Raw genomic sequence first — 144179 nt, 5'->3', positions numbered from 1 at the left:
TTCTGAGCGGTATGACGGCTGCATGGTCCTAAGGTGTTTATACTTGCGTACTATTGTTTGAAGGTGGTACCTTCAGACATTTGGAAATTGCTCCCAAGGATGAACCAGACTTGTGGAGGTCTACAATTTCTTTCTGAGGTCTTGGCTGATTTCTTTTGATTTTCTCATGATGTCAAGCAAAGAGGCACTGAGTTTGAAGGCAGGCCTTGAAATACATCCACAGGTACACCTCCAATTGACTCAAATTATGTCTACTTGCCTATCAGAAGCTTCTAAAGACATTACATAATTTTCTGGAATTTTCCAAGCTGTTTAAAGGTACAGTCAACTTAGTGTATGTAAACTTCTGACCCACCGGAATTGTGATACATTGAATTATAAGTTAAATTATCTGTAGTCTGTAAACATAGTCTGTAAAAATTACTTGAGTCATGCACAAAGTAGATGTCCTAACCGACTTGCCAAACCTATAGTTTGTTAACAAGAAATTTGTAGTGGTTGAAAAACGAGTTTTAATTACTCCAACCTAAGTGTATGTAAACTTCCGACTGTATATTGTTTACTTATAGAATCCTGATGGAATCACCTTAAAGCAGAACAATTACAAACCACAAAATGGAATAATATCTGGAGACTTCCCTATCCCAGAGATCACCAGGTTTGTTTTTGTTATTCAATCATCCTAACACACTTATCAGGAAAACTTTTGCCTGTGAACTCTTCTGCTCTCATTCTCTCTTAATATAGAAATGGAAACTGGAAAGTGGTGTCCAACTTCAAGAATAACCCACATAAGAACTTCACTGCAGAGTTTGAGGTGAAAGAATATGGTAAGAAGGGTTTCATTTGGGTAGCCGTTTATTAAAGGACAATTCCGCTACTTGCAACCTCATATTCATTATCTCCGGAACCATACTGTACCAGTCTACATATGTGAAAATGGCACATTTCTATAATCTGTGGTTAACAAAACAAGATGTTTGAATCTCTAATGATGCCATTATGTAGAACATTTTAGTTTCTATATTTTTTCAATAAAATCTAGAAATGTACCATTTTCAATGAAAAAAAAAGTGGTGGTGGAATTGTGTGGACAAGTGTCTTTTATACAGGTAACGAGTTGAAACAGGTGCAGTTAATACAGGTAATGAGTGGAGAACAGGAGGGCTTCTTAAAGAAAACCTAACAGGTCTGTTGAGAGCCGGAATTCTTACTGGTTGGTAGGTGATCAAATACTTATGTCATGCAATAAAATGCAAATTAATTACTTTAAAATTATACAATGTGATTTTCTGGATTTTTGTTTTAGATTCCGTCTCACAAAGTTGAAGTGTACCTATGATAAAAATTACAGAACTCTACATGCTTTGTAAGTAGGAAAACCTGCAAAATCGGCTGTGTATCAAGTACTTGTTCTCCCCACTGTACCTGCTGGAGCGCGTGCTAAGGGTGGGTGTTGTTATTGTGACCAGTGAGCTTAGATAAGGTGGAGCTTTACCAGCAAAGACTTATAGATGACCTGGAGCCAGTAGGTCTGGTGACGAATACGTAGCGAGGGCCACCCGACGAGAGCATACAGGTCGCAGTGGTGGGTGGTATATGGGGCTTTGGTGACAAAACAGATGGCACTGTGATAGACTGCATCCAGTTTGCTGATTAGAGTGTTGGAGGCTATTCTTTAAAAGACATCGCCGAAGTTGAGGATCGGTTTGGAGGTTTGTTATTAACACAGTGTCCAAAGAAGGGCCAGATACAGAATGGTGTCGTCTGCGTAGAGGATGATCAAGGAATCAGCAACAGCGACGTCGTTGATTTATAGAGAGAAAAGAGTCGGCCCGAGAATTGAACCCTGTGGTTTAGTACCTTGAGTGTGGCTGAGGTGCATCCGTGAACAACTTGGAAACCGGATTGCACAGCGGATAAAGTACGGTGGGATTCGAAATTATCAGTAATTTGTTGGTTAACTTGGCTTTCGAAGACTTTAGAAAGACAGTGCAGGATGGATATAGGTCTGTAACAGTTTTGGTCTAGAGTGTCACCCCCTTTGAAGAGGGGGATGACTGAGGCAGCTTTCCAATCTTTAGGAATCTCGGACGATATGAAAGAGAGGTTGAACAGACTAAAAATAAATTAATCAGTCGCTAATCTATGGATTTCACATGACTGGGAATGCAGATATGAATCTGTTGGTCACAGATACCTTAAAAAGGTAGGGGTGTGGATTAGAAAATCGGTCAGTGTCTGGTGTGACCAACATTTTCCTCATGCAAATAGAGTTGATCAGGCTGTTGATTGTGACCTGTGGATTGTTGTCCCACTCCTCTTCAATGGCTATGCGAAATACCTGGATATTGGCGGGATCTAGAACACGATGTCATACACGTCGATCCAAAGCATTCCAAACGTGCTCAATGGGTGACATGTCTGGGGATTATGCAGGCCATGGAAGAACTGGCACATTTTCATCTTCCAGGAATTGTGTAAAGACACTTGTGACATGGCCGTGCATTATCATGCTGAAACATGAGCTGATGGCGGCGGATGAATGGCACAACAATGGGCCCCAGGATCTCGTCACGGTATCTCTGTGCGTTTAAATTGCCATTGCTAAGATGCAATTGCGTTCGTGGTCCGTAGCTTATGTCTGCCCATACCATAACCCCACCGCCATCATGGGGCAATTTGTTCACAACGTTGACATCAGCATTCCGCTCGCCCACGTGACGCCATACACGCTGTCTGCCATTTACCCAGTACAGTTGAATCGAGCATTTGCCCACTGAAGTCGGTTATGAAACCGAACTGCAATCAGGTTAGTACCCTGGTGAGGATTAGAACGCAGATGATTTTCCCTGAGACGGTTTCTGACAGTTTGTGCAGAAATTCCTCAGCAAACCCCCAGTTTCATCTCTCATTCTTACAGTACAACGCTCCCTCAAAACTTAAGACATCTGTGACATCTGTGCACATTTTAGAGTTACCTTTTATTGTCCCCAATACAAGCTTCTTGATGTGCCACACCTGTCAGTTGGATGCATTGTCTTGGCAAAGGAGAAAAATACTCACTAACAGGGATGTAAACACATTTTTGCACCAGAAGTACCCTTTGTGTGTTTACAAAATGTTGATGATCTTTTAGTTCAGCTCATGAAACATGAGACCAACACTTTACATGTTGCATTTATATTTTTGTTTACTATATGAATTCTTCCTATCTAGTTCTACCCAGCTTTGAAGTCATATTGACAGTGAGCAAGTCCTTCTTCTACGTTGATGATGATGAGCTATCGGTCAACATTGATGCCAGGTTGGAGCTATTGTAGAATGTCACAATATATCTATTGTTGTTATTTTCATGGTAACTAGTAGCTAGAATTTCTACTTAACATATCATCTAATTTACCCCCCCTTAATTCTCTGTGGTGTTATTTCTGTATGGTTTGGGTCTGAAGGTACCTGTTTGGGGAGCCTGTGACAGGATTTGGTTTTGTGGTATTCGGGGTGATCCAAGGAGATGGCAGGACGAGTTTTCCCAGCTCTCTCCAGAGAGTGGAGGTTTGTGCATGTAATATGGGAGGGAGTTTATTTGGATAATTCGGTACACATACAGGTATTCACAAACATTCACCATTTATGAGCTCTATAGCTATAATATCACAAGAAGTCTGACAGACAGACATCGTTTCTTTGTTTCTTACAAATGCAGCTTATTAAAGGAGTGGGCAAAGCGGTTCTGAAGAGACAGCACATGAATACAACTTTTCCAGACATCAATAACCTTTTGCAGAAATCCCTCTACATATCAGTCAATGTGTTAACAGACACAGGTAAGTAGAGTGTGTGTGGTACGTGCATACCTTTGCATCTCATGAAGTGTGCATTTGTGTTCAATCTCAAAGCAGGGAAGGTGTTGGTTTTATCCCTCAGGGAGTGAGATGGTGAAAGCAGAGAAAAAGGGAATCTTCATAGTCAAGTCACCGTATAGCATTCACTTCAAGAAGACCCCACTGTACTTCAAACCAGGAATGCCTTATGACATCTCGGTACATTTAAGAGCATTCAATCACTGTGTTCTACATGAACTCAATTACTATGCTATTCCAAAGTGTTGCCTAGTTATTTTAACCATGGAAACCTACCAAGTTACTGTGGTCAAAGGGGTAGGATGGTATATTGGGCTTGCACTGTCTTTCCCACCTATTGGTCTAATTGTACCACTTTCAATTTGTACCATTAGGTGTATGTGACCAATCCAGATGATTCTCCAGCCAACGATATTGATGTGAAGGCTTTATACAAACACCAACAAGTGCACGGGAAGACACATGAAAATGGTATTGCCAAAATGACAATTAACACGGATGTGGGCACTGCTGAGCTGCCTATCACGGCAAGTTCAAACCCCAAACTTATTTTTTAATTGTGTCAAGAACAATGTTGACACCTTGTAGTCATTCTTTTTGTTGCTCTATTTCAACACAGGTGAAGACCAACGTCAATGGACTTGGAGATGACAGGCAGGGCACACAGATGATGACTGCCAAGCCCTATAAATCAAAAGACAACTCACAGAACTACATTCACATAAACATCCATTCTGCAGAGGTCAAAATCGGAGAGGTACTCAAAGTAGACCTAACCCTCGGCAGCAGTCCTGCGGCCCAGCATTACAAACATGAGATAACCTTTCTGGTGTGTACCAGTCAACTTTAATCACTTAGACTTGTGCATTTGACCAAGCTGTGGTGCTATGGTTGGCAACATTACAGGGTAAAAATGCTGCATGGTGTGTATCGTGTGGTATGTATATAAAAAAAAGATATATACACTACCGTTCAAATGTTTGGGGTCACTTAGAAATGTCCTAGTTTTTGAAAGAAAAGCACATTTTTTGTCCATTAAAATAACATCAAATTGAACATAAATACAGTGTAGACATTGTTAATGTTTTTAAACATACTTTATTTTTATTAGTTGATGGAAATGCCTGATTGTTAATGGAATATCTACATAGGCATACAGTGGTCCATTATCTACAACCATCACTCCTGTCTTCCATTGGCACATTGTGTTAACTAATCCAAGTTAATAATTTCAAAAGGCCAATTGATCATTAGAAAACCCTTTTGCAATAATGTTATCACAGCTGAAAACTGTTGTTCTGATTAAAGAAGCAATAAAACTGGCCTTCAGACTAGTTGAGCATCTGGAGCATCAGCATTTGTGGGTTTGATTACAGGCTCAAACTGGCCAGAAACAAATATCTTTCTTCTGAAACTCATCAGTCTATTCTTGTTCTGAGAAATGAAGGCTATTCCATGCGAGAAATTGCCAAGAAACTGAAGATCTTGTGCAATTCTGTGTACAACTCCCTTCACAGAACAGCACAAACTGGCCCTAACCAGAATAGAAAGAGGAGTGGGAGGCCCCGGTGCACAACTGAGCAAGAGGATAAGCATATTAGAGTGTCTCGTCCTCAACTCTCAGCTTCAATAAATACTATCCGCAAAATACCAGTCTCAACGTCAACAGTGAAGAGGCGACTCCGGGATGCTGGCCTTCTAGGCAGAGTTCCTCTATCCAGTGTCTGTGTTATTTTGCCCATCTTAATCTTTTATTTTTATTGGCCAAGAAGGCCAGCACCCTGGAGTTGCCTCTTCATTGTTGACGTTGAGACTGGTGTTTTGCGGGTACTATTTATTGAAGCTGCCAGTTGAGGACGAGACACTCTAATGTGCTTGTCCTCTTGCTCAGTTGTGCACCAAGGCCTCCCACTCTGTTCCTTACTTAAACCCGGGAACTCTCTGACTCCACCCATCACGGGTTGACACTCTTTTCCAGTTAATGCCAGTTTGTCCCCCCCTTAGAGATGAATACTGAAAAGTCTCTGTGTTCACAGATCTTGAGCAAAGGACAGCTCATTTTCTCCCAAAGGTTAGAGTGGAGGAAGGGACAAGGACTGTTCACACATTCTCTGACGGTGAACAAGGATATGATCCCCTCCTTCCGGATTGTGGCATATTACCACGTGGGCCAGAAAGAGGTTGTGTCTGACTCTCTGTGGGTCGACGTCAAGGATACGTGCATGGGATCGGTAAGAATGTTGCCTCGCAGTACAAAACCCATCGTCTAGTGGTTACACTCGGCTCTAGTCACATCTACCACTCTCCACCGGAGATCGCGGTTCAATCCCTGTGTCCAACCTTTCTACTGTTATACACATTTGCCCATCTCCCCCTCTTAAAACGGTTGCCTTGCTGTGTTAGTATTTCTATGTGAGGTATTGCATTCAAGACTTCTCAAACATTACCTCCGTCTGTGTCCCACAGCTAAAAGTGTATGCTGTCAGTCCCCGTGCTAGTTATGCACCTGGGGCAGAAGTCACCCTGTCTGTCATTGGTGATTCAGAGGCCAGGGTGGGACTTGTGGCTGTGGATAATGGGGTCTACGTCTTGAATGACAAAAACCGACTTACTCAGACGAAGGTGAAGAACTGCAGACTGAACATACCCGATTTCTGACACCTAATTAATAAGACTCTGAGTCTTCTCATCTAAATAGTCCATAATTGTTTATTTATTGATGTTAGCCCATACCTACAGTGGGGTCCGGAAATGATTGACATGCTTGAAAAAGATGCGCAATAATGACTGTATAAAAGAAATACTGCATATTGCATGTCCCCCAAAAAGTGGGAAATTATATTATTTTATACTAATACAATTGCTCAGAGAAAGCGGTTTTGTTTAACAACTAATAAAAATAAAGTAGGGTTAAAAAATATTGACACCCCTAAAGATTCTTATAAATAAAGTAGTCAAAAGTTGAGTATTTGGTCCCATATTCCTAGCACGCAATGACTACATAAAGCTTGTGACTCTACACACTTGTTGGATGCATTTGTGTTTCAGATTATTTTGTGCCCAATAGAAATTAATGGTAAATAGTGTATTTTGTCCTTTTAGAATAAAATGTGTTTTTAAACACTTCTACATTAATGTGGATGCCACCATGATTACGGACAGTCCTGAATGAATCGTGAATAATGATGATGAGAGGGTCAAAGATGACATCCCCCAAGACATGCTCACCTCCCCTGTTATTGGAACTGCAAATGCAAGCTTGATGTAGTCATTGTGTACTAGAAATATGCGACCAAATGCAAAAAATGTTGACAACTTTATTTATAAGTCTCTTTAGGGGTGTCTGTAATTTTGACACCTACCCATTTTTAGAATAAATAGAATAGATCTCTTTCTTAGAGAAATGTATTAGCATAAAATAATATAATTTCCCAATTTTGGAGTGTACAATAGATGAGCTATTATTTTATACAGTCATTGTTGCTAATCTTTATCAATGGTGTCAAAAATTTCAGACCCCACGGAATGTAATTTCATGTCGGTATAAAAAAAGTGACGTGTTAAAAAAAAAGCAATGTGGGTACAGTGCATTCGGAAGATATTCAGACCCCTTGACTTTTTCCACATTTTGCTACGTTACAGCCTTATTCTAAAATGGATTAAATTGTTTTCCCCCTCCTCAATCTACACACAATACACTATTATGACAAAGCAAAAACACATTTTTAGAATTTTTGGCATATTTATATATATAAAAAATTAAATATCACATGTAAATAAGTATTCTGACCCTTTACTCAGTGCTTTGTTGAAGCACCTTTGGCAGCTATTACAGGCTTGAGTCTTGATGGGTATGGCACTATAAGCTTGGCACACCTGTATTTGGGGAGTTTCTCCCATTCTCCTCTGCAGATCCTTTCAAGCTCTGTAAGGTTGGATAGGGACAGTCGCTGCACAGCTATTTTCAGGTCTCTCCAGAGATTTTAGATCGGGTTCAAGTCCGGGCTCTGGCTGGGCCGCTCAAGGACATTCACAGACTTGTCCTGAAGCCACTACTGCGTTGTCTTGGCTGTGTGCTTAGGGTCGTTGTCCTGTTGGAAGGTGAACCTTCACCCCAGTCTGAGGTCCTGAGCGCACTGGAGCAGGTTTTCATCGAGGGTCTCTTTGTAGTTTGCTCCGTTAATCTTTCCCTTGATCCTGACTTGTCTCCCAGTCCCTGCCGCTGAAAAACATCCCCACAGCATGATGCGGCCACCACCATGCTTCACCATAGGGATGGTGCCAGCTTTCCTCCAGACGTGATGCTTGGCATTCAGGTCAAAGGGTTCAATATTGGTTTCATCAGACCAGAGACTCTTGTTTCTCATGGTATGAGAGTCTTTTAGGTGACTTTTAGTAAACTCCAAGCGGGCTGTCATGTGCCTTTTACTGAGGAGTGGCTTCCGTCTGTTTACTCTACCATAAAGGTCTGCTTGGTGGAGTGCTGCAGAGATGGTTGTCCTTCTGGAAGGTTCTCCCATCTCCACAGAGAAATTCTGGAGCTCTGTAAATGACCATTGAGTTCTTGTTCTTCTCCCGGACCAAGGCCCTTCTCCCCCAATTGCTCAGTTAGGCTGGGCGGCCAGCTCCATGATGGTGGTTCTAAACTTCTTCCATTTAAGAATGATGGAAGCCACTGTGTTCTTGGGGACCTTCAATGATGCAGACATTTTTTGGTACCCTACCATTTTTTGACAATTCCTTCGAACTCACAGCTTGGTATTTGCTCTGACATGCACTGTCAACTATGGAATATTATGTAGACAGTTGTGTCCCTTTCCAAATCATGTTCAACGTCTCATGTTCTCAACAATGAGCAATGGAAACAGGATGCACCTCAATTTCGAGTCTCATAGCAAAGGGTCTGAATAGTTACAGAAGTTTACAATAAATGTAATTTTACCAGGCAAGGCAGTTAAGAACAAATCGGTTGGAGTCATTGAACCTCGTTTTTCAACCACTCCACAAATTTCTTGTTAACAAACTATAGTTTTGGCAAGTCGGTTAGGACATCTACTTTGTGCATGACACAAGTAATTTTTCCAACAATTGTTTACAGACAGATTATTTCACTTATAATTCAATGTATCACATTTCCAATGGGTCAGAAGTTTACATACACTAAGTTGACTGTGCCTTTAAACAGCTTGGAAATTTCCAGAAAATGATGTCATGGCTTTAGAAGCTTCTGATAGGCTAATTGACATAATTTTAGTCAATTGGAGGTGTACCTGTGGATGTATTTCAAGGCCTGACTTCAAACTCGGTGCCTCTTTGCTTGACATCATGGAAAAAATGCAAAGAAATCAGCCAAGACCTCAGAAAAAAATTGTAGACCTCCACAAGTCTGGTTCATCCTTGGGAGCAATTTCCAAACGCCTGCAGGTACCACGTTTATTTGTACAAATAATAGTACGCAAGTATAAACACCATGGGACCACGCAGCCGTCTGACCGCTCAGGAAGTAGACGTGTTCTGTCTCCTAGAGAAGAACATACTTTGGTGAGAAAAGTTCAAATCAATCCAAGAACAACAGCAAAGAACCGTGTGAAGATGCTGGAGGAAACAGGTACAAAAGTATCTATATCCATAGTAAAACGAGTCCTATATCGACTTAACCTGAAAGAACGCTCAGCAAGGAAGAAGCCACTGCTCGAAAACCGCCATAAAAAAGCCAGACTACGGTTTGCAACTGCACATGGGGACAAAGATCGTACTCTTTGGAGAAATTACCTCTGGTCTGATGAAACAAAAATAGAACTGTTTGGCCATAATGACCATCGTTATGTTTGGAGGAAAAAGGGTGAGGCTTGCAAGCCGAAGAACCCCATCCCAACGATGAAGCACGGAGATGGCAGCATCATGTTGTGGGGGCACTTTGCTGCAGGAGGGACTGGTGCACTTCACAAAATGGATGGCATTATGAGGGAGGAAAATTGTGGCTATATTGAAGCAACAACTCAAGACATCAGTCAGGAAGTTAAAGCTTGGTCGCAAATGGGTCTTCCAAATGGACAATGGCCCCAAGCATACTTCCAAAGTTGTGGCAAAATGTCTTAAGGACAACAAAGTCAAGGTATTGGAGTGGCCATAACAAAGCCTTGACCTCAATCCCATGGAAATTTGTGGGCAGTACTGAAAAAGTGTGTGTGAGCAAGGAGGCCTACAAACCTGACTCAGTTACACCAGCTCTGTCAGGAGGGATGGACCCAAATTCCCCCAACCTATTGTGGGAAGCTTGTGGAAGGCAACCCAGAACATTTGACCCAAGATAAACAATTTAAAGGCAATTTTACCAAATACTAATTGAGAGTACGTAAACTTCTGACTCACTGGGAATGTGATGAAAGAAATAAATCTGAAATAAATCAATCACTCTCTCTACTATTATTCTGACATTTCACATTCTTAAAATAAAGTGGTGATCCTAACTGACCTAAAACAGAGAATTTTTACTAGGATTAAATGTCAAGAATTGTGAAAAACTGAGTTGAAATGTATTTGGCTAAGGTGTATGTAAACTTCCGACGTCAAGATTAAAACGTAACAAAATTTAATGTAATAAAATGTGGGAAAAGGAAATGGGCCAGAATACTTTCCGAATGCACTGTATTTAACAAAATTCTGCTCAAATGAATTTACGAGGGAATTCAACTAGGATAATCTTCAAATAAAAACATATTGCTAAATGGGTTTTTGATAGATGCAACATTTCCATTTGTTCTATGTCCTCTTTGACTGAAATAATTTGTCCCAAACAGAAGATTGTACCCTACTTGCCCACCAAAACTTGGGAATGTATTCGGACTTAGGTGATTTGTGTGTATGTGTGTTTTGGTTTTACTACCCTTGTGCTGACCAGAAGCAGACCAGAAGTCCTCACAAGGATAGTAAAATAGGAATGTTTGGACAAGTGTGGACATTTCGCCGGTCGCCACAAGGAAAATGGCTATTTTAGGCTTAGGGGTTAGGGTTAGAATTAGGGTTAGTGGTTTAGGTTTAGGGTTAAGTGCACGGTTGGGTTCGGGAAAATAGGATTATGAAATCAAATCAATTGTTTTGCCCCCACAAGAATAGGTAAATGTGTGTGTGTGTGTGTGTGTGTGTGTGTGTGTGTACATGGCATTGGTATGTGCATGAATCCATCCTTAGATCTGGGACATAATAGAGAAACATGACACAGGCTGCACTGCAGGGAGTGGAATGGACAGTATGGGGGTTTTCTACGATGCTGGGCTGGTGTTTGCATCCAGCGGTGCAGGGCACACCCTTGAGAGGACAGGTATGTGAAACCCAACTATAAGGCCTCTATATAAAAGCTGAAATACACATTCAGGCCTGCCTAGTCTTGCGTGGCCAGCCTTCCAAATTCCTATCTCGTTCACTTGACTATTGGAAGTCAGGCGAACTTCACAGTTGCATTTTAAGTTTGAATGGGAACGGTCGGAGTCAATTGCATTCAGCACTCGGATTTGATTGCCTTAGTAGAGGCAATTCTATTTTATTTTTTTTATTTTTTTGTCCGTGTCTCTGTTTTAGTAGCCTATGAGGCATTTGTTTTGTATCTTATGCACGCTAGCTCACTACCCACTGGGCACAAACTGGTTGAATCAACGTTGTTCAACGTTGTTTCAACATCATTTGTCAACATATTGTGACATTGAATCTATGTCGGAAATAAATTGGATTTGAAAAAAGTCAAACTTTTGGAAAAAGGGAAGGGAACTGTTGTTTTGAGGGTGTAATTTCAACCACAAGATTATGTCATCATGGTAACCAAATTGCATCATAGACAAACCTTTGTACCTTTAAAACAATGTCAGATCTTCAACGTTATATCCAGTATCAGAAAAAAAACTATAGGTTGGGCAGGACCTCCAACTGGAGACTTGATCTATCAACAGCTGCCTTTTGGTCTCCCATCTAGACTTTTAACCAAGCACTGCTTAGCTAGAAAAATCTCCACTTAAAACTAAATGGATTCACTGTTGCTATTGATATCAGGTATGAAGGTAAGACCCAGATGCAGACCACATCAAATAAACAATAGTTAAATATTCCAACAGGGGCAGGCAATAGACAGGTCAAGGCAGGCAGGGGTTCGTCAACCAGAGGTGGGGCAAAGGTACTGGGCGGCAGGCAGGCTCAGGGTAAGGCAGAGGTCGGCAATCCAGAGGGAGGCAAATGTAAAGGTCGGTAGGTAGGCTCAGGGTCAGGCAGAGTGGTCAGGGCTCAGACTCAGGACAGGCAAGGGTCAAAACTAGGAGTGCGAGAAAAGCGAGAATGGAAAAAGCAGGAGCTGAGACACAAAACGCTGGTTGATTTGAACAAACAAGACGAACTGGCAACAGACAGAGAACACATGTATAAATACACCAGGGATATTGGGGAAGATGAGCGACACCTGGAGGGGGGATGAAGACAATAAACCTCCTAGTCAACCAGGCACTGGAATACTGTGGGCTGTGAGACATGGGTTTGTCTCTGGACACGTGAAAGGTGGAATGTATATATGAAGGTTACGGGGCAACAGAAGATGAACAGCAGAGGGGCTCATGATCTTGGAGATGGGGAACGGGCCGATATTCCAGGGGGGAGAGTTTACACACATCTACACACACTACCCCATAATGACAAAGCGAAAACAGGTGTTTAGAAATGTTTGCAAATTAATAAAAAAAATACAATTTAAAATACCTTATTACATAACTATTAAGAACCTTTGCTATGAGACCTGAAATGTATCTCAGGTGCATCCTGTTTCCATTTCCTTGAGATGTTTATTCAACTTGATTGGAATCTACCTGTTGTAAGTGTAATTGATTGAACATGATTTGGAATGGCACACACCTGTCCACAGTTGAAGTCGGAAGTTTACATACACCTTAGCCAAATACATTTTAACTCAGTTTTTCACAATTCCTGACATTTAATCCAAGTAAAAATGTCCTATTTTAGGTCAGTTAGGATCACCACTTTATTTTAAGAAAGTGAAATGTCAGAATAAGAGTAGAGAGAAGGATTTATTTCAGCTTTTATTCTTTCATCACATTCCCAGTGGGTCAGAAGTTTACATTGACACAATTAGTATTTGGTAGAATTGCCTTTTAAATTGTTTAACTTGGATCAAATGTTTCCCACAATAAGTTGGGTGAATTTTGGCCCATTCCTCCTGACAGAGCTGGTGTAACTTAGTCAGGTTTGTAGGCCTCCTTGCCCGCTCACGCCTTTTCAGTTCTGCCCACAAAATTTGTTTAATTTAATGTTCTATAGGATTGAGGTCAGGGCTTTGTGATGGCCACTCCAATACCTTGACTTTGTTGTCCTTAAGCCATTTTACCACAACTTTGGAAGTATGCTTGGGGTCATTGTCCATTTGGTAGACCCATTTGCGACCAAGCTTTAACTTCCTGACTGATGTCTTGAGATGTTGCTTCAATATTTCCACATAATTATTTTTCTCATGATGCCATCTACTTTGTGAAGTGCACCAGTTCCTCCTGCAGCAAAGCAACCCCACAACATGATGCTGCCACCCCCGTGTTTCACGGTTGGGATGGTGTTCTTCGAACAGATCTATTTCTGTTTCATCAGACCAGAGGACATTTCTACAAAAAGTACGATATTTGTCCCCATGTGCAGTTGCAAACCGTAGTCTGGAATTTTTATGGCGGTTTTGGAGCATTGGCTTCTTCCTTCGGCTGATTTCTTTTGATTTTCCCATTTTCCCAAGCAAAGAGGCACTGAGTTTGAAGGTGGGCCTTGAAAGACATCCACAGGTACACTTCCAATTGACACAAATTATGTCAATTAGCCTATTAGAAGCTTCTAAAGTCATGACATCATTTTCTGGAATTTTCCAATCGGTTTGAAGGCACAGTCAACTTAGTGTATGTAATCTTTCGACCCACTGGAATTGTGATACAGTGAATTATAAGTGAAATAATCTGTTTGTAAACAATTGTTGAAAATTGTTGAAAATTACTGTGTCATGCACAAAGTAGATATCCTAACCGACCTGCCAAAACTATAGTTTGTTAACAAGACATTTGTGGAGTGGTTGAAAAACTAGTTTTAAGTGTATGTAAACATCTGACTTCAACTGTATATACTGTCCCACATTTGACAGTGCATGTCAGAGCAAAAACCAAGCCATGAGATCGAAGGAGCTCTGTGACAGGATTGTGTCGAGGCACAGATCTGGGGAAGGGTGCCAAAACATTTCTGCAGCTTGAAGTTGGAGTTTGGAGTTTGGCTTGGAGTTTGCTAAAAGGCACCTAAAGGACTCAGACTATGAGAAACAAGATTCTCTGGTCTGATGAAACCAAGATTGAACTCTTTGGTCTGAATTCCAAGCGTCACGTCGGGAGGATACCTGGCACTACGGAGAAGCATGGTGGCGGCAGCATCATGCTGTGGGGATGTTTGTCAGCAGGAGGGGCTGGGAGGCTAGTCAGGCTCAAGGGAAAGATGAACTGAGTAAAGTACAGAGAGATCCTTGATTAAAACCTGCTCCAGGGTGCCCAGGACCTCAGACTGTGGTGAAGATTCACCTTCCAACAGGACAACGACCCTAAGTTGACATCCAAGACAACACAGGAGTGGCTTCTGGAAAAGTCTTTGAATGTCCTTGAGTGGCCCAGCCAGAGCCCGGACTTGAACCGGATCGAACATCTCTGGAAAGACCTGAAAATAGCTGTGCATCGATGTTCCCCACCCAACCTGACAGAGCTTGGGAGGATCTGTAGAGAAGAATGAGAGAACCTCCCCAAATACACGATAGCATGTATAGGTTGGCACGTAGCCTAGTGGTTAGAGCGTTGGGCCAGTAACCGAAAGGTTGCTAGATTAAATCCCCGAGCTAACAAGGTAAAAATTGGTCGTTCTGCCCCTGAACAAGGCAGTTATCCCACTGTTCCTAGGCCATTGTAAATAATAATTTGTTCTTAACTGACTTTCCTAGTTAAATAAAGGTTAAATAGGTCTTTGGAGGTCTTCACATTGCTGTAATAATCTGCGCAGAATCTCAAACGGCCTTAATCACTTGGACCATGTACTTTTAATGTAATCTCAACTGCAATACAGGTGATTTGGTTCTGCTATTAGATGAAGCACAGTGATGACGCATTCATCCTTTGTATAAATAAACAAAATATATGACATTGCATTTCCATGTAAATGGTTGAAAGCGTAGTGATAGACATTTGGGTGACAACTAAACCAAAAATCTGACGTTGTTTTTCCATTGGAATTTGGTTATGCTTTTAGATGGTTGAAAGCATAGTGATAACACATTAGAAATTCAATAACTGTCGGTTGTTTTTTTGAGTGGGTGAATATAGGTTCCAATTTCATTGATCAATGCTAGCAATTTACTTCGAACTGCACAGAGACATAAAAATGGTATCCTTGAGTTAATCTGAAAATGGACAATCTTGCAATCTCTTTAATAACCTGATCTGAATGTGTGCAAAATATGTGTTGGCTGAAAATTGGATGTTGTGTGTCTCTCAAAACCATTGGCAGTCAGCTTACTTCTACTTCTGACCTCATAAGGGTTGATACCTCGGTTGGCCACGCAGAGTTATCGTTTCTAGACACTTTGTAAAAGTCTTACAACGTAGCAAAAAAGATGCCAATGACTATTAAGCGTTTGTTTTCGGACACACAGAACACCTGCTCACTCATTCGTACATTGATATATCACACTCTTTCTCTTCATTGTGGCCTCCTTTCACTCTTTTTCATGTTTTTGTTTAGCCTGGCTTTGTTTTGACTACTGTTTTTTTTCTTCATTTCTACAATTGTTAAGTGACTTTGGTTATTTGCAAAGTGCTATATAATCCCAAGTATTATTATTATTGTTATTATTACTTAATTTATTATAATAATACTTACGTTGTAAAATACACAATTGGCAATATCACATTTTAGCCAGTTATCAGCTGGTGTATCATATTTTACTTCACCATAGTATCTTCGTTCTCACTGTGGAATTTGGTTGATGTAGGCCTAAAACATTTGTCCTTAATATTGCCTTGTCAAGTCTCCGAAGGCAGGTTTTGTGCATTGAAATCCATCTTCTTCTTTGTGTGCTTTAGTCTCCAGCTGCCCTGTCAACTCAAGGAGACGACGAGCAGTGACTATAAATGATGTCGTAACCACACTGGGTAGGACAGGAGTTTCTCTTCTTGTGATGCCTGATCTTAAAACTGGATGTTTTTGTTTTAACCATGTACATATATATGTATTTATTTATTAGTAGAACTTAGTACTTCTTTCTTACCAAACAGACATCTGTTGCAAGGATGTCAAATAGTGTTTTATTGTTTATGTTTTCAACCTCTGGGAATGAGAACCAATTACGAAATAGGAAGACACCTGTCCAGATTGGCCACTAAACAAACTTCAAATGATGTTCAGTTTTTTTTTCTTTCATTGAATTATATTCCTTTAAAATTCCTTTAACTCTCAGCACTGGGTTTCCCTAAAGGTTTTGCAGATCACTCTGCGATAATGCAGAATCTCACTGATAATGCACTTCTCTGTCCTAGCGAGCCAGTACACAGGCCTGGAGAGACAATGCTGCATGGACGGTATGAGGAAGAACATTCTAGATTACACATGCGAGCGGCGTGCCCAATACATCAGCGATGGAACAGACTGTGTGGAAGCCTTCCTGAAATGTTGTAGAGAAATGGCCACCAAACGCGAAGAGGCCAAGACTGACCAGCTCATATTAGCCCGCAGTAAGTGAAACAACTGTAGTGGACTGGAATGGTCAATTCTAAAATTGCACACTATGTAAATCCAGTGTGATGAAAAAAAACAGAGTGTGAATGTATAAAATATTCTGGTATTCCCTTCTGTGTGAAAGGGAAATACATTAACAGTGATGGGAACTGTCTGACTTTCTGTCACTCTTGGTAAGGTGAAGAAGAGGATGAAGATTTTGAAAGTTTTAACGACATCATTTCCCGTTCCTTCTTCCCTGAGAGTTGGCTGTGGAAGGAGGAGAGTCTGCCGCGGTGTCCTGACAATAAGAAGTGGTAAGAGCAGTATTTATTGAGATCGTTCAATGCACTACAGTAAAATGCCTTCTAATCCATATTCCTTTTCCCATGTAATGAAAATCCTACATATTTTCCTTCTCTTTTTTACCATTTTAGTCCTATGCATAACATAAAAATGACCTTACCGGGTTCCATCACCAGCTGGCAGATCACTGCCATTGGCCTGTCCAAAACACATGGTACTCTCACTTATTTGTGCCCATCTTTCTATATTGGTGGCTACTCTTTCTACATCTTCCATCTTATGGCAACTCTCTTGCTCAATAGGAATCTGTGTGTCTGAACCCCTCAAAGTAATTGTTTGGAAGAACTTCTTCCTTGATCTGAAGCTGCCCTACTCTGCCGTACGCAATGAGCAGCTGGAAATCAAAGCCATTCTTCACAACTACATGGAGGACTCTATAACCGTAAGCTTATTGTAATTTAAAGGCAGGCATGCAACCGTGTTGAGTTGAACCTGCAGATGCAGGTAGTATACAGAGTAAACTGCTAGATTGCCCAAATATTTCATTCTAAATATGAGTATGACCTCTTCTTTGCCTTATTATAATTATTATTATAATTATTATAATTATTATTATACCATTCAGTGTGGTATTTATCTGATTAGATGCACGGCGATGTGACTACCCCTCTCCACCTTACCTTAATGGCAGGTCCGTGTAGAACTGAGGGAGACATCAGACGTGTGCAGCTCTGCCAGCAAGAAGGGGAGGTACATTGTTACTGTTATGGTGGACCCCAGGTCCACACGAAGTGTCCCCTTTGTCATCATCCCCATGAAGCTGGGCCTCCATACCATCGAGGTGAAGGCCTCCGTCCGAGATTGGGGTGGTCGCGACGGTGTTAAGAAGGAGCTACGTGTGGTGGTAAGGCAAACCATTGCTTCTTAACAGATGTAACTACCCTGTGGGTGATATGTAATTTATATATGGACATGTGTCGATCAGTGTGAATCTGATTGATTGAGTCTGAAATCACAGTCCTCGAAAAATGAGGGCATCCACCTTTATGCACAATTATGCTAAGAGGTCAAACCTGGAAAGGAGCAGAAGGCGCTCAACCAATTTCAGATGAGGTGCCGCATAAAAAAAGAAACGGTCCAATTGTAACCAATAAGGGAGGGTTCTTTGGGCCAACATAGGGAAGGGGCCCTTGCCCTTCACAGAAACATACTGTCGTCAATGTAGCCATTTCCAAATGTCTAAGTAATTGAAACAAGATTTTGACTTCTCATTTAGAGTGTGACCTTTCCCAACCTATCCCGAGGTGCAGGTTGGCTTTATTTGGTGCCACCTGTGTAACCAACTACAATGTAAGAAGAACACTAAATAATTAGTGTTGCTAGAAAAAAGGAAGTTCACTTGTCACTGAAATCACTTGTCTTTATGATAAGATGGCAGAGTAGAAAGCTCACAGTATCTGACACAAGGGGTCTGCCTGTCCAGGCCCTTGTGGAACTTTAGTTACTTGTAGAAGAGGGGGATGTTGGACATACAGGAATGCTCTCTCATCAGTGATTTACTGCTTCCACCAATGTCTCCTTTACCCCTTTCTCGTGATATCCAATTGGTAGTTCCGATCTTGTCTCATCGCTGAAACTCCCCTGAGCTGGGGAGAGGCGAAGGTCGAGTCATGCATCCTCCGAAACGTGAACCGCCAAGCCGTGCTGCTTCTTAACACACTGCTCACTTAACCCGGAAGCCAGCCGCACCATTCAACTCATAATTGAGGTCAGCTTGCAGGCGCCTGACCCGCCACAAGGAGATGCTTGAGTGCGATGAGCCAAGGAAAGCCCTCCGGCCAAACCCTCCCCTAACCTGGACGGCACTGGGCCAATTGTGTGCTGCCTTATGGAGTTCCCAGCTGGCTGTAACACAGCCTGGGATCGAACACAGACTGTAGACGCTCCTCGGCACTGCGCTGCAGTGGCTTTGACCGCTCCGCCACTCGAGAGGCACACCGATGTCTCCTTGTTCAGTTTGTTGCAGGTTGGGATGGGGTCGGAGGACAATGGCCTGTATAAATTTAAGTTTGACAATTGTCTTTTGTATTCAACAATATAATTGCCAGTATCCATAATCACTGTCGCCCGCCCTGGTCCACTTGATGAAAATATTGAGTGTAGAATCTGCGTGTAGTTTGTTCAAGGACAGATTTTTGTTTTTTGTTTTGTTTATTCTGCTCCCACCAGACTTTACCTTGTCTTCCACAAGGTATTCATGGGTTTGAATTGAATCTCTTCAAGACAGGTGGAGTGGGTATCACTTGTGGGGAAAAAAACACAATCTGGTAGTGCTGAACATTTTCTGGTCAATAGAAATGTTAAAGTCAATAATAGGTGTTTTGGAACAAAATATGAATCTTGATTAAGAAGATTTCAGCTGGTGTGAGGTGCTTTTGGAAGAGGTTAACTTTTGGCCTGTCTGGTATTGTACTGTTGCCTCAACCTGTTAGCAAATACAGTGAGCTCACCTTTAAAAATACACCTAATGGGACCTCTTGTATTAAGATCCGATGGTCCATGAGACCATTGTCCTCATTTTTGATACGAAAGTAATGTGGCAGTTCTTGAACTTTGTGGTGGATGTTGAATCTTGAATCTTTGGTAACTGGAAAGCCCAGCTATTTTACTGTGATTCCAGACCATTCCAATAAGAAGTAGGCCTATTTGCTGTTAAAGTAAATACTTTATCGCCCCTATTTGGAAAACCGAGGCCACCAGGTGAATTGTTGTAATTCAAGCAAAAAACATATATGCTGAGTTGATTAATATGTAAATGAGCAAATTAACGTGTTTTCATTCTAACAATGACAGCCCGAAGGGGTGGTAACAAGGCTTCAAGTGAAGAAAGTGGAACTGGATCCTGCCAAACACGGTGAGTGTATGGTAGCATATACAGATGTAGATCATCTATAGTTCCAGTGACAGTATTAACATTCGTGGCACTGATGAGTATCATGATGGTTGATAATATACATTTTCCTCTCTTAATATGCAAGTCAAATTGTATGGCTCTACCTGTAGGTGAGATGAATGGAAAAACTCGTAACAACTGTTTACATTATTTGCTCTCTCTGTCTTTGTCGCTGTCTCTCTCTCTCTGTCTCTGTCTTTCTCCGGTTAAAAGGGGGGACGGATACTGTGCATGTTAGGAGTGGTGCACTGGCTAACCAGGTTCCAAATACACCTGCAAGAACACACATAAGTGTGACAGGTGAGACGGAATGATCTGACACACATGGACCATTTGGAAATGTACTACGAATACGTGTTAACAACATTAGTTGAATAAGCTAGTTGCCCTAGGCTCACTTATGTCGTATTGGTTCACAAAGCTAGAGGACCACTGAGTAGCAAGTCTATTAGACCCATGGTATTCTTTATAGGTTAAGTTAAATAAAGGTAAAAATAAATAAATAAAAATAAACTGTCTTTGTCATCTTGTCACTGACCATTGACTAAGTCATATTCCAGTTATTATTATGTTTAATTGTGTGCATTTATAATGTTTTAACATCTGCATTTATGTATGTTTTACTATCTGCATCTTTTCAGGTGAGCAGTTGGCCAGCACGATAGAGGCAGCCATCAGTGGTTCACCCCTGGGCGACCTCCTTAGACAACCAGGTGGCTGTGGGGAGCAGAACATGATAGGCATGACTTTACCTCTCATCGCCACACATTACCTGGACACGACCAAACAGTGGGATAAGGTGGGATTAGAACGCAGAAATCAAGCAGTCAACTACATTCAAAGAGGTGAGAAAGTTAAGAATTCCACATTTTAGTTTTGCATTTACAGTTGCACACCTCCCAGAGAGGATGGCATTGATTGGAAGTAAACACATTATAGTTATGCTATAGGCCTAATGTTACAGTGCAGTTTTAACAATTAATGTTTTTGTTTCTCACATTTGATTTGGTTAACAACCACACAAAAAGCAATAGTTCGATTTTTTGAAATTTTTATTTTTCTGCTTGAACAGATCGGGCGTAGGTTTCCTAGCCTTTGTAGCGAATTTGGTACTTTATCTTTCGACAATCAGTGATGTAGGGATACATTAAAATAGGTGGGTAAATGCTGATCGTCGTTCGTGATGAGTAACGCTCCCTATATTTTCAAAATAAGTGTGTTTACTTCCACTACACAACTTTTGACAACCCAGACTGAACACTACTCGTACAAAAGAAAATAACTTGTTTGTTGACATTTGTTTGTAAACGCACAGAAGCATAAACATAGATTTTTATCATTGTTACTCTCTCGCTGCTTTGTGACTGAGTTGTGGAGTGAAATAACATAACATGTTAGCCACAAAGGCTTTGGGAAACTCACCACACTACCTGTGATGTTATCATTACAAGTTATTTCTTATCAGCACAAAACCAAATCAGCTTTGATTATCTTCATGGTTCATGGTTTTCTTTTGTTATTATCAAGGTTATGAGCAAGAACTGGCCTACCGGAAAAAAGATGGATCATATGCTGCCTTTGATCATGAGCGTAGTGGTACCTGGTGAGCTACACCCACTTCCTCTCAATACCAGGGACACAACTTTAGTTGTACAACATATAGGCCGAGGTCTACTGTATGTTAAAGCAACAATCTGCGATTGGTGCGTCCATTTTTTAAACTAAACGAATGACATTGCCATTGATTCTTCAAGAATTTAACAGCTGTTTTACTCCATTAGAACCCAAAATATAAGCAAATCTTTACTAAAATGTTTGTAAAAATGTTTACAGTTTTTGATCTCATGAATGGTCGGTCCTTGCATCCACTGTATGTAAACCCATTTGGGTCTTTGCGTGTCAAAAAGATACACATCAAATAACAAATAATTTGCTTCTTTAACTGAATAGTACAGTACCCCCCTGAATTATTGGCACCCTACGTAAATATGAACAAAAAAGGATGTGAATAAATGTCATGTTTGTTCATCAGATTGATTTTGTACTCTAAATATCATGTCTATAACCTCAAATTTTTAAACCTCTAAAATTGTTCAAAGGAAAAAAAATGTCATCAAGAAATTATTATTTTATTCAAAAACATGTGTGTCACCATTATTGGCAGCCCTAGAAATTCTTATGAACATGAAGTTAGTCTGAGTCTTTGGGAACTCCTAAAACTTCTCTGTTATATGTGGGACGCTCGCCAACAGCCAGTGAAATTGCCGGGCGCCAAATTAAAAACAACATAAATCTCATCATTAAAATTCCTCAAACATACAAGTATTTCGCACCATTTTAAAGATAAACTTCTTGTAAATCCAGCCACAGTGACCGACTTCAAATAGGCTTTACGGCTAAAGCACTCCAAACGATTATGTTAGGTCAGCACCTAGTCACGGAAAACCAAAGCCATTTTCCAGACAAGGAGAGGGCTCACAAAAATCAGAAATAGCGATAAAATGAATCACTAACCTTTGATGATCTTCATCAGATGGCACTCACAGGACTTCATGTTACACAATAAATGTGTGTTTTGTTCAATAAAGTTAATCTTTATTTCAAAAAACCTCATTTGAAATCGGTGTGTTATGATCAGAAATGCATTGTCTCAAACAAACATTCGGTGAAAGGGCAGAGAGCCACGTCAAATTACAGAAATACTCATAATAAGCATTGATAATAGATACAAGTATTATGCATGGAAATATAGATCAACTTCTCCTTAATGCAACCGCTGTGTCAGATTTCAAAAAGGCTTTACGGCGAAAGCACACCTTGCGATTATGTTAGGTCAGCGCGAGTCACAGAAAAACATCCAGCCATTTTCCAAAGAAGGAGAGGTGTCAGAAAAGTCAGAAATAGCGTTACAAATATTCACTTACCTTTGATGATCTTGATCGGAATGCACTCCCAGGAATCCCAGTTCTACAATAAATGTTTGTTTTATTCGATAAAGTCCATCATTTATGTCCAAATACCTCCTTTTTGTTTGCGCGTTTAGCCCAGTAATCCAAATGCATAATGTGCGATCACTTGTTCAGCCAAAATGTCAAAAAAGTTCTATTACCGTTCGTAGAAACATGTCAAATGATGAATAGAATCAATCTTTATGATGTTTTTAACATAAATCTTCAATAATGTTCCAACCGGAGAATTCCTTTGTCTTTAGAAATGCAATGGAATGCAGCTACCTTTCTCTCCCCCTTCACAGTAGAAGCCTCAAACAAGGTTCTAAAGACTGTTGACATCTTGCGGAAGCCTTAGGAAGTGCAATATGACCCCATAGACACTGTATAGTTGATAGGCAACTACAAACCTCAGATTTCCCACTTCCTGGTTGGATTTCTTCTCAGGTTTTTGCCTGCCAAATGAGTTCTGTTATACTCACAGACATCATTCAAACAGTTTTAGAAACTTCAGAGTGTGTTTGTTATCCACATCTACTAATAATATGAATATTCTAGCTTTTGGGCCTGACTATCAGGTAGTTTACTGTGGGCACCTTTTTATCCAAGCTACTCAATACTGCCCCCCAGTCCCAAAGAAAGTTTACGTGGTACATGAATTCCTGTTTCACTGTGGTATGAATATGAGGTGACACACAGGCTAAACTTCCTTAGTTATCCATCAACATGGGAAAGGCCAGAGTACACATAAATGAAATGAGACAAAAGGTTGTTGACCTTAAAACTTCTTATGGCTGCAATCCCGTTAACGGGATCGATATGACAACAGCCAGTGAAAGTGCAGGGTGCCAAATTCAAAACAACAGAAATCTCATAATTAAAATTCCTCAAACATACATGTATCTTATACCGTTTTAAAGTTAATCTTGTTGTTAACTTTTTATGGCTGCAGGGGCAGTATTGAGTAGCTTGGATGAAAAGGTGCCCATTGTAAATGGCCAGCTCCTCAGTCTTAGTTGCTAATATATGCATATGATTATTAGTATTGGATAGAAAACACTCTGAAGTTTCTAAAACTGCTTGAATTATGTCTGTGAGTATAACAGAACTCATATTGTAGGCAAAAACCTGAGAAATTCCACTTCCTGTTTGTATTTTTTCTGGGGGTGGCAGATTTTCAAACAAGTTCTCATTGAAATTACAGCAAGATATGGATGAGTTTTCACTTCCTACGCCTTCCACTAGATGTCAACAGTCAATAGAACTTTGTCTGATGATTCTAATGTGAAGGGGGGTCAAATGAGACAGGAAATAGTCACCACTGCCACGAGTTGACCATGCATTCACTATGCACGTTCACAGGGGAAGCACCTGCGTTCCTCCGGTTATCTGAAGTCATTCTAATTCTCCGGTTGGAATGTTATTCAAGATTTATGTAAAAAACATTCTAAAGATTGATTCAGTACATCGTTTGACATGTTTCTACTGACTGTTACGGAACTTTTGGACATTTCGTCACGTTATAGTGGACGCGCTTTGTGACTTTGGAATTGTTTACCAAACGCGCTAACCAAAGTAGCTAATTGGACATAAATAACGGACATTTTTGAACAAATCAAGCATTTATTGTGGACCTGGGATTCCAAGGACTGCATTCTGATGAAGTTCATCAAAGGTAAGGAAACATTTATCATGTATTTCTGGTTTCTGTTGACTCAACATGGCGGCTAATTTGGCTACTGTTCTGAGCTCCGTCTCAGATTATTGCATGGGTTGCTTTTTCCGTAAACTTTTTTTGAAATCTGACACAGTGGTTGCATTAAGGAGAGGTATATATATATAATTCCATGTGTATAACCTGTATCATCATCTACATTTATGATGAGTATTTATGTTGAAACGATGTGGCTATGCAAAATCACTTGATGTTTTTGGAACTAGTGAATCTAATACGCCAATGTAAACTCAGATTTTTTTTATATAGATATGAACTTTATCAAACAAAACAGGCATGTATTGTGTAACATGAAGTCCTATGAGTGTCATCTGATGAAGAAAATTCAAGGTTAGTGATAAATTTTATCTCTATTTCTGCTTTTTGTGAATGCTATATTTCGCTGGAAAATGGCTGTGCTTATTGTGGTTTGGTGGAGACCTAGCATAATCGTTTGTAGTGCTTTTGCTGAAAAGCAGAAATATTTATGTTTTGTTTGATAAAGTTCATATTTATATAAAAAAATCTGATTCTACATTGGCGCGTTACATTCACTAGTTCCAAAAACATCAACATCAATTCAACAGAAATACTCATCATAAATGTAGATGCAAATACAAGTTATACATATGGAATTATAGATATACCTTTCCTTAATGCAACCGATGTGTCAGATTTCAAAAAAACTTTATGGAAAAAGCAATCCATGCAATAATCTGAGACGGTGCTCAGAAAATAAATACAATTATCCGCCATGTTGGAGTCAACAGGAACCAGAAATAACATTATAAATATTCCCTTACCTTTGATGATCTTCATCAGAATGCACTCCCAGGAATCCTAGTTCCACAATAAATGCTTGATTTGTTCGATAATGTCCATTATTTATTTCCAAGTAGCTACTTTTGTTAGGGCTTAGGTATACAAATCCAAACGCTCGTGCAGGTCCAGCATAACTTCGGACAAAAACTTCAAAAGGTTATATTACAGGTCTTAGAAACATGTCAAACTAAGTATAGAATCAATCTTAAGGATGTTTTTATCATATATCTTCAATAATGTTCCAACCGGAGAATTCCTTTGTGTGTAGAGAAGCCATGGAACGCAGGTCACTATCATGTGAAATGAGCATGACCAGGAAATGGCTCTCTGCCAGTAACCTGGCTCATTCAGCTCCCATTCGGCCCCACAACACAGTAGAAGCCTCATTCAAGTTTCTAAAGACGGTTGACATCTACTGGAATCCCTAGGAAGTGCAACTTCATCCATATCCCACTGTGAATTCAATAGGGGCTGGGTTGAAAATCGACCAACCTCACATTTCTCACTTCCTGTTTGGATTTCTTCTCAGGTTTTTGCCTGCCATATGAGTTCTGTTATACTCACAGACCTCATTCAAACAGTTTTAGAAACATCAGAGTGTTTTCTATCCAATACTAATAATAATATGCATATATTAGCAACTGGGACTGAGGAGCAGGCCGTTTACTCTGGGCACCTTTCATCCAAGCTACTCAATACTGCCCCTGCAGCCATAAGAAGTTTTAACAAATCAGGCAATGGCTATAAAATAGATAGCTAAATGCCTGAAAATACCCATCTCCACTATTAGAGCAATAATTAAGAAATGTAAAACAACTGAATCTGTGATGAACCTGCCTGGAAGAGGATGCAAGTGTATTTTGCCCCCACGCACAGTGAGAAAGATAGTTCAAGTGGCACAACAATCTCCAAAGATCACAGTTGGAGAATTGTAGAAGTTGGTTTCATCTTGGGGTCACCAAGTCTCCAAAACTACAATTAGACGCCACCTTCATGCCAAGAAATTATTTGTAAGGGTTGCCAGAAGAACGCCCCTGCTGTCACCAAACCACAAATTTAAGCACCTGGAGTTTGCTAAATGTCATTGGAACCAGGTTTGATTGGAACCAGGTTCTATGGTCAAATGAGAGTAAAATAGAGCTTTTTGGCAACAAACACCAGAGGTGGGTTTGGTGTAAAAAAGAGTCACAGTCATGCAGAAAAGACCCTAATCCGCATTGTGAAGTATAGTGGTGGATCTGTGATGTTGTGAGACTGTTTGACTTCCAGAGGCCCCGGGAACCTTGTTAGGAGACATGGCATCATGGACTCCATCAAGTACCAGGAGATTTTAATCCCAAAACTGTCTGCCCCTGCCAGGAGTCTAAAACTTGGTCGTCGTTGGATCTACCAGCAGGACAACGATCCAAAGCATACCTCCAAATCCACACAAAAAATGGTTCACTGACCATAGAATTTAGCTTTTGCAATGGCCATCCCAGTCCCCTGACCTAAACCCCATTGAAAACCTGTGGGGTGAGCTGAAGAGGAGAGTCCACAAGTGAGGACCAGGGACTCTGAAGGATCTGGAGAGTTTTTCTATGGAGGAATGGTCTCAAATACCGTCCTATGTGTTCTCCCACCTCATCAAACATTATAGAAGACAACTCAGAGCTGTTTTTTGGCAAAGGGTGCACAAAGGACTAAATGCAGAGGTGCCAATAATTGCATGTTTTTGAATAAAATTATTATTTCTTGATGATGATTTCTTGATTTTTGATATTTTTTAAACTCAAAGGTTAGATTCATATGATATTTTGGTGTAAGATTAAGCTGATAAACAACAAAGACATTGTTCACAGGCTTTTTGGTTCATATTTACCGAGGGTGCCAATAATTCAGGAGGACACTGTATATGTTGACTTAAGACAATAGGACCTCGTAATGGTGAGAAAAGACCAGAAGCAGCTTACACGTTGAGGAATCCACTTTAAGGAATCACAAATTAAGGCAATTTACGGTGCCTTCAGAAAGCATTCATACCCCTTGACGTATTCCCCATTTTTTTTTCAGCCTGGATTTAAAATGGATTCATTTTTTTTCTCACTCATATACACATAATACCCCATAGTGAATTGTTTTATTTTTCTTATTTTAACACATTTATTGAAAATGAAATACTGACATATCAAATTTAAAATCAAGTATTCACACCCCTGAGTCAAATCTTGCCATAGATTTTCAAGCAGATTTAAGTAAAAACTTTAACTCGGCCACTCGGGAACATTCACTATCTTTTTGGTAAGTAACTCCAGTGTAGATTTGGCCTTATGTTTTAGGCTATTGTCCTGCTGAAAAGTGATTTCCCAGTGTCTGATGGAAAGCAGACTGAACCATATGAAATAAACTCCCCAGTCTTTAAGGACTACCAGCATACCTTGGACAAGATGCAGCCACCACTATGCTTGAAAATGTGAAGAGTGGTATTCAGTATGTGTTGCATTGGATTTGTCCCAAAAACAACACTTTGTCTAAGGCACTGCATCTCAGTGCAAGAGGCGTCACTACAGTCCCTGGTTTGATTCCAGGCTGTATCGAATCCGGCAGTGATCGGCAGTCCCATAGGGCGGCGCACAATTGGTCCAGTGTCGTCCGGGTTTGGTCGGGGTATGCCGTCATTGTAAATAAGAATCCATGTAATGCTTTGAAGGTCAGCAGATAAACATTGACCTCACTGACTAAAGATGTTTCAACTTTCAGTTTTTTATTCATTTGTAAAAAATAAAAACAAATTTAAAAAACACAATTTCACTTTTACATTATGGGGTATTGTGTGTAGACAAGTGACCCCCCATAGGAAAAGTCAAGGGGTGTGAATACTTTCTGAAGGCACTGTACAAGTTGACATTTCATTCATGGCAGGGTAAATTATACCTAACTGTACCTATATTTCATCCTTCTAGGTTGACAGCTTATGTTGCTAAGGTATTTGCCATGGCAAACCCTTTAATCGTTATTTCGAAAGATGTCCTGTGCAGTGCAGTCAAGTGGCTTGTCATGGAAAGACAGCGACCCAATGGCATTTTCAAGGAAACTGGCAAACTCCTACATCCCACCATGATGGTACTGTTTGTGTTGCTGGCAGAAATTGTATTAAATACATTTATTAAACTATTTCATTAATATATTTAATTGTATTAATCATATTATTTTGCAAAACTGATTTATCTAAGACTAATACATCGCACTCCTACCCGTGACAATATTTTCATTACCATTGCCTTACAGGAATTATCTCTTATGTTCAGAGTATCCATGTAAATGTAACAAGAATTATAAAAGAAATACTGAACGAAATATAAACACAAATGCAAGAATTTAAAAGATTTTACTGAGTTAGGTTTCATATAAGGAATCAGTCAATTGAAATAAATAAATCAGGCCCTAATCTATGGATTTGACATGACTAGGAATGCAGATATGCATCTGCATCTGGTCACAGATACCTTAAAATAAAGGTTTAGGGTGTGGATCAGAAAACCAGTCAGTATCTGGTGTGACCACTCTTTTCCTCACCGTGACACATCTCCTTCACATAGAGTTGATCAGGCTGTTGATTGTGGCCTGTGGAATATTGTCCCACTCCTCGTCATTGGCTGTGTGAAGTTGCTGGATATTGGCGGGAACTGGAACACACTGCCATACACGTCGACCCAGAGCATCCCAAACATGCTCAATGAGTGACATTTCTGGTATACAGGCCATGGAAGAACTGGGACATTTTCAGCTTTCAGGAATTGTGTACAGAATCTTGCACCATGGGGCCGTGCTTTATCATGCTGAAACATAAGGTGATGGCGGCGGATGAAGGACACGACAATGGGCCTCAGGATTTCGTGACGGTACCTCTGTGCATTTAAATTTCCATTGATAAAATGCAATTCTGTTCGTTGTCCATAGCTTATGGCTGCCCGTACCATAACCACCATGGGGCACAATGTTGACATTAGCAAACCGCTCGCCCATATGATGCAATATACGTGGTCTGCGGTTGCGAGGCCTGTTGGATGTGCTGATAAATTCTCTAAAGCAAAGTTGGAGGCAGCTTATGGTAGAGAAATTAACATTCAATTCTCCGATGGACATTCCTGCAGTCAGCATGCCAATTGCATGCTCACTCAAAAAAACATCTGTGGCATTGTGTTGTGTGACAAAACGGAACATTTTAGTGGCCTTATATTGTCCCCATCACAAGGTGCACCTGTGTAAGGATCATGCTGTTTAATCAGCTTCTTGATATGCCACACCTGTCAAGTGGATTATCTTGGCAAAGGAGAAATGCTCACTAACAAGAATGTAAAATGTGCGCACAAAATTTGAGAAAAATAAGCTTTTTGTGTGTATGCAACATTTCAGGGATCTTTTATTTCAGCTCATGAAACATGGGACCAACGCTTTACATGTTGCCTTTATATTTTTGTTCAGTGTATTTCTAAGTTGTATCTTGAGTTTTTGAGTCTGTAAAATATTGAGAACGTAAAATATTAAACAAAAAACTCAGATACCAACTCAGATATGGTTATTTCTGTCTGTGCCAATCTACAGGGAGATGTACTGGGGAAAGACGTGGATGACACCTTGACAGCATTTGTGCTCATAACCATGCAGGAAACACACACAATTTGCATAAAGTACGATGGTATCAGGGTAAGTGGAATTTGCACATGTCCTCCTATTACTTCTCTCATACCCATGTTTTCTATGGCCATGCATATTCAAATAACAAAGGCATTGAGTAGTTTTTGAATGCCTTTTAGGATACTTAAAGAAGTTAGCAATTGCCTCTCTTCCTCTCCCTCCAGAACCTACCAGAGAGCATTGAAAAGGCGAAGCAATACCTAGAATTTCGGAATCAACACCTGACCAACCCTTATTCAGTGGCTATAACCTCATACGCCCTGGCTAACGAGGGCAAGCTCAACCAGTCTATCCTATTCAAACACTCATCTACAGGTGACAGGATAAGTCCTTCTTTATAGTAGGAAATATTGAGTAATTGAACCCTATGGACAGTATTATGTAGCCTAACCCATTTTTTACTTTTATAACCCGATACTCTCTGCATCAAAAAGCTACATTTTGCCAGTGTAGCATATGTTTTTGTACAGTTTGGTTTTGTTAATAATAAATAATGTTTGTGTTTCCCCCACAGACAGAACCCACTGGCCTGTTTCAGAGAACCACCTTCTCACTCTGGAGGCCACAGCTTACGCCCTGTTGGCCCTGGTGAAGGCCGGCGCCTTCGAGGAAGCTGGTCCCATCGTTAGGTGGCTCAAAAGCCAGGGTTTTCAAAGAGGAGGTGACTCATCCACTCAGGTACAGCCAGACCCATGTAACAAGTGACATCAAGCATCCAACAAGGGCAAACAGGCTGGCTAACTAACCTTGGCTAAGACGGGCTAATGTCCATACATCATTTGAAACAGGCTGCTTCGGGATCATGCAACATTATAATTCAATATAAGGAAATATGCCTTGTGGGGATGCATCATGTTATAGAAATCTGCATTTAGGATACAACAAACAACACTCAAGAGCCACATACAGTGAGGTCTAAAATGATTGACACCCTTGGTAAAGCTGAGCAATAATGACTAAAATAAATCATTCAAATACTGAGTTATATTGTATTCTCAAAATGTTTTGGAAATGACGTTATTTTATACTAATACAATTGCTCAGAGAAAGAGATTTTGTTTAAGTATACATTTTTTTTCTCAAAAAGGTAAGGGTCCAAATGGGAGGTTAGCATGTCTTGAGGGTATGATCTTCGACCCTTTGTAACTTTCTCACTCATCGTCATTCATGATTCATCCAGGATTATCCGTAATCATGGTAGCATACCCATTAATGTAGAAGTGTTTAGAAACATATTCTATTATTATTTACAATAAAAGTGACTCCAAAATAATACAATACATTATTTACCATTCATTTCAATTAGGCACAAAAGAATCTGAAACACAACCAAAACTAACTGAACATGGTTCCAACAAGTTTGTAGTGTACTAGGAATATGGGACCAAATACTGAACTTTATTTATATGAATCTTTAGGGGTGTCAATAATTTTGACCCCTACCTTTTCAGAAAATAAAGTACTACTTGTAAAAAAATATATATCTTTCTCTGAGCAATTCTATTAGACTCCCCGAAAAATATAAATGCAACATGCAACAATTTAAAGGATTTTACTGAGTTACAGTTCACAGAAGGAAATCAGTCAATTGAAATAAATTCATTTAGGCCTTAATCTATCGATTTTACATGACTGGGATTTTTTTGCAGGATACAATATAGCTCATTATTTGAATTATTTATTTTATACATCATTATTGCTAGTCTTTATCAAGGGTGTCATTAATTCCGGACCCAACCGTATACAGGCTTGGTACACATTCAACCCCCTCCTTCTGTTTCTTCCAAAACAGTCCACTATCATGGTGTTCCAGGCTGTGGCAGAGTACATGGCGAAAGCAGGAAAAGTAAAAGACATTGATCTGAATGTGGACATTGATGTCTCAGGGAGAACTGGAGTCATCAAGTGGTCATTTAGCAAGAGTACCGCCTTACTCACACGCACCGACAAGGTAAGGACGTATGCACACATAAGCCTCTTTGTAACACGTGAGAAGTGCAAACCTATTGTCCATGAGCCTAGAACACAGTCGGGACAAACTTTTGAGTCACTCGAATCACATTTCTCAGTCAGAATGTTGTGGTGTGAACATGGTTCCCTGAGGAAAGGAACAAGGCAACCTGGGGGGGAAGGAGAAATGTATGTTAGAGAAAGTGAATTAAGAGAATAGTTGATATTAGTGAGAGACGGAGGAAGTCTATTTTGTCTGTTAGGCAGGTCTTAAATGAAAGTTTGTATTCTGTATAGGTCCAGCTGCATGATAACTTCACAGTAACTGCCAAAGGAACTGGTCTTGGGGAATTATTGGTAAGAAGGAAGGGGGGGTTAAATTGCACTGGATTTAAATTAGCCTAATTAGTGTGTGAAGACATTTGATTGATAACATAAAGGTAAAATTAGTACCCGGGGATAACCAAGTAACACCAACCCTCTACTTGCCTATCCATGTCAAGGTTACAACCATATACTATGCCTTGCCCATAGAGAAGAACCAAGACTGCAAAAACTTTGTGCTTGATGTGGAACTAATAAAGCAGGCTAAAGGTAGGCTACTTGTCGTGGCTATTGTATTTTAACTTGTTCCCACTCAACAGTGATAACTGACGATTTGTTTGTTTTGTTTTATTCATTGAAATGTGGAAAAGAGCTACTAGAGCTACTAGTTTGGTGGTTGTTGATATCTGCATGACTGAAGTGGCCCCACTGTGTACGATGATGTCGTATTGCTAAATCTACCTTCAAAATGACATTTCTTGTCTTTAAAGTTGCACTCAACGGAGCCCAAGAGACATATATGCTCCACATTGACGTGTTGTAAGTTAAAGAAAAACCTGATTACTCGGGAAATACTATAATCACCATCATACTTTGTCTTAGGCCAATATTATTGTTAGATTGTATTCTTATCCAGTGAGGAAAAGGAAACACAGTACATGCAAAAATGAAATCAGATAAAATCAAGTCTTTCTTAAGGACACTCCTATTCTCTCCCAAGGTTTAAATCTGACAGAAATGCCACCATGACCATTTTAGACATCAGCTTGCTGACTGGCTTTGAAGTTGACGTTGAGGATCTGAAACAGGTGAGTTAACAAATGTTGATGTAGCAGATGGCTTATGGTGCATCGCTACTGCCTTTCTGAGACCTAGAAGTACTGTTGCCCGGGCATGGATCCAGAAAACGTATTGTCAGGTACTGGGTCATTAGTATCGACTGTGCTTCTTGCAGATAGATTCGACTCCAGGTATTCTGGATTCATTGGATGTCAAAGAGGGATCACAGTGCTCCTTTTGGCTGGACAATTTCTGTTTTACATACATAGGAAAACAGCTTGCAGATATGTCATCTTAATTTGATCACTCCATTGTTGCAGAGAAATGCAAATTGTACTGTTTTTGAGGTTTAAAAAGGCTTCTAAAGTTTCCACATGTCAGACTTGATTTGCCCTAAAGAAAAATGTATCAAACCCCACAACAAAATGTTCAGTAGTTATAATCCACATGATAATTAAAATTTCTTGTTGCTGCAGTACTATCTTCCTGCTGTGAGAAACATGGTCAAATTAAGATAGCAGATCTGTATGTACTCTTATCCTTAATAGTCTTTCATTGGCCTAATTGTGATATTTCCCTGGTCTATACTTGCAAAAGTTTTTTTTAAAAGTTTTAGTTTAAAATTAAGCATCAGCCAATTAAATCGTTAATTATTAGGGATAGCCCCCTTTTTTCAATTTTTGCCTAAAATGACATCCACAAATCTAACTGCCTGTCGCTCAGGCCCTGAAGCAAGGATATGCATATTCTTCATACCATTTGAAAGGAAACACTGAAGTTTGTGGAAATGTGAATTGAACGTAGGAGAAAATAACACAATAGATCTGGTAGATCTGATAGATTCTACCACGATCTTTGAAATGCATCAGAGGTCCCAAATCTAGACATAACTCTGGTTGTAATTCCGATGGGGTCCACAAGAGGGCAGCAGTGTATGTGCAAAGTTTCAGACTGATACTTGAAGTATGAGCAAGCTCCATGACATTTAGTGTGAAGTCACCCAGGTACATTTGGGCAAATCGTGAAGGACATATTTTAAAAAATTAACAAGAATATTGTCAAATCTGTATACTTGGACTTTGATTTAGCTTTTCCAGTATTAGTAGCCATATTGTAAGTTCAACATTTGCAAAACACCCAGTTTTCATAACTTCATATCTCTCAATATTTTTGCAATTTTTGTCCAAAAGGAAAAGGTTTGCTGTTGCACAAGGTTAGCAGCAGAATTGTGCAAAAGATACGGGGGTTCCCAGCTCATTGGCTATCTAGATAGCTTTGCTTGACCCCGATTGGTGCTTTTGACAAAGTTACAGTCAATCAAGTGAAGACCGCCCGTGTCATCGGCACGCCATTAAGGTGTCGCTCTCTGACCAAATTTGGTGTCCTAGAGGATATACTACACTCCTAATGATATAGTGAAGTCTGGTTACGTTCTAGGATCTCTTAAGGAATAAATACGAACGTAATTTGACTGGCTGAAACAACGTTTAGGGTTAGATTTTCACAGATTCCCTTTACATTTACATTTACATTTAAGTCATTTAGCAGACGCTCTTATCCAGAGCGACTTACAAATTGGTGAATTCACATTCTGACATCCAGTGGAACAGCCACTTTACAATAGTGCATCTAAATCATTTAAGGGGGGGGGGTGAGAAGGATTACTTATCCTATCCTAGGTATTCCTTGAAGAGGTGGGGTTTCTGGTGTCTCCTGAAGGTGGTGATTGACTCCGCTGTCCTGGCGTCGTGAGGGAGTTTGTTCCACCATTGGGGGGCCAGAGCAGCGAACAGTTTTGACTGGGCTGAGCGGGAACTGTACTTCCTCAGTGGTAGGGAGGCGAGCAGGCCAGAGGTGGATGAACGCAGTGCCCTTGTTTGGGTGTAGGGCCTGATCAGAGCCTGGAGGTACTGCGGTGCCGTTCCTCTCACAGCTCCGTAGGCAAGCACCATGGTCTTGTAGCGGATGCGAGCTTCAACTGGAAGCCAGTGGAGAGAGCGGAGGAGCGGGGTGACGTGAGAGAACTTGGGAAGGTTGAACACCAGACGGGCTGCGGCGTTCTGGATGAGTTGTAGGGGTTTAATGGCACAGGCAGGGAGCCCAGCCAACAACGAGTTGCAGTAATCCAGACGGGAGATGACAAGTGCCTGGATTAGGACCTGCGCCGCTTCCTGTGTGAGGCAGGGTCGTACTCTGCGGATGTTGTAGAGCATGAACCTACAGGAACGGGCCACCGCCATGATGTTGGTTGAGAACGACAGGGTGTTGTCCAGGATCACGCCAAGGTTCTTAGCGCTCTGGGAGGAGGACACAATGGAGTTGTCAACCGTGATGTCGAGATCATGGAACGGGCAGTCCTTCCCCGGGAGGAAGAGCAGCTCCGTCTTGCCGAGGTTCAGCTTGAGGTGGTGATCCGTCATCCACACTGATATGTCTGCCAGACATGCAGAGATGCGATTCGCCACCTGGTCATCAGAAGGGGGAAAGGAGAAGATTAATTGTGTGTCGTCTGCATAGCAATGATAGGAGAGACCATGTGAGGTTATGACAGAGCCAAGTGACTTGGTGTATAGCGAGAATAGGAGAGGGCCTAGAACAGAGCCCTGGGGGACACCAGTGGTGAGAGCGCGTGGCGAGGAGACAGATTCTCGCCACGCCACCTTCTTTGTAAATTGAATGAGTGGAAATACAAAATCGATTATGCATGCTATATAAATCTTTTTAGGATGTGAAAAAGGATTTCATCTGACGAAACTTCATGTTATCTCTGGGACCCTTGGGATGATAAATCAGAGCAAGATTTCAGAATGTAAGTAGACATTTCACCGTCAGAGGTGATTTTATCAAACCTGTCGTGGTGAAAAAAGTGTTTGTTGTTTTGAGCTCTCCTCAAACAATAGCATGGCATTTTTTCGCAGTAATAGCTACTGTAAATTGGACAGTGCAGTTATATTAACAAGAATTTAAGCTTTCAGTCGATATAAGACTGAATATGTTCCGATATTTGTTGTTTCTCTCAAATCTGAGATCATGACACACGGCGCTACATGATTTACAATTGTACCGTTGATGGAACGCCTATCCCTAATTAACATAGTTGCACTTGATCAAAGGCTACATTTAAGCTGTTTCCATTACATAACCTGGCAAATTCAGCCCTATGCTAACCTCACTATGTGAACATGATTATATCCGGTTAAAATTCCATATTAGGCTATTCAAATTGGCGATGTAGTTGGACGTGATAGAACACTTTTCCTTAACAGCAGTCAAACGGCAAAATCTAATCAGTTACTAAAACGAGCACCAACTTTTTGGACGATTAGCTCACCTGGTGAGGCTAGCATAGGGCTAACGTATGCCAGGTTATCTGATGGGTCCAGCTACAATGTAGCGTTCTATCATGTGACACTAAGTCAACAATTTTAATTGATACTCCCCATCCCGGATCCGGGATCGTGAATAAAGCCTCAGGCTCATTAGCATAACGCAACGTTATCGCAAATAAAATGAAAATAATGCGCCTGCTCTCAAGCTTAGCCTTTTCTTAACAACACTGTCATCTCAGATTTTCAAAATATGCTTTTGAACCATAGCAAATCAATAATTTGTGTAAGAGTATTGCAAGCTAGCTTAGCATTTTGCGTAGCATTTAGCACGCAACATTTTCACAAAAACCAGATAACCAAATAAATAAAATCATTTACCTTTGAAGAGCTTCGGATGTTTTCAATGAGGAGACTCAGTTACATAGCAAATGTTCAGTTTTTCCTGAAAGATTCTTTGTGTAGGAGAAATCGCTCCGTTTTGTACATCACATTTGGCTACCGAAACAAACCGAAAATTCAGTCACCAAAACGTCAAACTTTTTCCGAATTAACTCCATAATATCGACCGAAACATGGCAAACGTTGTTTAGAATCAATACTCAAGGTGTTTTTTCACATATCTCTTCATTGATATGCAGTTTGTGGAAGCCTGCTTTCCCCTCAGAATCGCATGGAAAAATACCAGCAGCTGAAAATGACGCACCAATTTCGACGGAGGACACCGGGTGGACACCTGGAAAATGTAGTCTCTTATGGTCAATCTTCCAATGATATGCCTACAAATACGTCACAATGCTGCAGACACCTTGGGGAAACGATAGATAGGGCAGGCTCATTCCTCTCGCATTCACAGCCATATAAGGAGACAATGGAAAACGGAGCCTCAAAAATCCTGCTGATTTCCTGGTTGCCGTTTCATCTTGGTTTTGCCTGTAGCTCCCATTCTAGGGCACCCACAGACAATATCTTTGCAGTTCTGGAAAATTCAGAGTGTTTTCTTTCCAAAGCTATCAATTATATGCATAGTCGAGCATCTTTTTGTGACAAAATATCTTGTTTAAAACGGGAACGTTTTTCATCCAAAAATGAAATAGCGCCCCCAGAGTTTCAAGAGGTTTTAAACTTAACCTTGAATTGAAACTCTTCTGAATGTTCTCAAGTATGGTCCTACATATTTCCATTTCACACAATATAAACATGTAGCTAGCTATACATACAGACGAGAGGAGGCTGGTGGGAGGAGCTATACTAGGATGGGCTCATTGTAATGGCTGGAATGGAATCAATGGAACGGAGTCAAACATCAAACATATGGAAACCACATGTTTGTCTCTGTTCCAATTATTCCATTCCAGCCATTACAATGAACCCGTCCTCCTATAGCTCCTCCCACCAGCCTCCTCTGATACAGATAGAACCAACTGAGTGTGGCAGAATATGGACAAAATGCATAAAACTGTTAAACATTACATTCAGTGTCACCAGATTATGTAAACCATTAAATTGTGTCTATAGTCTTCTGCAACCATACTGTCTGCACTAAAGTCCCTTTTTAGCAGTTAAGTACCTTACTCTTTTAGTTTTCCATTAAAATAGGCAAAAATAAGAAAAAGGTGCTTGCATTTTAGCAACAACAAAAATTCCAGAGAAATAATTTTGCTAGGACTGTCTGAGTGTGGTCTGAGTGAGGGGCCGAATAGAAGGGAGATGTATCCTGAAAACTAGCTGTTATTGTTGGCTGAGAGGTCATGCAAAACCTGATTACAAGGTCCTGTTTCAACCAGCAACAATCAGGAATAACACAGATCAATTTATGTCACACGTTTACAATGTTAGTTTCATCAGCTGTTGCTAGATAGAATAGAATACAAAAACACAGGCAAAACAGAATTGTGACTGCACTGGGCCTCACACGTGATTACACCTTTGGCGGAATTGATACTGAGGATATTATAAACATGTTATTTTTATATACATAATTTTACATACCTGTTGTAGACAATAACTGGACACAAAAGTTACTGTGTTCGCAGTTCTGGTGCATTCTTTATTCTGAAGAATCTCAGCCAGAACTTCTTCCATCACTACTACCGCCACAGAGTAACATCGCCATCTATTGGATTGATTGTAGAACTACAGCTACAGCTTGTAGGAGATAAATGCGACATTAATTAGACAGCTTAACTTTTGGTTTAAAAAATATCAAAAGAATGTCTCTTTTTCTAGTGTCTAATTTTTCAACCCATTACAACTGCTTAAATGCCGCTCTGATGTAGTTATGGCAATACTCGTAAACCTTCAGGCTGCATGAACACACAGCATTGCCTAAGTACACAGTTTTTCTTCATTTTGCGAAAAACAAATTGTGTGGATAATACCATAAACATTAATGGTTCAAAGTTCACTCTTGTGTTTCTGCTTGCAGTTGTCAACCGGGACGGAAAGGTACATTCAGAGGTTTGAAATGGACAAAAAGTTGTCGGAGAGGGGCTCCCTCATCATCTATCTTGACCAGGTATCTGTTTGTGACATGCCATGCTGGTATTGAAATGGCTTTCTTCTTCTCGGTGACATGTATACAATGGCGTAACTTAATTGTATTATTCAACGTTCACTATATCTTCGGTATCCTTTAAGGTTTCTAATAAACTAGCAGACAAGGTGGCGTTCAGAATACACAAGGTACAAGATGTAGGTCTGCTTCAACCTGTTGGGGTCACCGTTTATGAATACTATGCTCAAGGTATGCATTATTTTTTAGAGGGGATACGAACCAGACCTGGTTTAAATATAATTCACATTTCTTTAAAATACTTAACCTGTGCTTGATTCAGCTTGTCTGGTGGAATGGAACAAATGAAATAGTCCCAAAAGTATAAACCCTGCTCATTTGGCATTCCAGGCAGGCTCAATCAAACACTCATAGTATTTGAAAGAAAACATATACTATTAGAACCCAGGTCTGATGTAAGCACAGACACTCACATGTGCCTCATAGACTACAATGCATTCACTAGAAATGCCAACGCACGGACGGAAATTGTCTTGAATAGGGACTTTTGTCATTTTAGAGAACCGCTGTGTGAAGTTCTACCACCCAAATAAGAAGGACGGAACCCTGAACAGGCTTTGTCAGGAAGATGTGTGCCGTTGTGCTGAAGGTACCATGCCTCGGTGGCCAAATAGCTGCCAAAAAAGTAGTTGCAGTTATAGGATCAGCTTACCCTACTCTGATTATTTTACCATCATCCATTCAATGTTGAGGAAAGTCCAAAATATCATGTTCCATTTTCACATGGAATGATAATTTTGCCTGTACAATAATATGTTAATGTAGCCTGGGTAACAGTCTGTTTCTGCCATCATTCCACTCCAGAGTACAAGGAGTGGAATGTTTGCACAAAACAGGTTCTGAATTTCAGCTTAATGTTAATATACTGAATGCCAAAGTAATAATGTCCTCACTATATAGATTGGCTGGTTACTTTGACATGTTCATTCTCACACATTACCTTTCTTTCATAGAGAGCTGTAGCTTCCAGAAGAAACATGGAGACATGAGTGAAGTGAAATTGTTGGACAAAGCCTGCGAAGCTGGAATGGATTATGGTAAGTCTCTAATCTTTTGAGACAGACAATTGTGTTCAGTAGTATGGCACAATGATGCAAAGTGCTTTGCATTGGAATATTTGTATTTTCTCCCTACTGGACACAACTCAGGTATAATTAAAGTGAACAAAATTATAAACTCAGCAAAAAAAGAAACGGCCCTTTTTCAGGACCCTGTTTTTCAAAGATAATTCGTAAAAATCCAAATAACTTCACAGATCTTCATTGTAAAGGGTTTACACACTGTTTCTCATGCTTGTTCAATGGACCATAAACAATTTATGAACATGCACCTTTGGAACAGTCATTAAGACACTAACAGCTTACAGACGGTAGGCAATTAAGGTCACAGTTAAGAAAACTTAGGACACTAAAGAGGCCTTTCTACTGACTCTGAAAAACACCAAAAGAAAGATGCCCAGGGTCTCTGCTCATCTGTGTGAACGTGCCTTAGGCATGCTACAAGGAGGGATGAGGACTGCAGATGTGGCCAGGGCAATAAATTGCAATGTCTGTACTGTGAGACGCCTAAGACAGTGCTACAGGGAGACAGGTCAGACAGCTGATCGTCCTCGCAGTGGGAGACCACATGTAGCAACACCTGCACAGGATCGATACATCCGAACATCACACCTGCAGGACAAGTACAGGATGGCGACAACAACTGCCCAAGTTTCACCAGGAATGCACAATCCCTCCATCAGTGCTCAGACTGTCCGCAATAGGCAGATAGAGGCTGGACTGAGGGCTTGTAGGCCTGTTGTAAGGCAGACATCACTGGAAGCAACTTCACCTATGGGCACAAATCCATCGTCTCTGGACCAGTCAGGACTGGCAAAAAGTGCTCTTCACTGATGAGTCGTGGTTTTGTCTCACCACTGGTGATGGTCGGATTTGCGTTTATCGAGGTGGAGGGTCCGTCATGGTCTGTGGTGGTGTGTCACAGCATCATCGGAATGAGCTTGTTGTCATTGCAGGCAATCTCAACGCTGTGTGTTACAGGGAAGACATCCTCCTCCCTCATGTGGTACCCTTCCTGCAGGCTCATCCTGACATGAGCCTCCAGCATGACAATGCCACCAGCCATCCTACTCGTTCTGTGCATGATTTCCTGCAAGATAGGAATGTCAGTGTTCTGCCATGGCCAGCGAAGAGCCAGGCTCCTAATCCCATTGAGCACGTCTGGGACCTGTTGGATTAGAGGGTGAGGGCTAGGGCCATTCCCCCCAGAAATGTCCAGCAACTTGCAGGTGCCTTGGTGGAAGAGTAGGGTAACATCTCACAGCAAGAACTGGCAAATCTGGTGCAGTCCATGAGGAGGAAATGCACTGCAGTCCTTAATGCAACTGGTGGCCACACCAGATACTGACTGTTACTTTTGATTTTGACCCCCCCTTTGTTCAGGGACACATTATTCTATTTCTGTTAGTCACATGTCTGTGGAACTTGTTCAGTTTATCTCTCAGTTGTTGAATCTTGTTATGTTCATAAAAATATTTACACATGTTAAGTTTGCTGAAAAGAAACGCAGTTGACAGTGAGGACGTTTCTTTTTTTTCTGAGTTTATGTTTACTTATTCATATGACTGTCTTTTTTTCACAGTTTTCAAAGCTTCCTTGGTTAACGCAACACTGGAGTCCTACACCGATACATACCTAATGGAAATAAAAAGGATTATCAAAGAAGGTAGGATAAGTCCTTAATGTTTAGTCCGGAGTTCCCAAACGATAATCATTCACTGCTGGATCATTTTGAGGATGACTATGTGTATCAACAGTGACAGTTGATATTTTGTTAACATTTTCAAATGCTCCTCTCACTTTAACACAAATGTGTCATTCCACAAATAGAGTGCCTATTGGGTAGTGTAATTCGTCAACAATATATATTTTGAATTTTTCACCTAATTTTCACATTCTGTTCAACTTCATAAAAAACATGTTTCCCCATGAAGACGTTTAATTAAGAGGAATTACTATAAAAGTGACAGGGTTGATCGTAACAGTGTTGACAATTTCATCTTGAATCAAACCATAACTTCCCTTCTGACAGGGGAAATGGAAGCTTGTAGTGTGCAACAGGGAGGGGCAATTGAATGAAAGCTTGTTAAAATATTTCTAGCCTACCTATCGATTGGTAACAGGGTTGACTTATGTTCAATGTGCTCAGTTTTCCACCATTAAACACCAGAAAATGGAAAATGCTTTTACACATTGATTGGACTATTAAATGTTCAATATTTAATTGGAAAAAAATCTTAATTTTACCAGATTAAAACGAGACTTCAGGTTGACCTTAAAACTGAGGGACATATGTTAATGAATCCCTAATCACATGAAATAAGTAAACATCTTCAGAAATGACTTTCCCAAAGCAACAAAGTAAATAGGGCTTCACAATGATGGTGAAAACTTGTGAAAATCTTGGGGTTATGTGGGATTACATTTTCCTGAGAAGTTGACATGATGTGGGACATGCCAAAAATGGGGATTTTCAGAGAAAACAAATCCCTTACTTGAGTAAAAACACACTCCTATTGGAATTATTACCATGGTTTAGTTAAAGCATAGATATTTGTGATCCAAATGGTAAATCAAGTGTTAACAACATTTACACACAATTTCTGAAGTACATAAAAGGCCATTTATTCGTGGAGTGACACAAATATTCCCTAGAAACACAATATGGGTTTTACACACAAATGCAAATGTTTTTGTTTTGCAAGCCACTCTTTTTTCAGAAAGTTTAAAACCAAGTTCTCTAGAAATGAGATCAACGTTAATGTTAAATTTCTCTTTAGGCACTGACCTTCTGTTGGACGGGGAAAAGCGCTTGTTCCTGGCCCACCCCTCCTGTAGAAAGGCACTGGATCTGGAAGAAGGCCAGAGCTACCTGCTCATGGGAGACGCTGCAGCTCTTATCCAGAGTGGTGACAGGTAAGAAATGTCTCATCATTACGCTAGTTTCAAAAGAGTTTTGAAGAGAAATCTTGCCTACGACTCATATTTTTGCAAAGAGCAACTTTCATGATTCATTTTTTATTTCTACGAAAACCAGATGTTTTAGGCTCAGTTATAGTGAAACACGTCTATTCTGGTCTTCATTTGGACTGTTCGTTAGGAAAGTGATATATTTAGGTATTTTAGTAGTAAATCTTGCTCTTTTCGCCCCTAGCAGTACCATTGGAATCGTAATGTAAAGTGACTCCACGCCATCTCAAGGGAGGGGTTCCGTATGAAATACCCTCCCTTCTAGATGTGCTGGGTGGTACCACCTCAAGGGAGGGGTTCCGTATGAAATACCCTCCCTTCCAGATGTGCTGCGTGGTACCACCTCAAGTCTTTCTATAAAAGCAGGTGAAAGCCTGCCTTATTTGGTAATGGTCTTGGTAATTGGAGTGTGCCAATATATTTTGCCTGATTCATCCTTGACGAGACTACTGAAGTTACACAAAATTCAAAAGGCAGTAAGGCACATTTCCCCATTTGAACAACAATTCAAAGTTTTTGCTTACCGTTTCATACATATCTATGTATTTTACAAAAAAGAAAAACATGTAAGCTATGAGGATTATACATTTATATTTGTAGCTACATCCTAAGAAGAAATAGATGCCAATGGTGGTCATGTCAACTTGTATTATTTCCCCAACCAATGACTGATTGGTGGTGCAGTCTGCTAAAACAGTTGGCTCATACTGTAGTTGAATGGTTGTGAGCTCTAATCAATATGTATAACTTTTTTAATTTAACCTTTTATTTAACTAGGCAAGTCAGTTATGAACAAATTATTATTTACAATAACGGTCTAGGAACAGTGGGTTAACTGCCTTGTTCAGGGGCAGAACGACAGATTTTTACCTTGTCAGCTTGGAGATTTGATCTAGCAACCTTTCAGGTATTGGCCCTAACGCTCTAACGCTGCCACCCTGGCAGGTAGCCTATAAGAGGGGAACTGTATTGAAGCCACCGCGCAGCCATCTTGGTACTACTCCGCATTTGTAAAAAAATATATATATATTTAGGAAGCTATAGAAATATATTTATTACTGTCTACATTCCTTTTTGACACATGTACAGTATTATATTACAGACAACTTAATGCATACTTTTAAATGATATTATGTGAGCTAAACCTAAAAATGAAAAAAAAAATAGATAACTTTTTCCTTCAAGTATGTTTTGGAGTACTAATGTTACAACAAAAATACTTAAATACACGTAATTTTGTCCTTGAAACATTTAATTGAAATACTATAGAATTCCATTTATTCCTATGGTGGACTGTTCCTACTTGGGAGTGCCAATATGGCCGACCGGTGGCTTCAAAGCCTCTCAATGGCCAATACATAGCATCAGAAATCCAGGGTTTATATAGGTTATTGGTTCTAATTCCACATAAGGCAGATATCCATATACAGCTCTGGAAAAAAATGAAAGAGACCACTGTAAAATTATCAGTTTCTCTGGTTTTACTATTTATGGGTATGTGTTTGGGTAAAATGAACATTTTAGTTTTATTCTATAAACTACTGACATGTCTTTCACATTGATGATGGGTGAATTTATGCCACTCCTGGCACAAAAATTCAAGCAGCTTGGCTTTGTTTGATGGTTGTGACCATCCATCTTCCTCTTGATCACAATCCAGAGGTTTACAATGGGGTTCAGGTCATGAGATTGGGTTGGCCATGACAGGGTCTTGATCTGGTGGTCCTCCATCCACACTTTGATTGACCTGGCTGTGTGGTACAGAGCATTGTCCTGCTGGAAAAACCAATCCTCAGAGTTGGGGAACATTGTCAGAGCAGAAGGAAGCAAGTTTTCTTCCAGGACAACCTTGTACGTGGCTTAATTCAACCTTGTATGTGGCTTGATTCACTGAGATGAGTGCCTTAGACTGCTACGCCACTCAGCAGCCCTTACACAGCCTGGATGTGTGTTGGGTCATTGTCCTGTTGAAAAACAAATGATAGACCCACTAAGCCCAAACCAGATGGGATGGCATATTGCAGCAGAATGCTGTGGTGGCCATGGTGACAGTGTCACCAGCAAAGCACTCCTACACCATAACACTTCCTCCTCCATCCTTTACGGTAGGAAATACACATGCGGAGATCATCCGTTAACCCACTCCGCGTCTCACAGACATGAAGTTGGAACCAAAAATCTCAAACTTGGACTCCAGACCAAAGGATACATTTCCACGAGTCTAATGTCCATTGCTTGTGTTTCTTGACCCAAGCAAGTCTCTTCTTCTTATTGGTGTCCTTTAGTAGTGGTTTCTTTGCAGCAATTCGACCATGAAGGCCTGATTCACACAATCTCGTCTGAATAGTTGATGTTGAGATATGTCCGTTTTATTTGGGCTGCAATTTCTGAGGCTGGCAAGTCTAATGAACTTATCCTCTGCAGCAGAGGTAACTCTGTGTCTTCCATTGCTGTGGCGGTCCTCATGAGAGCCAGTTTCATCATAGTACTTGATGGGTTTTGGGACAGCACTTGAAGAAACTTTAAAAGTTCTTGAAATGTTCAGGGTTGGCTGACCTTCATGTCTTAAAGTAATGATGGACTGTCATTTCTCTTTGCTTATTTGAGCTGTTCTTGCCATAAAATGGACTTAGCCCTATTTGGTAAAAGACCATCTTCTGTATACCCCTCCTACCTTGTCACAAAACAACTGACTGGCTTAAGAAGGAAAGAAATTCCATGAATGTACTTTTAAGAAGACACACCTGTTAATTGAAATTCATTCCAGGTGACTACCTCATGAAGCTGGTTGAGAGAATAACAAGAGTGTGCAAAGCTATCGTTAAGCCAAAGGGTGGCTACAAGGAAGAATCTCAAATATAAAATATATTTTGATTTGTTTAACATTTTTTGGTTACTACATGATTCCATATGTGTTATTTCATAGTTGATGTCTGCACTATTATTCTACAATGTATGTATGTAATGTATTTACAATATTCATCCTGTGCCCACACACTTCTAATTATGAAAATATACCTGTGAGAGGGGTCGCCCTGGTAGTAGTTGAAGGTTTTTATAAAGAGCTACTGTGTAAATACTGCAATGCGGGATTGAATTGAACCCCTAGTCTTAATTTTCAAGGTGATAATTGCACTTTTCTTCCCAACATAATCCCGCAATAAGTGTGAGTCCACATTTCACTGTGAGCTAACTGTTCAGAGCCGTATTTGCTTGTGATGCACATCATTTTATTATCAGTGTGCCAGTGTACTGGTAAGTGTGAGCAATTCCCCCCATCCACAACTTCTCATTTGAATGCATTCTTTTCAGGGGTTGGGCAAGCCTGAAATTGAGCTTGAAAGTTACACCCTGATGTTAAATCTGACTTTGGAATCAGATTCCTGATTAACCCTTCAAGTGTAGATCAGATGAAACAAACAATGGCATGCAGCATCCACTTTCAAGGAGTAGTTCAGTATTTTACTACTTGCTGTTAGATGGTTCCTCACCCGTAAAGCAATCTATGGGCCAGGAAAAACTAGAATCCATTCTGTTTTCGTTAAACAGCCATTACAAACTTCAACTAACTTTAGCCACCGCTAGCTAACAATCAATGGAAGTGATGGGGGGGATGTGAGCATGTTATTTTTTGAATGACCAAATCACCTTTAAGTAACATCAAGCCGAATATGGAGTTGATTTGAACTGATTTCAGGTGATTTGGAGAAACATTTTTTTTTTTACATGCTCTCATCAATTTTAATGATTTTTTTATGCGAGCAGTGACTAACGTTTGTAGTGGCTGTTTAAAGAAAACTGAACAATGGATTCCTGACCCATAGACTCCTTTCATCTAACATCAAGTTGTCAAAGCTATAAATTAGCTATTTCATTAACTGTAACTACATTTCTGTCACGCTACTAGACCGCAAACCCTGCTAAGAGCTATGTCTTTGTGTCTAGATTCAAGTACGTGTTGGGTGAGCGGACATGGATCGAATCCTGGCCCACGAGTGTTGAGTGCAATATCGAGGGTCCGACCAGGGAAAGATGTTTGGAAATCAATGACTTTGTTCAAGTAATGGAAAAAGAAGGATGTGTAAACTAGAGTGAACATGTGTTATTCTGTTTTCATTTGTCACAGTTAAATTCTTTCCTTGCAAAAGAATGTCTGCACCAACTGTAGCCTAAATTAGCACTGTACTTGTCAATTAAAATGCTTTGTTTGTTGTACTGGAAGATAATTGTGAAGAAAAAAAACACGAATAAAGATGTTATTCCAATTTTCTGATTTGACACCAGTCTCAGTCAAGGCGTTAAACCAGGGTGATCCATGTCCCTACCTGTCCCATGCGGTCCTGTGTGGCTCAGTAGGTAAAGCAATTGACTTACACCGTCTGGGCATACCCATATGAAAATGTATGCATGTACCAGTTAAGAGTAAAGACATAAATTATGGCCTGGCTGGTTGATGTTGTAATGCAATGCAGTTCTTTTTCAAATCAAATTTTGAATAGATCCAAAAAACAAACTCTACCAGTAGGTGGCCCACTTCATGAAATCACTTGTTCTAACGAGTCTGCACACATTTGAATGGTGTCTCTGAACTGCTCAGTGGATGTTTACATGCTGACCAGACCGGATGTTGATTTTGTTCACCCACACCAGAAGCAACCAGAACACGCAGGTTGAAATATCAAAACAAACTCTGAACCGATTATATTACTTTGGGGACAGGTTGAAAAGCATTAAACATTTATGGCAATTTAGCTAGCTAGCTTACTGTTGCAAGCTATTTTGTCCTGGTATATAAACATTGGATTGTTAGTTTACCTGAAATGCACAAAGTCCTCTACTCTGACAATTAATCCACAGATAAAACGGTAAACTGAATTCCTTTCTCGTCATCTCTCCTCCTTCCTCAGGCTTCTTTTTCACTTCTTTGGACATTATATGGCGGTTGGCAACCAACTTTACAGTGTATTACTACAACGATTGGAGTGTGGACGTCAGTTCATCTTTCAATCACCCACGTATATGCTGCTAAACACCAATGAGATGGCACATGGGTATATGTTCTTAAAAACCAATGAGATGGGAGGCCAGAAGAGACTAAAAGAAACTATTTCTAAAATGAACGATTTCTATTTTAGCATCTGGCAACGCAGACGCTCGCATGCAGAGTTGGAGCAATGATTGAATAACGTGTGTAAATTTATTTTTCAATACTCACTCACGCGATGCGACCGGTGTGGTCAGCATGTTAGGAGAAATTCCACTTTTGTAAAAAAAAATCCACTTTTCAAAAAAATCATACCTTTTAAAAAAAATCACATTTGTACATTGTACTTGAGCTTGTGTCCTCAAAAGTGAGTACACCTCAACAATTTATAAAACATTTTCTACCAGAAAGGTGAGTTCCAGACATTTCTAAAACTATGCAACATTAGCAGTTGTTGTTTATGGCCATCTCATGATAAAATAATTACATTTGGGTATGACTGTTTAGGTGGAAATCAACATTTAGCCCTATCATATAAGACAATAACTGGCCAACTGTTGTTAGTGTTTGCTCTGAGATTGGAAGTTTAGGGGTTCAATCCCCTGTCGAGTCATACCAAAGACTTACAAAATGGGACCGATGCCCCTGCTTGGCACTCAGCATTAAGGAGATGGATTTATGGTATAGCCCTTTGATAGACTAGCGTTCTGTCCATGGGTGTACTTGTACGTCAAGCTGCCTCACGCTACAGAGGCAGGAGATGGGCATCTGCCCTATTGGCTGTTCTGGCTCGGACAGGGCTTACGTACATAGGCCATGACCAGAGATTTTGCGTTCGCCACAGTTCATTTTGAGATCTATTAGAAATATAATGCATTTACAAATGACAATGTGTATTTTCACAAACCACAAACTGGTATTATAGTTACTGTATGCTTTTAAAAAAAGACAAATATCTTCCTGATAACAAATATGTTACTGATAACTAACATGTCACTGGACTAACAAGAAAAAAGACCTGTACACCAAACTTGTAAAAATGTTAATAGGACAGCTGCACATAATGTAAATGTTCTTGTTTTTTCTCATAGTCACTGCACAGCTGCACACACAGTACACGCATTAACCTTATGTAACACTCCTATGGTGGGCTGTCAACCCTCTCAAGGGGAGAATGAGGTCATCAAAAGGCGATGGGCCAACTTCTCTCCAGATAGGCTTGTGGCAGCCAAACATCGACAACCTGGCGTTATGCCCAACAATCTGTACACCTTCAAAGTAATAATCAGCTATAACTGGTCATCAAGAGCACCAATGGAAACGTGTACTTCAGATAATATGTCTATATTTCAGGTATTTATTTACAATACAAAAAAATACAATGTGACCTTTTATCAAATGGATCAGAAAATAATGGCAAAATAATTTGGGAGGTTTCAAATACACACCGTAACAGTAACAAGATCAAAGGACGAGATAGGTGTAAGCAATAGGATAGCATCTCCACCTAATTAACCAGAGAACTACAGTAGAGATCGCTATCATATCCTTACAAAAGACCCAATCATCTCAGATCTGCCAGAGGGGAATCAACAATAAACTGAGCAGTAGAGGCCTAGCGATCTGAATGGATTTGGGCCACAGAGTAACCCCCACCCGGAGGCAGTTTATCATTATTCCTCTACAGAGGAAGTTGGAAGGTACACGTGTCACAACCCCTTTGTGCAGTTAGGAGGATAATCTACTATTATCTCTTCACTCCTCACAAGTTCCTCTCCACACAGCTTCCGTCCACCACGTCTGGGCACCGGCAGGTGAAGCCGCCGCGGCGGGGTAGACAAAGGTGTGAACAGCCTCCGTTGTTCGAGCAGTAGTTATACGCTGCGGGAGACATTTGGATAACATTACCATCACATACAGGAGTTTCTAGTTACTTGGCACAATTGTACTTTAAATTGTACTTTGTGTGTGGTGAATAAGAATAAGAGAAAACCCCACCAAAAGCAGCAGTAGGTACAGTTAAAGTCGGAAGTTTACATACACCTTAGCCAAATACATTTAAACTCAGTTTTTCACAATTCCTGACATTTAATCCTTGTAAAAAATTACCTGTCTTAGGTCAGTTAGTATCACCAATGTATTTTAAGAATGTGAAATGTCAGAATAATAGGAGAGAGAACTATTTATTTTGGCTTTTATTTCTTTCATCACATCCCAGTGGTTCAGAAGTTTACATACACTCAATTAGGATTTGGTAGTGTAACAGTATAATTTTAAACCGTCCCCTCGCCCATACCCGGGACCCTCTGCACACATCAACAACAGTCACCCTTGAAGCGTCGTTAACCATCGCTCCACAAACGCCGCGGCTCTTGCAGAGCAAGGGGAACCACTACTTCAAGGTCTCAGAGCAAGTGACGTCACTGATTGAAACGCTATTTAGCGCACACCGCAAACTAAGCTAGCCGTTTCACATCCGTTACACTAGCACTGCCTTTAAATTGTTTAACTTGGGTCAAACATTTCAGGTAGCCTTCCACAAGCTTCCCACAATAAGTTGTGTGAATTGCGGCCCATTCCTCCTGACAGAGCTGGTGTAACTGAGTCAGGTATGTGTGCCTCCTTGCTTGCACACGCTTTTTCAGTTCTGCCCACATTTTTTTTACGGGATTGAGGTCAGGGCTTTGTGATGGCCACTCCAATACCTTGACTTTGTTGTCCTTAAACCATTTTGCCACAACTTTGGAAGTATGTTTGGGGTCATTGTCCATTTGGAAGACCCATTTGTGACCAAGCTTCAACTTCCTGAATGATGTCTTGAGATTTTACTTCAATATATCCACATAATTTTCCTTTCCTCGTGATGCCATCTATTTTGTGAAGTGCACCAGTCCCTCCTGCATCAAAGCACCCCCACAACACGATGCTGCCACCCCCGTGCATCACGGTTGGGATGGTGTTCTTCGGCTTGCAAGCCTCCCCCTTTTTCCTACAAACATAACGATGGTCATTATGGCCAAACAGTTCTATTTTTATTTCATTAGACCAGAGGACATGTCTCCAAAAAGTACGATCTTTGTCCCCATGTGCAGTTGCAAACCGTAGACTGACTTTTTTATGGCGGTTTTGGAGCAGTGGCTTCTTCCTTGCTGAGCGGCCTTTCAGGTTATGTTGATATAGGACTCGTTTTACCGTGGAAATAGATACTTTTGTACCTGTTTCCTCCAGCATCTTCACAAAGTCCTTTGATGTTGTTCTGGGATTGATTTGCACTTTTCGCACCAAAGTACGTTCATCTCTAGGAGACAGAATTTCCTGAGCGGTTGTTAAGGGAATTTGTATCTATAATGACTAATTATGTATACATTTCAATCAGGATGTACTAATCAGAATACTATTATGTTACTGTATATGTACTAATCAGAATACTAAATGTTACTGTATATGTATGAGTTTTCTTTCTTGATCCCAGTACTGAAAATAATGTGTGTGTGAATGTGGTCAAGAGTTTAGACCAATGACGGTCTGTTCCTTGGTACAAATGAATGAACTATATCTCCAGACTGACTAGAATGCTTATCTACACTGACTGACCTTGGCTCTTGGTGAGGAGGGAAGGCTTGAGAGCTATAGAGCCTTTCTACCAGTGTCATTTTCAGTTTATAACCTGTGGTAAAATGTGTGTGTACTCAGTACTCTCTTGAATAAAGGCTGTTACTTGACTTTAAGACCAGGGCTCTGTCCATTCCTATAAAACAAGGGTCTTATGAATTCTTATGAATTGACAGAGTGTTTAATTTTAATTGGGAATTAAAACAGAGGAATTAAATTCCTTCAACAATTGGTCCTTCGAGCCGGATCTAAAAATCCGTCCCTGCCATCTGGAGATCGTACGCCGGAAAAATTGTACACGTTATTAAAGACCTGGCCCCTGAATGGAGGTTAAAAACAGGCCGGTATACACTACAAACGGCAGGTACGGTGACAGATCCAAACGAACAATGCTTTTCCCAGTCGGCAGCAGGTAAGTAGCCTTTATTCTCGAATTTGGGAGGGATTATTTAGGATATTTATTGATTAAATGTTATAAAGGAGTTTGCATTTGATCAATAATAGATGCTTGAATATTCTGAACAAATACAATGGGTTTCTACCTTGGGTTTTAACCAAAATCAATAGGAAGGAAACAGGTCTGAAATTGACCTGTGGTAAGGTGCACTACCATAAATAAACTAGAGCTTAATAAATCCTGGTTTTGCAAGCCAGAAGGTTATTAAGGAGGGATATAGTACGCATTGGAGAATCAGGACGCTTGTTCCGTACAAATAGGAGAGACATTAATTCAAAAACATACCTAAATAAAGTTTGAACCTGAGTAGTCTATCTGTATATGGGAAGTAGTCTGACTATCAAGAAGTAGCAGATAAGATATATATATAAAACAGGTGAGGATAAATTAGGTTTGGTGAGAAGGCAGGGTAATTCTAGGCGAACAGAATAATTGAACCTGTACGATGCTGAAAGAAATTAATATCCAAAGGAGAGGTTAAATTAGTCTAGAGTAGTGAGATATGAGATATTAACGTTGAAAGTCCCAAGGAGAATATGCTACGGGTGAAATGTAATGTCCGATCAAAAGTCTTCTATAGACGTGGTTCACAGGAAGGAAAATACATACTGACTATCTTTAAAGAGACACACACATAGTAAAGTAACTAAGTAACGGTAAATTGCAAATTCGTAGAAAGACACGCACAGAATTTAAAATTTAAATATAGAAAGGCATAGATAAGTGATTAAATACCATAGCTAAGTAACGGTAAGGATGTTTAGAAATTCCTCAAAGGAAGTGTCGGAAACTAGCGGGAGATTACCGTTGTAGGGGAACAAAGAGAATGGAAGAGAGGCGTCCAAAATCTGACTCAGACAAAGAACCTGAATGGAAGCTGATATTAATAATATATCCAGGAAGGGTTTTAAATTAGGACGATTTTCTGGGAATTCTCGGTGTCGAAGTTTTGCGACTACAGACAATTATAATAATATAATTATTGGTGGGGAAACACAATCATTTTAATAGCGGGACACCTAGGTACATATTTCAGCTTTGAAACCGATAGACTGAAATTGATTTTAGATTGTAATTCACCTATTTGCATGTTTTGCCTGAAAAATACGGTCGCCAGTGTTTGTATAAAATATGAAATGAAACGTTAAAATGTGTTTTAGATAGAATTGAAAAAAAAAAGTAATTAAAAATAATGGCGAGACAATTGCGATGTAATACGCTATTTTGCCCAAAATGATCTGGTGGAATAATGTATTGAGATGGGAGTCGTATTTAAATTATTGTATCATAGAAGAGAAAGTCACCTAAAGTTAAATGTAGGGAATAACAGAGAGATACGATACAATTTCGTGCTATCCGGATGTTATAGCTCTTTATGAATCGACTGACATACGATAAATTTAGCACAGAACATGGTACGTTTAAATGTTAGGGTATAGAAAGTTGAGAAGTTGGTTTTACTTTGTTGATTAGAATTTGAAGCTGAACTCAATCTGAATGGGGAATATATAGTTTACAGAGGCAGGCAGATTTGCGTCGTCGTTTCACGTTGAACAACATCGTTCCTCAAATTTAAACCGAGAAAATGGGTTGTGGCATTTAGAGGGAAAATGCGTGCATTATAGCTTAGAGTTACTTTTCAAAAGTGGCTAAAAGTTCCAAATACATTTGTTTAAAGGAGAAATATCGTAAAGATAGTTGGAAAAGATGCTACAGCTAGCAACGGAATTGATAGGCATTCAATGGGGCTATATAGTGCAACGCTTTGGACTATAAAATAGGTAAGAATAGTTTAATCGTAAAAAGTTGTGATTATTTTCCCGAGTAATGATTTTTGGTTAGGTAACGCCAGTGAATTCGAACAAGAAGTTAACGTATTCTAAAAAACACTATCTCTTTTTCGTTACGGGGAGCAAGTAAATGTCTTATCTTAAAGGGACAGTGCACGTTTATCACAGTGGTTTGAATGTATGGCAGTGTATAAAATATTTTGGGACGACAATTTGAAGATAGACTGAATGAGTTACATGAAACATCGAGGGATTTAAAACGAATGATGTGAAGGGATTATCATAATTATTAGGTTTAGTTGTTGTAGTAAAAGTTTGGGTTAAGGGGATTTCCCTATTCCCAGAGACAAGATTATTTTAAAAGGGGTACACTCACATATGGATTATTCTGAGTTTTCATTAGACAAGTGAATAACGTATTGGGAATAGAGTCGTAATTAAAATGCTAAGTCAAAAAACGAGACAGTTATTTAAATCAAAATGAATTCTAAAAAAATAACGAAGAGACAATTACGATTTATGCACATCGAAATGTTTTATAAAATTAGCGAATTTAGAGATATTGGTTGGTGTTGTAAATTATAATTCAAGATTTCAACAGATGTGATAAATTAGGTTTGGTTTATCGAACCCGTACTACTGTTGTTGCAGACAACCAATAATTATTTACAATTCATTGAAAGTCGTTACAGATTGGGCCGAGGTTGAGCGCTTGTTGATGACATCACTCGCAAAGCACTTTTGGTCGCCACGGAAATTACGTTGTGACAGGGGGTAACGGAGAAAATTGTTTGTCTTTTAGAAGGAAAATGTGTGCATTATTGTTTTGAGTCACTTTTCAGAAGTTGATAAAAATTACAAAATACATTTTTTTTATAATTTGAGAGTCGCCAGGATAGTCAGGAAAGATGCTAAGAACTAGCAGCTGATACTCTAGGTGGGCATCATAAGATTTGTGGCGTTTATTTGGATTGTATTAGGCTATGAGAAAGGGAGACTGGATGCCTGAATCGTAAAACATCGTGATAATGGATTCTGATGGCTGTCGATTCCAGGTTTGATTGTTTATGTAACACCAGTGAATTTGAGCACTGTTTCCATTGTGTGGAACCATGTTAGGGTATTTAATGTTGAAAAGCAACCTCTATAGAAAAACATAACTGCATATGTTTCGGGAAATTAGCTAGGTTGAATTTGGTTATTCAAGCTTTTCCCCTGATACGTAGACATCTGTAACAGGGGCAAGTTGTGTTTTTTTCTTTTTTTCTTGAGGAAGTAACAGATGTAAACATGAGTCTCTGTGTAATTTTGTCATCTTAAGCATTATAGTAGTGAGTTTTCGTATAGTTTGTTTTTTGCTGATAAAAGTGGTTTGTTTATTTGTTTACTGGTTATGGTCAATTTTAGGGTTTGATTTAACTTAGTTAAACATTGTGTTCTGGCGTGTTTAAGTAGGATTCTTTATTCCGGGACAGATGGAAGTTATCTAAAATAAGTAAATTAAAGGAGCCATGGGAGAATGCGACTGCATTTTTCTTAAATATCTGGGATTAAATTACGGATTTCTTACACTGAGAAATGTACGACATTTGCGGCAGAGGGAAAAAGTAATACATTGGATAATAATGTTATCAGGTTAATTGTATCTAAGGGTAGCATGTTCATTTAAGTAAACATATACGTAGACGATGTTTAAAACTTATGATTAATGATTTGAGTCAAAGGGGAATTATCATTAGGTTTAGTTTATAGTTCACTTTTGAGTTTCTGAATCGAAGTAGCATAGTGAATGCTAGTTAGGCGTGTTGTGTCTCACTTTTAGAAGTTTCCTGGGATTATAATCTTGGGGAGAGTGGGGGAGATAGCGGCCATAAACGACCAAATTGAAAAAGGTCTGGAAGTCTTGATTATCCATTAAGGTTTGCAAATATATACACATAAAACATTTGTTAGGACTATTTGTTTTAGTGCAAAGGTATTTTAAAGAGGCACACTCACATATGGAACCTTATGAGTTTTTATTTTATGGGTTTTAGTTACAGAAGTGATTTTTTTTATTTTAAGGATAAAGGGTTCTTTAATATGTCTAATGTAGTATGGAACATGACTATAAAAGGGTGGTATGACCTATTGACCTTATCATGGCTATCTTTTGGGGTCTGATCAGCCCCGGGGGAGAGCCATTTGTATAATGAATTGAGGATCCCTGAAGGAAAGAGCTTGTAAAGTGTAGGAAGGATTTCGATATGGTTAGCATTTGTTTAGGCTCTGGTTAACCATTAGGAGGTTTTTTAAATATTATTAAATTTAACAGGAATATAGGACATCTGTGGTGATTTAAGATTATTGTAAGGATTAAGATAGATTGATTAAGGAAATGTAAGGATTTTAGAGATTGACACTTATAGACATGTTTTTTCTAAAATCAATGATTTTAGATGGTCAAACAGTGAGACGCTTAGTGGCATTTTGAGAGATAGGAGAGAAAGGAATTACTGTTTAAATCGGTAAATATATATTTAAGAACATATATAAATAGCACAGATACTTCTTAAACTAGATAAGACACTTGACAGAGAATTGATACAGGATTGAGATGAATGGATGCCCAAGGGAGAATTGGACATACATGATAATGTCAGAAAATAAGGATAATTTACTAATCCTACCTAAGTCATTATCTAGGGTATATAAGGTTGTTACCTGGGCAGAGCCAGGTATCAAAAGGGGGGTGGATAAGTTAGTGGCCTATTGGATAAGAAACTAATAATAAAAATAATTTAAAAAATGTAGCTAACAAATAGGCCTAGAAGTTAAAGATATAATCAGATAAAACATATGAGAAACTGTTTGTTAACCAAGCCTGTATGTCCAGGATTTTATGCATTACAGGTGAACTACAGGTGAAGTCACTCAATCCAGTCCGCGAGGCTTGTTGGGGGGACCATACCAAGGATCCCTGGTGACAGCTAGCTGAAAGAGATACCCGGATTCATATCGCACGGCGGGAGGGTAAGACACATTGACACTTGCCGAACAATAAACAGTGTTCGAGAGGAGAACTGGAATTAACAGAATTCCGGGGGCCATCTTTCGAATGAAGTAATCCTCCCTGTCCTATCACCCCTGTTTTTGTTCATAGAAGTGAAGGTGTATCTGGCTCTTGCTAGTGATGTGTTCTCGGGGAGAGGGTGGGGCTTCACATGGAAGCTGTTTGTCTGAGTTGTCTTATCGTGGGTGCCATATTCCTGATACAGCACGTCCTACTTGAGTATGCGGAGAGTGGTAATTTGACCCATGGTTTAGATGATGAGGATTTTGTTCCAAAACAAGCATAAGAGATCATTAGATCTGGGTAGACAGGAAGTTAGAGTAGAGGTTGGGAAGGATCTCTCAATGGAGTTTTATTTAGACCAAATGGGGTCTCTAACTACATGGCAGTCTAGGACTCTGAGCCATTATGGGATATATCGGTGCAGGTTCCCATATTGATCGTGGACACAGGTCATAGCTCATTTGGAGAGAGAGGGCTATATGAATCCACTCACCCAGTATGGAAGGAGGTAGAGTATAGTGAAGGTGAGAGTTTTTGATTGTAATCCGGAGAGAGGGATGTATTGCATAAAGATACGCCTAACCCTTTAAACAGTAATGAAGGAGGATCTAGGGTTGTGGTATGATGGATATGACCAGGTCTTGGTCGACACCCTAGTACGGTCCTGGGTAGAGGAGTTTAGGCCAGTATGGTAAAGCTGTTCACGAAAGCAGGAATGCCAGATAATGACAGTTGCATTGACTTGCACGATTTATATCCACAGGTTCCTCCCTTTACAGTGACAGGAGGAGATTATTACCGTTTGCTTCCATTTCCTTCAACAGCGGTATGTCGGCTGCGTGGTCCCATGGTGTTTATACTTGCGTACTATTGTTTGTAAAGATGAACGTTGTACCTTCAGGCGTTTGGAAATTGCTCCCAAGGATGAACCAGATTTGTGGAGGTTTACAATGTTTTTTTCTGAGGACTTGGTTGATTTCTTTTGATTTTCCTGTGATGTCAAGCAAAGTGGCACTGAGTTTGAAGCTAGGCCTTGAAATACATCCACAGGTACACCTCCAATTAACTCAAATTATGTAGCCTACCAGAAGCTTCTAAAGCCATGACATAATTATCTGGAATTTTCCAGGCTGTTTAAAGACACAGTCAAGTAAGTGTATGTAAACTTCTGACCCACTGGAATTGTGATACAGTGAATTTTAAGTGAAATAATCTGTCTGCAAATATTTGTTGGAAAAAATTACTTGTGTCATGCACAAAGTAGATGTCCTAACCGACTTGCCAAAACTATAGTTTGTTAAAAAGACATTTGTTGACTGGTTGAAAAAGGAGTTTTAATGACTCCAACCTAAGTGTACGTAAACTGTAGCCAATATGCTGTGATAATGTATTAGGCCTACAGCACAAACCTCATTCCTACAGAACAGTTATTAGATTGTTACATTTTTTTAAGTCATGTTCTTTACCTGACAGGTCGATCTCGGCTTACTTTTTGACTACAAAAGTGATCTGATGATTTGATTTGTGTCCACTGACCTCGACTATCCCCAAATAGCACCCTATTAGAGTGCCAATAGGGTGCCATTTGGGATGCAAACCAAGGCTATTGAGAGAGTGAGGAAGTGTGAGGAGGCTTACCTTGTGGGCATTGAGTTGGGGTCGTGGCAATGCCGTACACTCGCGAACGCTTCTGTGGCAGAAATGCGTCCGTCTCTCTGTCCGTTGTGCGGTCCATGGCTACCACCGCCTCCCTGGCAAAACAGCATACAACATTATCAAAACATTCTCCAAGCAGTCGCTAACGATGCTCCTACGAAGGTTCAAACAATGAACATAAGATGCTTTTGCGAAACCGGACCCAGGTGATCATACCTTCTCCAGTCAGTGTAGTAAAGGTTCCTCCCATAGGATACGATGGCGAAAGGATACTGAATCCCCTCCACAATAGTCCTACGGTTCCTACCGTTGGGGTCCATACACTGTACCTTACGAGTACCTATAAAGGTAAAAGAAAACATGCAGCAGTCAAACCAACATCCCTGTTGCTAGCATCATACTTCAACTAACTAAGTCATCTGAACTGCCTCAGTAGAGTGGGATTTTCCCATGGATTGCTACATAGCATGTTTAGTGTAGCGTCTTTACCAGAAACGATAGGGTTAGCATGTTTAGCATAGTTTATTACCAGCACCACTAGTGTTAGCATTTTTAGCATACCTTCTCACCAACATCAATAGTGTAAGCACGTTTAGCATAGCTTTTTACAGATAGTGTTAGCATGTTTTTCGTAACTTCTTACCAGCATCGGTAGTGTTATGTTTAGCATAGCCTCTTACCAGCATCGGCCCAGCACAGCTGCTGGCTCTCAGGGTCGTATGTCAGGCCGTTGGGCAGCCCCAGGTCGTCCTTAACCAAGACTGTCCGGTCGGTTCCGTCCATGTTAGACATCTCGATTTTGGGCCCGTCTCTATTCCAGTCTGCCCAGTAGAGTCGTCTGGACAACAAGCCAGAAAAAAACATGTTCCTGGCACGATGCTTAGAACCATATTTTTAAACCAACAGCTTTAAAAGGAACACAGCACTGGTGATTTGTGTTGTCAACCTACATTATGCTATCGAAATCATGAAAAGGCTAACCTGCCAGATTCGCTAGCGAAATCATTCCAGGCCTTAGCGGTTAAGGATAATATATCTTCAGCACAAATAACTAACTGCTTATTTAATCACACATTTTCATCAAAGGAATCACTCAGACATTGTCCAAAAACACGTACCCATAGGAGGGGTCAGCGACAATGGGCCGAGGGTTGACCAGGTCGGTGTCGAAGAGGACACGGCGCTGGCTTCCGTCCAGTTTGGCCACCTCAATCCTGTCCTTCATGGAGTCCGTCCAGAACATTAGTCGGGCAAGGTAGTCGATAGCCAAACCCTCTGGACTCTCCAGGTCTAAGGAAGAGAGGAGGAGGACATCATTACGCCTAGATCAGACAGAAACTGCTGATTTTCTATGGGAGTCATCAGGGATGGAACTTAAGGAGTTGAGGCACTGGCCAGCTGGGGTAATAGACTGCAATTCCTACAAGCCCGGGTCCAAAATCTTTCAGAAGAGAACATTTCAATAGACAGCAAGCTAGTTGGTCATATTTTCTACAAGCCCAGGAAAAAAATACTATCCTTAGGCAAGCAATATTTCCATCCCTGGGGGACACGACATTGTCAAAAGTATGTGGACACCTGCTCGTTGAACATCTCATTCCAAAATCATGGGCATTAATATGGTGCTGGTCCCTCCTTTGCTGCTATAAAGCCTCCACTCTTCTGGGAAGGCTATCCACTAGATTTTGGAACATTGCTGCTGAGACTTGCTTCCATTCAGCCACAAGAGCATTGGTGAGGTTGGGCACTGATGTTGGGCAATTAGAGCTGGCTCACAGTCAGTGGTCCAATTCATCCCAAAGATGTTCGATGGGGTTGAGGTCAGGGCTCTGTGTCAGGCTAGTCTTCCACACAGATCTCAACATATAATTTTGCTCTTGTTCTGTGTATGGAGGCATTGTCATGCTGAAACAGGAAAGGGCCTTCCCCAAACTGTTGCCACAAAGTTGGAAGCACAGAATCATCTAGCATGTCATTGTATGCTGTAGCGTTAAGATTTCCCTTCACTGGAACTAGGGGGCCTAGCCCGAACCATGAAAAATAGCCCCAGACCATTATTCCTCCTCCACCGAACTTTACAGTGGACACTATGCATTCGGGCAGGTATTTGTCCGTCGGACTGCCAGATGGTGAAGCGTGATTCATCACTCCAGAGAACACGTTTCCACTGCTCCAGAGTCCAATGGCGGAGAGCTTTACACCAATCCAGTCGACACTTGGCATTGCGCATGGTGATCTTAGGCTTGTGCGCATCTGCTTGGCCATGGAAACCCATTTCATGAAGCTCCCGACGAACAGTTCTTGTGAAAACGTTGCTTCCAGAAGCAGTTTGGAACTCAGTAGTGAGTGTTACGTGCTTCAGCACTCGGCAGTCCTGTTCTGTGAGCTTGTGTGGCCTACCACTTTGCGGCTGAGCCGTTGTTGCTACTAGAGCTGACCGGGGCAGCTCTAGCAGGGCAGAAATTTGACAAACGTACTTGTTGGAATGGTGGCATCCTATAACAGTGCCACATTGAAAGTCACTGAGCTCTTCTGTAAGGCCATTCCACTGCCAATGTTTGTCAATGGAGATTACTTGGCCGTGTGCTCGATTTTGTACACCTGTCAGCAAAGGGTGTGGCAGAAATAGCCGAATCCACTAATTTGAATGGGTGTCCACATACTTTTGGATATATAGTGAACATTGAAAGACCACCAAGACAATGGATGGCAATCTGCCATTTGTCCGTGTTTTTTCACACATGTCAAAAGATGAAATTAATGTAACTTTTGATGGATAGACAGATCGCCAATGTGTTTTTTTTACTCATTATTCCCACATGTAAAGCCTTATAAAGAGAAATTAAGAGAAACAAAACATGATAAATGAAAAGTTAACTATTACCATTCTTGATGCATTTCATGGACCATGCTAGCTAGGTTTAAAATGATCTCAGACCAGTGTACCGCTCACCTGTTGTGACGAGAGAATGTGTCTCCTCCCTCCAGACTGGCCTGAGACCTGTGTCCTAAAGCTGTTGTGACGAGAGAGATGGTTTCTCCTCCCTACAGGCTGACCTCAGACCTGTGAACAGCTCACCTGTTGTGATGAGAAAGATGGTGTCTCCTTCCTCCAGGCTGACGTGAGACCTGTGTACTGCTCACCTGTTGTGACGAGAGAAATGATGTCTCCTCCTTCCAGGCTGGCCTTGCTGATGGAGGGCCCAGTGATGTCCGTCCAGTACACCATCTTCTCCACACAGTCATAGGCCACGGCGATCACCACTCTGTCCTGGGAGCAACACATAAAGACAGAGGGTTTTATTGATTAATGGTTTATTTAGATCAGGACAGATACAAACACATTGTCACATTGAAAAGACCACTCATCCGATGCACTTTACACCGTAGTAATGTGTGTAGCTGGCCTGGCACTAATACAAATAAAATGCCCTTCTTTTTTCCCTTCTTAACTGCTAATTGGAAACCATGCAAGTGTCAGAATATAGGATGTCACACACACTCAATAGAGCCCCTGTTCACAGCAAGAGAACTATTTATTATGTAATAAATTTTTTAACTAGACTGTCACATTTGCGTTGCAAGCAGAACAGGAACTACTTTAACAGTGATAATATCTCACCCCATTCATTTCACAGATGGGGTTCAACCAAATGACATATTGAAGTACATAATGTTACATTACATTTCAAAATGGCAGAATGCGGCTCGCCAAACAATTGAAGCTTTTATGGGGAAGAATCCCTCTGTATGTCCAGTTACACGTTCTGCCAGACCATTCCACGCCAGTGAGAAGAAAGATGAAAAGCCTGAGGACGAGTATGGATGGTCGACTCACACAATCGGGAGATTGTTCAAGTGGCATTTGGGACATTACAGAGAGTGGGTGCGTGGACCGACAACACCCATCAACGCACTCTCAGTCCGGTTAAAGGAAACATCTGATATGCGAGCAAGAGGTTAGCAAAACCCCCTCTTTTCATTCAACCTAAGACTGGGGGTCTGAGAAGACAGCATTGGCCATCTGGTGAGCGGCCATCTTAACAAAGTGTGGTATGCCGGTGTAACAGTATAACTTTAGTCCGTCCCCTCGCCCCTACCCGGGCTCGAACCAGGGACCCTCTGCACACAGACAACAGTCACCCACGAAGCATCGTTACGCACCACCGCTAACTAGCTAGCCATTTCACATCGGTTACACCGGGGCTTACAGAGGAGTGACTTATTGACTGAGTGAATCTCTCACTCGGGAAGCGAGTGAGTGAGTTAACGTTTGTGAGTCAATAAGTCACTTCCCACAGTGCTTTTAGCAAGTGATGTGCAGTGCTTGACTGAATGAGTAGCTATCTGACTGTCTGTTTGAGATAATGTGAGGTGTGTTGAGGTGCGTCAATGTGGAGCCTCACAGGCAGGTGCAGCAGGGCTTTGGCCTCCCCTTTGTTCATGCTGTATCCGTCCAGAGGGATGTGCTCGATCTTCCCGCTCTGGGCAAACAGCAGGTGGGTCCCTGGGGCCACAGGAGAGACATCCGGCCTGGTGGTGGGTCCGATCGGGGGAGGAATCACTCCTTGGTCAATACCTGTCAAGGAAGGACAACTGAAGTTACATTTCCCACTGGACACAGACGCCCTTTCAACATCTAGTTTTGGTTTATATTCGATTGAGTTTTCAACTAACCTGATTTAAATGCAAAATCAACAAAGCGTTCAACCATGCCATTGAATTTAGGTTAAAAGTTACTTTACTTTGATTACTTTTTGAAAATCCAATCAGTTTTTCACGTTGATTTAATGTCATCAAATATATTTTTTTGTTGTTGAAATGACGTGGAAACAATGTTAATTCAACCAGTATGTGCCCAGTGGGTTCCTACTGTATTTTTATTCAGCAAACGGGTACAAATGTTGAGTGTAATGGAATAGACATGAGTGCTATGAATGCATGAATATGTTGAATATTAAGGTAAAAGCCAAGGATGACCAAATCGGCCCCACCACCTTTTGAGGCAGTCACTCACACAAAGGTCTTTGGCCGGGGCCAGTTCTAGTGTTGGGGACCTCCTGACCATTGCCGTCCACACACCAGCACTGCCCAATGCTACCGTGGCACTGGGTGGGCTCGTAGGCACCATGCTGGTCGCAGGTAGGAACGTACTGACTGACGGCGGGGCGTGGGCGGAAGAAGGAAAACGAGCCTGTGTCGGAAGAGACCTGGATGCTTTCTCTGTCTCGCTCGCACTGCGTCTTCTCAAGCTCTGGAATGAAACAGAAAGATGACATGAGAGAAGTAATAAAAGAAATAGAGGAAATGAAGAAAATAAAAATGATCCTACATGTCTTTTAGAAAGGTTTTTAAAGAAATTGCTTTCTTTTTAAAGCGCTATATAGCTTTAGTTTAAATATAATTGCGTTACTGTACTACATGGCACATGGCAGTTCAAAACTACTACTAATATGGAAAACATGGAATAAGAAGAGAGCCGATGAGCATATGATTCAATGTAGAATATTTTTGCAGTCCTGTAAATCTGACACAGGGGACACGGTGACATCTGGAATACAGTGTCTCATCCCCAGGGTATCTGTCTGGTTAACCACAGACTAGTCATAACAATCTCAAACAGCCGGAACATACAATCTGCGCTATGCACAACGTCTGGCCGCAACAATCAACAAAAGCCACCACATAAAGACAACTAGTCAACGATGGAAACAGTTAACAGTTTTTGTCAGACGGTCGTCAACCGGCGAGACGAGCAGAAGACAACCAGGTCAAATCTCACAGGGTCCAGACACTACAGTGTGTACTACAAGTTGAAGTTCATACAAAGGAGGACAAAATTAATCCCCTTTGCAGAAGGCTTGTACAAAATATGACAAAGCTGGAGGCAGAAGAGAAGGAGGTATAATTAGCGTGGTGGAGTACATACATGCAGTTGACACCTGGATTGGACTTGAACAAAGAGGTAACATCTGAGAAAGATGCCAACTCACAAACACCTAAGGCCAGCCTGTAGAAAAATAATGGAACACTTGAATACACATACCCTACATTCCCAAATATACAGTGGTGAGTTGAATCAAAGAGAAAATGGACGTCAATAGGTGCAGTTGTTGTTGTTTATTAAACGTTTAAATTCCTGTTTGTAACTCCAGGGCATCTTTACCTTTATGTTCAACTAAATTGGACTATTGGCCCTGGCCAAAAGTATTGCACTATATAGGCCATTAGGGACACAGCTCAGGAGTCTGTATTCGGGAGTGTGGGACCATTGGCTCTATTCCAGCACATCCTTGTGACATGTTCCAGGCCTTTGGCCCTATTTGTATGGAGAATGAGCAGCCATGTTGGTCTTTCCTAACGGGGATCGTATGTTATGTATCAACACCAACCTCCCTTTCCATTCCTTTATCCTCCCTACATAACATCTGTGTGTTGTTATACCCATCCCCGCACAGGAAGGCTGCACAGTGTCAAATGTCAACCTTTAAATGTCATTCAGGGGGAGGGAAGAGGGGGATATGTGGTCAAGGCACACCAGAAACCAACAGACACTCAGTTCAGAGTGAGTTTCAGAACCCCGAAGCACACGCACACACACCCTTCATCCATCCTCCCTCCCCCTAACAGTTCCATATTTCAGCAGTCTCATATAGTCTTATATCAGTCTTGTTGAAGTACACACTGTTCCGGCCTTCGCCTCAATCCACGTTCTGCCATGCTGGGAGCGTTCCATGATTAAATAACTTTCTATCGGTGCTAGGCGATGACGCAACACTGATAGACTTGTTTAACTTAGTGAACAGACCTCCGTTAATAAAGTGCACTGTATATACTGTTTAGTCCACTATGGCTTATGTGGACTTTCAATATAAACAGTTTGTCTCTGGTATATTATGCTTTCCTTTGATAACAAATCTGTCTTGCTCCCCCGCCCCCCTCTCCCCCCTCCCTCTAAACCAAACTATACTGTTAGGAGCTTCACATGTTCCAGCTGTTGGCACGAAGACAGAAAAGTAAAACTACGCAAATCCTAATGTTTTGAGGGGAAGAAGATGTCTGATGAGAGCTCGAGCTATACCCATGCAATGTACACTATTTAGATACTTCCGGACATAGCCATACAACTTAGAGGTTCCTTCTGAATGCATGTCTCTTGACTTCCCTTGCACATTTTGCACTATACTGCCTCTGGCTGCTGTTTAACTTATAAGTATCAGTAGCCTTGTCTGAGACAAAATGGCCCATAGGGTAGGAGCCTATATCCTGTTTCTGCAGCATGAGGAAGCTTAATGTACACCCCCTGTCCATTTCCTTAAAGGGCCAATCTGCACATCACAACTTACAAATGTCTCATGAACTTATTTCAACTGCCGTACCCCATCAGAACCCAAAATATAAGCTTATTTTACTCCAATGTTTGTAAACATTCTAATTTTAAACAACCATGTATCACTTTAAAACATGATTAAAACTATCATTTTGATGTCATGGATGGTCAGTTCTTGCATCCATTGCTCCATCTATACACTTGAGAATGGTTACATTTCTCCAGCCCCATCCCGTAGCTATTTACCAAAGCACTGGCCGGGTGACAACTTTGTTAGTGTTTGAACTGCAGATTCACCCATTTTTAGAGTCACTGGTATGACTTCGCCAGGGATCAAACTTCTGTTTGGTTCCAAAAGACCATGACCCTGAGAAGAACTCCTCTCACACAACTTGGGGTTTGAAAAAGGGGATTTATTTACACCAAAAAGCACAGGGGTTACCTACCTGGGGAGCCAGGGGCACACTGGAAGCCATCACCATGGAAACCATGGCGGCACTGACAGGTGAAGGAGCCCTGAGCGTTATAACAGACGGCGTCCTGGTGACAGCGACCTTGCTCGCACTCGTCAATGTCTGTGTGTGAGGAACAACAGTCAATGAGAAACAATAAGGACACAGATGCTAAATTCAACTGAAAATAAGGTATAAAAATATTGTAATATACAGCTGAAATATACACAGTCAATTGGAATGTGAATATTTAATCCTGCTATGGAAATACAAAAAGTATTGGTATTACACTACTATATAAAGTATCTAAATGTGAAACATACATTCATGATATGTTACATACTGTGTCATGTAATGGTGTTTGATGAGAAAAGAAACATCATTCTTTAGAAAAGTACAGTCAATAAAACATTGTATCTGCATAACTGAAGTACTTTGTACACGTGTTGTAGCTTAGCGTTCGATAAGGTCAGGGATACCATTCTTTGGATGCAACACACCCAGCTCACTACCTCAACCTCTAAAGTCTACTCTAAGGTCAACAAATGAAAAAGGAGTTCGACAAATCCACAAATTCCACAAGGACATATGGAAATTCCTACTGCTTTCGTTTGGTGGTGGGCCATGTTGCATTGGACAAGGGACAATAAGAAATACAGGGATGGATGGATGAATAAAACGCATGATCAACGGGCTCCCCAGCTGTAGGGCCGGGTTGTTTGCATTTCCTGTCCAGGTGGACACATTTCCTCCCGCAGGGGCCTCAGTGTGGGTGTATTACAACGAGAAGGAGGGTCCAACGTAGAGAGACCCAGTGGAGAGTTTAGAGAGAAGACACATGGACTGTTTTTTTTAGATGAAGGGTTTGTGTGTTTCTGTGGTGTCTGGGGGATCCAAGAAAAGCAAAAGACAACTTTATTTTGCATGATGGACAGTAACGTATACTATTCTAATATGGCCTAGTAACTAGACAAGGGCTACAAATGCAAGTCGAGACACATCTGCAGTAACTCATGGAGGGGGGGCCACACTCGGACAGTCAGAGAGGGGGCATATTATTGTGGACCTAGTGGTACAAAATAATCAAAGGTCTGACTGCACAGAGATGCTTGGGGAAATGGTCACAATTGGAGAGCAGCGAGTGTGTGTTTTCAGGGGAAAAGGGTATATCTGATCTTCATCACCTAGGACTTGACAAAGTTAATCAAATCTCCTGATTGTTGCTCAATTTTGCATGCCTGTTCTGTAGGTGGCACTGTGTGCTCTTTTCGAAGCATGGGTCCCGGTCTTTCGGGGTCCCTGGGATCCGGGGTGACGGGGGTGGTCTGCCGGTCACTGGGATGACAACCCATCTTGTGACGGGGAGGGGTTTTATTGGGTGGAATAGTGGGGAACAATTGGAGGTTTACTTAGTAGCAATGCAAATATCATGGTATAGCTATGGACACTCAATCATTATGGTACTTTTTAATGGTGAGTTTACACACATATATTATGATAAATAAACAAAATTATATATTATTTTATGATAAATAATAAAAATGTCCTCTCACTGTCAACTGTGCTTATTTTCAGCAAACTTAACATGAGTAAATATTTGTATGAAGATAAGATTCAACAAACTGAGAGATAAACTGAACAAGCTCCCCAGACATGTGACTAACAAATTGAATTATGTGTCCCTGAACAAAGGGGGGGGGGGTCAAAATCAAAAGTAACAGTCAGTATCTGGAGTGGCCACCAGTTGCATTAAGTACTGCAGTGCATCTCCTCCCCATAGACTGCACCAGATTTGCCCGTTCTTGCTGAGAGATGTTACCCTACTCTTCCACAAAGGGACCTGAAAGTTCCAGGACATTTCTGGGGGGGAATGGCCCTAGCCCTCACCCTCCGATCCAACAGGTCCCAGACGTGCTCAATGGGGTTGAGATCCAGGCTCTTCGCTGGCCATGGCAGAACACTGACATTCCTGTCTTGCAGAAAATCATGCACAGAATGAGCAGGATGGCTGGTGGCAATGTCATGCTGGAGGGTCATGTCAGGATGAGCCTGCAGGAAGGGTACCACATGAGGGAGGAGGATGTCTTCCCTGTAACGCACAGCGTTGAGAATGCCTGCAATGACAATAAGCTCAGTCCGATGATGCTGTGACACACCGCCCCAGACCATGATGGACCCTCCACCTCGATAAATGCAAATCCAACCATCACCAGTGGTGAGACAAAACCGTGACTCATCAGTGAAGAGCACTTTTTGACAGTCCTGTCTGGTCCAACGACTTTTTCCACATTTTGTTACATTACAGCCTGCCTTACAACAGGCCTACAAGTCCACAGTCCAGCCTCTCTCAGCCTGTTGTGGACAGTCTGAGCACTGATGGAGGGATTGTGCATTCCTAGTGTAACTTGGGCAGTTGTTGTTGCCATCCTGTACCTGTCCTGCAGGTGTGATGTTTGGATGTACCGATCCTGTGCAGGTGTTGTTACACGTGGTCTGCCACTGCAAGGACGATCAGTTGTCTGTCCTGTCTCCCTGTAGCGCTGTCTTAGGTGTCTCACAGTACGGACATTGCAATTTATTGCCCTGGCCACATATGTGGTCCTCATGCCTCCTTGCAGCATGCCTAATGCACATTCACACAGATGAGCAGGGACCCTGGGCATCTTTCTTTTGGTGTTTTTCAGAGTCAGTAGAAACGCCTCTTTAGTGTCCTAAGTTTTCATAACTGCGACCTTAATTGCCTACCATCTGTAAGCTGTTAGTTTCTTAACGACCGTTCCACAGGTGCATGTACATTAATTGTTTATGGTTCATTGAACAAGCATGGGAAACAGTGTTTAAACCCTTTACAATGAAGATCTGTGAAGTTACTTGGATTTTTACGAATTATCTTTGAAAGACAGGGTCCTGAAAAGGGGAGGTTTCTTTTTTTGCTGAGTTTAGATGTGAAACTTGTATCTCATTATGGTAAATTGTGAAATAAGAATTGCCAGTTATAATTGTAATGGTGTAACAGATAATAATAAGAAATAATCCGAAGGAATATAATATCTAGTGTTTACAGGAAACTCATTCAACAATTTTAGATGAAGTTGTGTGGAAAAAGGACTGGGGCAGCAAAATATATTTCATCCATGGGCAAAGAAATTTAAAAGGGTGATGATATTAATTAACAGTAATTTTGATCCGAATGTGCAAATGATGATATTAATTAACAGTAATTTTGATCCGAATGTCCAAACAGATCCTCTTGGTACATGGATGATTTAAAATATGTTATTGAACCATAAACATATATAGCTCATTAACTCCAAACAATGATGATCCACGCTTCTTTGAAAATACATTGATCAACCCTACAAGCAATACAAGACCATTATGGTGGGAGATTATAATAAGGTTTTAAATACCTCGAAGGACAGTAAAAGAAATCACACTTCAAACTATCACCCTTAAGGAAATCAAGAATGTCATGGATATATTGGAACTATCGGATATATGGAGGAGTAAAAATTCTGACCGAGTGAGATATACATGGCGGAGGCTCAATCAAGCTAGTCGTCTTGATTACTTTCTTATGTCATTTTCTCTGGCACCAAAAGTTTAAAAGGTGCTTATAGGGGACAGAATGCGGTTAGACCATCAAATAATTGCCATTTATATTACTCTTACAGAATTTACACGTGTGCGAGGATATTGGAAATGTAATCAAAGCCTATGGGATGATAACTTGTTTTTAACTAGGACAGAAGAATTTATAACTGACTTTTTCAGACATAACATAGGTACAGCAGATCCCCTTATTGTATGGGACACTTTTAAATGTGCCTTTAGGGGCCATGAAATTCAGTACTCAAAAGCAATTTCGGTCAAAAGAGTCCATATTAACAAAGGAAATGGAAGGACTAACAGAACAGATAGATAGCAATAAAAACTTAACCATAGAGGCTCAGAATAAGTTAGAAGAAAAACAAAAAGTAATGGAGGCACTTGTTCAAGAAAGATTATGTGTAATATATTAGAAAAAATGAAGCGAACTGGATGGAATATGGAGAAAAATGCACCAAATTATTTTTTAATCTTCAACATGCTGCCAAAAATAATTTACTGAAACTTGTCACAAATGACAGAGTCACCCATAATTCACCAAACTATATTTTGAAAGAGGAAATAAAGTATTTTAAGTATATTTTTGTTTCAATCTCCTCCATCTCCACTAACTAAATTCAACTGTATGGATTTCAGTTGTACAGAAATACTCATGTGAAGGCTAAATTACAGAGGAAAAACGTCTTGATGCAATTCAAGTGTTTAAGTCTGGGAAAACTCCAGGGCTGGATGGCATAACAGTGGAGGTACACCAAAAAAAATGATATACTCAGAGGACTGTTATTAGCCGGATTCAAAACGTAGAATTTTTCCATTTTAATTATTGTACAATATTCTTGAAACCAATAGAATGTTATATACAGTTGAAGTCGGAAGTTCACATACACTTAGGTTGGAGTTATTAAAACTCGTTTTTCAACCACTCCACAAATTTCTTGTTAACAAACTATAATATTGGCAAGTCGGTTAGGACATCTACTTTGTGCATGACACAAGTAATGTGTCCAACAACTGTTTACAGACAGATTATTTCACTTATAATTCACAGTATCACAATTCCAGTGGGTCAGAAGTTTACATACACTAAGTTGACTGTGCCTTTAATAAACAGCTTGGAAAATTCCAGAAAATGATGACCGGCTTTAGAAGCTTCTGATAGGCTACCTGACATAATTTGAGTCAATTGGAGGTGTACCTGTGGATGTATTTAAAGGCCTACCTTCAAACTCAGTGCCTCTGTCATGTCTTGTTATGTCTGTTCCTGTCCTTTCTCTTCACTCTGTCTCTCTCTGCTGGTCTTTTTAGGTTACCTTCTCTGTCTCTCATTCTTCAGCTGTTCTACATCTCCCCTAACTAGCTCATTCACTCTTTCCCACCTGTTCTCCCTTCCCCCTCTGATTAGGTCTCTATTTCTCTCTCTGTTCCTGCTACTTTCAGTGTCTGATTCTTGTTTGTGTTTTTGATGCCAGAAGCAAGCTGTCGTCCCGTTTGCTTCCACCTTGTCCTATCCTGTCGGAGTCTGCCTGGCAGGTGCATCCTGCATTATACTACGTTCTTTTGTTCCATTGACTACGTTGGAAGAGGATTTATGCCATTCCTGTTTTTCATTAAAGAACTCTGTTTTCTGTTAAAACCGCTTTTGGGTCTTCACTCAAGTACATAACAGAAGAATCAGACCAAGAATGGACCCAGCGGCTCCGGACCCTTTTCACTCCGCCGTCGAGATCCAGGGAGCGATGCTAGGCAGACACGAGGAGGAATTGTCTGCTGCTCGACATGCCGTTGAGACCCTGGCCGTCCAAGTCTCCGACCTCACAAGACAGGTTCACCAACTCCACCTCGATCCACCGCCCACTTCCAGGGTTTCCGAGTCTCCGGAGCCCAGGATCAACAACCCGCCGTGTTACTCTGGGGAGCCCACTGAGTGCCGCTCATTCCTCACTCAGTGTGATGTGGTGTTCTCTCTCCAGCCCAACACTTACTCCAGGAGCGCAGCCCGCATCGCCTACGTCATTTTCTCTCCTTGCCGGACGGGCGCGTGAGTGGGGCACGGCAATCTGGGAGGCGAGGGCTGAGTGTATTAACCAGTATCAGGACTTTAAGGAGGAGATGATACGGGTTTTTGACCGTTCTGTTTTTGGGGAGGAGGCTTCCAGGGCCCTGTCTTCCCTATGTCAGGGGAATCGATCCATAACGGATTATTCTATTGAGTTTCGCTCTCGCTGCCTCTAGTGACTGGAACGAGCCGGCTTTGCTCGCTCGTTTTCTGGAGGGTCTCCTCGTCGAGGTTAAGGATGAGATCCTCTCCCGGGAGGTTCCTTCCAGTCTGGACTCCTTAATAGCTCTCGCTATTCGCATAGAGCGACGGTTTGATCTTCGTCGCCGAGCACGTGGAAAGGAGCTCGCGTTCTCCGTTGCTCCCCTCTCCACATCACTGCCACCTGCCGCATCACTGCCACCCTCCTCCGCCGGCTCGGATGCTGAGCCTATGCAGCTGGGGGTATCCGCATCTCGGCCAAGGAGAAGGAACGGAGAATCACCAATCGCCTCTGTCTCTACTGCGGCTCCGCTGGTCATTTTGTCACCTCATGTCCAGTAAAAGCCAGAGCTCATCAGTAAGAGGAGGGCTACTGGTGAGCGCAACTACTCAGGCCTCTCCTTCTGGATCACGCACTACCTTTCCGGTCCATCTCCGCTGGCCCGGTTCATCTGCTTCCTGCAGTGCCTTGATAGACTCTGGGGCGGAGGGCTGTTTTATGGACGAGACCTGGGCTCGGGAACATGACATTCCTCTCAGACAGTTAGGGGAGCCCACGGCCTTGTTCGCTTTAGATGGTAGTTCTCTCCCCAAGATTCAGCGTGAGACGCTGCCTTTAACCCTCACTGTCTCTGGTAATCATAGCGAAACCATTTCTTTTTTAATTTTTCGTTCACCTTTTACACCTGTTGTTTTGGGTCATCCCTGGCTAGTGCGCCATAACCCTTCTATTAATTGGTGTAGTAATACTATCCTATCCTGGAATGTTTCTTGTCATGTGACCTGTTTAATGTCTGCTATCCCTCCTGTTTCCTCTGTCTCTTCTTCACAGGAGGAGCCTGGCGATTTGACAGGGGTGCCGGAGGAGTATCACGATCTGCGCACGGTGTTCAGTCGTTCCAAGGCCACTTCTCTCCCTCCACACCGGTCGTATGACTGTAGTATTGATCTCCTTCCGGGAACTACTCCCCCCGGGGTAGATTATACTCTCTGTCGGCTCCCGAACGTAAGGCTCTCGAGGATTATTTGTCGGTTTCGCCGACGCCGGTACCATAGTCTCCTCCTCCTCTCCCGCCGGAGCGGGGTTTTTTTTGTTCAGAAGAAGGACGGGTCCCTGCGCCCATGCGTGGATTATCGAGGGCTGAATGACATAACAGTTAAGAATCGTTATCCGCTTCCTCTTATGTCTTCAGCCTTCGAGATCCTGCAGGGAGCCAGGTTTTTCACCAAATTGGACCTTCGTAACGCCTACCATCTCGTGCGCATCAGGGAGGGGGACGAGTGGAAGACGGCGTTTAACACTCCGTTAGGGCACTTTGAATACCGGGTTCTTCCTTTCGGCCTCGTTAACGCTCCAGCTGTCTTTCAGGCACTAGTTAACGACGTCCTGAGAGACATGCTGAACATTTTTGTTTTCGTTTACATGGACGATATCCTGATTTTTTCACCGTCTCTCTCGATTCATGTTCAGCACGTGCGACGCGTCCTCCAGCGCCTTTTGGAGAACTGTCTTTATGTGAAGGCTGAGAAGTGCACTTTTTCATGCCGCCTCTGTCCCTTTTCTCGGTTCCGTTATTTCCGCTGAGGGCATTAAGATGGATCCCGCTAAGGTCCAGGCTGTCATTGATTGGCCCGTTCCTAAGTCACGCGTCGAGCTGCAGCGCTTTCTGGGCTTCCTAATTTCTATCGTCGTTTCATCCGTAATTTCGGTCAGGTGGCAGCTCCCCTCACAGCCCTTACTTCTGTTAAGACGTGCTTTAAGTGGTCCGTTTCCGCCCAGGGAGCTTTTGATCTTCTTAAGAATCGTTTTACATCCGCACCTATTCTTGTTACACCTGACATCTCTAGTCAGTTTGTTGTTGAGGTTGACGCGTCAGAGGTGGGCGTGGGAGCCATTCTTTCTCAGCGCTCTCTCTCTGACGGCAAGGTCCATCCTTGCGCGTTTTCTCTCATCGCTTATCGCCGTCAGAACGTAACTATGATGTTGGTAATCGGAACTGCTCGCCATCCGCTTAGCCCTAGGCGAATGGCGACAGTGGTTGGAGGGGCGCGTTCCTTTGTCGTTTGGACTGACCATAGGAACCTTGAGTACATCCGTTCAGCCAAACGACTTAATGCGCGTCAGGCTCGTTGGGCTCTGTTTTTCGCTCGTTTCGAGTTTGTTATTTCTTATCGTCCGGGCTCAAAAAACACCAAGCCTGATGCTTTATCTCGTCTCTTCAGTTCTTCTGAGGTCTCCACCGACCCCGAGGGGATTCTCCCTGACGGGCGTGTTGTCGGGTTGACTGTCTGGGGAAGTGAGAGGCAGGTAAAGCAAGCACTCGCTCACACTCCGTCGCCGCGAGCTTGTCCTAGGAACCTTCTGTTCGTTCCCGTTCCTACTCGTCCGGCCGTTCTTCAGTGGGCCCACTCTGCCAAGTTAGCCGGCCACCCCGGCGTTCGGGGTACGCTCGCTTCCATTCGCCAGCGTTTCTGGTGGCCCACTCGGGAACGTGACGCGCGTCGATTTGTCGCCGCTTGTTCGGTCTGCGCGCAGACTAAATCTGGGAACTCTCCTCCTGCCGGCCGTCTCAGACCGCTTCCCATTCCCTCTCGACCGTGGTCTCACATCGCTTTAGATTTTATCACCGGACTGCCTTCATCAGCGGGGAAGACAGTTATTCTTACGGTTGTCGATAGATTCTCTAAGGCGGCTCATTTCATTCCTCTCGCTAAGCTCCCTTCTGCTAAGGAGACGGCTCAGATCATTATCGAGAATGTTTTCCGAATTCATGGCCTTCCGTCTGACGTCGTTTCCGACAGAGGCCCGCAGTTCACGTCTCAATTTTGGAGGGAGTTTTGCCGTTTGATTGGGGCTTCCGTCAGTCTCTCGTCCGGCTTTCATCCCCAGTCTAACGGTCAAGCCGAACGGGCCAATCAGACTGTTGTTCGCATTTTACGCAGTCTTTCTTTCGTAACCCTGCGTCTTGGTCAGAACAGCTCCCCTGGGCAGAGTACGCCCACAACTCGCTTCCTCGTCTGCTACCGGTCTATCTCCTTTTCAGAGTAGCCTCGGGTACCAGCCTCCGCTGTTCTCATCTCAGCTCGCCGAGTCCTGCGTCCCTCCGCTCAGGCTTTTGTCCAGCGTTGCGAGCGCACCTGGAAGGGGGTCAGGTCGGCACTTTGCCGTAATAGGGCGCAGACTGTGAGGGCCGCTAATAAGCGTAGGACCAAGTGTCCTAGATATTGTTGTGGTCAGAGAGTATGGCTCTCCACTCAGAACCTTCCCCTTAAGTCAGCTTCTCGCAAGTTGGCCCCGCGGTTCATTGGTCCGTTCCGTATTTCTCAGGTCATTAATCCTGTCGCAGTGCGACTTCTTCTCCCCGCTATCTTCGTCGCGTTCACCCGGTCTTCCATGTCTCCTGTGTTAAGCCCGTTCTTCGCGCCCCCGCTCGTCCCTCCCCCCCCCCATCCTTGTCGAGGGCGCACCCATCTACAGGGTTCGTAAGATTTTGGACATGCGCCCTCGGGGCCGTGGTCATCAGTACCTAGTGGATTGGGAGGGGTACGGTCCTGAGGAGAGGAGTTGGGTTCCCTCTCGGGACGTGCTGGACCGTTCGCTGATCGATGATTTCCTCCGTTGCCGCCAGGTTTCCTCCTCGAGTGCGCCAGGAGGCGCTCGGTGAGTGGGGGGGGGGGTACTGTCATGTCTTGTTATGTCTGTTCCTGTCCTTTCTCTTCACTCTGTCTCTCTCTGCTGGTCTTTTTAGGTTACCTTCTCTGTCTCTCATTCTTCAGCTGTTCTACATCTCCCCTAACTAGCTCATTCACTCTTTCCCACCTGTTCTCCCTTCCCCCTTTGATTAGGTCTTTATTTCTCTCTCTGTTCCTGCTACTTTTAGTGTCTGATTCTTGTTTGTGTTTTTGATGCCAGAAGCAAGCTGTCGTCCCGTTTGCTTCCACCTTGTCCTATCCTGTCGGAGTCTGCCTGGCAGGTGCATCCTGCATTATACTACGTTCTTTTGTTCCATTGACTACGTTGGAAGAGGATTTATGCCATTCCTGTTTTTCATTAAAGAACTCTGTTTTCTGTTAAAACCGCTTTTGGGTCTTCACTCAAGTACATAACAGCCTCTTTGCTTGACATCATGAGAAAATCTAAAGAAATCAGCCAAGTCCTCAGAAAAACAATTGTAGACCTCCACAAGTTTGGTTCATCCTTGGGAGCAATTTCCAAACGCCTGAAGGTACTACGTTCATCTGTACAAACAATAGTATAAACACCATGGGACCACGCAACCGTCATACCACTCAGGAAGGAAATACTGCTCTGTCTCCAAGAGATAAACGTACATTGGTTTGAAAAGTGCCGCTCAACAAGGAAGAAGCCACTGCTTCAAAACCGCCATAAAAAAAGAGTCAGACTACGGTTTGCAACTACACATGGGGACAAAGATCTTACTTTTTGGAGGAATGTCCTCTGGTCTGATGAAACAGAATAGAACTGTTTGGCCATAATGACCATTGTTTTGTTTGGAGGAAAAGGGGGGAAGCTTGCAAGCCGAAGAACACCATCCCAACCGTGAATCACAGGGGTGGCAGCATCATGTTGCCACCCCCGTGACTACTTCCGGCACCGACAGAGATGGCCGCCTCGCTTCGCGTTCCTAGGAAACTACGCAGTTTTTTGTTTTTTTTACGTGTTATTTCTTACATTAGTACCCCAGGTCATCTTAGGTTTCATTACATACAGTCGAGAAGAACTACTGTATATAAGATCAGCGTCAACTCACCATCAGTACGACCAAGAATATGTTTTTCGCGACGCGGATCCTGTGTTCTGCCTTACAAACAGGTCAATGGAATGGATGGCATGCAGCGACCCAAAAAAACGACTCCGAAAAAGAGGGAAACGAGGCGGTCTTCTGGTCAGACTACGGAGACGGGCACATCGTGCCCCACTTCCTAGCATTCTTCTTGCCAATGTCCAGTCTCTTGACAACAAGGTTGATGAAATCCGAGCAAGGGTAGCATTCCAGAGGGACATCAGAGACTGTAACGTTCTGTGCTTCACGGAAACATGGCTCACTGGAGAGACGCTATCCGAAGCGGTGCAGCCAACGGGTTTCTCCACGCATCGCGCCGACAGAAACAAACACCTTTCTGGTAAGAAGAGGGGTGGGGGTGTATGCCTTATGGCTAACGAGGCATGGTGCGATGAAAGAAACATACAGGAACTCAAATCCTTCTGTTCACCTGATTTAGAATTCCTCACAATCAAATGTAGACCGCATTATCTACCAAGAGAATTATCTTCGATTATAATCACAGCCGTATATATTCCCCCCCAAGCAGACACATCAATGGCTCTGAACGAACTTTATTTGACTCTTTGCAAACTGGAATCCATACATCCTGAGGCTGCATTCATTGTAGCTGGGGATTTTAACAAGGCTAATCTGAAAACAAGACTCCCTAAATTGTATCAGCATATCAATTGCGCTACCAGGGCTGGCAAAACCTTGGACCGCAACGCATATAAGGCCCTGCCCCGCCCTCCTTTTGGAAAAGCTGACCACGACTCCATTTTGCTGATCCCTGCCTACAGACAGAAACTAAAACAAGAAGCTCCCACGCTGAGGTCTGTCCAACGCTGGTCCGACCAAGCTGATTCCACACTCCAAGACTGCTTCCATCACGTGGACTGGGACATGTTTCGTATTGCGTCAGACAACAACATTGACAAATACGCTGATTCGGTGTGCGAGTTCATTAGAACGTGCATTGAAGATGTCGTTCCCATAGCAACGATTAAAACATTCGCTAACCAGAAACCGTGGATTGATGGCAGCATTCGCGTGAAACTGAAAGCGCGAACCACTGCTTTTAATCAGGGCAAGGTGACTGGTAACATGACCAAATACAAACAGTGCAGCTATTCCCTCCGCAAGGTTATCAAACAAGCTAAGCGTCAGTACAGAGACAAAGTAGAATCTCAATTCAACGGCTCAGACACAAGAGGTATGTGGCAGGGTCTACAGTCAATCACGGACTACAAGAAGAACACCAGCCCAGTCACGGACCAGGATGTCTTGCTCCCAGGCAGACTAAATAACTTTTTTGCCCGCTTTGAGGACAATACAGTGCCACTGACACGGCCTGCAACGAAAACATGCGGTCTCTCCTTCACTGCAGCCGAGGTGAGTAAAACATTTAAACTTGTTAACCCTCGCAAGGCTGCAGGCCCAGATGGCATCCCCAGCTGCGCCCTCAGAGCATGCGCAGACCAGCTGGCTGGTGTGTTTACGGACATATTCAATCAATCCCTATACCAGTCAGCTGTTCCCACATGCTTCAAGAGGGCCACCATTGTTCCTGTTCCCAAGTAAGCTAAGGTAACTGAGCTAAACGACTACCGCCCCGTAGCACTCACTTCCGTCATCATGAAGTGCTTTGAGAGATTAGTCAAGGACCATATCACCTCCACCCTACCTGACACACTAGACCCACTCCAATTTGCTTACCGCCCAAATAGGTCCACAGACGACGCAATCTCAACCACACTGCACACTGCCCTAACCCATCTGGACAAGAGGAATACCTATGTGAGAATGCTGTTCATCGACTACAGCTCAGCATTTAACACCATAGTACCCTCCAAGCTCGTCATCAAGCTCGAGACCCTGGGTCTCGACCCCGCCCTGTGCAACTGGGTATTGGACTTCCTGACGGGCCGCCCCCAGGTGGTGAGGGTAGGCAACAACATCTCCACCCCGCTGATCAACACTGGGGCCCCACAAGGGTGCGTTCTGAGCCCTCTCCTGTACTCCCTGTTCACCCACGACTGCGCGGCCACGCACGCCTCCAACTCAATCATCAAGTTTGCGGACGACACAACAGTGGAAGGCTTGATTACCAACAATGACAAGACGGCCTACAGGGAGGAGGTGAGGGCCCTCGGAGTGTGGTGTCAGGACAATAACCTCACACTCAACGTCAACAAAACTAAGGAGATGATTGTGGACTTCAGGAAACAGCAGAGGGAACACCCCCCTATCCACATCGATGGAACAGTAGTGGAGAGGGTAGTAAGTTTTAAGTTCCTCGGCATACACATCACAGACAAACTGAATTGGTCCACTCACACAGACAGCATCGTGAAGAAGGCGCAGCAGCGCCTCTTCAACCTCAGGGGGCTGAAGAAATTCGGCTTGTCACCAAAAGCACTCACAAACGTCTACAGATGCACAATCGAGAGCATCCTGGCGGGCTGTATCACCGCCTGGTACGGCAACTGCTCCGCCCACAACCGTAAAGCTCTCCAGAGGGTAGTGAGGTCTGCACAACGCATCACCGGGGGCAAACTACCTGCCCTCCAGGACACCTACACCACCCGATGTTACAGGAAGGCCATAAAGATCATCAAGGACAACAACCACCCGAGCCACTGCCTGTTCACCCCGCTATCATCCAGAAGGCGAGGTCAGTACAGGTGCATCAAAGCTGGGACCGAGAGACTGAAAAACAGCTTCTATCTCAAGGCCATCAGACTGTTAAACAGCAACCACTAACATTGAGGGGCTGCTGCCAACACACTGACTCAACTCCAGCCACTTTAATAATGGGAATTGATGGGAAATGATGTAAAATATATCACTAGCCACTTTAAACAATGCTACCTAATATAATGTTTACATACCCTACATTATTCATCTCATATGTATATGTATATACTGTACTCTATATCATCTACTGCATCCTTATGTAATACATGTATCACTAGCCACTTTGTTTACATACTCATCTCATATGTATATACTGTACTCGATACCATCTACTGTATCTTGCCTATGCTGCTCTGCACCATCACTCATTCATATCTTTATGTACATATTCTTTATCCCCTTACACTGTGTATAAGAAATTAGTTTTGTAATTGTTAGTTAGATCGCTCCTTAACCATTAACACTAAATCTAACCTTAACCCTAAACCCCCTAGAAATAGCATTTGACCTTGTGACGACCAACAAAATGTCCCCAGTTGGTCCAATTTTTCTTTTTGGGCTTCTTGTCCCCACACGAATAATTAAACATGCACCCTCAAACACACACACAACTGTTTAAGTGTCACCCTACCCTGGCAAGTATGACCATCACCCACGAATCCGGACAGACAGGAACAAATATAGGCGGACGCCCCCGTGTAGCTACAACGTGCCCGCTCTGGGATGTCGCAGTTATTGGTACCCCTCTGGCAGTGGTCTATGGGACGGTCCACTTCTACAAGGGATAGGGGGGAAAGGGAGGCAGATTTTAGACTTGGTGGAGACAGAAATCCCCTGAATCATTAGTTTGATTAAACTAAAACCATAAAAATGAGCAGCAAATGTGAGAAAGTTCTCTGTAGACTGTTTGATAGACTAATGAAAACAACAGATTAAAAGACTGATATTGCACAGAAACTCTTAAATTGGAGCTGAAGATGAATATAGATGCTATGAAAAAAATCTGTAAACAGTTGGTGTATTTAAGTGTGTATTAAGTTGTGTGAACTACAACAGTTATTTTGGGGGCCATCCAAACAAAGACCGACACAGCTGCAAACACACTTTTTCAGCACTACATACCGACACAGGTCTTGCCATTGCTGGCAAACTGGAAACCGTCCACACACTCGCAGCGGAATGTTCCCGGTTGGTTGTTGCATACGGCGTGAGAACCACAGATCTCGGGTGTCTCTCTGCACTCGTCAATGTCTACAAAATGAGCACATTCAATTCAATTCAAAACAACTTTATTTGTCCCGAGGGCATGTTTGGGGGAATTCATGTTTACCGCAAGTCATATCAACAGCCATAATAATAATTACATTATTTCATTGCATATTTGTAATACATGATTTAATGTGATCATTTGTGTCATTTGTAGTTTATGTAGCAATATACTGTACATTACAGTATATTAATAATATGAATTATTAGTGATGGGGCATTCCTGATGACATTGCTTGTTTTCCTGTGCTACAGTCTCTCAGTCCTGTAATACTTGTTTCTCTCTTTGTGCGGTCTTGTCCTTTACTGATATAAAGCGTCTGAGTTCTTAGAAAGTACACAATAAGCTAAATGTAATATCATGACCACTGCTATGAAGATGTCATCTTACCAATATTACCTATTTTATGAAGATCAGTCAAATTAAATGCAATGAGCTATTTTCAGCCCAATCTTCCCCCAATCCTCAGTGGGGAAATTGCTAAACTGACCGAAGATCAATATCTAGGGCAACTTCACTTTCAGTCCTATTGCAGCTAGTATTTACTCAAAAAATTGCTACAATTGGTATGCTTTGCTATTGAAATCATTTAAGGAAATTGGTCACCACTAAATGGTGCCAAGTAGTCTTTAGTTCAAAGAATCACCATGAAACCGATAAGTTTATTAGATAATAACAATGTAATAAAGTTATTACCATGCATTCTTTAATTAATTACCAGGTAAATAGGTAAAATAAAGTATAACCCACACTTCAAGACTATTCCCCATGTCCCTTATGCATCAGCTGGTGTAGGTTTAAACTGATATGTATAGTGTGCAGGGCCCCTACCATAGCATTGACGTCCGTCCCCAGTGAAACCAGTGGAACACTTGCAGGTGAACTGTACGCCTTCTCCGGGTCTGCAGGCGGCATTGGTGTCGCAGCCGTGTCTGCCGGTGAAACATGGGTTCTGCTCTGGTGGGCCACCTGTCAATCAAAACAAAAGTCTGTTCTCTTGAGGGGTAGCAGTGGGTTCCGTGTTAGTGGGTGATGCCATCAATGCCTAGTTCAGGGATCGTTCTGATGTTATAGCTAGAATTTAAGTGAAATAGTTGCAGTAAACATGGAATGGACTAATTGGTTGCAATTCACTTATAGGCTACATATAGTCCTTCAGTAAGGCTTTTGTGTGGCTGTTTTCAGATGATGGATTTTGTAAAACAAGGGATCAGGGAAGTTCTACTTTGAATACTTCAGTCTTTGGATACTTCAGTCTGAAACGCCACAGTATAGTACTACAACCTGAAATGAATCGATTCCCAGTAACCCACACGTTAGTTATTGTTGGAAATGGCTTACGCTGTGGAATACCTGGACAAGATATATTGACATCAAACACACATCTCAGTTTTGTACACACAGGCATGTGTACACACATCACACCTCTCCTGGCTGATGCGCCGACTGCTTATCAGACAGCTGCTTATTGGGGAGGGGGGCACGTTTGAAGTCCCTGCTCCTCCAGACCCCATTGCGTCCTCACAGGAAACTCGGCACAGATGTTCCCCTTTTGCCAATAAACTCCAGCTGAGTCAAGTTTGCTTGCATAACCTACCCCCGGCCCCCTGATCGCCACCCCCGGCCATCACCTATGTACCTTTACCCCTCTCCCGGTGCCTTTACCCCCCCCCCTCCCCCCTTCTTCTTACACCTCCTACCTGCAGTAAATAACCTTGTGTGAACTGAAGCACGGCCCCTTGTTTACCTTATCCGCTAACCTTTACCCTGTCAAGGATTTGGGTGTCTTAGAAAGGCCAGCTGAGGAAATACAACAACACTAGGTTTTTGGTTTACCTACGGATAATGTTACACTACAGATAATTACTATTCATTTGGCTCGACATTCCATACTGTGTATAGTCAGGAATTCAAACGCTCTTGAAGCGAAATGTATGTAATACGATGGTCCATTGAGACAACAAATGAGTGGTAACAACATCCCCCAGATGTCTAAAGAAGACACACGTATGAGTAGAGACAGAAGAATCTGTTGGGAAAATGCATACTGTTACAATCGCAGGTCCTGATCCGAATCTCTTAGAACCAGCTGTTCTGGAAACACCAGCAAGAATCTCACAACATTAGGAACCACCGGTGTCTTTGGTTATCCCGTTTGACGTCAATATGTTTCATAATAATATTGTGATTCATAGATGCTACTGAATGCAAGTGCACGTTTAAATGTAATCCTTTAGCTACACGTGGACTGTTTAGAGATCCATCACTCCACTCCGTTCAATAAATTGAACAGTCGTCATTATCATCAGATGGGCTTCACATATGTCCTTGTCCCCGTCTAGTCGATTGAGATGAGCTAAACCAAACATTTGACGTGTTGCAATCTATCTGCCCATAAAGGGTTAGGTAATGAATGTACAGTGCGTGGCTTTCGGACTTATTCATAAAATGAATAAAGTCCCCTTGATTCGGAGTTTCGTACGATTCTCCTATGGAGTTTCCTCCGGGTTCTCATGAACTTGTTTTTGAATTTCCATTGTCATTCCCCACACCACGCTCACACACAGCAGCATCCACCAGTCACAAAACAAAATACACTTTCGTAAACTTTGCTCTTCTCACTAACATCAGTAAGCTGACCAGACCACTAAGTCCTTACTGCACTGGGGCTTTGCTTTACAATTGCTTTCTCGGAGCAGTTCTTGATATCCTGATGCCAAGGGCACATCAGGTCCGGGAAAAAATTTCAGTCTCTCGATGTGCAAAACTGATAGAGACATACCCCAAGCGACTTACAGCTGTAATCGCAGCAAAAGGTGGCGCTACAAAGTATTAACTTAAGGGGGCTGAATAATTTTGCACGCCCAATTTTTCCGTTTTTGATTTGTTAAAAAAGTTTGAAATATCCAATAAATGTCGTTCCACTTCATGATTGTGTCCCACTTGTTGTTGATTCTTCACAAAAAAATACAGTTTTATATCTTTATGTTTGAAGCCTGAAATGTGGCAAAAGGTCGCAAAGTTCAAGGGGGCCGAATACTTTCGCAAGGCACTGTATTTTATCATAGTTTCGTAATACAGTTTCTTCTTCTTTTTGTTTTGTTTAGTCACACCATTTCTCAATTTACAGTAGGTTTGCCAATCAGGTGTGCAGCAAGACACATTAGCCACTCCACTCTTTTTTTCACTTCCTCATCGATCCACGGCGTCTCAGCAGTTCTAACAGTCCGTTTCTTAATAGGTGCATGTTTATCAATAACTGGAAGGAGCAATTTCAGAAATGTATTACAGCGTGTGGATGCTCCCCACTACACACATTTGACCAATCAATCTTCTTTACATCTTCAGCATAGGAATCACTACAAAAATTGTTGTATGATCTCTTAAACACTATTTTAGGCCCTGCCTTTGGAACCTTGGCTTTTCTGGATGCAGCTATTATATTGTGGTCACTACATCCAATGGGTGTGGATGCACCTATAGAACAAAGTTCTGCAGCATTACAAAAAATATAATCAATACACGTGGATGATATACAGTAATTCCTGTACTGTTTGTAAAGACCCTGGTAGCTTGATTAATAACCTGAAGCAGATTACAGGCATTGGTTACAGTAAGCACTTTCTTCTTGAGCGGGACAACTTGATGAAAACCTATATTTTTAGGTCACCCGGAAAATAGACCTCTCTGTTATTAACATCATATACACTATCAAGCATTGCACATATATTATCCGGATAATGAATGTTAGCACTTGGTGGCCAGTAGCAGCACCACAAAAGAAGGCTTTAGATGGGGCAGATGAACCTAAAACCACAACACTGGAACAACCTTTGGAAAGGTATCATCTCTGAGCTTCACTGGAATTTGGCTCTGAACATACAGTGAATTTGAAAAGTATTCAGACCCCTTGACTTTTTCCACATTTTGTTACGTTACAGCCTTATTATAAAAAATATTTTTTGGTTTTATCCCTCATCAGTCTAAACACAATACCCCATAAAGACAAAGCTAAAATAGGTTTTTAGATTATTTTTATACAAATGTATTAAAAATGAACATCTGAAATATCACATTGACATAAGTATTCAGACCCTTTACTCGGTACTTTGTTGAAGCACCCTTCTCAGCGATTACAGCCTTGAGACTTCTTGGGTATGGCACTACAAGCTTGGCACACCTATATTTGGGGAGTTTCTCCCATTCTTCTCTGCAGATCCCTCAAGCTCTGTCAGGTTGGATGACTGCAGTTATTTTCAGGTCTCTCCAGTGATATTTAACGGACCTCTGAGACTATCACAGTGCAGGTGCATTTATACGGAGACTTGATTACACACAGGTGGATTGTATTTATCATCATTAGTCATTTAGGTCAACATTGGATCATTCAGAGATCCTCACTGAACTTCTGGAGAGAGTTTGCTGCACTGAAAGTAAAGGGGCTGAATAATTTTGCACGCCCAATTATTCTGTTTTTGATTTGTTAAAAAAGTTTGAAATATCCAATAAATGTCGTTCCACTTCATGATTGTGTCCCACTTGTTGTTGATTCTTCACAAAAAAATACAGTTTTATATCTTTATGTTTGAAGCCTGAAATGTGGCAAAAGGTCGCAAAGTTCAAGGGGGGCGAATACTTTCGCAAGGCACTGTATGTAAGGTATTTCTGTTTTTTTGTTTCAATACATTTAAACATTTCTAAAAACCTGTTTTCACTTTGTCATTATTGGGTATTGTATGTAGATTGATGAGGGGAAAAATGTATTTTAATCTATTTTAGAATAACGCTGTAATGTAAGAAAACGTGAAAAGGCGAAGGGGTCTGAATACTTTCCGAATGCATTGTATACAGAGACACCTCCCCCTGGATTTATTCCTGTCTTTTTTGGGATGTTATATCCCTGTATTGCTACTGCTGTGTTGTCAAATGAATTATCTAAGTGAGTCTCAGTGATGGCTAACATACGCTATATACACAAAAGTATGTGGACACCCCTTCAAATTAGTTGATTCAACTATTTCAGCAAAACCAGACTTTCAACGTGGCACCGTCAAAGGATACCACCTTTCCAACAAGTCAGTTTGTTGTCAAATTACTGCCCTGCTAGAGCTGCCCCGGTGAACTGTAAGTGATGTTATTGTGAAGAGTAAATGTCTAGGATTAACAACGGCTCAGTTGTGAAGTGGTAGGCCACACAAGCTCACAGAATGGGACCGCCGAGTGCTGAAGCGGGTACTGCTTAAAAATCGCCTGTCCTCGGTTGCAACACTCACTACCAAGTTCCAAACTGCCCCTGGAAGCAACGTCAGAACAATAACTGTTCGTCGGGAGCTTCATGAAATGGATTTACATGGCCGAGCAGCCACACACAAGCCTAAGATCACCATGCGCAATGCCAAGCATCGGCTAGAGTGGTGTAAAGCTCGCCGCTATGGAAATGCGTTATCTGGAGTGGTGAATCATGCTTCACCATCTAGCAGTCCGACAGACAAATCTGTGTCAGGAGAAGGAGAACGCTACCTGCCTGAATGGATAGTGCCAACTGTACATTTTGGTGGAGGAGGAATAATGGTCAGGGGCTGTTTTTCATGGTTCGGTTTAGGCCCCTTAGTTCCAGTGAAGTGAAATATTAATGCTACCGCATACAATGACCTAGACAATTCTGTGCTTCCAACTTTGTGGCAACAGTTTGCGGAAGGCCCTTTCCTGTTTCAGCAGGACAATGCCCTCTTGCACAAAGCAAGGTCCATACAGAAATGTTTTGTCTGTGTGGAAGAACGTGACTTGACACCTCAATCCTCTTATGATCTAGCTGTAGCTTTTCAGCGATCATTTTTCTCACTTTCTCCTCAGATTCCGTCCAAGTCTTGTGTGGAGACTGGGATTCCATCCACAACCATGTTATTTTGCCTTGATTGTCCTTCTTGGTACTCCTGTTTGCCTGTCATTATTAACATCGATCATATGATCTTGTTGCAAATCCACGCAGGGTTTCCACCACCATTTTAATTTAAGCATCAGGTGTCTGTCTTACAGCCACATCCAGCCAAACATAGCGGATAAGCCAGATGTAGCAGGAAAGTTAGCAGAAATATAGCAGAACATAAGCCCAACGTTAGCTGAAGATTATCAATATTTACATGACAGGCTATACTCACTGAGGATGGGCCCAATCCTGTTAGCAGATGGTTAGCAGAACATTAGCAGAATAGTAACAGAAGGTTAACACAACTAGCAGAACATTAGCGGAACATTAGAAGAATGAGAACACAAGCGTAAGCACAAGGTTAGAATAACATTATAGGAGAACATGAACAAAGGTTAGCTGTAACACAAGGGGTTCTACTCACCGTGGATGGAGCCGATCTTGTTGCTCATAGCGTAGCGGATCAGCTGGTTGTCCGAGTCGTACATGACGAAGATCTGGTCGACGCTGAGCTGCTGGGTAGGTTGCACGGCCCTGACCGCCTCGTCATTGGGACAGCTCTGGTAGGTGATGGTCTGACGCCACTGGTAGGTCTTGGTCTGGACGCTGCCGTCCAGTAGGCTCACGGTGTAGTCGCGGTTGGAGGAGGAGGTGATCCCTGAAGAGAATTTGAAGACGTGGAACATTGCTACATTGAACATCCATATACAGTTGGTATCATAAGTATTCATCCCCTTGGCTTTTTTCCCCCACATTTTGTTGCATTACGAAGTTGGATTGGATTTTGATTTGATTGAAATAGATTTCATTTAGATTTTTTTGTCATTGATCTAGACAAAATAGTCCATAATGTCAAAGTGAGAAAAAAAAGTAAAAAAAAATAAATCTCAAATGAATACAGTTGTTGCATAATAATTCACCCCTTTTGTTCAGCCAAGCCTAAATTAGTTCAGGAGTCAAATTTCGCTTAACAAATCACATTGGGTGAAATAATAAGGGTTGACATTAATATTTTATGACTACCCCTTCCTCTCTCCCCCATATATACAATATCTGTAAGGTCCCTCAGTCAAGTGTTGAATTTCAACCACAAAGAGCTTTTCCATTGGTAGATTGGTAACAACAACAAGTCAGACAATGAATATCTCTTTAAGCATGGTCTAGTAATAAGTATGCTGTGGATGATGTATTGAACCACCCAGGCACATCAAACATACAGTTGTTCTTCTGAACTGAGCTGCAGGACAGGAAGGAAACTGCTCAGTGATTTCACCATGAGGCCATTGGTGATTTTAAATGGCTGTGATGGGAAAGAACTGAGGATGGAGCAACAACATTGTAGTGGCTCCACAATAATGACCTAAATTAAGAATAAAAATGTGCAGAATGTATACAGAATAGTCCAAAACATGTATTCTGTATGCAACCGGGCAAGAAAATACTACTGCAATAAAAGCACGCAAAGGAATATACTTTTTGTCCTAAATGGAAAGACTTATGTTTGGGGCTAATCCAACACAACACATCACTGAGTAATTGCCTCCTTATTGTCAGGCATTGTGGTGGTTGCAACATGGTATGGGTATTCTTGAGGCAAAGACTGGGACATTTTCAGGATAAATAGAAACAGGATGGAGCTAATCACAGGCAAAATCCTAGAGGAAACCCTGGTTCATTCTGCTTTCCAACAAACACTGGGAGAGGAATTCCCCTTTCAGAAGGACAACCTAAAACTCAAGGCCAAGTCTATACTGGAGTTGCTTTACCAAGTTGCAGTTTTGACTTAAATCTGCTTGAAAATCTATGGCAAGACTTGAATATGACACCTTGAAAGAGCTTGAAGAATTTTTTAAAGAATAATGGGCAAATATTGCGCAATCCAGGTGTGCAGAGCTCTTAGAGAATTTACCCATGAAGACTCACAGCTGTAATTGCTGCCAAAAGTGTTTCTAAGACTATGTGTCTCATGAAAATAATAAGATAGACTACTATCTGGTCGACCAATAACAACATTGGGATTAATGCTGACCTTTCTTATGTGATTAGATGTATTACAAACTGTGACAGTGTTGAGTTCCAGGTTTGGGGTTACTCAATTCAGGATATCAAAATCATTTTTGTGAATTGACTCAATTGAAATGGAATTGACTGCATTCCAAGTTATATTGGTCATGACTTACGGTTACTGCCATACTGGTAGAGCTCCTTGTATGGGTCGATCTGGACAGTGGAGCCGTGTGGGACCTCAGGGAGATGGCCCTCCAGCTCGGTGCTCACCACCAGGTGGTCGTGCTCGTCGACGCCCTTGAACTCCTGCTTGATGGTCAGCCTCTCGTTGCCCGGTAAGAAGGTCACCTCGGCCTGCCTGGAGAACACGCCACCTGGGGAAGGGGGGGAACGGTTGAGGATGGTTGTGGGGTTGAAGGGTGTTTGTGTGCACGTGAGCAGAGATGGTGGTGGGAGAAGGAAAGAGAGAGATAACCAAGTCTCATAGGTTCTCTTCAGCTCCTGAGCACAAATGTAGGATCGTCTTGCCTTACCCAAAAGCTCAACCATTATGTGATGAAACACAAAACCTAGCTGTACCGAAGATCAGCATTTAAGGGCAACTTAATTCTGCATCCTCACCCATACCCTTGAGTGTATCCCCCCACTTTTGGTTCTCCCTGGAGCCAACAACATTACACATCAAAGGGGAACATTTTGAAAGAAGTGAAGTCAGCTGGAAGCAATGAGCTGGAGCAACATTTTGAGGATCGAAAAGCAGAAAAATGCACCAAAAACGGGAACGCAGAACAAATTCCCCATAATTTTACCCATCATCGTTCTACCAACAAATCATGGGCTCCTGAGTGGTGCAGCGGTCTAAGGCATTGCATCTCAGTGCAAGAGGCATGTGTCACTGTAGTCCCTGGTTCAAATCCAGGCTGCATCACATCTGGCCATGATTGGCCCATCGTCATGCACAATTGGCCCATCGGCGTCCAGGTTTGGCCGGGGTAGGCCGTCATTGTAAATAAGAATTTGTTCTTAACTGACATGCCTTGTTAAATAGAGGTTCCATTTTTTTTAAGTCCAAGTGGAAGACTAAAGTGGAGTTCAACTTGTTGAGGAATGTATCAAAAAGAGAAAGATAGTCCTAATCGCTGCAGTACAGTGCCCTTAACCACTGCGCCACCCGGGAGGCCCTCGGCTTTTAATCTTGTAGAATTCGCTACACACTAGTGAGGAATATAATCGTCTTTTGAGACCAACGTGTGTTTGACAATAGCTGATAATCACCTGAGGAGACGTGCTGTACCAAAATGAACGAATGGCGGGAATCAACGCAATTGTTCATTAGATGACACATTCTCAGTATGGATGAGCCTAGTATGCTGATATTTGTTGCTTACTGCATTCGTTTTTACTAAACAGTACATTCTTAACAGTGTGTAGTACTATTAGTACACAGTATGCAGTTTAGGTAAATAGTATGTAACCCCGATTTTGGACATATACAAGAAAATCTGTCATTCAAAGAGAGCAAATAAATCAAACTAATCAAACTTAACTTGAATAAATGTTGACCTAAGCAGCAATCCCACAGCGGTCATTCACACCTGTCTTTGAAGGACATCTCATTAGACCACAGCAAACAAAGTTCCAAGCCCCAGGTGCCTTTGCAACAATGGAAGGAGAAGCAAAACCAAATGCGACCCTATTCACATTAGAAAAGCCTAATGTCTTCAAATCACCTGCTGCCTTTTTAATGACACTATGGCACTTTCTCAACTGTTTTTCCTTGAAGATTCGTTGCCACTTTCTCCAAACGCATTGAAGCAGAAGATCAGAGTTCACTTCTCATAGACATTCTCCAGGGCAAGAAAGTCTTGAGAAAGACGCTATGAATCAAGGAAGCGAGGAATCACTTTCGTGATTCACCCAATGTTAGCTCTTACCTTAAAACAACTCTTAATGACACGACGTCATGTGCAAGATAATAGGCGAACCAGCTCTTACCAATGATGCTGAAGCCGTTCTCATAGCCGGGCTGCTCCAGAGCGAAGGCCCAGCCGATGACCCCTCCCAGGGAAGAGAGGGGCTGCAGGGAGGGTCCCAAGCCGGCCGGGATGGTGCTGATGGCCACGTAGGCGCGCCCATCGTTGGCCACCACATATGAGTGCAGGTCATTGTTGTAAAACTCCAGTGGCGAGGGCGAGTTGCCCACGAACACCCGGCCGCTCACTTTGCCGTTCATCCGCTGGGGCTTACCTGGGTGTGGAATGTAAGGAAATTAACATTTACATTACATTTAAGTCATTTGGCAGACGCTCTTATCCAGAGCGACTTACAAAAAAATTAACTTAATTTAATTCGATTTCAATTAATATAAGTTCAAATGTAACTGATGTGGGACTGTGTGTCAAGCATTCAGGTTTTCAATTTCATTATGAAATTTTGAATAATTCTAAAACTTTATTTCACGTGTTTCATTAACGAAAGGTAGCAGGATAGCCCTAACCCTTATTACACAAATACTGTATGTACTTTGGGTATGGGGTTACTCCTACCTTCAGCCACACAATCCTTGCCGTTGCCATAGAAACCAGGCCTACAGTGGCAGCAGTAGCCATTGGTGTAGTCCTTACAGTCAGCGAAGGACGAGCACTTCTGCCTGTTACTGGCGCATGTCTCAGAACTGTACGCAAACACTGCCGAAAAGAAGACAAACCACATTCTTAGAAAAAATACAATTTTAGAAAAAAAAGGTGCTGTCTAGAACCTAAAAGGGTTATCCAGCTGTCCCCATAGGAAAACCTTTGAAGAACCCTACATGGAACCCAAAAGGGTTCTACCTGGAACCAAAAATAGTTTTACCTAGAATCAACAATATGCATGATAGTCTATCATGGTTGAGGGTTGAGGAGAAACGTACTTCTTCTCTTCTAGTCTTTTTAAGAAACGTGTGTGTTGAAAATGCCTAACCAATTGTATAATCTATAATCTTGCATACACTTCAAACAGACGTACATTCGGAAGGTATTCAGACCCCTTGACTTTTTCCATATTTTGTTACGTTACAGCATTATTCTAAAATTGATTATATGCAAATCAATCTACACGCAATACCCCATAACAACAAAGCAAAAACAGGTTCAGAAATTTGTGCAAATTTATAAAAACAAAAAAACACAAATACCTTATTAAGCATTCAGACCCTTTGCTATGAGACTAGAAATTGAGCTCAGGTGCATCCTGTTTCCATTGATCATCCTTGAGATGTTTCTAAAACTTGATTGGAGTACACCTGTGGTAAATTCGGGTGGCCTAGTGGTTAGAGCGTTGGACAAGTAACCGCAAGGTTGCAAGTTCAAACCCCTGAGCTGACATGGTACAAATCTGTCGTTCTGCCCCTGAACAGGCAGTTAACCCACTGTTCCTAGGCTATCATTGAAAATAAGAATTTGTTCTTAACTGACTTGCCTAGTAAAATAAAAAATTCAATAGTTTGGAAAGGCACACACCTGTCTATATATTTTTTTTCACCTTTATTTAACCAGGTAGGCCAGTTGAGAACAAGTTCTCATTTACAACTGCGACCTAGCCAAGATAAAGCAAAGCAGTGCAACACAAACAACACAGAGTTACACATCGGATAAACAAACGTACAGTCAAATAACACAATAGACACAATAGAAAGGTCTATACACAGTGTGTGCAAATGTGGTAAGATTACGGAGGGAAGGCCATTGGCCATAGTGGAGAAATAATTACAATTTAGCAATTTAGCAATTAAGCACTGGAGTGATAGATGTGCAGAAGATGAATCTGCAAGTAGAGATACTGGGGTACAAAGGCAAAAGAATAAATAACAATATGGGGATGAGGTAGTTGAGTGGGCTATTTACAGATGGGCTGTGTACAGGTGCAATGATCGGTAAGCTGCTGTGACAGCTGATGCTTAAAGTTAGTGAGGGAGATATAAGACTCCAGCTTCAGTGATTTTTGCAATTCGTTCCAGTCATTGGCAGCAGAGAACTGGAAGGAAAGGCGGCCAAAGAAGTAATTGGCTTGGAGGGGGATCAGTGAAATATACCTGCTGGAGCGGGTGCTACGGGTGGGTGCTGCTATGGTGACCAGTAAGCGGAGATAAGGCGGGGTTTAACCTAGCAAAGACTTATAGACGACCTGGAGCCAGTGGGTTTGGCGATGAATATGAAGCGAGGGCCAGCCAGCGAGAGCATACATGTCGCAGTGGTGGGTAGTATATTGAGCTTTGGTGACGAAACGGATGGCACTGTGATAAACTACATCCAATTTGCTGCATAGAGTGTTGGAGGCTATTTTGTAAATGACATCGCCGAATTCAAGGATCAGCAGGATTTACGAGCGTATGTTTGGCAGCATGAGTGAAGGATGCTTTGTTGCGAAATAGGAAGCCAATTCTAGATTTAATTTTGGATTGGAGATGATTAATGTGAGTCTGGAATGAGAGTTTACAGTCTAACCAGACATCTAGGTATTTGTAGTTGTCCACATATTCTAAGTCAGAACTGTCCAGAGTGGTGATGCTAGACAGGCGGGCGGGTGCGGGCAGCAATCGGTTGAAGAGCATGCATTTAGTTTTACTTGCATTTAAGAGCAGTTGGAGGCCACGGAAGTGAAGTGTTGTATGGCATTGAAGCTCGTCTGAAGGGTTGTTAACACAGTGTCAAAAGAAGGGCCAGAAGTATACAGAATGGTGTTGTCTGCGTAGAGGTGGATCAGAGAATCACCAGTAGAAAAAGCAACATCATTGATGTATACAGAGAAAAGACTTGGCCCGAGAATTGAACCCTGTGGCACCCCCATAGAGACTGCCAGAGGTCCAGGCAACAGGCCCTCCGATTTGACACACTGAACTCTATATGAGAAGTAGTTGGTGAACCAGGCGAGGCAGTCATTTGAGGAACCAAGGCTGTTGAGTCTGCCGATAAGAATGTGGTGACTGATAGAGTCGAAACCCTTGGCCAGGTCGATGAAGACGGCTGCACAGTATCGTCTTTTATCGATGGCAGTTATGATATTGTTTAGGACCTTGAGTGTGGCTAAGGTGCACCCATGACCAGCTCGGAAACCAGATTGCATAGCAGAGAAGGTATGGTCGGATTCAAAATGGTCAGTGATCTGTTTGTTAACTTGGCTTTCGAAGACTTTAGAAAGGCAGGGTAGGACAGATATAGGTCTGTAACAGTTTGGGTCTAGAGTGTCTCCCCCTTTGAAGAAGGGGATGACCGCGGCAGCTTTCCAATCTTTAGGGATCTCAGACAATACGAAAGAGAGGTTGAACAGTCTAGTAATAGGGGTTGCAACAAATGCGGGGGATAATTTTAGAAAGAAAGGGTCCAGATTGTCTAGCCCAGCTGATTTGTATGGGGTACAGATTTTGCAGCACTTTCAGAACATCGGCTATCTGGAGTTGGGTGAAGGAGAAATGGGGGAGTTGCTGTGGGGGTGCAGATCTGTTGACCGGGGTAGGGGTAGCCAGGTGTAAAGCAAGGCCAGCCGTAGAAAAATCCTTATTGAAATTCTCGATTATTGTAGATTTATCGATGGTGACAGTGTTTCCCAGCCTCAGTGCAGTGGGAAGCTGGGAGGAGGTGCTCTTATTCTCCATGGACTTTACAGTGTCCCAGAACTTTTTGGAGTTTGTGCTACAGGGTGCAAATTTCCTTTGAAAAAGCTAGCTTTGCTTTCCTAACTTCTTGTGTATATTGGTTCCTAACTTCCCTGAAAAGTTGCATATCGTGTGGGCTATTCAATGCTAATGCAGTACACCACAGGATGTTTTTGTGCTGGTCAAGGGCAGTCAAGTCTGAAGTGAACCAAAGGCTGTTCTTAGTTCTACATTTTTTTGAATGGGGCATGCTTATTTAAAATGGTGAGGAAAGCACTTTTAAAGAATAACCATTTACAAAATACTGATGGAATGAGGTCAATATCCTTCCAGGATACCCAGGCCAGGTCAATTAGAAAGGCCTGCTCGCTGAAGTGTTTTAGGGAGTGTTTGACAGCGATGAGGGGTGGTCGTTTGACCGCAGATCCATTACGGACACAGGCAATGAGGCAGTGATCGCTGAGATCCTGGTACAAGACAGCAGAGTTGTATTTAGTGGGCAGGTTGGTCAGGATTATATCTATGACGGTGCCCGTGTTTACGGATTTAGGGTTGTACCTGGTAGGTTCCATGATAATTTGTGTGAGAATGAGGGCATCTAGTTTAGATTGTAGGGTGGCCGAGGTGTTAAGCATATCCCAGTTTAGGTCACCTAACAGTACAAACTCTGAAGATAAATGGGGGGAAATTAATTAATATATGGTGTCCAGGGCACCGCTGGGGGCTATAACAAGCAGTAAGAGACTTATTTCTGGAAAGGTGGATTTTTAAAAGTAGAAGTTCAAACAGTTTAGGCACAGACCTGAATAGCATGACAGAACTGCAGGCTATCTCTGCAGTAGATTGCAACTCCACCACCTTCGGCAGTTCTATCTTGGTGGAAAATGTGGTAATTGGTCAGAATTTTTGGTGGCCTTCCTATGCTAGGATTCAGACACGGCTAGGACATCAGGGATGGCAGAATGTGCTAGCGAGAGCATACATGTCGCAGTGAATAAAACAAACTTAGGGAGGAGGCTTCTGATGTTAACATGCATGAAACCAAGGCTTTTACGGTTACAGAAGTCAACAAATGATAGTGCCTGGGGAATAGGAGTGGAATAGAAGATACCACAGTTGACACTGCATGTCAGAGCAAAAACCAAGCCACGAGATCAAAGGAATTTTCACTCCACTAGAGCTCCAAGACAGGATTGTGACGAGGCACAGATCTGGTGAAGGTGTTGGGGAATAATCAGAATTAGTTGGTAACATAGGTAAGATGTTTTATATTCATCATATGTTTGTAAGTTACTTCTCATCAGAATGTTGTTTTTGTATAATACTGTGGCGTGGTTGCAGTATCTGTTCTATGTCAAGACTAAGTTGCTTGGGCCGGAGAGAGGGGAGAGGTCAAGCGTGTATCTCTTGGCTCCACAATGTCTGTGTGCCAGTCAGTGTGTCTCTGTGATCTTGTCAAGATAGGATGGATTTGATATATGCCTGTTGATATGGAGGATTTGTTTAGGTTCTGAGTTTGAGAAAAGAACATAGTTTAGGAGACAAAGCTGAACGATAAATTATGCCGATGCTGTCTGGCTATGTGTGTCTTTGCTATAAAGGATCTCAGTTGCAATGTGTAAGGGACTCTCAGAGAATTCATTTATAGACACTGAATTGATCTGAGAGTCATAGGGTTGTGATAGAGCTCATATAATTAAAGATGGACTTTGATAACTAACTCTGACTTGTGCGTGGTTTGCTCTCATGATTTGGTAAATAGAGGAAATTTCCACGACAAAGGGTACCAAAAAAATGTCTCCAGCATTGAAGGTCCCCAAGAACATAGTGGCCTCCATCATTCTTAAATGGAAGAAGTTTGGAGCCAACAAGACTCATCCTCGAGCTGGCCAAACTGGTCACTCTGCCAGACGGAAGCCACTCCTCAGTAAAAGGCACATGACAGCCCTCTTGAAGATTACCGAAGGGCACCTACAGGACTTTCAGACCATGAGAAACAAGATTCTCTGGTCTGATGAAACCAAGATTGAACTCTTTGGCCTGAATGCCAAGTAGGAATGTCTGAAACCTAGCACCATCCCTTTGGTGAAGCATGGTGGTAGCAGCATCATGCTGTGGGGATGTTTTTCAACGGCAGGGACTGAGGTAAAGATGAACGGAGCAAAGTACTGAGAAATCCTCGATGAAAACCTTGCTCCAGAGTCCTCAGGACCTCAGACTGGGGCGAAGGTTCACCTTCCAACAGGACAATGACCCTAAGCACACAGCCAAGACAACGGAGAAGTGGCTTTGGGACAAGTCTTTGAACATCTTTGAATGAATATCTCTGGAGAGACCGGAAAATAGCTGTGCAGCGACGCTCCCCATTCAACCTGACAGAGCTTGAGAGGATCTGCAGAGAAGAATGGGAGAAACTCCCCAAATACAGGTGTGCCAAGCTTGTAGTGTCATACCCAAAAAGACTTGAGTCTGTAATTACTGCCAAAGGTGCTTCAATAAACTACTGAGTAAAGGGTCTGAAAACTTATGTAAACGTGATTTTTCAGTTTTATATTTTAAATAAATGTGCAAAAATGTCTAAAAACATGTTTGTGCTTTGTCATTATGGTGTATTGTGTGTAGATTGATGAGTGGAAAAATCAATTTCTTCAATTTTAGAAAAAGGCTGTAATGTAACAAAATATGCAAAAAGTCAAGGGGTCTGAATACTTTCCGAATGCACTGTACATACACCACCAGAGTTTCTTTGAGGTAACCAAACCAAAAACAGATTTAATGCGTCGCTCAGAATGCTCTGCCTCCAGAGGTTACTCAGGCAAAACCTGAGCTGTAAAAAACATTTCACAATGTATCACAGTGCCTCTCCTCTTTCTAAACATCTCATTTAACTGTACTGTATGAATATGAATAGTGTGTAAATAGCATTTTTGTTGTCTCTTGGTGTAATTCCTATATATAACTTATTTCTTTACATTTTTTGAATTTAATGTAATATCTTATGTTGTTCTTATCTATACCTGTTTGGTACTTTGTCACGTATTTGTATGTTTTATGTGGACCCCAGGAAGCGTAGCTGCTATATGTGCAGTAGCTATCGGGGATCCTAATAAACTAAACTAAACCAATGTTTATGTCATGGCAGTCTTGACTGTTTCTATTTCAGACACAGATTCAATTGGTGTTGTTTCTTTCATGGGTTACCATCAACATCAAGGGCATCATCTTCATCCACGACCACCACCTGTGGGGTTTGGGGCTGGTAGCGGGGTGGCTGCAGCTGGGCAGGCTGGACCGGCTCAGTGTATCTGGTCTGGACTGTCTCAGGGTACCTGGTCTGGACCGGCTCAGGGTAGCTGGTCTGGACCGGCTCAGTGTATCTGGTCTGGACTGTCTCAGGGTACCTGGTCTGGACCGGCTCAGGGTAGCTGGTCTGGACCGGTTCAGGGTACCTGGGCTGGACCGGCTCAGGGTACCTGGGCTGGACCGGCTCAGGGTAGCTGGTCTGGACTGTCTCAGGGTACCTGGGCTGGACCGGCTCAGTGTATCTGGTCTGGACTGTCTCAGGGTACCTGGTCTGGACCGGCTCAGGGTAGCTGGTCTGGACCGGTTCAGGGTACCTGGGCTGGACCGGCTCAGTGTATCTGGTGTGGACTGTCTCAGGGTAGCTGGTCTGGACCGGTTCAGGGTACCTGGTCTGGACCGGCTCAGGGTAGCTGGTCTGGACCGGTTCAGGGTACCTGGGCTGGACCGGCTCAGGGTAGCTGGTCTGGACCGGTTCAGGGTACCTGGGCTGGGGCGACTCAGGGACAACAGGGTATCTGGGCTGGTACTGGACCGGGTAGATAGTTGGGGGCAGCTCCGGCTCAGGTGTCTCCTCTTCCTCCTCGTGCTCATAGAGAGGGATTTCAATCTCCTGTTGTTCTCCACTGTTTCTGGGTGGAGACTCTGACGCCGGCTCCACCTGCCCAACTGCCACGCCCTCCTCCGGGGACAGGTTGACCAGGGTGACCAGGCCTGGGGTGATGGAGGAGAAGAACGGGGAGGTGCCGATCTCGTACACCCACACACCACGCCTGCCTGAGTTGGTCTCCCTAGCAGGAGACAGAATGCATCATTATGACACCTACCTCTATGAAGAAGCTTTATGCATATGTCAGGGTATATGTAATCATTACATAATTACCATAATGCAATGTAACTATGCAAATACCAGTTCAAAACATAATGACAGAAACCTAACCAAGTTTTCTATGAATCATCACTTACTAAGCCTATGTAAACGTCTTGGAGCATCTGGAAGCGTACTACAGAAATCCAATCAATTATCCAATCAATCAATCAACCAACCCAACCAACCCACCCACCCACCCACCCACCAACCAACTTACTCGGAGAGCTGTCTGACGGACGCCTCGTCGTCGGTGGCGATGCGGTAGTAGGGCCCCTGGCTGCTGCTCCAGCTGAACCAGGCCTGAACCAGGCCCTGGCTGAAACCGGCGTGAACTGGTACGCTCTGGCCCGCCACAGGCGTGGAGATGTACTGCAGCCCCTCCCTGGGGTAGAACAAGATGGCATAGGAGGCGGACGCCATAGACGCCACCACCAGCTGGAACGTGTTTCTCTACATGGTAGAAAGAAAAGGTAGAACTGGGACACTGAGTCCTAGCACCCTATTACTTCTTTTGTGCACTACCTTTGAGTTTGGCTTGAGAGAGTGAACTAAATATGTAACAAAAAAAATCTATGTAGCCCACCATAAAAACTGCAAACACAGTTGGAAGGACTATGTAGCCATGTGTAACAATACTCTAACTATACTGTACCTGCAACTACATTGTACAATGTATGGGTTTTAGGCATCTTCATATTAGGTGGATAGAAAAAATGGTGTCAAATTATAATTTCAAATGCTATCCATATCAACGTTGCATTAAAACAAGTTTATCAACAGTTCAATATATCCAATGACATATTTTAAAAGACATAAAATGAATATGACCCTATCTAGGCCAATCTATGAGGGTTCTCCTTACCTTTCTGTCCAGCCCATCTCCTCGACCATGCTCGCCATGCGCCGCCACGTTCTCCCATGTGATGATTAAGGCGTGGGTGGGCTTGATCTCATCGTCCTGAGGGAATGCCTGGCTGATGTGGTCAATGGTGCGGAGAAGCACGGAGGGCCTGCTGTCCTGCCGGTAGTACACCTTCCCCACTCCGTCGCTGTTGTCCAGATCTCCGAGGAAAATCGCTATCATTCCGAAGCTGGCAGGCATCTTTCCCAGGTACTCGGACTCCACCTTAGGTTCTTCTACTGCCAGAAAGCCATTGGTGTTGATCTGGGATTGGAATATCACAAATGTGTTATCATCAGCAAAGACTTGAATGATAATTTTTCGGGCAGAATTTTCTGCAACTTCAAGATTTTCTCATAACGCCAAAGTTAAATATAGCCTACAGTTCAAATAGGTTTTTGGATAATGATGGTTTTGAACCACAATGTGGTTGAAGTCACAATTGTCAATGTCCATGATACAATCGGAGACCCTGTCACTTTTTACCCAAAACTGCTGGGAATGAACGGCTGTGGGGTTCAGAAAGTACTTTTTATCATGATGACTTCAACTAGAATTGAAATCGTAGGAATTTTGACAATGTGAAGCAATTGTAGCTATGAAAACGTGCTCAAGTGAACCCTCTCCTGCTGCAAACTTGGTTAAGTAAATATCTGGTTTTCCAGCACGGTCAGGGTCCTCGTGAAAATAGTTGCCCAGTAAATCTTAACATGCCATGACACCTCCTTCACATTAGTTAAGGCTTTCTCCCCTCCCCCCAGGGAACATGGAGTATCTTTCTCCCCCTGTTGTGAAAGATGTCTGAGGTTCACCTTCTGATCTAGGAGCAGTTCAACCTGGACAAGGCCTGGCTGCTTTATTTATACACTACATGACCAAAAGTATGTGGACACCTGCTTGTCGAACATCTCATTTCAAAATCATAGGCATTAATATTGAGTTGGTCCCCCCTTTGCTGCTATAACAGCCTCCAATCTTCTAGAAAATCTTTCTACTAGATGTTGGAACATTGCTGCAGTTTCCAGTCAGTCATAAGAGCATTAGTGAGGTCGGGCACTGATATTGGGCGATTAGGCCGGGCTCAATTCATCCCAAAGGTGTTCGATGGGGTTGAGGTCAAGGCTCGTTGCAGCCCAGTCAAGTTCTTTCACACCGATCTCGACAAAACATTTCTGTATGGACCTCGCTTTGTGCACGAGGGCATTGTCATGCTGAAACAGGAAAGGGCCTTCCCTAAACTATTGCCACAAAGTTGGAAGCACAGAATCATTTAGAATATCATTGTATGCTGTAGCATTAAGATTTCCCTTCACTGGAACTAAGGGGCCTAGCCAGATCCATGAAAAACATCCCCAGACCATTATTCCTCCTCCACCAAACTACATTTTGGTGCTGGCATCCACCAAACTCAGATTTGTCCGTTGGACTGCCAGATGGTGATGCGTGATTAATTACTGCAGAGAATGCGTTTCCACTGCTCCAGAGTCCAATGGCAGTGAGCTTTACACCACTCCAGCCAATGCTTGGCATTGGGCATGGTGATCTTAGGCTTGTGTGTGGCTGCTCGGCCATGGAAACCCATTTCATGAAGTGACCAACTAACAGTTATTGTGCTAACGTTGCTTCCAGAGGCAGTTTGGAACTTGGTAGTGAGTGTTGCGCTGCATCATTCGACGGTCCCGTTCTGTGAACTTGTGTGGCATATCACTTCACGGCTGAGCCGTTGTTGCTCCTAGCCATTCCACTCCACAATAACAGCACTTACAGTTGACCGGGGCAGTTCTGGCAGAAATTTGACGAACTGACTTGTTGGAAAGTTGGCATCCTATGATGGTGCCATGTTGAAAGTCACTGAGCTCTTCAGTAAGGCCATTCTATTGCCAATGTTTGTCTATGGCAGTGGTTCTCAATCCTGGTCCTGGGGGCCCAAAGGGGTGCACATTTGTATTTTTGCTTTAGCACTACAAACCTGATTCAAATCATCAAACCCTCATGATGAGTTGATAACTTGAATCAGCTGTGTAGTGCTAGAGCAAAAACAAAAATGCCCCCAGGACCAGGATTGAGAAACAGTGGTCTATGGAGATTGCATGGCTCTGTGCTCGATTGTATACACCTGTCAACAACAGGTGTGGCTGAAATAGCCAAATTCACTAATTGAAGGGTTTTCCACATACTTTTGTATATACAGTGGGGCAAAAAAAGTATTTTGTCAGCCACCAATTGTACAAGTTCTCCCACTTAAAAAGATGAGAGAGGCCTGTAATTTTCATCATAGGTACACTTCAGCTATGACAGATAAAATGAGAAGAAAAAAAATCCAGAAAATCACATTGTAGGATTTTTAATGAATTTATTTGCAAATTATGGTGGAAAATAAGTATTTGGTCAAAAACAAAAGTCAGAGCAAAAACCAAGAGCAAAAACCAAGCCATGAGGTTGAAGGTATTGTCCGTAGAGCTTCGAGACAGGGTTGTTCTTAAATGGAAGAAGTTTGGAACTACCAAGACTACTTAGAGCTGGCCACCCGGCCAAACTGAGCCATCAGGGGAGAAGGGCCTTGGTCAGGGAGGCGACCAAGATCCCGATGGTCAATCTGACAGAGCTCCAGAGTTCCTCTGTGGTGGGAGAACCTTCCAGAAGGACAACCATCTCTGCAGCACTCCACCAATCAGGCATGTATGGTAGTGGACAGACAGAAGCCACTCCTCAGTAAAAGGCACATGACAGCCCACTTGGAGCTTGCTAAAAGTCACCTAAACAAGACTCTCTGGTCTGATGAAACCAAGATTGAACTCTTTGGCATGAATGCCAAATGTCAAATGTCTGGAGGAAACCTGGCACCATCCTTACCGTGAAGCGTGATGTTGGCAGCATCATGCTGTGGGGATGTTTTTCAATGGCAGGTACTAGGCAACTAGTCAGGATCGAGGGAAATATTAACAGAGAAAAGTACAGAGAGATCTCCTTGATGAAAACCTGCTCCAGTGCGCTCAGGACCTCAGACTGGAGCGAAGGTTCACCTTCCAACAGGACAACAACCCTAAGCACACAGCCAAGACAATGCAGGAGGAGCTTCGGGACAAGTCTCTGAATGTCGTTGAGTGTCCCAGCCAGAGCCTGGACTTGAACCCTGGAGAGACCTGTAAATAGATGTGCAGCGACACTCCCATCCAACCTGACAGAGCTTGAGAGGATCTGCAGAGAGGAATCGAAGAAACTCCCCAAATACAGGTGTGCCAAGCTTGTAGCAACATACCCAAGAAGACTTGAGGCTATAATTACTGCCAAAGGTGCTTCATCAAAGTACTGAATAAAGGGTCTGAATACTTAAGTAAATGTAATATTTCCGTTGTTGTTTTTTTAATACATTTGCAAAAATGTCTAAAAAACAGTTTTTGCTTTGTCATTATGACGTACTTTTTATAAATTGATGAGGGGAAGAAAAACAATTCAATTAATTTTAGAATATGGCTGTAACGTAACAAAATGTGGAAAAAGTCAAGGGGTCTAAATACTTTCCGAATGCATTGTAGTGTAGTCAAATCATAATAAAGAACAGAGAAGAAAAACTGGTCTAATGCCAGTGCTTGGGAATTTCCACCTATACTGTGAAATATGGATATGACTCGTTGACCTATATTGTATTGTGATACACAGAGTATACCAAACATTAGAAACACCTTCTTACTATTGATTTGTACTGCAAAAACACTACAGTACATACTGTAGTATTTATTGTCGTATACTGTAGTATTTACAGTTAACTATAGTCCAATTTCTTTTTATATACTATAGTAATTCATGTAGTGTTTTTACGGACTGTAGTATACTGTGGTATTTACTATTGTGTTTTTGCGTGAATTACTGTAGCACAGTGTCTTCAGAAAATATTCACACCCATGCCTTTTTAAAGTTGTGTTACAGCCTGTATTTAAAATAGATTGTGTCAATGGCCTACACACAATACTCCATTATGTCAAAGTGTAATTATGTTTCAATCGATTTTCAGTCGAATTATCTACTGGAGAAATACTACAAGAGAAATACTACAATTCCCATAACCTGTAGGTAAGACTGGGGTCTGAATAGATAGTTCAGAGCCTCTGCTCTTTTCAATAACCTTTAGGGAACACAATATATGGTCTATACTTTATTCTAGCTACCAGACAACAAAGCCATAAGCCTCAGGTGCCTTTGCCTCAACGGAAGAAGCAATGTGACGCAAATCACATCTGACAAGTCTCATGTATTTAAATCAACTGTGTTTAGCCTAAAGAAAAATAGTTCAAATAGAATTTGAAATCTTTCAAATAGTTTAGCTGTGCTTGACTGAACTTGCCTGGCACAATGGAACTAATTGATAAGTCTCAAAAGTGCACCTGGCAGGTGCAAGCAAACACACATAGTTCTTGACAGATTTTGAATATTTGAGCCTAGGTCTAGCTGGAATTACTTGTGAATTTAGCTTGCTCTCTAAAAGAAGAAAAAAGAAGAAAACGGCAGATAACAACTACATACGGCACAAGGAGAAATAGCGGAACTAAACCAATGTTATGTCCATTCTCCCATCCGGTTTAATGAATTTGAAAAGCCGGAGGGATTTAGTTGGCTAAACTATTTGAAAGATTTCAAATAATATTTGAAATATTTGTCTTTAGGCTAAACAACATTGATTTAAATACATGAGACTTGTATCCACACAGAACAGAAAGTCGCTTTTGGATAAAAGCGTCTGCTAAATACCATATATTATTATTATTAGCTGGCGATAGCCTTTGGCTTGGACCAAAGAGGAATCTAGACTACATAACTACATCTGTTTCAGGCTCTCAGGCTCAGCCTTTGGCTTGGACCAAAGGGGAATCTAGACTACAGTACTACATCTGTTTCAGGCTCTCAGGCTCAGCCTTTGGCTTGGACCAAAGGGGAATCTAGACTACAGTACTACATCTGTTTCAGGCTCTCAGGCTGAGCCTTTGGCTTGGACCGAAGGGGAATCTAGACTACAGTACTACATCTGTTTCAGGCTCTCAGGCTCAGCCTTTGGCTTGGACCAAAGGGGAATCTAGACTACAGTACTACATCTGTTTCAGGCTCTCAGGCTGAGCCTTTGGCTTGGACCGAAGGGGAATCTAGACTACAGTACTACATCTGTTTCAGGCTCTCAGGCTCAGCCTTTGGCTTGGACCAAAGGGGAATCTAGACTACAGTACTACATCTGTTTCAGGCTCTCAGGCTCAGCCTTTGGCTTGGACCAAAGGGGAATCTAGACTACAGTACTACATCTGTTTCAGGCTCTCAGGCTCAGCCTTTGGCTTGGACCGAAGGGGAATCTAGACTACAGTACTACATCTGTTTCAGGCTCTCAGGCTCAGCCTTTGGCTTGGACCGAAGGGGAATCTAGACTACAGTACTACATCTGTTTCAGGCTCTCAGGCTCAGCCTTTGGCTTGGACCGAAGGGGAATCTAGACTACAGTACTACATCTGTTTCAGGCTCTCAGGCTCAGCCTTTGGCTTGGACCGAAGGGGAATCTAGACTACAGTACTACATCTGTTTCAGGCTCTCAGGCTCAGCCTTTGGCTTGGACCAAAGGGGAATCTAGACTACAGTACTACATCTGTTTCAGGCTCTCAGGCTCAGCCTTTGGCTTGGACCAAAGGGGAATCTAGACTACATAACTACATCTGTTTCAGGCTCTCAGGCTCAGCCTTTGGCTCTCGTCTCTAAACGACACTTCATCCAAAGGAACGCATGAATGACAAAAGCATCTGGGTGAATAGCTGCCCTCACAGCAGGTATTTGACTTGAAGAAAATGCCTGTAGTGCAGGAGTCTCTTGGTTGCAATGTGACAAGAATTTGGCTTAAAGTCCTCCAGGGGTTGAGAAGACAGGAAGCCCTTCTCATCGTTTCGAATATGGTCTTGGACATCAAACTAAAGCCGCCCGTAGGCATTACCAATATCACTTTAAGGGACCCTTTCCATGTACCCAAATTAAGACACTCCTGGATTTTGAAAGCCTGCTTAATAGAGAATCTGACATTATCCACTGAGCAGGCTTTCAGAATCCATGAGTGGGCTTAATCTGGATACATGGGCTTAAAAAATGACTTTTTAGTCCAGGAATATAGGTTTACTCTGGGTCTGAAAAAGCGCACCCAAGAGAAAACTGTGAAGTTCAAGGCTGTAAAGTTATGCAAAGAACGCTATAAAGGCTGTAAAGCTTATCTGAGAGGTACGAACAGGAACAGCATCTTGGTTACATCATACAGACACTTGGGATCATAATGATCAGTTGAGGGGAAAGACAAGCAGAGTGAGAGAGACAGAGAGAGAGAGAGAGAGAGGAGGAAGTGAGAAGATGAACCAACTACTTGTTTTCTTAGACAGAAAGAAAGAAAGAAAGAAAGAAAGAAAGAAAGAAAGAAAGAAAGAAAGAAAGAAAGAAAGAAAGAAAGAAAAAGAGAGAAAAAGAGAGAAAAAGAGAGAGAAAACAATCTAATCAGTCTTGCCTCCTGTCCAGCTTTACAGATGTGTTAGTCTAATAATGGCATTGTTGTGGGTAAATCCTTAAGATTCCCACTGAAAAATGATTATGAGGGTCATTCCACGAATAGAGTGCCTTTTGCATCAATTTGATATTTTAACTAGAAATTGCGCACCAATATTGCATTTTAAAAGCCTGGTATATTAAATAAGGTGCACTTAAATATACACTGAGTGTACAAAACATTAAGAACACCCCCTCTTTCCATGACATAGTCTGACCAGGTGGATCCAGGTGAAGGCTATGATCCCTTATTGATGTCACTTGTTAAATCCACTTAAATCAGTGTAGATTAAGGTGAGGAGACAGGTTAAAGCCTTGAGACAATTGAGACATGTGCCATTCAGAGGGGTATAGTAGTAGGTGCCAAGCACATCGGTTTGTGTCAAGGACTGCAACGCTGCTGGATTTTCCATGCTCAACAGTTTCCCGTGTGTATCAAGAATGGTCCACCACCCGAAGGACATCCATTGGGAGTCAACATGGGCCAGCATCCCTGTGGAACACTTACAACACTTTATAGAGTCCACGCCCTGACAAAATGAGGCTGTCCTGAGGGCAAAAAAGAGGGGTGAAACTCAATATTAGTGTCAAAATAAAATGTTATTGTTCAGATACACATGGTTAGCAAATGGTATTGCTAGTATAGCGAAATGCTTGCCATTACATAGTTAGTCAGAAGTACACTGAGTTAAAGAATCAACATTGACCATCTCAATGCACTTTAACACCCAAAATATAACAAGTCGCAAAACTTCTTCCTGAACAAACATACCCTTCTCCTACAGAGCACTGAAAGAATTAAACTCCCCAACTCCCCCATACATATCCACCCTCTACCCCTCTGCCAACCTCTAAACATTCCCTCCTGGAGGTAGGTGTGTGTGTGTGTGTGTGTGTGTGTGTGTGTGTGTGTGTGTGTGTGTGTGTGTGTGTGTGTGTGTGTGTGTGTGTGTGTGTGTGTGTGTGTGTGTGTGTGTGTGTGTCGGGGGGCAATTTCAAAGACAGCTGCTGGGACAGCTGGAAAGGCACTGACTAGAGCAACATAGCCTCGACCTGTGCATCAGAGGAGGGGGAGAGGGAAAGAAGGAAGAAACCGAGGGAGAGAGGGAGCAACGGATGGAGGGAGGGGTAGCTCTCGGCATTCGCTGAAGCTCGACTGACCGCGATTGAGAGTGAAGGGGAAATCCCACATGCACAAGGCGGTGTGGGAGCAGAGTTTGGTGGGAGGAAAGCAGATCTTAGAACTCGTTGCTGAAGCTTACAGATGACACGCAACAGACCACAACGGTGAAGGACAAGCAGGAAAACGTCACTCTGATTTATCTTAAACAAACTCACACCAGTGACCGTACAACACAAACGGAAGATTTTCATCTCAGAAGGAGGAAATGAGATCAAAACTGAACAGAAAAAAACATGCAATGCATGATTCCATTGCCATCAACAAAATAATAATATATACACTGCCGTTCAAAAGTTTGGGGTCACTTGGAAATGTCCTTTTTTTATTTTTTTGTCCATTTAAAATAACATCAAATTGATCACACCTAGTCATTCAAGGGTTTTTCTTTATTTTACTATTTTCTACATTGTAGAACAATAGTGAAGACATCAAAACTTTTAAATAACACACACGGAATCATGTAGTAACCCAAAAAGTGTTAAACAAATCTAAATATATTTTATATTTGAGATTCTTCAAAGTAGCCACCCTTTGCCTTGATGACAGCTTTGAACACTCTTGGCATTCTCTTATCCAACATTTTTGTCCGTACATCCAGGGATGAGCCAGCCACATTTCATATGCAATGTAGGCTATGGGATGGTAGCTAGTTAAGCGCATATACGCAATGCATACAACACTAAATACTTCCTCCAAGCTAGCTAACCACTGTAGCTAGTATTGACATTATAACTAAATCACAATTTATTAGTTAGATTCCACGAAACAGCTGCCTGTGTTAGCTGCCAAGTTAGTGCAGTGCACTGGGAAAACTCCAGACCTGGATGGAACCAGTGGAAGTAAACAAAACGTTTTTTGATATACTCAGAGGACCTTTATTAGCATGTTTTAACCACTCCTATATAAATGGTAGATTATCAGACACGCAACAAGAAGGTCTGATATCATTATTACTGAAATAGGACCCAAGTAGTATATATATAAAGATCCAGTCCATTAAAATAATTGGAGACCTCTTACACTTCAGTGTTGTGATGCAAAAATCCTAGCAAAATGCTTAGCAAAATGCTTGGCGCATAGAATTTAAAAAGTATTGTCAGATATTATTCATCCTAATCAGACAGATTTTTTACATGGTCGATACATTGGAGATAATATAAGACAAGTACTGGAAACAATAGAATAATATGACATTTCGGGGACACCAGGCCTGGTTTTTATAGCTGATTTTGAAAATACTTTTGATAGAGTATAAAGTATGAGTTTATATATAAATGCCTAGAACATTTCAATTTTGGGGAATCTCTTAAAAAATGGGTTAAATTTATGTATAGTAACCCTAGGTGTAAAATAGTAAATAATGGCTACATCTCAGAAAGTTTTAAAATATCTGGATGAGTAAAACAAGGTTGTCCACTATCGGCTTATATCTATTTATTATTGCCATCGAAATGTTAGCTGTTAAAATTAGATCAACAATAATATTAAGGGATTAGAAATCTGTGGCTTAAAAACTAAGGTGTCAATGTACGCTGATGATTCATGTTTTCGTTTAAAATTACAATTAGAATCTCTCCACGGCCTCATAGAGGATCTAGATACTTTTGCTATTCTCTCTGGATTAAAACTAAATTATGATAAGTGTACTATATTACGTATTGGATCAATAAAAAAGGCAAATTTTACATTACCGTGTAATTAAATGTGTAATTACCATGTAATTAATTAATTAATTAATTATTACCGTGTAATTAAATGGTCTGACAGATATGTGGACATACTCGGTATACAAATCCCAAAAGAAAGATATTCTCACTCCAATACATTTTTATAGAAAGTTAGCAAAAATAGTTAAGATCTTACTACCATGGGAAAAAAATACCTGTCTATTTGTGGTAAAATCAACTCTTTAGTCATATCACAGTTTACCTATTTGCTTATGGTTTTGCCTACACCCAGTGACCTGCTTTTAAAATTATATGAACAAAATATATTCAATTTATTTGGAATGGCAAGCCAGACAAAATTAAAAGGGCTTATTTATATAACGAATATGAATCCGGAGGGCAGAAATTATTAAATATTAAAGCATTAGACCTCTCACTAAAGGCATCAGTCATACATAAGTTATACTTAAATCCAGACTGGTTCTCTAGTAAATTGGTAGGAATGTCTCATCCTATGTTCAAGAATGGCCTTTTTCCCCTTATTCAGATTACACCTGCTCACTTTCAGTTGTTTGAAAAGGAAATAATCTCCAAAATATCGCTATTTAAAAAAAAGGCTTTAATAAGTTGGTTGCAATTTCAGTTTAATCCACCTGAAAAGACAGAACAAATAATACAACAAATATTGTGGTTAAATTCAAATATACTAATTGATTTAAAAAAAACATATTTTTCAAAGACATGTTTAAAAAATGTATCTTTTTAGTGAATGATATCATAAATAGGACTGGTGGAGTTATGTCCCACATGCAGCTAACACAGACATATGGAAATGTCTGCTCTACCCAAAATTACAACCAATTCATTGCAGCATTACCACAAAAATGGAAGAGGCAAGTAGAAGGGGAAAAAAGTAAGGAACTTGTATGTCGGCCCTGTATTAAAGAACTAAATGGTTAAAGAAAAGTGTGATAAATAAAAACATATACCAATTTAATTTAAGGAACAATAAACTGACAGCTGTGCCATATAAATTGCAAAATAGTTGGGAAGGGATTTTCGATGTACCCATTCCATGGCACATGTTTTATGAATTGATATGCAAAACAACACCGGATTCAAAACTTCTAATTTGTCAATTTAAATTAATATACAAAAGTCTTGCAACCAATAGAATGTTATATAAGAAATATATCACAAGCCACTTGAAACAATGCTACCTAATATAATGTTTACATACCCTACATTATTCATCTCATATGTATACGTATATACTGTACTCTATATCATCTACTGCATCCTTATGTAATACATGTATCACTAGCCACTAACTATGACACTTTGTTTACATACTCATCTCATATGTATATACTGTACTCGATACCATCTACTGTATCTTGCCTATGCTGCTCTGTACCATCACTCATTCATATATCTTTATGTACATATTCTTTATCCCCTTACACTTGTGTATAAGACAGTAGTTTTGGAATTGTTAGTTAGATTACTTGTTGGTTATTACTGCATTGTCGGAACTAGAAGAACAAGCATTTCGCTACACTCGCATTAACATCTGCTAACCATGTGTATGTGACAAATAAAATTTGATTTGATTTGATGTTATATATATATTGGGGGATACAATATTCCCAGCTCTGCAGATTTTGCTGTGAGGAGGCAGAGTCATTAGATCATTTATTTTGGAGTTGTCCAAATGTAGATCGTTTTTGGTCACAGGTCCAGGAATGGCTGAAGAATTGCAACATTTGCCTAGAACTAATGCTGCAGATAGCAATACTGGGTGATTTGAAAAGCCATAGTTAATCAATCAATAGTATAATAATTATTTTAGCAAAAAAAAGTATTTTTAATTTACAATCTGTAGAAGCTATGAGAATAGAAAGGTTCAGTACTTTTGTGAAGCATCACAGCACAGTTGAAAAATATATGGCAAATAGAAATCCAAAATGGATGATGTTGAGAGATAGATGGGAGAGGTTGAATGGAGCTGGAAGTTGGGACCAATAACAAGATAACCAATGTAAAACATACGGGGTCTGTAAAATGTATAAAAAAATTAAGTTAGTGCAGTGTCCTTAGCTAGCTATCTAGCTAGCTAGCTATGTTGTACTAGCTAGCGTATATGCTAATGTTGCCCTAAGCAATACACATGGATATACATTGCCAAACAACGCTACTGCCACCTTCTGGTTTGGAGCATTTTAACCTCTCTGGGATATGTGGTACGCTAGCATCCCACCTGGCCAAAAGCCAAATTCAAATACATTTCTATAAAAATCTAACTTTCATTAAATCACACATGCAAGACAGCAAATTAAAGCTACACTTGTTGTGAATCCAGCCAACATGTCAGATTTAAAAAAGGCTTTTGGGTGAAAGCAAACTATGCTATTATCTGAGGATAGCACCATAGTAAACAAAGAGAGAAACCATATTTCAACCCTGCAGGCGCGACACAAAACGCAGAGATAAAAATATAATTCATGCCTTACCTTTGACGAGCTTCTTTTGTTGGCACTCCAATATATTCCATAAACATCACAAATGGTCCTTTTGTTTGATTAATTCCATCGATATACATCCAAAATGTCCATTTATTTGGCGCATTTGATCCAGAAAAACACCGGCTCCAACTAGCTCAACGTGAGTACAAAATATCTCAAAAGTTACCTGTGAACTTTGCCAAAACATTTCAAACTACTTTTGTAATACAGCTTTAGGTATTTTTTAATGTAAATAATCGATAAAATTGAAGACGGGATGATCTGTGTTCAATACAGGAAGAAAAACTGAAGCATGCTTTCTGGTCACGCACCTCTATCTAACAGTACATTTCAAGTGACCCTCGTTCAAGATGGCCATACCTCTTCATTACACAAAGGAATAACCTCAACCAATTTCTAAAGACTGTGGACATCCAGTAGAAGCGATAGGAAATGCAAGAAGGTCCCTTAGAAATCGGGATTACCAATGAAAACTCATTGAAAAGAGAGTGACCTCAAAAAAAAAATCAAAGGTTTGTCCTCTGGGTTTCGGCAGTTGAATTTGGGCATGTATTTCATCCGGACGAGAAAATACTGCCCCCTGTCACCAAGAAGTTAATTAACAAGACTGAGTGGCTGACACCTTCCAAGGTCTTTGCCTCTTTGTAGCTTCTTTGGAGATAAATCAAACAATAGTCCTGAGGTGTGGGGACCTCATCAGTTCTCTGTGTCGTCTCTGTCTCTTGATCCGACAAAAGGCGGGTCGTCACAGACAAAGCTTTCTAATGGGGCATTGGGATGAGTTTACCTGGGCCTTCTGATTTTAATGTATTGTCAATCTTCAACAATGGGGCTCAGCGCTTTTTAATGAACAGACTAGTCATTGTTTGGGTTAATTAAGCCTTACACTGCACTGTCTGGGGCCCATAGTTAAAGGGGAATTCACTTATAATGCAGTATATACATCATACAAAGATGTAGGAGAGAGAGAGAGAGAGAGAGAGAGAGAGAGAGAGGGTGGAGAGAAAGAGAGAGAGAGAGAGAGAACTTGGAACTTCTGTGAGTGTAATGTTAACTTTTAACTTTTGTTTATTTAACTTTTGTGTATTATCTACTTCACTTGCTTTGACAATGTTAACATATGTTTCCCATGCCAATAAAGCCCTTGAATTGAATTGAAAGGGAGAGAGAGATCACCTACAGAGAGATGAACCTGGAGAAGAGTCCCCTAAGCAAGCTGGTCCTGGGGCTCTGTTTACAAACACACCCTACAGAGCCCCATGACAGCAGCACAATTAGACCCAACCAAATCATGAGAAAACAAAAAGATAATTACTTGACACATTGGAAAGAATTAACAAAAAAACAGAGCAAACTAGAATGCTATTTGGCCCTACACAGAGAGTACACAGCGGCAGAATACCTGACCACTGTGACTGACCCAAAATTAAGGAAAGCTTTGACTATGTACAGACTCAGCGAGCATAGCCTTGCTATTGAGAAAGGCCGCCGTAGGCAGACATGGCTCTCAAGAGAAGACAGGCTATGTGCTCACTGCCCACAAAATGAGGTGGAAACTGAGCTGCACTTCCTAACCTCCTGCCCAATGTATGACCATATTAGAGAGACATATTTCCCTCAGATTACACAGATCCACAAAGAATTCGAAAACAAATCCAATTTTGAAAAACTCCCATATCTACTGGGTGAAATTCCACAGTGTGCCATCAGAGCAGCAAGATTTGTGACCTGTTGCCACGAGAAAAGGGCAACCAGTGAGGAACAAACACCATTGTAAATACAACCCATATCTATGCTTATTTATTTTATCTTGTGTCCTTACCATTTGTACCTTGTAAAAACACTGTGTATATATATATATATATATAATATGACATTTGTAATGTCTTTATTGTTTTGAAACTTCTGTATGTGTGATGTCTACTGTTAATTTTTATTGTTTACCTTACTTGCTTTGGCAATGTTAACACATGTTTCCCATGCCAATAAAGCCCCTTGAATTGAATTGAATTGAATTGAGAGAGAGAGAGAGAGAGAGAGAGAGAGAGAGAGAGAGAGAGAGAGAGAGAGAGAGAGAGAGAGAGAGAGAGAGAGAGAGAGAGAGAGAGAGAGAGAGAGAGAGAGAGAGAGAGAGATGGACATTTGGGGACAGCAGGGGTGACAATTGCCAATGTGACATTTTGGGCAACATTCAGGTGCTTGGGAAGATCTGAAACATTCTAAACTAAAGACATTTGTGGATCAATGAATGTATCATTCTCTATCAACCATCATCACATGATTTGTTGGTATGTGATATTCTACAGTATAAGGAGGCACAGAGCCAAGACATTGTTTATGAAGGTGGGCATTGATAGCCTTATCAGTCACATAATGAATTGACTGACATTCCACACCCTCCCAGCAACATTCCACATGGCCTTTCATCCCCCCAATTCATGGGATTTGAGCAATTTATGCTAATGTGATTATCATCAAAGAGTACTTTAATATGTGAACAGATTTTGAATGATGTGAAATGTGGCACATGCATGAGATGGTAAACTAATTGAGAACATATGATGTAATTGTTTTGTTAGCTATCTTTCATGGATAAAATAGCCTATCACAATGGATGCATAGGAAGGGGTTCTCAACTGCCAACATATGCACGTGAATATCATAATTGATGGCTGTGCATGTTTGCCATTGATATATTTCCCCGCTATTCTCGTGAAAAATTAAGCTACTATTTTCGCATGTGCATAAAACATAATTATACTCACATAAACAGTGTCATATGCGCCATCGAAGAAGAACATTGACTGGTTCAAAATAAGTGCTTGAGTTTGGTCGGTCCCCTGCTCCAACAGTTGGTCTCCAGCTTGCTCTCCATAATCAAACATGTCGTGTTTGCTCAAACTGTTCACTGATAACGCAATGACAAACATAGTTGCCCATCCTAACCAACCTCGTTGATGAATATCCATGTTTAAATACGTCTATGCCCAGAACTCTTATTAGTTTTGACCTATAGGCTTGGCTACCCAGTTCGCCAAAGCGGTTCCGATGCAGAGCACACCTCAGGGCGCACAATAACGGAATGAATCGGCGGTAGCAAAATCCAATATAAAGGGAGGGTGGAGTTGGAGAAAGCAGAGAAATTTGCATGGGACATTTGCGCGGGGTTGCCTGTCTCACATGCAGGTTTTCCGCCAAGGTAAAGTCAGTTTCAGGTTGGATATTCGACGGATATTCACGCTTTCAAACCTCAATAACCTTCAAACCACTTGAGCCACAGACTCCAAATAAGTGTCATGATTTTGGAAAAATTGCGCACAACAACGCACATGTCTTATTTTCAAGATTTGGGCATTAATTCGCTTTCCAAAGCGAAAAAACGTGGAAATTTGAGCAGCATTTTAAATTCCTAGTTTAATTAGTTAGGGAGCATAAACAAAGTACACACTTTTTTTACATTCAAATTTCAATAGCTCCTTGATCATATGACCTACTGGCCTCTAACAAGGTTCCGAATGTACAATCAGTGGGCCTACACATTGCACACACACGCAGTTTGACATTAATTTTCACTGTTTATCAATGTTTCTAATTTCAATAGTTCCTTGGTCATGTTGACCTCAAACAAGGTTCAGAATGTCCACTGGCTACCCTTCTATATTGCACACCCTTTAGTTTGTCCATTTTCATCTCAGACGATTTTACATTAATTTGGTCAACTTTAGCATTTCAATATCTCCTTGGTCATGTGACCTACTGACCTCAAACAAGGCTCAGAATGTCCACTGGCCACCCTTCTATATTGCACACCCTTTAGTTTGTCCATTTTCATCCCACATGATTTTACATGAATTTTGTTTTGTAATCTTTAGAATTTCAATAGCTCCTTGGTCATGTGACCTACTGACCACTAACAAGGTTCAGACTGTGCAATTAGTGGGCCTACACATTACACACCCTACATATTGCACACCTCATGTGACCTACTGACCTCAAACTACTTTCAGAATGTCCACAGACCAGCGGAGACGGGTGCCGCAAGTCCAGTGCGGAAACGCGACAGATCCCGGCAGAAGCTTGTGGGAGCCCGGGGAGAGTTCTCATTTCTTTGTAAAGTGCAGGGCGCCCTGGAATGGGTTCACCCTGAGAGAGGGGCCCAAGCCCTGGAAAGCGTCGCTGTGAAAATCCAGGGGAGAGGGTGTAAATCTCAAGCTGGGCCATACCCATATCCCGCAGCAGGTCTTCAAGGTGAACAGCCTCTGGCATGTTATAACAATGTAGGTATGTAAGGGAAGTTGGCAAGTCAGATCCGTCACTTCGGGATAAGGATTGGCTCTAAGGGCTGGGTCGGTCAGGCTGTGGTGCGAAGCGGGGCTTGGGCCACGGCTAGGGGAGCAGTCGCTCCGTCGCCCTCCTCTTGCCACCGTTGGAAGTTTGTTATGCGGACCATCTTGCAGTCTCTCGTGCGGAGTCTCACAAGGGGCTGCGTGCGGGGGTTTGTCAGGGTGGTGTCTGTTGGCGGGCCGGTGGGGGGGTTGGTTCCAATGGTTAGCAGCATTGACTCTGGATGCACGCTAGGCCCTTCTCGCGGATCTCCCCACCTACGTTTGCACGGGGAGTCTCTGGCGGTTCGCCTTACCATTAGCTAACCCTACCAGGCCTCAGGCTTGCCTGAGTGCGGGACACCACACATTGTAGGTGGGGAGGTCTCCTCAACACTCACTAGACTCGAGGCGGAGACTAAACCCATTGGCCCTCCAGTGATAGGACATTGCATAGATCTCGCTACCATCCATCCATGCTCATTGATTTGCTGCGGACCCACAAAACGGACGGAAGAAGCCTAGGTTCCCACTGGGCACGGATCAATGAATGTCAACTTGATGGAATTCAAAAGGAACGTACCCACCCGTAGTAATCCTGCTCAGTACGAGATGAACCGCAAGTTCAGACATTTGATGTATGTACATGGCTGAGGAGCTAATGGTGCGAAGCTACCATCTGTGGGATTATGACTGAATGCCTCTAAGTCAAAATCCCTCCGAAACATAATGATACCGTAGTGGCATGGGTCTTCGGTTGGCCCGGGATAGCCTCTTTTGGCAGGTGAGTAGAGCTGTTAGTGATGGGGTTGGAGTGCCGCCCCTCTCCTGATGCGCACAGCATGTTTGTGGGGAACGCAGGCTATGGAGGTTGGATAGGGCCTGTTTCGGGTTACCAGGTGCACAGATCCTGTTTAGGGTTACTAGATGCACAGAGCCTGTTTCGGGTTACCAGGTGCACGTGGTTCCTGAGAGCGGGACTATAGACGTCTTAGTAATTCCAGGGTGTAGTGTGTTGACCGGCTAGGGAGAGTAGGTGTGGAGGCCTGGAGGTCTGTAGTTCCAGGGAGTAAGCTATACACTCTCAGGCCCAGGCAGGCAGGCGGGCAGGGAGTGTAGGCCTGGAGGCCAGAAGTCAGAATTCACCAGGTCAAAGGGGGCATGACTGGAGGTCAGGAAAGCCCCAGGGAGTAGGTGTGTGAGTGACACTGTCCTTCAGAGGAGCAGAGCAGGCAAAGTAATGTAAAATCATGCGAGAAAATGGACAGACAAAAAGATGTGCAATGTGTAGGCCCACGAAGTGTGTAATGGAGTGCGTGCTGGTGGCAGGGAAGTCAGGCGCAGGAGAACGAAATTGGTTTCAACAGAGTTATTTAATAATATCTTACAAACTCCGAAAACCAACATACAAAATAAAGAAAGTGGGTAAAAATCTGTCACACACCATAACATACTTGGCACCAATACATACAACAAACAATTCCTGACAAGGACATGGGGGAAAAGAGAGGGAAAATATACAACATGTAATTTAGGGAATTGAAACGAGGCGAGTGTGAAAACAAGACAAACATGAAAAATGGATCGGCTATGGCTAGAAGACCGGTAACGTCGACCGCCGAACACCGCCCAAACAAGGAGAGGAACCGACTTTTTCGTGATAAAGTGTACATTCTGAACCTTGTTCGAGGTCAGTAGGTCACATGACCAAGGGGCTATTGAAATTCTAAAGTTTACAGACTTAATGAAAAACGTGTGAGATGAAAATGGACAAACTAAAGGGTGTGCAATATAGAACAGTAGTTAGTGGACATTCTGAACCTTGTTTGAGTCCAGTAGGTCACATGACCAAGAATAGTAGTGTGTGCCACAGAGAGTATTTGACTCTAGCCACATAATTAAGAAAATTAGAAGAGGGGAGAGAATTTTGGCAGGTTAGAAAATGGCCTTGCCAAAATCCCCCCCTTCTCATTTCCTTCATTTTGTCACTTGAGTCAAATACTTTCTATGTCACACATTAATAAGAATGTGTTCTTAACTGACTTGCCTGGTTAAATAAAGGTTTAAAAAAAACAGAGTCAAATAGTTTCTATAGAACAAACTTCACATCAGGATAGGCAACCAAAATTAATACTTCATGCATGTGTGTTATATTAAACATAGAGGAGGGAGTAAAATGTAGGCAAGCAATAAACATTTCAGAACAACTACTAGTCGAATAAGACATGGGAGAGATTACGAATTTTGGCAAAGAGGTTTATTTATAGACTAATACACTTGAAATTAGTGACAGATGCCTTGTAAGACACAAATAAAAAATGCTTTCTCCTACTAAAATCAGTGAAATGTAGACTAAACTGACGGGATGGGGGTTATTCTGGCAAGGGGCACAACACCTGTTACCAAACGATTGCTGTTTCGAATCACCGAGCTGACTAGGTGAAATATCTGTTGATGAACGCTTGAGCAAGGCACTTAACAAAGAGAGTCTGCTGAATATTAAAATGTAAACAACAACACTGTTGAGTAGAGCGTCATGCCAATATATTTAACAGCTGAAAGGTGTTGCCTATGTTAACCTTCAACCGACATTTTGTTCCAAGTTAAGTAACATTGTAAACAATTGCAAACTTTTGCAAAATAACTATATAATATGTGTGCAACATGGAGTAGTGTTGCAATGGCAGGTCGCCGTTTTCTTTTTCCAGACCTGATGAACGAATTAAGCAAATTAATAATAAGGGAGAGAATACAAATATAACGGCACTATAAACATACTGTCGTTGCCTTATTTTTATTTTTATCGTCGTCTTTCTTTTGCATTTGACACTGCCACCTGCTGACTTGAGTCTGAAATTGAATGTCAAAGATTCTTTAACAATCCATTTGAATGGATGCAAAGCATTTAATAATCTATGTTTGTGTGTGATATATTTGCTTTTTGATTTAAATGAAAGATACGTTTACCTGTTTTACACATGTAGTCACTACATTCAGTGGTAGTATTGTACCATCCTCTCTCTTCCTATCAGGGCATGGGCAGTTTGACATACAGTGCAGTCTTTATTGACAGATGTTATATTTAACTCAAATATAAATGGTAAATAAAAACACATCACTGACTGATTGTTTGCTAATTAAAATATTTATTACAAAAATATGTATTTGTGTGTGTGTGTGTGTCTTTGTATACGTGTGCCAGGGTTGGAGTCAATTCCTTTTCATTTCTCTCAATTTAGGAAATAAACTGACTTTCCACTTCCCGTTCCAATACTCCTCAATGCCTTGCTTTAATAATTTGTTTTAGTGGAAACTGGGATTTCAGCTTACTTTCTGATTTGACTGAATTGAAATGGAATTGATCCCAACCCTGATGTGTGCATATGAATGGGTGAATATCAGTGACTATGGTCCCTCGTCTTTTTTTGCGATCTGGGGTCTCCTCCTTCTTCACTCTGGCTATATGCTCTCTTGCGCCCCTTGCTGCCAAACGCCTTATCTGACATACCAGCAGACCTCTCGCTGCTGCTTCAGTCTAGGCCTCTTTGACTTTCTCAGTTCCTGATCGAGACTATACCTCAGCCGCTTCCAGGAAAAGTACGCAGACACCTGACAACTTTGGCACTGGCCTCTACATGCTGCACAGATTTAGCTCAGGGGATGATGGTTGAGGTCACTTGAGCTGGCTCACTTCCTGATTGACAGGATGACTATCCATCAAGCGCTCCCATGTCAGGGGGCAGCGAAGGTACCCAGAAACCTGACTGGCATTGGCACTGGCCTCCACATACTGCACAGCACTCTTGAGACAGGTCTAGACATTGCAAGTGTAACGGGTCTTGTATGGCTCATCGACAATGGACACAGTACTGCTCTCGTTCACGGTTTATTCTGTGAATACATACACAACACTGTGTAAATTTCAGCACAACTGCAAACCCACCATGAAATCTCCATCAAAGTTTAACAACTCATCGGCTGGATCTGTAATAATTTTAGAAAAGTTAAGTCTATTTATAATATACATTTTATACATTATTACATTTACAGTTGATGTCAAAAGTTTTTCAACCACTCACACACATTTTTTGGTATCAAACTATAGTTTTGGCAAGTTGGTTAGTACATCTACTTTGTGCATGACACAAGTCATTTTTCCAACAATTGTTTACAGGCAGATTATTTCACTTATAATTCACTGTATCACAATTCCAGTGGGTCAGAAGTTGACAGTGCCTTTAAACAGCTTGGAAATTTCCAGAAAATTATGTCATGGCTTTTGAAGCTTCTGATAGGCTCATTTATTTAACCTTAATTTAACTAGGCAAGTCAGCTAAGAACAAATTCTTATTTTCAATGACGGCCTTGGAACAGTGGGATAACTGCCTTGTTCAGGGGTAGAACGACAGATTTTTACCTTGTCAGCTCGGGGATTCAACCTTGCAACCTTTCGGTTACTAGTCCAACACTCTAACCACTAGGCTACCTGCCGCCCCATTTGAGTCAATTGGAGGTGTACCTGTGGATGTATTTCAAGGCCTACATTCAAACTCAGTGCCTCTTTGCTTGACATCATGGGAAAATCTAAAGAAATCAGCCAAGACTTCAGAAAAAAATGATAGACCTCCACAAGTCTGGTTCATACTTGGGAGCAATTTCCAAATGCCTGAAGGTACCATGATCATCTGTACAAACAATAGTACGCAAGTATAAACACCATGTGACCACGCAGCCGTCATACTGTGCAGGAAGGAGACGCGTTCTGTCTCCTAGAGATGAATGTACTTTGGTGTGAAAAGAGAAAATCAATCCCAGAACAACAGCAAAGGACCTTGTGAAGATGCTGGAGGAAACAGGTACAAAAGTACCTATATCCACAGTAAAATGAGTCCTATATCAACATAACCTGAATGGCCGCTCAGCAAGGAAGAAACCACTGCTCCAAAACCGCCATAAAAAAAGCCAGACTACAGTTTGCAACTGTACATGGGGACAAAGATCATACTTTTTGGAGAAATGTCCTCTGGTCTGATGAAACAAAAATAGAACTGTTTGGCCATAATGACCATCCTTATGTTTGGAGGAAAAAGGGGGAGGCCTGCAAGCCGAAGAACAACATCCCAACTGTAAAGCACGGGGGTGGCAGCATCATGTTGTGGGTGTGCTTTGCTGCAGGAGGGACTGGTGCACTTCACAAAATAGATGGCATCATGAGGAAAGGAAAATTATGTGGATATATTGAAGCAACATCTCCAGACATCAGATAGGAAGTTAAAGCTTAGTCACAAATGGGGTCTTCCAAATGTACAATGACCCCAAGCATACTTCCAAAGTTGTGGCAAAATGGCTTAAGGACAACAAAGTCAAGGTATTGGAGTGCCATCACAAAGCCCTGACCTCAATCCCATAGAACATTTGTGGGCAGAACTGAAAAAGCGTGTGCGAGCAACGAGGCCTACAAACCAGACTCAGGTACACCAGCTCTGTCGGGAGGGATGTGCCAAAATTCACCCAACTTAATGTGGGAAGCTTGTGGAAGGCTTCCCGAAACATTTGACCCAAGTTAAACAATTTAAAGGCAATGCTACCAAATACTAATTGGGAATGTGATGAAAGAAATAAAAGCTGAAATAAATCACTCTCTCCACTATTATTCTGACATTTCACTTTCTAAAAAATAAAGTGGTGATCCTAACTGACCTAAAACAGGGAATTTTTACTCAGATTAAACGTCAGGAATTGTGAAAAACTGAGGTTAAATGTATTTGACGAAGGTGTATGTAAACTTACGACTTCAACTGTATAACAACATTGCTACAGAGGAGTGCTCACCATAGGACTCCGTCTGACTGCCATAACAAATCACCACAGCACATGGGCTACACATGTACAGTAGCATATCATTATTCAATATAATTTGGGAGCACGTACCTGCGAATACATACACAACACTGTGTAAACTTCAGCACAACTGCAAACCCAACATGCAATGTGAGTGATGTGAAACAACATAAAATTAAAATACATTTACACTTCAAGAGGTGACTAGCCTCATTAGCTAAGAAAGAACAAGGTGAACGTTAGCTAACCTTTAGCATAACGCAGCGTGCAAATTTTGTAAATGTCCATAAAATGATAAATACATGACACAACTCTGTAACACTATCACATAACAACATCGATAATGATTATAAAACAATATTGTTTTCAGTCTAACACGCACTAGATAAACTCAGCAAAAAAAGAAACACCGTCTCACTGTCAACTGCGTTTATTTTCAGCAAACTTATCATGTGTAAATATTTGTATGAACATAACAAGATTCAACAACTGAGACATAAACTGAACAAGTTCCACAGATGTGACTAACAGAAATTGAATAATGTGTCCCTGAAAAAAGGGTGGGTCAAAATTAAAAGAAACAGTTAGTATCTGGTGTGGCCACCAGCTGCATTAAGTACTGCAGTGCATCTCCTCCTCATGGACTGCACCAGATTTGCCAGTTCTTGCTGTGATTTGTTACCCCACTCTTCCACGAAGGCACCTGCAAGTTCCCGGACATTTCTGAGGAGAATGGCCCTAGCCCTCACCCTCCGATCCAACAGGTCCCAGACGTGCTCATGGCAGAACACTGACATTCCTGTCTTGCAGGAAATCACGCACAGAACGAGCAGCATAGCTGGTGGCATTGTCATGCTGGAGGGTCATGTCAGGATGAGCCCGCAGGAAGGGTACCACATGAGGGAGGAGGAAATCTTCCCTGCAACGCACAGTGTTAAGATTGCCTGCAATGACAAGCTCAGTCCGATAATGCTAGGACACACCGCCCCAGACCATGACGGACCCTTCACCTCCAAATCGATCCCGCTCCAGAGTACAGGCCTCAATGCAACGCTCATTCCTTCGACGATAAACGCGAATCCGACCATCACCGCTGGTGAGACAAAACTGCGACTCATCAGTGAAGAACACTTTTGCCAGGCCTGTCTGGTCCGGTGACGGTGGGTTTGTGCCCATAGGTGACCTTGTTGCCGGTGATATCTGGTGAGGACCTGCTTTAGAACAGGCCTACAAGCCCTCAGTCCAGCCTCTCTCAGCCTATTGCGGACAGTCTGAGCACTGATGGAGGGATAGTGCGTTCCTGGTGTAACTTGGGCAGCTGTTGTTGCCATCCTGTACCTGTCCCGCAGGTGTGAGGTTCGGATGTACCGATCCTGTGCAGGTGTTGTTACACGTGGTCTGCCACTGCAAGGACAACATGTATGTGTACATTTATTTTGCAATGCGCACGACGCGAGCAGTGTGGTCAGCATGAGGATTTCTATTTCAACCCTGTTACACAAGGCCTGCTGGGTCAGCTTGGGACCTGACACAACCTTCTGAGATGAGCCTGGACAACCAACTTTCTTCAAGATCATCCTGATTGTAGAGCGGTTTCTGGGGTTAGCACACAGGATGTACTCCCAGAGGACTTTGGCCTTGCACCGTTCAGCAGCTCTGACTTTGGCGCCAAGAGATTGGGTCTGTAGCCGGGCTGTTGGAGACCAAAACCTTGACCTGTAGGCCACTGTCACTATGAAAACTGGGGTTCTCTTCAGAGTTGAATCCTATGTACCCCAGTGCAGTTCTCTAGGCCCTCTACTCTTTTCTATTGTTACCAATGACTTGCCACTGGCATTAAACCAGTCCACTTTTACTAACATTTTAAGTCGCTGCACAACAGTAAATTAACAAAAAAGAGAGGAAAAAACTACTCATGTTGTCCATTTTAAGTATTCCTTTGTTGAAAGGTTTGGATCAATATTCTATTTGTGTTTGAATGTTTGCAAAAAAAAGCTCTTGTTTTGTGTCATCCATGGTATAAATGGTAATTGTTAGAATTCTTAATTTTGGCAAATATCACAATATTCTGGAAAGGAACGTCATAATAAATTAGAGCATGGAATATTGTTGTTGCAGCTCATATATTCGCATAGAAACTTCACAATAAATTTGATTTGGCTACGAGACCCCCCAGTTCCAATACCAAATCAAACAAGAAATTGTCCAAAAAATAGCATCGAGTCCTATCAAGGCTTTAAACTTACTAGTCTCCCATTGGCAGACAGGTTACCTCCCACATTAACTGTTGCCCTAGAGCTGGTATTTACGAAACTAGGCTTAATATACATTTACGAGTCAGCAAATATCCCTCTCATAAACCTCTGCTGACTAGCGTTCAAAACAAAGTCTGCAATCTGTGTGGGTGGCAACCGGCATCTTTAAATCAACCAGCTTTAAATCGTGAAGTAGCCTACACATTTCCTGAAGCCCAGTCGCGATGCTAGGGTCGATCGTGTTGTTGTGGTTCTTTTCCCTCCTTCTATTCTTCTTCACCAGGGTCCGCCGACCTAAAAAACTTCCCACCAGGACCCCGTCCCCTGCCCATCCTCGGCATCACCCATTTCGTATGATATGTTGCCTATTACAATTCAACGAATTTGCAAAATGTACAATAGTGTAATGAACCTGGGTTTATAAGAGTGGAAATCAACCCTGCCGCATGAGCATTGTTTTGCGGCACAGTCGATAGCGCGCCGGACCTCGGGCTCGAATGCTCCCTGCTGTTTCATTACAATATGTCATGAATTTGCCGCGCCCTCCTTGCACGCACGCACCACGTCTATTTCTATGGGCACGTGTAACAGTACTCTTCTTGCGTTGTGTACTATCAGTCATCGACACGGAACTCCAAGATGTAGCACCAGTCATTTAGATTTATTCTTTAACAATGTACCTGATAGGAACAGCACAAAATTGCACGTCATGCAATGCACGGCTCACCATCCAACTCTGCACTCAGACACTGTACAAAATATATGAACCCCCCCACCAGACACAGTAAGTTGCTAGCTCGTACTGGCGGGAATTCTTTACAACAAAATGCACAACAAATATTCTCCAAATACCACTGCATCTTATTTATTTATTTATTTTTACCTTTATTTAACCAGGTAGGCTAGTTGAGAACAAGTTCTCATTTGCAACTGTGACCTGGCCAAGATAAAGCATAGCAGTGTGAACAGACAACACAGAGTTACACATGGAGTAAACAATAAACAAGTCAATAACACAGTAGAAAAAAAGAGAGTCTATATACATTGTGTGCAAAAGGCATGAGGAGGTAGGCAAATAATTACAATTTTGCAGATTAACACTGGAGTGATAAATGATCAGATGGTCATGTACAGGTAGAGATATTGGTGTGCAAAAGAGCAGAAAAGTAAATAAATAAAAACAGTATGGGGATGAGGTAGGGTGGGCTATTTACAGATAAAACTATGTACAGCTGCAGCAATCGGTTAGCTGCTCAGATAGCAGATGTTTGAAGTTGGTGAGGGAGATAAAAGTCTCAAACTTCAGCAATTTTTGCAATTCGTTTCAGTCACAGGCAGCAGAGAACTGGAACGAAAGGCGGCCAAATGAGGTGTTGGCTTTAGGGATGATCAGTGAGATGCACCTGCTGGAGCGCGTGCTACGGGTGGGTGTTGCCATCGTGACCAGTGAACTGAGATAAGGCAGAGCTTTACCTAGCATGGACTTGAAGATGACCCGGAACCAGTGGGTCTGGCGACGAATATGTAGCGAGGGCCAGCCGACTAGAGCATACAGGTCGCAGTGGTGGGTGGCATAAGGTGCTTTAGTGACAAAACGGATGGCACTGTGATAAACTGCATCCAGTTTGCTGAGTGGAGTGTTGGAAGCTATTTTGTAGATGACGTCGCCGAAGTCGAGGATCGGTAGGATAGTCAGTTTTACTAGGGTAAGTTTGGCGGCGTGAGTGAAGGAGGCTTTGTTGCGGAATAGAAAGCCGACTAGATTTGAAAAGAGTCGGCCTGAGAATTTAACCCTGTGGCACCCCCATAGAGACTGCCAGAGGACCAGACAGCATGCCCTCCGATTTGACACACTGAACTCTGTCTGCAAAGTAGTTGGTGAACCAGGCAAGGCAGTCATCAGAAAAACCGAGGCTACTGAGTCTGCCGATAAGAATATGGTGATTGACAGAGTCGAAAGCCTTGGCAAGGTCGTTGAAGACGGCTGCACAGTACTGTCTTTTATCGATGGCCGTTATGATATCGTTTAGTACCTCGAGCGTGGCTGAGGTGCACCCGTGACCGGCTCGGAAACCAGATTGCACAGCGGAGAAGGTACGGTGTGATTCAAGATGGTCAGTGACCTGTTTGTTGACTTGGCTTTCGAAGACCTTAGATAGGCAGGGCAGGATGGATATAGGTCTGTAACAGTTTGGGTCCAGGGTGTCTCCCCCTTTGAAGAGGGGGATGACTGCGGCAGCTTTCCAATCCTTGGGGATCTCAGACGATATGAAAGAGAGGTTGAACAGTCTGGTAATAGGGGTTGCGACAATGGCGGCGGATAGTTTCAGAAATAGAGGGTCCAGATTGTCAAGCCCAGCTGAATTGTACGGGTCCAGGTTTTGCAGCTCTTTCAGAACATCTGCTATCTGGATTTGGGTAAAGGAGAACCTGGAGAGGCTTGGGCGAGTAGCTGCGGGGGGGGGGGGGGCGGAGCTGTTGGCCGAGGTTGGAGAAGCCAGGCGGAAGGCATTGGCAGCCGTTGAGAAATGCTTGAAGTTTTCGATAATCATGGATTTATCGGTGGTGACCGTGTTACCTAGCCTCAGTGCAGTGGGCAGCTGGGAGGAGGTGCTCTTGTTCTCCATGGACTTCACAGTGTCCCAGAACTTTTTGGAGTTGGAGCTACAGGATGCAAATTTCTACCTGAAGAAGCTGACCTTAGCTTTCCTGACTGACTGTGTGTATTGGTTCCTGACTTCCCTGAACAGTTGCATATCGCGGGGACTATTCGATGCTATTGCAGTCCGCCACAGTATGTCTTTGTGCTGGTCGAGGGAAGTCAGATCTGGAATGAACCAAGGGCTATATCTGTTCTTAGTTCTGTATTTTTTGAACGGCGCATGCTTATCTAAAATGGTGAGGAAGTTACTTTTAAAGAATGACCAGGCATCCTCAACTGACGGGATGAGGTCAATGTCCTTCCAGGATACCCGGGCCAGGTCGATTAGAAAGGCCTGCTCACAGAAGTGTTTTAGGGAGCGTTTGACAGTGATGAGGGGTGGTCGTTTGACTGCGGCTCCGTAGCGTATACAGGCAATGAGGCAGTGATCGCTGAGATCCTGGTTGAAGACGGCGGAGGTGTAACCAAGGGCTATATCTGTTCTTAGTTCTGCATTTTTTGAACGGAGCATGCTTATCTAAAATGGCGAGGAAGTTACTTTTAAAGAACGACCAGGCATCCTCAACTGACGGGATGAGGTCAATGTCCTTCCAGGATACCCGGGCCAGGTCGATTAGAAAGGTCTGCTCACAGAAGTGTTTTAGGGAGTGTTTGACAGTGATGAGGGGTGGTCGTTTGACTGCAGCTCCGTAGTGGATACAGGCAATGAGGCAGTGATCGCTGAGATCCTGGTTGAAGACGGCGGAGGTGTATTTGGAGGCCAGTTGGTCAGGATGACGTCTATGAGGGTGCCCTTGTTTACAGATTTAGGGTTGTATCTGGTGGTTTCCTTGATGATTTGTATGAGATTGAGGGCATCTAGCTTAGATTGTAGGACTGCCGGGGTGTTAAGCATATCCCAGTTAAGGTCACCTAACAGAACAAACTCTGAAGCTAGATGGGGGGGGCGATCAATTCACAAATGGTGTCCAGGGCACAGTAGCAGGCGGCAACAGTGAGAGACTTATTTCTGGAGAGAGTCATTTTTAAGATTAGTAGTTTGAACTGTTTTGGTATGGACCTGGTAAGTATGACATTACTTTGCAGGCTATCTCTGCAGTAGACTGCAACTCCTCCCCCTTTGGCAGTTCTATCTTGATGGAAAATGTTATAGTTGGGTATGGAAATCTCAGAATTTTTGGTGGCCTTCCTGAGCCAGGATTCAGACACGGCAAGGACATCAGGGTTAGCAGAGTGGGCTAAAGCAGTGAGTAAAACAAACTTAGGGAGGAGGCTTCTGATGTTGACATGCATGAAACCAAGGCTTTTTCGATCACAGAAGTCAACAAATGAGGGTGCCTGGGGACATGCAGGGCCTGGGTTTACCTCCACATCACCCCCGGAACAGAGGAGGAGTAGTATGAGGGTGCGGCTAAAGGCTATCAAAACTGGTCGCCTGGAGCATTGGGGACAAAGAATAAAAGGAGCAGATTTCTGGGCATGGTAGAATATATTCAGGGCATAATGCGCAGACAGGGGTATAGTGGGGTGCGGGTACAGCGGAGGTAAGCCCAGGCACTGGGTGATGATGGGAGAGGTTGTATCTCTGGACATGCTGGTTGTAATGGGTGAGGTCACCGCATGTGTGGGAGGTGGGACAAAGGGGGCATCAGGGGTGTGAAGAGTGGAACTAGGGGCTCCATTGTAAACTAAAACAACGATAACTAACCTGAACAACAGTTTACAAGGCATATTGACATTTGAGAGAGACATGCAGCGAGGCATACAGTAATCACAGGTGTTGAATTGGGAGAGCTAGCTAAAACGGTAGATGAGACAACAACAGCTAATCAGCTAGCACAACAACAGCAGGTAAAATGGCGTTTACTAGGCAGGGAGGGTCGGATTAACTACACACAGAGCCTGAGTGCGGCTGGGGCAGACAGATAAAACATAAACAAGCAGAATGGAGAACCGTGATTAATGGACAGTCCAGCATGCATCAGCTATGTAGCCAAGTGATCAGTGTCCAGGGGGCGGCGGTGGATGGGGCAGGGAAGCTCGACTTGCGAGTATTATCCAGGTTAAAAAAATAAATAAATAAAAACTGGCTGGCTGTGCAGAAGGTAAAAGCCGCTAGCAGTGGCTAACAATGACTAAATAGCTTGTAGCTAGTTAGCTGGTTAGCTTCTGGAGGTTCTTGAATGTGTTCTAAAAATTTAAATAATAGCGATTCCGTATCACATTGGGTGAGGCAGGTTACCGGGAGGTATAATCGAATTAAAAATCAAAAAGAGATTGAAAGTAAATATGGGTCCAGTGAGTGGTTGGGCTGACTGGGGACGCGGCGATTCAGACAGTTAGCAGGCCTGTGCTAACAAGCTAACAGTTAGTAGGCCGGGGCTAAACAACCTAGCAGTTAGCAGACAGGTGCTGAACAAGCTAGCAGTTAGCAGGCCGAATTAGCAAGCAAGCAGATAGCAAGGGCTAGAAAGTTAGCATTTGGGGGGACGTCGCGATGGGGTTAAGTCTGTTTATGCCTCTTCATGCGGTGACGTCGATAGACCGGTCGTGGGTCCTGATATTGTAGCCCAGGAGTATGCTTCGGTGGTAACACAGGAGCTCTGGCCGGGCTAGCTTCAAGCTTAGTGGATGGAAACGCTAGCCAGGAGTAATCATCCGGGGTTGCGGTTAGCTAGTTAGCTAGTTGTGAAGATCCAGATGAGAATGTTCCGTTTGCGGTGGGAATCCGGGGATAAAAATAATAAAAATAAAAATAATAGGTTCGTTATACTCTGGTTAGAGTCGCGTTGTTCGAACTGGCAGAGCTTTCCGAGCTAAAGGTTAGCTGATGACCGCTAGCAATGGTTTGCTGGTAGTTAGCTGGCTAGCTTCAGTTGAGGGTTTCCGGATCCGAAGTAAATATAAATACTTTAGGAAAAAAAAGCAGATCCACGCTACATTGGGTGAGGCGGGTTGCAGGAGAGTATTTAGATGTTGAGGTTTAGCAAAATGTTTTAAAAGATATGCGAATAAAAATATGTTTTAAAAAACGATATATACAAGGGACACGACACGACGTCTGACTGCTACGCCATCTTGGAATGTGTGATGTTCGAATAACATTTACAAACAATTTGATATAAATTGTACATTTAAATCATCACTTGAGAGTATAAAAATCACTTTTGATGTACAGTGCTTTGCAACCAACAACTTACCGCTGGTTTGGTGCTTGTTCACTGGGACGATTCTAACTGGAACATCCCCCCTCGTAAGCAAGCTACGCAAACCAACCAATAAGATGCCATGTTGAGTAGGTGAAGGCAAGACAAAACTCAAACCAAAAACCCATTGGCTTAACAATAAAGTGGCATGGGGAAATCACCAATATAACCCTGTTACACACGAGCACTGTTTATGACACAAACTGTTCACACCCTTCGTGTTGGTGGAGAGAATCTTGCCGGTTTAAAGCATATTTCCTGCAATTCCACACATTTTGTCATGGGGTGCAAAGAAAATGTTGCCGTTTTAAAGCTACGTTTTTAATAATTCTATACATTTTGCCATGTCTAATGTGTATTCATGTGATATTTGAGTGACAAAAAAAATGACAACAAAATCTATGGGACTAAAACAACCTTCAAGAGTAAGTTTAAAGCCAGACATAGTTCTTAAAAAGAGCAAAAAAGTTTGGGAATCACTGCCTTAAGTATCTGTCTTATGTAACCATACCAGAGGTAACATATCATGCTAACATTTACTATGTTAGGTCTAGTCTATGAGACCAGTCTGACTGAATGGGTATTAAGTCTGATGTAGACTAAAGTTTTAGGACAATGTGCAACAATAGTGGAATCGGTGGTTCACCTTCAAAATAAAGGTCTTGCATTGAAACTGATGCAAAAGGATACAGACAGCAGAATCATGCAACAATTGGACTAGAAAATATTCAAAAGGTGGGAATGTCATAAAACATATATATAATTAATTCATTTGACAATAAACAGAAATAATTATGTAATTTAGTGTAATGTTTTAAAATAATTTGTGAAAATTGTGGATAAAAACCACGCTTTTACATTATTTCTAAGCCATAAAATTCTAGGGAAAGTGAAACACTTCATTATCCTGGGAAGAAATGGTGTTATTACACACACTAATAACACTGTATAGATATGTTGTGAATAAGGTTGAGCTTTTTTGTCATTTCACATAATGATGGAAACCAGGGACACTGCGACTCAATGTTTAATATCAGAGTGCTACGCAACTTGTAAAGGGACAAAATAATAGTAGTCAGCCAAGAGTTACTCCTGGAACCACTCTAAAACTCAAGACTGAAAGCTTATCCATCAACCCTTCCATTTTCTCCCAAGTGCCTGAATAGCATTTCAAAAGAAAAGTCCCACATTATATTCTCACAATAAATCCTCCCCATGTCCCTCTCCTTCTGTGCTTCAGCTGAAGAGGCGCTATGGTAACGTGTTCAGTCTGTACATCGGCTCACGGCCTGCTGTGGTTCTGATTGGCCTGGAGGTGAACCCGACCCACGTATGTTCCGTGTGTGTTTGTATGTGTGTTTGCCGATCAGGGATCGTCCTGGCCAATTATGGCTCCAGTTGGAGGGACCACTGGCTCTTTGCTCTGACCACGCTGAGAAAATTTGGTCTGGGCAAACGCTCCATGGAAGAGCGCATCCTAGAGGAGGTGTCCCACATCTGCACTGAGCTGGAGAGCAGTGCTGGTACAGTCCCACACACACACACACAACATCCTCGTAATCATAATCATTACTGTACATATTAATGTCATTATCAGCGTTTAGTATCCACCCCAAAGATCCTCCAAATACTGTTTCAAACAATTACACTATTAACCCCTTGTAGTTGTAACTAGCTTCCATAAACCACACAAACTTCACAGAAATAAGATACTCTCAATAATATTCCCAGTACGACTATATTTACTATACTTGTTTTAACATTAGGTATAAAGACTGGGGATTGTTACTTTATCTATCCTGTCAGTGTGTTCAATTCAGTAGCTCTGTGATCGTTGTTATTACCTTGTCTGTGTGTATTGCCTCGTGTGGTGACCGTTGCTGTGTCCTGGTAGGCGGTTCGATGGACCCTCAGCACCTGTTCCATCTGACTGCGTCTAACATCATCTGCTCACTGATTTTCGGAGATAAGTTTCGAATATGACGACCCGGTCATCCTCATCCAGAGGTTAGAGGAGTTGACCAAGGAAGCTTTCGGACCTTGGGCCATGGTACAGTCTAAGCCCTGTGTCACTCCATGCTTACTAAAAAAAAAAGGATTCCAAAATGGTTATTTTGGTAGTCCCCAGGTAGAACTCTCTGTGGAAAGGGTTCTACACTGAACCCAAAAGTGTTCTTCAAAGTGTTCTCCCATGGGAACAGCCAAATAATCATTTTAGGTTTTTTAGAGTGTACATGATCCTCACTGACCTCTCTGTGCTAGACATGGCATGTGCTAGACATGACACACTGATCCACATTCCCCTCTGTTTTACATCCACTTCCTCCAATCTATCTTTTGTAGCACTATGAAATCATACCAGTCTTGATGCCCTTCCCTTTGCCCTTCAGGAACATTTTACACAAATTTAATCAAATGAAGGAACATATCAAGAAGATTGTGACCATGCACAAAAGTTCAAGGGTCGTGGGAGAGCCCAGAGACCTCCTTGACTGCTACCTGGACCAGATTGACAAGGTAGGAGAACAATAGAACTAGGGTTCTAGAAGTAAAATAAATAACAGAAGATATAAAGTAAGTAGCCTTGTAGAAGTAAGCCTGAACGGTCCATGGGGCAGGAGCCTATCTCCTGTTTCTGTAGCATTTAAGCAGCTTGATGTAGAAGTACAACCCTGGATAGGACACTAGTCTGTCGCAGGACTTTACCCTGAGTATCTGCCAATCAGAGAGGCATCGGATTCCAATTTTAGAGTCTTTGTTATGACTTCCGTGAGAAGGTCAAAAAAAAAATTTGGGGCTGGTGGAAGAGGAGGAAGTACTTTACAGGATGGAGCAGAATTTAATGTAGAGGCCTTTGGTGTCTGTGTGTGTTTCAGACAGCTAATGGAGGCTCCACATTTAATGACACTCATATGGTGTTTCTACTACTTACCTGTTCATGGCTGGGACAGACACCACTTCCAACACCCTCCGCTCTGCCGTGCTACACCTGATGACCAACCAGCATGTACAGGGTGAGGAAATACACACACACACTGGCATACATTTCATTCATTTCGATGGCGCTTGTCGACAATGTGTCGGCATTCATGGTAAACACTGCATATCAAATAAAATGTTATTTGTCAAATACACATGGTTATCAGATGTTAATGCAAGTGTAGAGAAATGATTGTGCTTCTAGTTCCGACCATGCAGTAATATCTAACAAGTAATCTAACCTAACGATTTCACAACAACTACCTTATACACAAGTAAATGTAAAGGAATGAATAAGAACACGTACATAAAAATATGAATGAGCGATGGCCGAACGGCATAGGCAAGATGCAGTAGATGGTATAGAGTACCATATATATATATATATATATATATATATTTCTATACATATGTATATGAGATGAGTATGTCGGCTAAATAGGAAATTGTTCTACAAAGCTTGATCGGATTGAATCCCGGCCAAAGAGTGTGTGTTTGTCCAAGATCGCTGTTACCGAGATTTCACCAACATTCTTGCGGGACGTGCAGACACTTCGTTTGAGGACAGACATGCCATGCCGTATGTTCAAGCCATGATCCATGAGGTACAGCGCATGAGTGACACCGTTCCTCTTGGCGTGTTCCGTACTACCTGCAGCGACACGCAACTACACAGCTACCAGCTGCCCCAGGTGAGCATTACCATGTCGACTGATATGCTGCCTGTTGTTGACCTTAGAACTATAAAGGTCGCCTGGGCTAGAGGGAGTGATGTCATGATGGGTGCTGTGTCAGTCTTTAGTGTACCTCTCCACCGCACCCTTAATCCCTCATCTGTTCCAGGGCACTATGGTAATACCTAACCTGTCTTCGGTGCTGCATGAAGAAGGCCAGTGGAAATTCCCTCACGAGTTCAACCCTGAAAATTTCCTCAATGAGGTCGGAGAGTTTGTGAAACCGGAAGCCTTTCTGCCATTCTCAGCAGGTGCCTTTTTGCAAAAGTCTCAATATCTATGGCTTATAAATGATAGTGTGTTGTACAGAGACAGGAGAATATGTTGACATAAAATGCCAGGCTGCATGCATATGAAGGTATGAGTGAAATGTTGTTCTCATTGATAGCCGTGTGTGTGTTCCCCAGGATCTCGTGTGTGTCTGGGGGAGGGGTTAGCACGTATGGAGCTCTTCCTGGTTCTAGTGACATTGCGTCGGCGTTTCCGATTCGTCTGGCCTGAGGATGGAGGTGTCACAGATTTCAGCCTCATCTTTGGTGGGACACAGTCTCAAAAGCCCTTCCGCCTGGGTGTGCACCTGAGGAGCAGCGAGAGAGGGTGAGCTACCCACAGTCTCCACGAGAGCACTAGTTCTGCCAGACAGCTACAGATCTTATTCTGTAATAATTCACCTTAATTTTAGTAACTCATCAAATAAGTCATTTTCAAGAATGTGTAACCCACCATTGAATGCCTTATAATCAGTGGCAGCTTCTGTAAGGATCAGATCATTCACAAGCTAGATCTTTCAGTATGCTTGCATGCATTTTGTAATACATACCTTCTTAAAACCATTGGTCTTGTGTTTCTGTTACTGACAACTAATTGTATTTTCTTATCAAGTGTTCTTAAGTAAAATAACAATTCCTAAAAACATGTGATTTGGATGGGTTTTTTTTTTAAAGGCGGACCTCTGCTTTTATGTCCTCCTATCCCCTTAACTGCATCTATAACTCCTATGTTTGAGGTTGATAGCTAGCTATTTAACAAGATTTGCATTTTTGGGGCGTTCACACACTGCTGTACAACAATGTAGAAGAAAAACGGGGCAATTCAAGAGGGTGCTATGAAATGAATGTCAAAAAGTAGTTATTTTCCCTTTGTCATTATAAATGACATATGTTACGTACGCTTCTTAGTGGGAACGCAACACCCTGCTATATCTCAACACCCCGTGGAGTGAATAAGTATGTGATCGTAGGTGCGGGGAGGGACGACAGAGGCAGAGAAAAATACCGTTTACAGGGTATTTGTTATTCCTTAACATGGTAAGGTGAGGAAAAGGGGCTGGACGGAACCAAAGTAAAAATTATAAAGAGTCCCCGCTCCTACCTTCCCACTACTTACCTAACCTTTCGCACCACCTGGCGCGCTTAACAAAACACAAGGGGGTGGGAAGCCCAGGTGTTACCTAGTGTGCAAAGACAGATTAAATACTACGGTTATGTATGCCCCCAGGCCTCTTACCTAACCGCTCCCAAGGTGCGTTCCCCTTCCCCTCTTGGGAACAAATGAAACAGAAATCATTACTAAAACTTAATGTTAGTGTTTTTGGTTATTGAAAGTGTTCACTAAGCCCTATTGGCATACACATAACTCCGGGAAGGATCGGCTACAACAATCAACACAGGACATAAAAAGATGCTCTCCTCCCTGACGCAGGAACTCTGGCTTTTATCAGGCTGGAGAAGGAGTTTGCAATACCAGAGACAGCTGTATCCCCTGACGAGAGGGAGGGTCAGAGCTCCAATCTGCGATGGGACCGACCAATCAGCTGAATTAATCATTAGCTTGATTGTTCTCTCCCAATATTATAGCGTAATATACTTGCCTAACACTGCAAGGTCATATTTTATAACTTAGCTAGTCATGTTGTATGTCCGGTGTGGCATATCATTTCAAACAAATAACCATTGAATATTTATTTGTAACCCGATGTTATTGTTTTACTCATATGACAGAGCAAAGAAGAAAGCTAACTTGGCAGAGACAGATATTCATGAGAAAAAAAATGCTTCCAGGCCCCAAAAAATGTAAACTCACATTTTCAAAACTATCAGTCATGGCAATACCGGTAATCTATATAACTAGCCGTTAACATTACGGTGCCCTAGCAGGCCACGTGTAACTTAAATTTGTTGCCATTGCATTGATTGTATGAAACGTATAGGTCCTTCAGGTCAAAAAGGCGAAGAGGCAGAGCAGAGAAAGGAGGCAGACAGACTGTGAAAGTAAGCACAAGTGCAGGCTGTTCTTGATCTATACTGAATCACACCTGTTTTGTTCAATTGTGGTGTAGTCATTGACAAAACAATACATGTTTGATTCTCACTTTTATTTAAAGTATATTAAACATTTATTAAAAATGTCAGCTCAGAAAACAACAATGTCTGCAGCACTATAGGTACACTGCAGTGACTCTAAATTAGGAACATTCAAAATAAATGTGAAAACACATTCATATACAGTACCAGTCAAAAGTTTGGACACACCTAATCATTCAAGGGTTTTTCTTTATTAGGACTATTTTCTACATTGTAGAATAATAGAGAAGACATCAAAACGATGAAATAACACATATGGAATCATGTAGTAACCAAAAAAGTGTTAAACAAATAAAGATATTTTTAGGCACCCTTTGACTTGACAGCTTTGGACACTCTTCGAATTCTCTCAACCAGCTTTATGAGGCAGTCACCAGGTTGCAGATTTCTGAATTGTTAACTAAAATTCTAAATGTGTGAACTGTTAAAATTATACATTTTTAAAAACAATACTAAACATGCACGTCCAAACAACAGCACAAAAACATCAATGTCATCACATCTGGCCAGACCTATCTCCAGCATCAGCATCAATTTCTGCCACATGGCCTAAAACTGCACCATTTTGTTTCTCTCTGTCACCCACGCACTTTCAACATTTAGATAACAAAGTATTTGACCTTTCCATCATGTTAGCGATGGACGATTGGTTGATTTCCAGTTAAGTGTGCATTTTTTCAAGATGGTTGATGAGAAAATTATCATCCAGCCCGTCGGGTATCTCACTGCTCATTCGTATGCCATGTCTTGAAATATGCAGACAGAAGGATTAAAAGTACATTTACATGTTGATACTTCTGACAGACAACTTTCTAACTCCGCCCAAAACTTTTGGACTTTATAGCATTCACAGACGGCATGGGTTATTGAGTCATTAGTTTTACTCTTAAACAACAGATGGGTCTAATCCTGAATGCTGATTGCTTAAAACTGCATTCAAGCCTGTGTCTATTCCACAAGTTACCACTGGCTAAATCTATGATGTTAAAATGCCTATTTACTCTGTTCCATCTGCCTGTGCAATCCTCTGTCTCATCAGCCCAGCCAGGCAATTTATAAACTTGATCTCCACTATAAAAAGCATGTAGACATTATTTCCCATTTCTTTTAGACTAACATCTAGTTTTCAACATCGGAGATTTGTATAAACCTTGCTGTCTCCACCTGTCCCATAGTAATGAAAGTGTTGGGATGAGACAGGTAGGCAGCTTTTCTCAGCCAGTTTGAAATCATGAAATCAACATAATTTTTATGGATATATACAAAGAACTAGCAATAGAAAACATGTCTAACAAAACCATGTGCAGCTAGTTTGTAGTGTTTCCCGCTTCAGTTTAAAATGATTGTGTTAGCTGTGTTGTTGGCTAGCTCTTGAGCAACAGTGTCCTCACGAGAGAGAGCAGATTTTCTATGCCAGGTGAAATCGCGCATCATTAGCTCATTGTTATGGATGTATCCAAATAAATATCACTCGAAAACAACAAACAAATGCAGCTACTTTGTTGTTTTTCTGTCTGCACTGTTTGACATGACTAGCTAGCTAGCAAGGGATAAGAAACATTGCCAGCCAATATGGCAATGGAACATATAGATCTGGGTTGCGTCCATAGATACAGAACAAAAAGACTGAACGACTGGGTTGCGTCTCTGGCAACTGAAAAGATAGAAGGAACGACCAGGCGGCTTGGGTAGCAACCCTAGATTTGTGTCGGGACTATATCTTGTGGAAGGATGAAATATCATGAATAAATTAAAATATTTTTCTGTTAATGAAAATATGTCAATCATTATTTATATATGTTGGTAACCCGTTGTATAAAAGTGATAATGCCCTCGAAGTTGCTGATTTTGGCATGATTTAACTTGGTCTCAGGCCGTGCCAATATAGCCTCCAAACAGCGGCTACTCGGGCATTATCACTTCATTAAAACATGACTCTGCCGTTTTGCTGTAGAATTTGTGATTTTAACTTGTAAAATACATTCTATACATTAGTTTATACTGGATTAATGGTCATTTTTGTTAACTGTAATTTTGTTGGAACATCACTAACATTCCCTCTGTCCAATATCATCAGTTCTTTTTAAGTCTTGGAAGAATTGAAACTTTTATTTTTTATTTGCCCATGCAAAGTCAGTTATGACGTAGTATACTTAAAAAAATGTATTCAGTGGGATAATTGGTATAAATATAAGACTGAATTGTTCATATTTAATTGTGCCATCCTGTGTGTGTGTTAAGAAAACCATAATGTTGAACCTTTAGGGACCATTGTTAACCTTCAGAGAACATTCCCAGAACCTTCAGAGAACGTTGCCTACAGTGTAACCTTCAGAGAACGTGCCCCGCTATCTTTGTAAAACCAAAAGAGAACGTTATAAGAATGTTAAGAAAACCATCCGTTGAAACCTTTAGGGAACATTGGTGCAACTTTCGGGGAACGTTCCCACAACCTTCAGGGACTATTGCCAGAACCTAAATGTGTTATCTGGGTATGTCTGTGGTTGAGAAGGTATTGACATTGTTCATTAACATGCTATAGTAAGTGTTTCTGTTTTAAAATGGGTCCCTAAACCCTTGCAGCAGAGGAGAGCAATGTTTTAGCTACATTTTGCCTCCAAAAAGTAAATATGTTAAAACAAGGGGTGGAACTTGTTCACTATTGTCAGCTGATTTAGAATTACATTTGTATAATTTTCCTGGCATGTTCTGTTGAGATATTGACTAGTAAATTCAGAATCTTCAATATAAAGATAACTTCACTGCAGTAGTAAAATAGATAAGATTTGTATCCCTGAAGTTTTGACCAGCTAATTATAGCGAAGAAATACAATTCCCGCTGTGTAAACACGTTGATTCTCATAGCAAATAGTCTCAAGATAAAGCCAGATAAACTTGGGGAATTGATATTCAAAGCTTAAATAGAAAAGCCTTTGTCAGGAACCACGACTAACACCAGGACTAATAAATCCAATGCAACTGCATGTTTTACAAACGGTACCACGTTGTAAAAATACTTCAAAAGTACACCTTAAGTCTTTTTGGGGGGTGTGTGTACTTTACTATTTATATTTTTTACGTTTTCTTTTTACTCCATGAATTTTCCGTCACCCAAAATAACTTGTTACTAAAATGGGCTCCCAAGTGGCGCAGCGGTCTAAGGCACTGCCTCTCCGTGCTAAAGACGTCACTACAGACACTAGGCTGTATCACAACCGGCCGTGATTGGGAGTCCCATAGGGCAGCGTACAATTGGCCCAGCGTCGTCCGGGTGTGGCTGTCATAGCAAATAAGAAATTGTTTTTAACTGACTTGCCTAGTTAAATAAAACATTTTAAAACATTGACACTTATCAAATGAACATCCCTGGTCATCCCTATTGCCTCTGATCTGGCAAAGTCACTAAACACAAATTCTTTGTTTGTAAATTATGTCTGAGTGTTGGAGTGTGCCCGTCTATCCTTAAATAAAAAAAAATACAAACAGGAAAATCATGGCATCTGGTTTGCTTAATATAAGGAATGTTAAATTATTTATACTGTTACTTTGATACTTACAGTGCATTCAGAAAGTATTCAGACACCTTGGCTTTTCTACATCTTGTTACATTACAGACTTGTTCTAAAACTGATTAAATAAAGTTTTTTTTCTTCATCAATCTACACACAATACCCCATAATGACAAAGAAAAAACAGAAATACCTTATTTACATAAGTATTCAGACCCTTTGCTTTGATACTCGAAATTGAGCTCAGGTGCATCCTGTTTCCATTGACCATCCTTGAGATGTCTCTACAACTTGATTGGAATCCACCTGTGGTAAATTCAATTGATTGGACATGATTTGGAATGGCACACACCTGTCTATATAAAGGTCCCAAAGTTGACGGTGCATGTCAGAGCAAAAACCGAGCCATGAGGTAAAAGGAATTGTCCACAGAGCTCCGAGAGAAGATTGTGTTGAGGCACAGATCTGGGGAAAGGTACAAAAACATTTCTGCAGCATTGAAGGTGCCCAAGAACACAGTGACCTCCATCATTCTTAAATGGAAGAAGTTTGGAACCACCAAGACTCTTCCTAGAGCTGGTCGCCTGACCAAACGGAGCAATCTGGGGAGAAGGGCCTTGGTCAGGGAGGTGACCAAGAACCTGATGGTCACTCTGACAGAGCTCCAGAGTTCCTCTGTGGAGATGGGAGAATCTTCCAGAGGGACAACCATCTCTGCAGCACTCCACCAATCAGGCCTTTATGGTAGAGTGGCCAGATGGAAGCCACTCCTCAGTAAAAGGCACATGGACAGCCTGCTTGGAGTTTGCCAAAAGGCACCTAAAGACTCTCAGACCATGAGAAACAAGATTATGTTCTGATGAAACCAAGATTAAACTCTTTGGAGGAAACCAATGGTGAAACATGGTGGTGGAAGCATCATGCTGTGGGGATGTTCAGCGGCAGGGTCTGGGAGACTAGCCAGGATCAAGGGAGAGAAGAACAGAGCAAAGTACAGAGAGATCCTTGATGAACACCTGATCCAGAGTGCTCAGGAACTTCAGACAGGGACGTAGATTCACCTTCCAACAGGACAACGACCCTAAGCACACAGCAATGACAATGTAGGAGTGGCTTCGGGACATGTCTCTGAATGTCCTTGAGTGGTCCAGCCAGAGCCCGGGACTTGAACCAACTACAGGTGTGCCAAGCTTGTAGCATCATATACAAGAAGCCTCAAGGCTGTAATTGATGCTAAAGGTGTTTCAACAAAGTACTGAGTAAAGGGTCTGAATACTTATGTAAATGTGATATTTCCATTTTGTTTTTTATACATTTGCAAAAAAATATAAACCTGTTTTTGCTTAGTTATTATGAGGTATTGTGTGCAGATTGATGAGGGGAAAAAAAACAATTTAATAAATTTTAGAATAAGGTTGTAAAGTAACAAAATGTAGAAAGTCAAGGGGTCTGAATACTTTCCAAATGCACTAAGTATATTTTTGCAATTATATTTACTTTTGAATCTTAAGTATATTTCAAACCAAATACTTTTACTTGAGTAGTAATTTACTGGGTGACGTGAGTCATTTTCTATTAAGGTACAGTATCTTTTCTTTTACTGAAGTATGACAATTGGGTACTTTTTCCACCACTGGGTGGACACGGCACACTATTGTAGTTTTGCGGAGAGAGGAGGATGGCGGCAATTTATTTTCTCGCCTAGAGTGGCAGAGACATCCGGGTTGGAGCGAGCGGTCGCATCTACACTTCGGTCCGCAGGTAGTATAACTTTTCATTACATTTCATTATAGTACAACGGTTTGATTTGTCTAATCTTAGCAATTTCTTCTTAGCTAGCTACATAGCCGTCTTTGTATCAAAGATAATTGCGTAATTATCGTATTTCGTCGTCCTAACGTAGTCTACACTGCTATCTGCCCAGCAGCTAGCTAACGTCCACCGAATACCAGCACTGTAGAAACTATTACACTCAACTGAACGACTCGATTAGTGTAGTGTTAGCTAGCTACATAGTTGTCTTTGCTGTCTTCGTATCCAAGATAATTGTGTAGTTTAGAGTGTGTAGACTTAGAGTGATTATCATAATTTACAGAGGTTAGCTAGCCAGCTATTTGTCGTCCTTAACGTAGGAGATACTGCTAGCTAGCTAGCCAACAGCTAGCCAACGTCTACCGAATAGAACTTCAACAACCCGGTCAACATTCCGCTTCGCTCCACAGGTAGTATCACATTTTTCATTTCACTTCATTACAGTACAACGGTTTGATTTGTTTGATCGTAGCTAGCTAGCTACATAGCCGTCTTTGTATCTAAGACAATTGTGTAGTCTAGAGCGATTTTCTAGGTTAGCTAGCCAGCTATTGTCGTTCTTTTAACGTAACGTATCGTAATCAACACTGCTAGCTAGCCAGCTAGCCCCCGAATAGCAGCACTGTAGAAACTATTACACTCGACGGAACAACTTGATTAGTGTAGTGTCAACAACGCAGCCACTGCCAGCTAGCCTACAAAGTCAACAACGCAGCCACTGCCAGCTAGCCTACTCCAGCAGTACTGTATCATTTCAATCATTTTAGTCAATAAGATTCTTGCTACGTAAGCTTAACTTTCTGAACATTCGAGACGTGTAGTCCACTTGTCATTCCAATCTCCTTTGCATTAGCGTAGCCTCTTCTGTAGCCTGTCAACTATGTGTCTATCTATCCCTGTTCTCTCCTCTCTGCACAGACCATACAAACGCTCCACATCGCGTGGCCGCGGCCACCCTAATCTGGTGGTCCCAGCGCGCACGACCCACGTGGAGTTCCAGGTCTCCGGTAGCCTCTGGAACTGCCGATCTGCGGCCAACAAGGCAGAGTTCATCTCAGCCTATGCCTCCCTCCAGTCCCTCGACTTCTTGGCACTGACGGAAACATGGATCACCACAGACAACACTGCTACTCCTACTGCTCTCTCTTCGTCCGCCCACGTGTTCTCGCACACCCCGAGAGCTTCTGGTCAGCGGGGTGGTGGCACCGGGATCCTCATCTCTCCCAAGTGGTCATTCTCTCTTTCTCCCCTTACCCATCTGTCTATCGCCTCCTTTGAATTCCATGCTGTCACAGTTACCAGCCCTTTCAAGCTTAACATCCTTATCATTTATCGCCCTCCAGGTTCCCTCGGAGAGTTCATCAATGAGCTTGATGCCTTGATAAGCTCCTTTCCTGAGGACGGCTCACATCTCACAGTCCTGGGCGACTTTAACCTCCCCACGTCTACCTTTGACTCATTCCTCTCTGCCTCCTTCTTTCCACTCCTCTCCTCTTTTGACCTCACCCTCTCACCTTCCCCCCTACTCACAAGGCAGGCAATACGCTCGACCTCATCTTTACTAGATGCTGTTCTTCCACTAACCTCACTGCAACTCCCCTCCAAGTCTCCGACCACTACCTTGTATCCTTTTCCCTCTCGCTCTCATCCAACACTTCCCACACTGCCCCTACTCGGATGGTATCGCGCCGTCCCAACCTTCGCTCTCTCTCCCCCGCTACTCTCTCCTCTTCCATCCTATCATCTCTTCCCTCTGCTCAAACCTTCTCCAACCTATCTCCTGATTCTGCCTCCTCAACCCTCCTCTCTTCCCTTTCTGCATCCTTTGACTCTCTATGTCCCCTATCCTCCAGGCCGGCTCGGTCCTCCCCTCCCGCTCCGTGGCTCGACGACTCATTGCGAGCTCACAGAACAGGGCTCCGGGCAGCCGAGCGGAAATGGAGGAAAACTCGCCTCCCTGAGGACCTGGCATCCTTTCACTCCCTCCTCTCTACATTTTCCTCCTCTGTCTCTGCTGCTAAAGCCACCTTCTACCACTCTAAATTCCAAGCATCTGCCTCTAACCCTAGGAAGCTCTTTGCCACCTTCTCCTCCCTCCTGAATCCTCCTCCCCCTCCTCCCTCTCTGCAGATGACTTCGTCAACCATTTTGAAAAGAAGGTCGACGACATCCGATCCTCGTTTGCTAAGTCAAACGACACCGCTGGTTCTGCTCACACTGCCCTACCCTGTGCTCTGACCTCTTTCTCCCCTCTCTCTCCAGATGAAATCTCGCTTCTTGTGACGGCCGGCCGCCCAACAACCTGCCCGCTTGACCCTATCCCCTCCTCTCTTCTCCAGACCATTTCCGGAGACCTTCTCCCTTACCTCACCTCGCTCATCAACTCATCCCTGACCGCTGGCTACGTCCCTGCCGTCTTCAAGAGAGCGAGAGTTGCACCCCTTCTGAAAAAACCTACACTCGATCCCTCCGATGTCAACAACTACAGACCAGTATCCCTTCTTTCTTTTCTCTCCAAAACTCTTGAACGTGCCGTCCTTGGCCAGCTCTCCCGCTATCTCTCTCAGAATGACCTTCTTGATCCAAATCAGTCAGGTTTCAAGACTAGTCATTCAACTGAGACTGCTCTTCTCTGTATCACGGAGGCGCTCCGCACTGCTAAAGCTAACTCTCTCTCCTCTGCTCTCATCCTTCTAGACCTATCGGCTGCCTTCGATACTGTGAACCATCAGATCCTCCTCTCCACCCTCTCCGAGTTGGGCATCTCCGGCGCGGCCCACGCTTGGATTGCGTCCTACCTGACAGGTCGCTCCTACCAGGTGGTGTGACGAGAATCTGTCTCCTCGCCACGCGCTCTCACCACTGGTGTCCCCCAGGGCTCTGTTCTAGGCCCTCTCCTATTCTCGCTATACACCAAGTCACTTGGCTCTGTCATAACC

At 42.1% G+C, this 144179-nt stretch overlaps 2 protein-coding genes and 1 pseudogene across 2 annotated transcripts in view; 2 read left to right on the top strand and 1 right to left on the bottom strand.

The window, feature by feature from the left end:
- Positions 1–47315, top strand: part of LOC135539407 (complement C3-like) — a 54375-nt gene extending 7060 nt beyond the window's left edge. The window contains exons 5-41 of the mRNA XM_064965278.1: positions 570–658; positions 748–830; positions 3220–3307; positions 3453–3555; positions 3707–3827; positions 3928–4043; positions 4238–4390; positions 4483–4692; positions 5900–6094; positions 6330–6485; positions 11055–11184; positions 16004–16072; positions 16457–16651; positions 16834–16951; positions 17072–17154; positions 17243–17382; positions 17632–17844; positions 19794–19854; positions 20107–20193; positions 20535–20738; positions 21421–21496; positions 28320–28479; positions 29962–30063; positions 30219–30369; positions 30569–30732; positions 31847–32005; positions 32302–32361; positions 32508–32598; positions 32820–32868; positions 33050–33137; positions 38863–38952; positions 39075–39180; positions 39509–39598; positions 39963–40046; positions 41650–41733; positions 42848–42983; positions 46983–47315. Coding sequence (XP_064821350.1) covers positions 570–658; positions 748–830; positions 3220–3307; positions 3453–3555; positions 3707–3827; positions 3928–4043; positions 4238–4390; positions 4483–4692; positions 5900–6094; positions 6330–6485; positions 11055–11184; positions 16004–16072; positions 16457–16651; positions 16834–16951; positions 17072–17154; positions 17243–17382; positions 17632–17844; positions 19794–19854; positions 20107–20193; positions 20535–20738; positions 21421–21496; positions 28320–28479; positions 29962–30063; positions 30219–30369; positions 30569–30732; positions 31847–32005; positions 32302–32361; positions 32508–32598; positions 32820–32868; positions 33050–33137; positions 38863–38952; positions 39075–39180; positions 39509–39598; positions 39963–40046; positions 41650–41733; positions 42848–42983; positions 46983–47127 — 4449 coding nt within the window. The 3' untranslated portion in view covers positions 47128–47315. The remainder of the gene's footprint in view (positions 1–569; positions 659–747; positions 831–3219; positions 3308–3452; positions 3556–3706; positions 3828–3927; positions 4044–4237; positions 4391–4482; positions 4693–5899; positions 6095–6329; positions 6486–11054; positions 11185–16003; positions 16073–16456; positions 16652–16833; positions 16952–17071; positions 17155–17242; positions 17383–17631; positions 17845–19793; positions 19855–20106; positions 20194–20534; positions 20739–21420; positions 21497–28319; positions 28480–29961; positions 30064–30218; positions 30370–30568; positions 30733–31846; positions 32006–32301; positions 32362–32507; positions 32599–32819; positions 32869–33049; positions 33138–38862; positions 38953–39074; positions 39181–39508; positions 39599–39962; positions 40047–41649; positions 41734–42847; positions 42984–46982) is intronic.
- Positions 47316–48946: 1631 nt separating this feature from the next.
- LOC135539406 (nidogen-1-like) lies at positions 48947–114631 on the bottom strand. Its single transcript, XM_064965277.1, has 21 exons — positions 114323–114631; positions 99589–99891; positions 98944–99176; positions 98328–98646; positions 97757–97832; positions 91470–91610; positions 90919–91170; positions 89097–89297; positions 87341–87574; positions 81822–81959; positions 80846–80974; positions 80355–80498; positions 66368–66496; positions 63609–63845; positions 62998–63170; positions 61736–61862; positions 59710–59881; positions 59272–59429; positions 58808–58931; positions 58574–58686; positions 48947–49902 (listed from the first exon to the last, which is right to left on the bottom strand). The coding sequence occupies exons 1-21, from the start codon at positions 114524–114526 to the stop codon at positions 49784–49786; spliced, it is 3726 nt and encodes a 1241-aa protein (XP_064821349.1). The 5' UTR covers positions 114527–114631; the 3' UTR covers positions 48947–49783.
- An 11969-nt stretch (positions 114632–126600) lies between these two features.
- On the top strand, positions 126601–135373 carry LOC135528866 (cytochrome P450 2B4-like; annotated as a pseudogene).
- The last annotated feature ends 8806 nt before the right edge of the window (positions 135374–144179 follow it).

Source organism: Oncorhynchus masou, chromosome 5 (assembly GCF_036934945.1).
Source record: "Oncorhynchus masou masou isolate Uvic2021 chromosome 5, UVic_Omas_1.1, whole genome shotgun sequence".
Lineage (NCBI taxonomy): Eukaryota > Metazoa > Chordata > Actinopteri > Salmoniformes > Salmonidae > Oncorhynchus > Oncorhynchus masou.
This window is presented reverse-complemented; position numbering and strand designations above follow the sequence as displayed.

Coding starts and splice junctions, on each gene's coding strand:
- LOC135539406 (XM_064965277.1), bottom strand. CDS start 114,526: ATGGATATTCATCAACGAGGTTGGTTAGGATGGGCAACTATGTTTGTC. Junction 98,647..98,943: donor TCCGTCAGACAGCTCTCCGA/GTAAGTTGGTTG, acceptor GTCTCCTGCTAG/GGAGACCAACTCAGGCAGGC. Junction 49,903..58,573: donor CCCAACTCAATGCCCACAAG/GTAAGCCTCCTC, acceptor TGTCTCCCGCAG/CGTATAACTACTGCTCGAAC.